The sequence below is a fragment of the Prunus dulcis genome, chromosome 6 (assembly GCF_902201215.1).
Source record: "Prunus dulcis chromosome 6, ALMONDv2, whole genome shotgun sequence".
NCBI classification, from domain to species: Eukaryota; Viridiplantae; Streptophyta; class Magnoliopsida; order Rosales; family Rosaceae; genus Prunus; species Prunus dulcis.
This window is the reverse complement of record NC_047655.1, coordinates 17,342,338-17,477,306: the sequence shown is the minus strand read 5'-3', so window position 1 is coordinate 17,477,306 and position 134,969 is coordinate 17,342,338. Positions and strand designations below refer to the sequence as shown.

The window sequence follows — 134,969 nt, the reverse complement described above, 5'->3', positions numbered from 1 at the left end:
TTGTTTGCACTCTGAAAACACTTTTGCTAGACGACTAATTTTCACTTTACCACAAGTCCGGAACAAAGCTCGAGCTGTCGAATCTTCAAAAAATTTCGCCGAAAGTCTTCCTGAGAACCTTGCCATGATGGGAATGGACCTCTCGAAAGATGATGTAAAATGTGTGTCGAAGTATTCACCCAACCACCCATACACATAATGGAAAGGTAGAACAGTTGTGCAATTTCCTGGATCATCTGCACTAGAAATATCATTCAGCCCCTTGTAAATACTGGCCAATACTGGAACTGCTAAGCTAAATGATACACCGTGCGCCATTCGACTAGCAACTTTGAAAACCCCTGGTCTAATCAAAGTTATGTCATCTTTGGGAAATACAAATTTGCACAACCAGCAAGCAAGGAATGCAGCCAAATAGGATCTATCCATGTCTTCATCAGCTATACCCAAATCTTCAAAAACCCCTTCCTCTTCCTCAGTACGTTTCAATGCCGCCGTAATGATACCAGACGGATCCGAGTCTTCCTTTGGCTTTTGTGACTTGTTCCGTACAGTTTTCCTTGAAGACTTTTTATACCTGAATGGCCCTCGATACCAGTACTTTATCCAAGCAGTCATTCTCACTCCAGATTTTCCTTTGGAGTCCTGTAAAATTTTGTGGTACGCTAAGAACAAGTAACGACAAATATGTGGGATATAAGACACTCCTTTATGGTCCTTCCTGTTGAGACTTTCAGTGTTTGGAATAACTTCATCATAAAATCGACCTGTAATAGGGAGACCGCCGATTTCATGAAGATCCCAAAGGGAAATAGACATTTCTCCTTGCGATGTATGAAGAGTATTTGTCGCAGGGCACCAGTACTCGCAGAAGGCTCGAAGGACTGGAGCGTGTCGATCATAGCTAAATAATGAGGCAAACACTGCATTATATAGACCGGCGCTCTTAAGAACCTGGGTATTTCTACTTAGCACATCTTCAAGCCATTCCCAGTAATACTCGGTAAATGTAGATTCACCAGCCGTCGGAAGAGCAGAACCCCAATTCACTGCCCCATTATGGATTCGATCGCTAAGAAGTTCGAACGCCCCTAATGAATCAGTTTCTGTATGATGCGAGGACTTTAACTGTAAAACAGTGGAGGGAAGATCCCTATCTGTAGATTTGGATTTTTTGAAGCTGCTAAGTTGACAAAACACCTCTTGGGACCAAGACGGAATATGAAGATAATTGTCCACCTCAGATATCTCCGAAGCTAGGAGAGGCGCACCTACAAGCAATGTGGTACCTTCGTCCCGGCTATCACTTTCATCCTCAAGAATAGTAACGGTGCCTTTCTTAAAACACTTGAAGAAGGCTATCTGTATAAGATGAGAGACATGAAACAATATACAGTATCAGGCTGGTGACTTCATACTTAAAAAAAAAAAAAGAAAAAAGAAAAAAAAAGAGCTTAGTTGTACAAGTTTGAAGAGCCGGGTAAAGGTGGAATGTCTCGAGAAACAATCTTCACTTGTCTTCCCCTACGTAAATCCTAAACGCTTGAGCGGGTTATCACCAAGTCGGAGAGATGGATCAAACCCAAGCGGTATAGGACGTCTACGTTCTTCACTCGTCCTCCACTTACGTAAAGCCTAAGCGCTTGAGCGGGTTATCACCAAGTCAGAGAGATGGATCAAACCTAAGTGGTATAGGACGTCTACGTTGTTCACTCATCCTCCACTTACATAAAGCCTAAGCGCTTGAGTGGGTTATTACCAAGTCAGAGAGATGGATCAAACCCAAGCGGTATAGGAGGTCTACATTCTTCACTCGTCCTCCACTTACATAAAGTCTAAGCGCTTGAGCGCATTATCATTAAGTTGGAGAGATGGATCAAACCCAAGCGGCATAGGACGTCTACGTTCTTCACTCGTCATCCACTTACGTAAAGCCTAAGCGTTTGAGCGGGTTATCACCAAGTTGGAGAGATGGATCAAACCCAATCGTTATAGGACGTCTACGTTCTTCACTTTCCTTCAAAGTACCTATTAAAAAAAATATACATATATAAATATCATCATATAAAAAATAAATAAATTTTTTAAATAAAATAAAATAAAAATAAATAAATAAATATTTGTACCCAAAAAAAAAAAGGAAGGAAGGTGAATGGGGGCAGCCCAGTATGCCCACTTCTCCAACCCAGCCAGCACGAAGGCCCAGCAGGTGTCACAGCCCAGTGTGCATCCATCTAGGCCCACGTCCCGAACAGCCCAGCTCGTGTCCTGCCCCAGGTCCACGCCGACAAGGACTGCTCCGCATGTGAGGCCCAAGAGGCGCCCAATTTGCGAGGCCCGCCTCCGCTTCGAGCCTATGGTGCGCCTGGCCTGCTCGCTCCAGCTCCAGCACAAGGCCCAACGCCTCCTTTCCTAGCGTGAGCCCACCTCGCGCACCATGCCTGGAGCCTCCCTTCGAGCCCATGTCGCGCCTGCCTCCAGCACTAGCCCAGCGTCTTCTTGCCCAGCTCAAACCCACTTCACACACAAGGCTTGATGCCTCCATGCTTTTACTTCGAAGCCCAGCGAACCTGCCAACCCTTCCACCCTCCAATCTTGCTTCCACAAAAAAAAAAGAAAAAAAGAAGAAAAAAAAAAAGAGCTGACGCAAGAACATGATGAAACAAAGAATGGGTTCAAGCTTACCAACAAGTTTCTTGATAAACCAACAGATGAGTTCTTGCGGCTGTAGAAAAAAAAAATAGCAACTTCACTTTTCTTTTTCAACTGGCGGCTGTAGGCATATATATATGTATATATATACACACACAAAAAAAGGGCCCATTCTCACCACTTTGACTGCTGAAAATTCAGAGGATGCAAGCTTCAAAGTCATAGACCTTGTCAACAAGAGGAGTCTTTGCTGTTCTATTTGGTTAATCTCAAGATTCATAAACATAGTGCAATTTAAAGAAGCCAAAGACCATCAAAGCTCCTGGTGGTACTAGGGTTTCTCATTCCTAGTTTAGGAAAATATCGGATTTTGTTTCTTGTTTCACAAGATCTTAACAAAATTGGATATTATTAAGCTTAATAAATCTCTTAAAAAAGAAAAAAAAACAAAAAAAGGGAAACCAGCGTTGGAAATAGGGTTCAATATTGGATATTATTATAAGCTTAATAATATCTCTCCAAAAAAAAAGAAAGAAAGAAAGAAAGAAGGAAACCAACGTTGGAAATAGGTTTCAATATTGGATATTCTTAATAATATCTCTCCAACAAAAAAGAAAAAAAGAAAAAAAAAGAAGAAGGGTAACTTTCAAAGCTCCACGTTGGAAGCAATCCAAATTATTAGAAAGACATGAAGAAGTAACACTTCAAGCTGTACCTCCTACATGTGACAAAGCACATGTCTACAATGCATCATGAAGTGGGGGCAATTTGTAGACAAAGAAATTTTGGTGCAATAAATTCCATTGGACAAAAAAATAATTAGGGTTCAGTGGATTAAATCGTGGGCCCTGTAATTCGCCCATATGGCGTGTGACTCATCAAAATCGAATTAGTTGTCAAAAATGACACATGGCGACATCCAACGGAGTGCATCAAACGGTTCAAAACGAAGAAAAAATTAAAGGAAAGAATCTTCTGTGATTGACTTTGATTTAAATCAAATATTAATTAGGTCAATCAATTGAAGATAATCTGGTTAAATTGCCAGATTATGGGAATTGATTTAAATCAAATCAAAATCCCACAAAACAAGGTTTTAAATAGGAAAAGTTATTTAGGTCAAGCATCCTACAAAAGCCTATAAATAGGAGGCCTTAAGACGAAAGAAGGGCTGAGAAAAAACCTAGCACTCAGAAGAAACAGAAAACTCTCTGCATTCTTCACCCTACTTTGGAAGAGCCACCAAGCACAACAAATACGTGCCGGTTCCTTCACCATAAAAAAATCCCAAACACCAAACAAGCTTCGTGCTACCCGTTTGATCAAGATCAAGTCTCTACAACCCTTGTATCAAACACATATTTTCTTTAAACACTTTGGAGATCGAATCAGATGATTCAATACAGAGATTGTAACCCTAAATTTCATTTATACAATATTATTTTGTACATGTGTTCATGTCTCATTTGTCGCAGGATCTTCATGTTTACAGGGAGATCGCGCATAAAGAAGTGATCGGAGATTACGACATGATCGGAGATCATTACATGGTTGGGGATCAAATAACATGATAAAGTTATGCATGTGATAAGGTCGAAGACCGCATGATCAAACTAAACAATAACATTAGGCCCTTATGGCCATAAAGGGAAAAACATGAAATGCTAACAGGAGGAAGATCCCCGAATTATTCAAAGTTGGAAAATACATAAAAACTACTGACTATACATGTGTAAACCCATAAGTAACATTGGTTAGTCTGATGGCAAGGGGAGACGATTCTAATCCACGTAAGAATAAACCATTTTGGCCTTGGTGCGGAAGTGGTTGATGCCATCAGAATAAGCGGCTGATACCACGCGATCCGCAACAGCAAGATCACTCCGGAGACGAGTTACTAGGGTACTAACACATGCCAGATCCTACTTCAGTAGGTCGCGTTCTGCCAACAGCATGTTATGATCGAAGCGAAAAGAACAACGAGGAACATGAGATGGGCCAGCTTCATCCCGCGCCCTTCCAAAAAAGCAGGGATGACCTGCGCTTGGAGTGCTCATTCTCAGAGTAGTCTTCCCTCCACCTCTGGCATCACTAGATTGGGACATGGACCCAGGGAACAAATCAGGGACCGCCGAGTAATCTGAAACATTCGCTGGGGTCTCAGAAGAAGAATCCTGAGAGCATATCTCAATGATTTCGTAAGGGCTGTTGGAATCTTGCTTCGGGGATTCCCTCCTCGAAAAAGACAAAGACCTCTCTTTCGGAGAATCTTTTTTTTTGGAACATCAGTGCAAAGGTGGAAGTGGAGTTTCAACGTGCGTTTATGAGCCATGTGTGGGATAGGTATGTTCACCTAAAAACTGAATTACCCTTTATATAGAGGCTTACCCAGAGACATAGATCAATGAGGGACGTCTAATAGGGCCGTAATGCGGGGACGATAGTATATCCAATCCCTTGTTTTTTGAATTTGGAAATGGCGATTCACCCTGGAAAGACCCTGGCCAGTTTGAAAAACCACCATGCTAAGTCTCGAGTAGTTATCTTTGAGGTAAAATTCAAACCAGAGGAATAACTCATAAAGTCTGTTAAAGCGAGTCTGAAATTTTGGGAGCGGGCCCAAGATAATTAAGTACACTAAAGCAAATATAAAGCGGAAAGAAAAATACAATAAGTAGTGAACAAAGACAAGCAACCTAGGATGCGTCATAACACAGATCAGGAACGGCCTCCAAGGTAGGCCCAGCACAAGCGAAAAATACAGCAGGTGAGGTGAAGCCTGTAAATCCAAGGACAGGCCTAGTTCTGGCAATGGACGATGCAATGTTAAGAGTGGCGCCAGGGACAACAGTCCTAACTGACCCAGAAGGAGCTGGCCCATGAAAAGCTGCTGAAGGGGTCCTGCGATAGGGGAGGTAATCTGTTGGAGGATGATCATCAGGATGCATACCCTGAAATAGTTCGTAGCCAGCGGGATCAAATCCCAACTCATCGTCATAATCATCTAGATCCCCCACAAACCGATGCCCGTGGAGCTATTGACCTTGAACCCAACCATATCTGAATTGCCTGGCCATCTCGACCCTGATCTGTTTGGTGTTGGCTTGATACTCCTAGTCCCTATCACGTGAAGCATCCATCAATTCTTGCTTAAGTCAATCAACCTCCACCAGTGCAGTGCTCTGGCCGCTTCTCATACTCTGCAGCTCTCCCCGCTACTGTTCAAACTCAGTTTCATATTCTTTGATGCGCTTCCCTCTGAGTTTGAGGGTCGCTGTCTTTTTGCATATCTCTTGGCTCATAGCCTGGAACCTCGCCATTTGTGCGTTGCGAATTCCAACCATCTGTGAGGCATAAGAAAATTAGCATTAAGCAGCTATGATAGGACACGATAATTGGATGACATCGACACAAACCCTAAACATTATCGTACCGCACTCAAGCAGTGTGATTAGTAGCCCTACATCTATTTGCCAGTCATGGCCGTGAAGTCACTCTCACCCAGTGAGCTGGTGAGAGTGGGAGCACAAGAGACTTGTTGAGGTCGGGACAGAGTACTCGAGGTGGATACAACATTGGGCGAACTCAAACTCAAAACAACCTACAGAGCATGGCGAGACTTCTTCGCTGACCCGAAGGGCTGCGTCGGTCTCTTTTCCCGGTCTCATTTCCCGATGAGATAGGCATGTTAGACATCTCAGGCACCACCCACTCCCCAGTGGTTAAGAGAGGCTAAGTCGTGGAGGTAGATGAAATCCTTAAAGCTAAGGGAACCCTACGGCCAGAAAACCGGATATGAGAAGGTAAGAATTTGGATTCAGTTGCATGGGGTGAAGATCCAAGAAGAACAAGAGCATATGAAAAAAAGGATGAAGTGGAAACCTAACATATTATAGATGGGCCGGCGATAGAATTAAGGAGCCCTCAGGGATACCGGCACCAATGTACATATCTGACCCCAAAGGAAGAGGATCGATCCCCATGTTGTCAGGAACACATCTTTTAGTGCGAGCATTAAGTACCTTGTAGCCCGATGGGGCACCACTAAACTTGGTCCAAATCTCGTGCCTCGACATGAAAACAGCAAAGATGAAAATATTATTTACTGGGTCGTAGAAAGAACAAGAGCCCTTCAATAGAGTTTTCAAATGCACAGAACACTTTCCTTTCCCTTTACGCCTAGAGCTTATGTGAAGAACAAAAGCAAAGTATGAACGGTTTTATGAATGAAAGGTATCTCTATTGCTAGACCCTTTGTAGCAGAAAGTGTGAGCATCAGAGAAAGACTTGTCACAAAAGTCACGAGGAGAAGCTCTTTTCAAAAGTAACGGTAAGACTTGATACGGCCGACTCAGATATTTGCCTTAGGCTCTCGCAACAAAGCCTGGTCTGATATGACCAATCGAAGCTATTCTACCTAACGCATGCGTTTCCCTAATAGAAAGCTGCATGCACTTCAACAAAAGACAAAGAAATGCAACAGGTATAAGCAATAAGTGGTGCAAGATAATGAGTACCACCTACGGAGCTAGGCTTGTTCACTTTCTCATGTAAAGACTAAGTTATGAACCGCTTGAGATCGGCCGAAATGAAAAGGATAAACTGAAGGCACTGAGGTCCAGGAGGTCAGCTCAAGCACACCCGAAAAAAAGAAAAAAAGTCATGGACCACCTGAGATTAGCTGAGAAACCGATGGCATTGGGGTCTTGGAGGTCAGCTCAAGCGCAAGGGCACCCGAAAAACAAAAAGAAAAAAAAAAGTCAAGAACCACCTGGGATCAACTGAAAAACCAAAGGCGCTGGGGTCCTGGAGGTTAGCTCAAACTCAAGCGCATCGGGAAAAGAAAAAAAAAAAAAAAAAGAGTCATGGACCACTTGGGATCAACTGAGAAACCGAAGGCACTAGGGTCCAAGAGGTCAGCTCAAGTGCAAGTGCACCTAAAAAAAAAGTCATGGACCACCTGGGATTAGTTCAAAAACTGAAGGCGCTAGGGTCCAAGAGGTCAGCTAAAGCGCAAGCGCACTCGGAAAAAAAAAAAGTCATGGACCACCTGGGATCAACTGAGAAACCGAAGGCACTGGGGTCCAAGAGGTCAGCTCAAGCGCAAGTGCACCTGAAAAAAAAAAAAGTCATGGACCACCTGGGATTAGTTGAGGAACCGAAGGCACTAGGGTCCAAGAGGTCAGCTAAGCGCAAGCGCTCCCCGAAAAAAAAAAGTCATGAACCACCTGGTCTCAGCTAAGAAACTAAAGGCGCTGGGGTCCAGCTCAAGCACAAGTGCACCAAAAAAAAAAACAAGTCATTTACCACCCGGGATCAGTTGAGAAACCAAAGGCACTGGGGTCCAGAAGGTCAGCTCAAGCGTAGGGCTGGCAATAGGTAGTGTCGTGTCGTGTCGGGATAATAAACGTGTCAAGAATGCTCAACCCAAACCCAACCCATTTAATAAACGTGTCGTGTCGGGTTCGGGTCGTCTTTTATCGTGCGAGTTTCGAGTCGTGTAACGGGTTTGTAAATAATAACATGCATGTTACAAAACCCACAACCGAAAAAATTTAAATTAAAAAAAACAGAGAGAGTAGAGAAAATATAAGGAAAAAAAAGAAAAAAAAAAGATAGAGAGATGAGAGAAGAGAGAAGGAAAAGAAAGAAAGAAAAATAGAGAGAGAGAGAGAGAGAGAGAGAGAGAGAGAGAGAGAGAGAGAAGATTGAAGGAAAGAAAGAAAGAAAGAAAAGGAGAAGGAAAAGAAAGAGAGGAAGAAAGAAAATAGAGAAAAAAAAACAAAACAAAAAAAAAGAGGAGGAAAAGAAAGAAAGAAAACACAAAAGAAAAAGAAACATTATAAATATCAAAAGACATACCATAAAATCACAAAGTTGTTTGTAGCATGGTGGATAAGATGTTTGAGAGAAATGAGGATGGTAGGGGTTTGAAACCCCTTGTGTGTGTGTTGAAGTCTCCATTTGCGCATAAGATTGGCTGTCCGTATTTTGATATTTCACATGGGGTTGGCCAAAGCACTAAACATCTGTAGTTGAAACTTGAAAGGTCAACAACGTGCATGAAAAATCCATACTTGGACGTTTCACATGCGGGATATGAAAGCAAGGATACACATGCATGAAAGGTAAACAACGTGCATGGGTTGGCAATGGTGCAATAGGAATTATATCTTTGGGTTTGACAAGCAAGCCCAAGAAAGAAAAAAGAATTGTTTATTTGGGCTCAGTCATGAGCCCATCATGACATCATATGCTCAATTCGAAGAAATCCTGCTCCAAAATCCCAATTAAATTATTTTTCCCTCTCCACCTGAGAAGCGTGTAGAGAGGGAAAAAGGGGAGTAATGTGGGGACCAAATCTCACGTGTCATGACTTAACCCACATGCTATGATTAAAAGACGTGGGATGATCGAACTTCCCTCCCACTAGAGAAGTGCAAAGCAAGGGAGACAACCCGATCATCTGAACCCTATTACCATGAAGTGGAGGATGGGATGCGCAAAGCTAGGGAAGCGGGTTTAAACCCAAGGACTCGAAGGGCTATAAAAACCCGACTAGACCACCAACAAAGGTACGAGAAATTCAATTGATCACTAACAGTCTACTGCACAAACACTGACTTGAGAGCGTCGAAGTTGCTTTTGCAGGTACTCACCCCATTTCCATAATTTGTTATCGGGGACGCAATCCGTAGTTCTTTTTCAACCAAGGAAGTGTGCGGACTTCAGTCAAGCACCTGTGGAGGTATTTCTTCCTGAAAGAAATCCTGCTCCAACAGAGACTCTTTGAGTTATCTAAGTAGTTTTCAGCTCTCCTTTCGTGAGAGCATTTCACCTCTCCTTTGTGAGGGCTTTTCATCTCTCATTTGTGAGAGCTTTTCACCTCTCCTTTGTGAGAGCTTTTCACCTCTCCTTTGTGAGAGTTTTTCACCTCTCCTTTGTGAGAGTTTTTCATCTCTCATTTGTGAGAGTTTTATTTATATTGTTATGGTTTGGTTTTTTCAAGCTTTATCTCATTTTGATTATTCTGAGTTTGCAATTTTAGTTGGGATGCCTATACAAGAGTTTCTTCAATCCTACATGATTATTAGTGGAGGTGCACCAGATTGTCTTAGTTTTGATGTTAGACCACTCCGTTATTGTAACGGCCCTTTGTGGCCAATGGCTTTTAAGATAAATAGAAAAGGAAAGAACGTTTTCTTGGATGAAAGCTTTTTTTTTTTTTTCCTTTTTAACTGCTTGCCTCCTTACATGTAATTAAGGAGATACTTCTTCTAGCGAATCATAGTTTGACCTATATGCCAAAATAATTCATCAAAAACACAAAAAGAATTTTTTTTGCACACATGTCACAATACTATTGGCAAGAATATATAGCTCCTACTTACATGGTAAGGAGGGAAGTATTTTTCTTTATACAAGATTGAGGCTCTGAAATCTCAAAATTGATCCAGATGAACCGATATATAACTGAATGGAAAAAATTAGTTTTATCAACATTTTTAATAATATCCAAATAAATAATAAGTTACGAAAAGAAAATCCAATACTATTACTTCTAGACAAAGACATATCATGAAGAAATAATCAGTAAGCCTGTAGGTGCCAAAAGCTTTACTTATGTGAAATGAATCGGACTTAACCTAACCATTTTGTTAATCATGTTGTGATCTGGTCTATTCCCATATATTATGAAGTAAAATATTAAAACTAGGTTTTCTATATTCACAAAACCGTAAAAGTAAATCTTATAATTCTACATGGATTCATACGTACGTCTATGCATATATATTTGGTTCAAGGTTTACGAGCTTGGAAATGGGTTTGAAATTACATTCCCATGTTTGGTAAGTGCACTAATCGGAGGAAAGCATTTATTAATGCAAATATTTATGACTAACTTACCCCTATTCTATTTTTAAAATACCATGTTTTAACATTAAAAAAACACTTCGTATTTTTTCCTTTATAATAAAATAAAAAGTTCAGGGTATTATTGGAAAACTGAACAATTTTTCATTCTTAATACTATACAAACCAAACATGGAAATGAGATAAAATGATATTTCCTTATCATCATTTCTCAAAGTTTCCAAACGTCTCCAATGCTCATTTATTGTAAATGTCCAATATCACTTATATTTCTAGAATTCTTTCTTAATTACCACAATTATAAAAGGAAGATGTATTGAAAGACACAATCATTATGGAATACAATTTTATCAACAATATTAAATTAAAATTTAAGCATATTCTAATGTGTGTGGCATATCCTAGTTTCATAAATGGTATTTTCAATGTACTTATGCATGCCATATTTTCTATTTTATGTGCCCACCAACACTATATAAACCCTTCAAGGAGCATGGGAGATTTACCATTCAGAACTGAGTCAAGGTATAAGAGAAATGGAGAGCAAAATGCTTAGGTCTGCTGTGGTCGTTTGTTTCTTGTTGGGGCTGCTTATAGGCCAGTCCCAAGCAACTTTCCAAGAATGTTATGCTGGTTGCATGCTTATATGTTTAATCAAACAACACAAGATTGGTTGCTTTGCAAAATGTCTGAAATCCTGCTTCGTAATTCCTACGGACATCCAAGCAAAACCCGAACACTACTGCAAGCTTGGTTGTGCTACATCTTTGTGTTCCAATATTAGCACAAAAGATAATATTAGTACGTAATCTCTCTCTCTCTATATATATATATATATATATATATATCTCTCTCTCTCTCTCTTTCTCTCTCTATAAGTTCATTAAACTTGGATTACACTCTTTTTGCACTAAATTTTGATCCTACATTTTTAATAACGGTATTAGCTAAATTTATAGTTCGGTTCAGTCACATTTGTATTAGAAATGTAGTGCATAATATGTTACAAAATGTGGGATTTTACTCATTTGGCTCATCTTTTGTTTTTTAATTTTTGTTTTCAGATGAAGACAAAGTAAACGCTTGCGTGGATTCTTGCTCCGGGCCTTGCTCCAAGTCTTACGTGTCAGCAAAGAACTAAGCTTGGTTTACAATTGTTGAAATGGCATGTCCCTCATTTTGTACTTCCAAATAAGAACAAATAAAAATGAGATGTTGTGAGATAGTATACCTCTTATATTCTAGACATAGACTCACCTATTTATTAACTTTTATAAAAAAAACTCAAATTTGAATGTAGGTTAATAATTAGTGTTATAAAATATTTACACACTATGGCATTAAATCTATGTACCAAATTTGAGTTTCAAATGATGTGGCATGCACCACATCATTATATATTAATTAATTAAAACATATATTTAACAGTTATTAAAAATTTATTTTAACACAAATTAGAAAAATTAGGTTAACTTAAAAGTCGCCACTGCACAACATCCATGTTTTACCACCACCAATCCTCCCTCTGCCGCACAACTGCACTGCTCCTAACCATAAGAACACCTATGTGGCTCTCCAACCCAGACGCACCTCACTGCCACTGCATCCAATATCATGTGAATAACAAAGAGTTTTATATATTTAATACCAATATCAATAGTAGAAAGGAATTCTCTCATTTCTGGATTATTCCATCCCAACTCTTGGTTTTGGGCTTCATACCAAAAGAAAAGAAAACTCTTGGTTTTGGGCTCCTAGCTTTGAGACTTGAACACCCAACTGTTCGCCAAAAAAAAATAATAATAACTAGTTTTGCTGATATATGAGGAATTGGATATCTTATAGTCTAGTGATGAGGGCAGTGCGGCTGGGTTGGGGAGCCAGCCACAATGGTGGTCTAGTAGTGAAGAAAGATTTTCATGTAACGGGGATATCACTTTTTGCTATCTTCAGCTATTAACGCAATGACACGTGAGATAATTTTTTTATGTGTCATTGTGTAATTAGTTGAGGATAGCAAAACAATATTATATCTGTTACAAGTAAATTTTTCTACTAGTAGTGAGGGGCAATGAGGTTGTGCGGCAGGCAGCACAAACGGGGGAGGCTTGGTGGTGGTAAAGCCATGGTGTTGTGCGGTGGACTTTTAAGTTAACTAAAAAAGTATTTTTCCTAATATGTGTTAAAATAAAATGTTAATTACTATCAAGTACATGTGTCAATTTTAATTAACATATGATGATGTGGCACATACCATGCCATTTGGAACTCAAAATGGTACATAAATTTGATGTCCATATTATTTTCCTATACATATAATACATATGTACAACAATAATAATATTATAGCTAAACAAACAATGAAAATATGCCACATACAAATTAATCTTTTTACCTAAAAAGTATTGATTAGTTAATTTTTCATCGGAAAATTATGGTGATATATGCCCCCCCAAAAAAAAAAACCCAACATATCTAATACGTGACTAAATAGATAGGTACATAGTTTGAATTTAAAAGAATGGGCACATTAATCTATAAATGACAATTAAATTAAAGAGAATTTGTAAGAGTTGATGGAATGAAGTTGAATATATTGCAAAAAAGGAAAAATCCCACACCAAAAGAAGACAAATGAATTGTAAAAGAAACAAACAAAAACATTAAATGCCACCAATTTGGAAAAAATAATCACATATTAGGTACATAATAATGTCATCAATAGTTCTCTTGTTTATCTTGCTTTTCTCAAGTTTTTTATTTGTTGTTATGCTTTTTGTTTTGTTTTTTTTTTTTGAGAAATTCTATGATTGCATTCATAATTCAGCCAAAAAAGTCACTAGCTACAAAGGGCCAATGCAAACTAGCCATAAAATGGCAATTGCAATAACGGAGCGGTCTAATATCAAAATTAAGACAATCTGGTGTGTCTCCACTAAAGATCAGGTAGGATCGAAGAAACTTTGGCATAGGCATCCCAACTAAGATTGCAAACTTAGAATAATAAAAAAGAGATAAAGCTTGAAAAAACCAAGCCATAACAATACAAATAACACTCTCACAAAGGAGAGATGAAAAGCTCTCACAAAGGAAAGATGAAAAACTCTCACAAAAAGAGAGGTGAAAACTACACAGAGAACCCAAAAAGTCTCTGCAACTTATTCCAAACATAAAGAAATTGCAAAAAAAGATGGTGGTGGAGATCTGACGCCGAAATGCAGGTGAAGATCCGATGCTGAGCCGCAGCCGCCTATAATGGTTGGATGAAAATCATAACAAAACTAAGACAAATAGGGAAAACCCTTTGTCTCTGAAAATGGGGGAAGAGGTGAAAGGAGGAAGAGAAGAGGGGAGAAGAGGGGAAAACCCGTTATGCTTAAATATCACGAATCAATGTGATAAGTATTAAACATATTGTGTTTTCAATATTTGGGTGTTTACCATATGCATAGGTACATAATTTCATGTGGGTGCTTGTCTCATCGATTAGTATAATATATGGGTCTTTACTTTTATTAATTAAATTATATTTCATCCATATATTAGGTAAATATTCACAAGGAAAAAATTCAACTTTAAATTCTGAAATTCAATTACAATAAAATAATGCATTAAATTTGAATTTTCAATGTGTTTCCTTATTTACATCAAAAGGTAAAATTGACACAACAAAAAAAGTAATAAAAGTTAAAGGACTTGCATCTAAAATCAGAACGGCGAGGACTTAGCCTAATGACAACTAATCGTTTTGGACCTAGATCTAAGAAACCCTTAAAAAATCTTGAATGTTTATTAACATAAACCAATAGGCAGGTAATTACTTAAAAAAGGAGAACAAGAAATCTCCAGAATGCACATTTTAGACATGCGCATTTGCGGGAGAGAGCGTTATCCAAAGACTTGTGTGTACGTTATCAAAAGCTTAATGTGAAAATTAGAAAACATGACATTGTATTTTCTACCAAAACTAAACTTATCATTACTTAAATCTCCTAAGTTCAAAGATGTTTCAAAACCTTTTCTTTTATTTCTTCATTTTGGGGGTGGGGGTTGATTTATCCTTTTATTTATTTATAAAAAGGCGATAGAATTTTATTAGATCAATAGGAATAAAATGGAAGACATGGGTAAAACTTTACCAGTGACCTGAGTTAGCCGAAAATCTGAGAATGAATATCATAGACAACTTTTTGGTGAAAAGTACAGTTCCATTAAGAAACAATGTTGAAATACAAGAAGATTACATGAAGGACACAACTAGAGGAGGTTCTTGTATACAAGAATCGGAAACGTAAAGCAATGCAAGACAATAAGTAAAGCGATGCATAAGACTCAAATCAAAGCCATATTAACAAAAAATATTTAATAGTGAGGGAGAAGGTAGCAGACAAACTAGTCAGGTTTGATCATATGATTGCAGATCCATTTCACAAAGTTTCTTTCTTCAGAAGCTTTTCTGAGACATGTTGAGAGCATGGGATTATTTCCTAGCTTTGATGCTGCAATCTAGTGGGAGTTCTGGTTTCCCATTCTGATGGTTTTCTAGTATGTCTAATTTTGCTGTTTTTTGGATTAAGGGATTTGCATTTAAGGTTGTTAATTTGGTTGACATTTTATTTATTATTAAATAATTTCTACCATTTTGACTATTTAGTTGTTTAAACTTATTATGCATTTTGTTTATGCATGTGAGTTTATGGACTCTTTTGAGATACTATTTTTTTAATAACATTGCGGATTGACTCTTGCTAAGTCGTAAAGGGGTACATGTACTGAAAAGCATAAAGATTCACATTATGGATTAGTAGATATTAAGGTTTGCGTTGGTAGGTGCTTCATGTGTTTTGAAATTGCATTATGTGATTATAGATGACCTATTTTTATTAAAGAGAGCAGTGCTTGTCTATAGTTCGTTTTGTCTAATCGTTTTTCACTGTAGCTTGAAGGGAAGGACTTAACTGTTTTAAACTCATGGCCAATAAAAATTATCAAACCTTTTGGAATACAGAAGCTTAGTGCTCTAGTGCTTGATCTAGTGAGAGAATGTTATGTTTCCTATTTAGATCAGTGCACTAGATACTAAGTTATATTAGGTTTTGATAAGAGTTTAAATTAGGTTATACCTTGAGGCCCGAAAACCTTGGCGATGAGTAGAGACAGCTTGACCTAGCCCTATATAAGCTTAAGGCCCTGCTCTAATCAGACACATTCTCTAACCCTAATCTCATCATAAAGAGATAGCTGAAACAAGTTCTCAGAGAGAGTAAAAGTCTTGAGCCTTTCATGTTCTTGCTAGGATTATTGTTGCTGCAGTTGAATGAGTTCAGAGGTCGTGTACTCAAGAAAGATGGCACCAGGTATGTCTTTACGTATTTCAAATTGTGTGAAAGATCATGAACACGCAAATAGTAAACCAAGCGCGCGATCTCGGTCTTCAAATGCTGGTTTCCGATTCCTTTGCTGGTGTCAAAACTACGATCTCACGACGTTCAAGAATGATTTAATAGCCGGTTCAACTCTGGCAAGCCTCCGTATTCCCCAAGTAATTGAACAAAAACTCATGACTACTTTGGGAATTGCCACATTTTGCATTTTGAATATGTGACAGTTGTATATATGCAGAGCATGGAATATGCTACTTTGGCCCATCTTTAACCACAATATGGCCTATGTAAGTCAGTCTAGTACAACTTATAAGGAAAAAAAGAAAAAAAAGATAGAGAGAGGAGAGAAGAGAGAAGGAAAAGAAAGAAAAAATAGAGAGAGAGAGAGAGAGAGAGAGAGAGAGAGAGAGAAGATTGAAGGAAAGAAAGAAAGAAAGAAAAAAGGGAGGAGAGAAAACTAAAGAGAAGGAAAAGAAAGAAAAAAAAAGGAGAGAAGAGGAAAGGAAAAGAGAAAGAAAAAAAAAAGAGGAGAAAGAAGAAAGAAGGAAAAGAAAGGAAAACACAAAAGAGAAAGAAACATTATAAATATCAAAAGGCATACCATAAAATCACAAAGTTGTTTGTAACATGGTGGATAAGACGTTTGAGAGAAATGAGGATGGTAGGGGTTTGAAACCCCTTGTGTGTGTGTTGAAGTCTCCATTTGCGCATAAGATTGGTTGTCTGTATTTGGATATTTCACATGGGGTTGGCCAAAGCACTAAACATCTATAGTTGAAACTTGAAAGGTCAACAACGTGCATGAAAAATCCATACTTGGACGTTTCACATGCGGGATATGAAAGCAAGGATACACATGCATGAAAGGTAAACAACGTGCATGGGTTGGCAATGGTGCAATAGGAATTATATCTTTGGGTTTGACAAGCAAGCCCAAGAAAGAAAAAAGAATTGTTTATTTGGGCCCATCATGACATCATGCCCTCAATTCGAAGAAATCCTGCTCCAAAATTCCAATTAAATTATTTTTCCCTCTCCACCTGAGAAGCGTGTAGAGAGGGAAAAAGGGGAGTACTGTGGGGACCAAATCTCACGTGTCATGACTTAACCCATATGCTATGATTAAAAGATGTGGGATCATCGAACTTCCCTCCCACTAGAGAAGTGTAAAGCAAGGGAGACACAACCCGATCATCTGAACCCCATTACCATGAAGTGGAGGATGGGATGCGCAAAGCAAGGGAAGTGGGTTTAAACCCAAGGACTCGAAGGGCTATAAAAACCCGACTAGACCTCCAACAAAGGTACGAGAAATTCAGTTGATCACTAACAGTCTACTGCACAAACATTGACTTGAGAGCGTCGAAGTGGCTTTCGCAGGTACTCACCCCATTTCCATAATTCGTTATCGGGGACCCGATCCGGAATTCTTTTTCAACCAAGGAAGTGTGCGGACTTCAGTCAAGCACCTGTGGAGGTATTTCTTCCTGAAAGAAATCCTGCTCCAACAGAGACTCTTTGAGTTATCTAAGTAGTTTTCACTCTCCTTTCGTGAGACTTTCACCTCTCCTTTGTGAGGGCTTTTCATCTCTCATTTGTGAGAGCTTTTCACCTCTCCTTTGTGAGAGCTTTTCACCTCTCCTTTGTGAGAGTTTTTCACCTCTCCTTTGTGAGAGTTTTTCATCTCTCATTTGTGAGAGTTTTATTTATATTGTTATGGTTTGGTTTTTTCAAGCTTTATCTCTTTTTGATTATTCTGAGTTTGCAATTTTAGTTGGGATGCCTATATCAGAGTTTCTTCAATCCTACATGATTATTAGTGGAGGTGCACCAGATTGTCTTAGTTTTGATGTTAGACCACTCCGTTATTGTAATGGCCCTTTGTGGCTAGTGGCTTTTAAGATAAATAGAAAAGGAAAGAATGTTTTCTTGGATGAAAGCTTTTATTTTTTTTTCTTTTTTACTGCTTGCCTCCTTACATGTAATTAAGGAGATACTTCTTCCAGCGAATCATAGTTTGACACATATGCCAAAATAATTCATCAAAAACACAAAAAGAATTTTTTTTGCACACATGTCACAATACTATTGGCAAGAATATATAGCTCCTACTTACATGGTAAGGAGGGAAGTATTTTTCTTTATACAAGATTGAGGCTCTGAAATCTCAAAATTGATCCAGATGAACCGATATATAACTGAATGGAAAAAATTAGTTTTATCAACATTTTTAATAATATCCAAATAAATAATAAGTTACGAAAAGAAAATCCAATACTATTACTTCTAGACAAAGACATATCATGAAGAAATAATCAGTAAGCCTGTAGGTGCCAAAAGCTTTACTTATGTGAAATGAATCGGACTTAACCTAACCATTTTGTTAATCATGTTGTGATCTGGTCTATTCCCATATATTATGAAGTAAAATATTAAAACTAGGTTTTCTATATTCACAAAACCGTAAAAGTAAATCTTATAATTCTACATGGATTCATACGTACGTCTATGCATATATATTTGGTTCAAGGTTTACGAGCTTGGAAATGGGTTTGAAATTACATTCCCATGTTTGGTAAGTGCACTAATCGGAGGAAAGCATTTATTAATGCAAATATTTATGACTAACTTACCCCTATTCTATTTTTAAAATACCATGTTTTAACATTAAAAAAACACTTCGTATTTTTTCCTTTATAATAAAATAAAAAGTTCAGGGTATTATTGGAAAACTGAACAATTTTTCATTCTTAATACTATACAAACCAAACATGGAAATGAGATAAAATGATATTTCCTTATCATCATTTCTCAAAGTTTCCAAACGTCTCCAATGCTCATTTATTGTAAATGTCCAATATCACTTATATTTCTAGAATTCTTTCTTAATTACCACAATTATAAAAGGAAGATGTATTGAAAGACACAATCATTATGGAATACAATTTTATCAACAATATTAAATTAAAATTTAAGCATATTCTAATGTGTGTGGCATATCCTAGTTTCATAAATGGTATTTTCAATGTACTTATGCATGCCATATTTTCTATTTTATGTGCCCACCAACACTATATAAACCCTTCAAGGAGCATGGGAGATTTACCATTCAGAACTGAGTCAAGGTATAAGAGAAATGGAGAGCAAAATGCTTAGGTCTGCTGTGGTCGTTTGTTTCTTGTTGGGGCTGCTTATAGGCCAGTCCCAAGCAACTTTCCAAGAATGTTATGCTGGTTGCATGCTTATATGTTTAATCAAACAACACAAGATTGGTTGCTTTGCAAAATGTCTGAAATCCTGCTTCGTAATTCCTACGGACATCCAAGCAAAACCCGAACACTACTGCAAGCTTGGTTGTGCTACATCATTGTGTTCCAGTATTAGCACAAAAGATAATATTAGTACGTAATCTCTCTCTATATATATATCTCTCTCTCTCTGTCTCTTTCTCTCTCTATAAGTTCATTAAACTTGGATCACACTCTCTTTGCACTAAATTTTGATCCTACATCTTTAATAACGGTATTAGCTAAATTTATAGTTCGGTTCAGTCACATTTGTATTAGAGATGTAGTGCATAATATGTTACAAAATGTGGGATTTTACTCATTTGGCTCATCTTTTGTTTTTTAATTTTTGTTTTCAGATGAAGACAAAGTTAACGCTTGCGTGGATTCTTGCTCCGGGCCTTGCTCCAAGTCTTACGTGTCAGCAAAGAACTAAGCTTGGTTTACAATTGTTGAAATGGCATGTCCCTCATTTTGTACTTCCAAATAAGAACAAATAAAAATGAGATGTTGTGAGATAGTATACCTCTTATATTCTAGACATAGACTCACCTATTTATTAACTTTTATAAAAAAAACTCAAATTTGAATGTAGGTTAATAATTAGTGTTATAAAATATTTACACACTATGGCATTAAATCTATGTACCAAATTTGAGTTTCAAATGATGTGGCATGCACCACATCATTATATATTAATTAATTAAAACATATATTTAACAGTTATTAAAAATTTATTTTAACACAAATTAGAAAAATTAGGTTAACTTAAAAGTCGCCACTGCACAACATCCATGTTTTACCACCACCAATCCTCCCTCTGCCGCACAACTGCACTGCTCCTAACCATAAGAACACCAATGTGGCTCCCCAACCCAGACGCACCTCACTGCCACTGCATCCAATATCATGTGAATAACAAAGAGTTTTATATATTTAATACCAATATCAATAGTAGAAAGGAATTCTCTCATTTCTGGATTATTCCATCCCAACTCTTGGTTTTGGGCTTCATACCAAAAGGAAAAAAAACTCTTGGTTTTGGGCTCCATACCAAAAGAAAAAAAACTCTTGGTTTTGGGCTCCTAGCTTTGAGACTTGAACACCCAACTGTTCGCCAAAAAATAATAATAATAACTAGTTTTGCTGATATATGAGGAATTGGATATCTTATAGTCTAGTGATGAGGAGCGGGCCACAATGGTGGTCTAGTAGTGGAGAAAGATTTTCATGTAACGGAGATATCACTTTTTGCTATCTTCAGCTATTAACGCAATGACACGTGAGATAATTTTTTTATGTGTCATTGTGTAATTAGTTGAGGATAGCAAAACAATATTATATCTGTTACAAGTAAATTTTTCTACTAGTAGTGAGGGGCAATGAGGTTGTGCGGCAGGCAGCACAAACGGGGGAGGGTTGGTGGTGGTAAAGCCATGGTGTTGTGCGGTGGACTTTTAAGTTAACTAAAAAAGTATTTTTCCTAATTTGTGTTAAAATAAAATGTTAATTACTATCAAGTACATGTGTCAATTTTAATTAACATATGATGATGTGGCACATACCATGCCATTTGGAACTCAAAATGGTACATAAATTTGATGTCCATATTATTTTCCTATACATATAATACATATGTACAACAATAATAATATTATAGCTAAACAAACAATGAAAATATGCCACATACAAATTAATCTTTTTACCTAAAAAGTATTGATTAGGTAATTTTTCATCGGAAAATTATGGTGATATATGCTCCCCAAAAAAAAAAAAAACCCAACGTATCTAATACGTGACTAAATAGATAGGTACATAGTTTGAATTTAAAAGAATGGGCACATTAATCTATAAATGACAATTAAATTAAAGAGAATTTGTAAGAGTTGATGGAATGAAGTTGAATATATTGCAAAAAAGGAAAAATCCCACACCAAAAGAAGACAAATGAATTGTAAAAGAAACAAACAAAAACATTAAATGCCACCAATTTGGAAAAAATAATCACATATTAGGTACATAATAATGTCATCAATAGTTCTCTTGTTTATCTTGCTTTTCTCAAGTTTTTTATTTGTTGTTATGCTTTTTGTTTTGTTTTTTTTTTTTGAGAAATTCTATGATTGCATTCATAATTCAGCCAAAAAAGTCACTAGCTACAAAGGGCCAATGCAAACTAGCCATAAAATGGCAATTGCAATAACGGAGCGGTCTAATATCAAAATTAAGACAATCTGGTGTGTCTCCACTAAAGATCAGGTAGGATCGAAGAAACTTTGGCATAGGCATCCCAACTAAGATTGCAAACTTAGAATAATAAAAAAGAGATAAAGCTTGAAAAAACCAAGCCATAACAATACAAATAACACTCTCACAAAGGAGAGATGAAAAGCTCTCACAAAGGAAAGATGAAAAACTCTCACAAAAAGAGAGGTGAAAACTACACAGAGAACCCAAAAAGTCTCTGCAACTTATTCCAAACATAAAGAAATTGCAAAAAAAGATGGTGGTGGAGATCTGACGCCGAAATGCAGGTGAAGATCCGATGCTGAGCCGCAGCCGCCTATAATGGTTGGATGAAAATCATAACAAAACTAAGACAAATAGGGAAAACCCTTTGTCTCTGAAAATGGGGGAAGAGGTGAAAGGAGGAAGAGAAGAGGGGAGAAGAGGGGAAAACCCGTTATGCTTAAATATCACGAATCAATGTGATAAGTATTAAACATATTGTGTTTTCAATATTTGGGTGTTTACCATATGCATAGGTACATAATTTCATGTGGGTGCTTGTCTCATCGATTAGTATAATATATGGGTCTTTACTTTTATTAATTAAATTATATTTCATCCATATATTAGGTAAATATTCACAAGGAAAAAATTCAACTTTAAATTCTGAAATTCAATTACAATAAAATAATGCATTAAATTTGAATTTTCAATGTGTTTCCTTATTTACATCAAAAGGTAAAATTGACACAACAAAAAAAGTAATAAAAGTTAAAGGACTTGCATCTAAAATCAGAACGGCGAGGACTTAGCCTAATGACAACTAATCGTTTTGGACCTAGATCTAAGAAACCCTTAAAAAATCTTGAATGTTTATTAACATAAACCAATAGGCAGGTAATTACTTAAAAAAGGAGAACAAGAAATCTCCAGAATGCACATTTTAGACATGCGCATTTGCGGGAGAGAGCGTTATCCAAAGACTTGTGTGTACGTTATCAAAAGCTTAATGTGAAAATTAGAAAACATGACATTGTATTTTCTACCAAAACTAAACTTATCATTACTTAAATCGCCTATGTTCAAAGATGTTTCAAAACCTTTTCTTTTATTTCTTCATTTTGGGGGTGGGGGTTGATTTATCCTTTTATTTATTTATAAAAAGGCGATAGAATTTTATTAGATCAATAGGAATAAAATGGAAGACATGGGTAAAACTTTACCAGTGACCTGAGTTAGCCGAAAATCTGAGAATGAATATCATAGACAACTTTTTGGTGAAAAGTACAGTTCCATTAAGAAACAATGTTGAAATACAAGAAGATTACATGAAGGACACAACTAGAGGAGGTTCTTGTATACAAGAACCGGAAACGTAAAGCAATGCAAGACAATAAGTAAAGCAATGCATAAGACTCAAATCAAAGCCATATTAACAAAAAATATTTAATAGTGAGGGAGAAGGTAGCAGACAAACTAGTCAGGTTTGATCATATGATTGCAGATCCATTTCACAAAGTTTCTTTCTTCAGAAGCTTTTCTGAGACATGTTGAGAGCATGGGATTATTTCCTAGCTTTGATGCTGCAATCTAGTGGGAGTTCTGGTTTCCCATTCTGATGGTTTTCTAGTATGTCTAATTTTGCTGTTTTTTGGATTAAGGGATTTGCATTTAAGGTTGTTAATTTGGTTGACATTTTATTTATTATTAAATAATTTCTACCATTTTGACTATTTAGTTGTTTAAACTTATTATGCATTTTGTTTATGCATGTGAGTTTATGGACTCTTTTGAGATACTATTTTTTTAATAACATTGCGGATTGACTCTTGCTAAGTCGTAAAGGGGTACATGTACTGAAAAGCATAAAGATTCACATTATGGATTAGTAGATATTAAGGTTTGCGTTGGTAGGTGCTTCATGTGTTTTGAAATTGCATTATGTGATTATAGATGACCTATTTTTATTAAAGAGAGCAGTGCTTGTCTATAGTTCGTTTTGTCTAATCGTTTTTCACTGTAGCTTGAAGGGAAGGACTTAACTGTTTTAAACTCATGGCCAATAAAAATTATCAAACCTTTTGGAATACAGAAGCTTAGTGCTCTAGTGCTTGATCTAGTGAGAGAATGTTATGTTTCCTATTTAGATCAGTGCACTAGATACTAAGTTATATTAGGTTTTGATAAGAGTTTAAATTAGGTTATACCTTGAGGCCCGAAAACCTTGGTGATGAGTAGAGACAGCTTGACCTAGCCCTATATAAGCTTAAGGCCCTGCTCTAATTAGACACATTCTCTAACCCTAATCTCATCATAAAGAGAGAGCTGAAACAAGTTCTCAGAGAGAGTAAAAGTCTTGAGCCTTTCATGTTCTTGCTAGGATTATTGTTGCTGCAGTTGAATGAGTTCAGAGGTCGTGTACTCAAGAAAGATGGCACCAGGTATGTCTTTACGTATTTCAAATTGTGTGAAAGATCATGAACACGCATACTATAAAATCTAATAGTAAACCAAGCGCGCGATCTCGGTCTTCAAATGCTGGTTTCCGTTCCTTTGCTGGTGTCAAAACTACGATCTCACGACGTTCAAGAATGATTTAATAGCCGGTTTAACTCTGGCAAGCCTCCGTATTCCCCAAGTAATTAAACAAAAACTCATGACTACTTTGGGAATTGCCACATTTTGCATTTTGAATATGTGACAGTTGTATATATGCAGAGCATGGAATATGCTACTTTGGCCCATCTTTAACCACAATATGGCCTATGTAAGTCAGTCTAGTACAACTTATAAGGAAAAAAAGAAAAAAAAGATAGAGAGAGGAGAGAAGAGAGAAGGAAAAGAAAGAAAAAATAGAGAGAGAGAGAGAGAGAGAGAGAGAGAGAGAGAGAAGATTGAAGGAAAGAAAGAAAGAAAGAAAAAAGGGAGGAGAGAAAACTAAAGAGAAGGAAAAGAAAGAAAAAAAAAGGAGAGAAGAGGAAAGGAAAAGAGAAAGAAAAAAAAAAGAGGAGAAAGAAGAAAGAAGGAAAAGAAAGGAAAACACAAAAGAGAAAGAAACATTATAAATATCAAAAGGCATACCATAAAATCACAAAGTTGTTTGTAACATGGTGGATAAGACGTTTGAGAGAAATGAGGATGGTAGGGGTTTGAAACCCCTTGTGTGTGTGTTGAAGTCTCCATTTGCGCATAAGATTGGTTGTCTGTATTTGGATATTTCACATGGGGTTGGCCAAAGCACTAAACATCTATAGTTGAAACTTGAAAGGTCAACAACGTGCATGAAAAATCCATACTTGGACGTTTCACATGCGGGATATGAAAGCAAGGATACACATGCATGAAAGGTAAACAACGTGCATGGGTTGGCAATGGTGCAATAGGAATTATATCTTTGGGTTTGACAAGCAAGCCCAAGAAAGAAAAAAGAATTGTTTATTTGGGCCCATCATGACATCATGCCCTCAATTCGAAGAAATCCTGCTCCAAAATTCCAATTAAATTATTTTTCCCTCTCCACCTGAGAAGCGTGTAGAGAGGGAAAAAGGGGAGTACTGTGGGGACCAAATCTCACGTGTCATGACTTAACCCATATGCTATGATTAAAAGATGTGGGATCATCGAACTTCCCTCCCACTAGAGAAGTGTAAAGCAAGGGAGACACAACCCGATCATCTGAACCCCATTACCATGAAGTGGAGGATGGGATGCGCAAAGCAAGGGAAGTGGGTTTAAACCCAAGGACTCGAAGGGCTATAAAAACCCGACTAGACCTCCAACAAAGGTACGAGAAATTCAGTTGATCACTAACAGTCTACTGCACAAACATTGACTTGAGAGCGTCGAAGTGGCTTTCGCAGGTACTCACCCCATTTCCATAATTCGTTATCGGGGACCCGATCCGGAATTCTTTTTCAACCAAGGAAGTGTGCGGACTTCAGTCAAGCACCTGTGGAGGTATTTCTTCCTGAAAGAAATCCTGCTCCAACAGAGACTCTTTGAGTTATCTAAGTAGTTTTCACCTCTCCTTTTGTGAGTGAGACCTTTTCACCTCTCCTTTGTGAGAGTGAAAGCTTTTCATCTCTCATTTGTGAGAGTTTTATTTATATTGTTATGGTTTGGTTTTTTCAAGCTTTATCTCTTTTTGATTATTCTGAGTTTGCAATTTTGGTTGAGATGCCTATACCAGAGTTTCTTCAATCCTACATGATTGTTAGTGGAGGTGCACCAGATTGTCTTAGTTTTGATGTTAGACCACTCCGTTATTGTAATGGTCCTTTGTGGCTAGTGGCTTTTAAGATAAATAGAAAAGGAAAGAATGTTTTTTTGGATGAAAGCTTTTATTTTTTTTTCTTTTTTACTGCTTGCCTCCTTACATGTAATTAAGGAGATACTTCTTCCTGCGAATCATAGTTTGACACATATGCCAAAATAATTCATCAAAAACACAAAAAGAATTTTTTTTTGCACACATGTCACAATACTATTGGCAAGAATATATAGCTCCTGCACAATACTATTGGCAAGAATATATAGCTCCTACTTACATGGTAAGGAGGGAAGTATTTTTCTATATACAAGATTGAGGCTCTGAAATCTCAAAATTGATCCAGATGAACCGATATATAACTGAATGGAAAAAATTAGTTTTATCAACATTTTTAATAATATCCAAATAAATAATAAGTTACGAAAAGAAAATCCAATACTATTACTTCTAGACAAAGACATATCATGAAGAAATAATCAGTAAGCCTGTAGGTGCCAAAAGCTTTACTTATGTGAAATGAATCGGACTTAACCTAACCATTTTGTTAATCATGTTGTGATCTGGTCTATTCCCATATATTATGAAGTAAAATATTAAAACTAGGTTTTCTATATTCACAAAACCGTAAAAGTAAATCTTATAATTCTACATGGATTCATACGTACGTCTATGCATATATATTTGGTTCAAGGTTTACGAGCTTGGAAATGGGTTTGAAATTACATTCCCATGTTTGGTAAGTGCACTAATCGGAGGAAAGCATTTATTAATGCAAATATTTATGACTAACTTACCCCTATTCTATTTTTAAAATACCATGTTTTAACATTAAAAAAACACTTCGTATTTTTTCCTTTATAATAAAATAAAAAGTTCAGGGTATTATTGGAAAACTGAACAATTTTTCATTCTTAATACTATACAAACCAAACATGGAAATGAGATAAAATGATATTTCCTTATCATCATTTCTCAAAGTTTCCAAACGTCTCCAATGCTCATTTATTGTAAATGTCCAATATCACTTATATTTCTAGAATTCTTTCTTAATTACCACAATTATAAAAGGAAGATGTATTGAAAGACACAATCATTATGGAATACAATTTTATCAACAATATTAAATTAAAATTTAAGCATATTCTAATGTGTGTGGCATATCCTAGTTTCATAAATGGTATTTTCAATGTACTTATGCATGCCATATTTTCTATTTTATGTGCCCACCAACACTATATAAACCCTTCAAGGAGCATGGGAGATTTACCATTCAGAACTGAGTCAAGGTATAAGAGAAATGGAGAGCAAAATGCTTAGGTCTGCTGTGGTCGTTTGTTTCTTGTTGGGGCTGCTTATAGGCCAGTCCCAAGCAACTTTCCAAGAATGTTATGCTGGTTGCATGCTTATATGTTTAATCAAACAACACAAGATTGGTTGCTTTGCAAAATGTCTGAAATCCTGCTTCGTAATTCCTACGGACATCCAAGCAAAACCCGAACACTACTGCAAGCTTGGTTGTGCTACATCTTTGTGTTCCAATATTAGCACAAAAGATAATATTAGTACGTAATCTCTCTCTCTCTATATATATATATATATATATATATATCTCTCTCTCTCTCTCTTTCTCTCTCTATAAGTTCATTAAACTTGGATTACACTCTTTTTGCACTAAATTTTGATCCTACATTTTTAATAACGGTATTAGCTAAATTTATAGTTCGGTTCAGTCACATTTGTATTAGAAATGTAGTGCATAATATGTTACAAAATGTGGGATTTTACTCATTTGGCTCATCTTTTGTTTTTTAATTTTTGTTTTCAGATGAAGACAAAGTAAACGCTTGCGTGGATTCTTGCTCCGGGCCTTGCTCCAAGTCTTACGTGTCAGCAAAGAACTAAGCTTGGTTTACAATTGTTGAAATGGCATGTCCCTCATTTTGTACTTCCAAATAAGAACAAATAAAAATGAGATGTTGTGAGATAGTATACCTCTTATATTCTAGACATAGACTCACCTATTTATTAACTTTTATAAAAAAAACTCAAATTTGAATGTAGGTTAATAATTAGTGTTATAAAATATTTACACACTATGGCATTAAATCTATGTACCAAATTTGAGTTTCAAATGATGTGGCATGCACCACATCATTATATATTAATTAATTAAAACATATATTTAACAGTTATTAAAAATTTATTTTAACACAAATTAGAAAAATTAGGTTAACTTAAAAGTCGCCACTGCACAACATCCATGTTTTACCACCACCAATCCTCCCTCTGCCGCACAACTGCACTGCTCCTAACCATAAGAACACCTATGTGGCTCTCCAACCCAGACGCACCTCACTGCCACTGCATCCAATATCATGTGAATAACAAAGAGTTTTATATATTTAATACCAATATCAATAGTAGAAAGGAATTCTCTCATTTCTGGATTATTCCATCCCAACTCTTGGTTTTGGGCTTCATACCAAAAGAAAAGAAAACTCTTGGTTTTGGGCTCCTAGCTTTGAGACTTGAACACCCAACTGTTCGCCAAAAAAAAATAATAATAACTAGTTTTGCTGATATATGAGGAATTGGATATCTTATAGTCTAGTGATGAGGGCAGTGCGGCTGGGTTGGGGAGCCAGCCACAATGGTGGTCTAGTAGTGAAGAAAGATTTTCATGTAACGGGGATATCACTTTTTGCTATCTTCAGCTATTAACGCAATGACACGTGAGATAATTTTTTTATGTGTCATTGTGTAATTAGTTGAGGATAGCAAAACAATATTATATCTGTTACAAGTAAATTTTTCTACTAGTAGTGAGGGGCAATGAGGTTGTGCGGCAGGCAGCACAAACGGGGGAGGGTTGGTGGTGGTAAAGCCATGGTGTTGTGCGGTGGACTTTTAAGTTAACTAAAAAAGTATTTTTCCTAATTTGTGTTAAAATAAAATGTTAATTACTATCAAGTACATGTGTCAATTTTAATTAACATATGATGATGTGGCACATACCATGCCATTTGGAACTCAAAATGGTACATAAATTTGATGTCCATATTATTTTCCTATACATATAATACATATGTACAACAATAATAATATTATAGCTAAACAAACAATGAAAATATGCCACATACAAATTAATCTTTTTACCTAAAAAGTATTGATTAGGTAATTTTTCATCGGAAAATTATGGTGATATATGCTCCCCAAAAAAAAAAAAAACCCAACGTATCTAATACGTGACTAAATAGATAGGTACATAGTTTGAATTTAAAAGAATGGGCACATTAATCTATAAATGACAATTAAATTAAAGAGAATTTGTAAGAGTTGATGGAATGAAGTTGAATATATTGCAAAAAAGGAAAAATCCCACACCAAAAGAAGACAAATGAATTGTAAAAGAAACAAACAAAAACATTAAATGCCACCAATTTGGAAAAAATAATCACATATTAGGTACATAATAATGTCATCAATAGTTCTCTTGTTTATCTTGCTTTTCTCAAGTTTTTTATTTGTTGTTATGCTTTTTGTTTTGTTTTTTTTTTTTGAGAAATTCTATGATTGCATTCATAATTCAGCCAAAAAAGTCACTAGCTACAAAGGGCCAATGCAAACTAGCCATAAAATGGCAATTGCAATAACGGAGCGGTCTAATATCAAAATTAAGACAATCTGGTGTGTCTCCACTAAAGATCAGGTAGGATCGAAGAAACTTTGGCATAGGCATCCCAACTAAGATTGCAAACTTAGAATAATAAAAAAGAGATAAAGCTTGAAAAAACCAAGCCATAACAATACAAATAACACTCTCACAAAGGAGAGATGAAAAGCTCTCACAAAGGAAAGATGAAAAACTCTCACAAAAAGAGAGGTGAAAACTACACAGAGAACCCAAAAAGTCTCTGCAACTTATTCCAAACATAAAGAAATTGCAAAAAAAGATGGTGGTGGAGATCTGACGCCGAAATGCAGGTGAAGATCCGATGCTGAGCCGCAGCCGCCTATAATGGTTGGATGAAAATCATAACAAAACTAAGACAAATAGGGAAAACCCTTTGTCTCTGAAAATGGGGGAAGAGGTGAAAGGAGGAAGAGAAGAGGGGAGAAGAGGGGAAAACCCGTTATGCTTAAATATCACGAATCAATGTGATAAGTATTAAACATATTGTGTTTTCAATATTTGGGTGTTTACCATATGCATAGGTACATAATTTCATGTGGGTGCTTGTCTCATCGATTAGTATAATATATGGGTCTTTACTTTTATTAATTAAATTATATTTCATCCATATATTAGGTAAATATTCACAAGGAAAAAATTCAACTTTAAATTCTGAAATTCAATTACAATAAAATAATGCATTAAATTTGAATTTTCAATGTGTTTCCTTATTTACATCAAAAGGTAAAATTGACACAACAAAAAAAGTAATAAAAGTTAAAGGACTTGCATCTAAAATCAGAACGGCGAGGACTTAGCCTAATGACAACTAATCGTTTTGGACCTAGATCTAAGAAACCCTTAAAAAATCTTGAATGTTTATTAACATAAACCAATAGGCAGGTAATTACTTAAAAAAGGAGAACAAGAAATCTCCAGAATGCACATTTTAGACATGCGCATTTGCGGGAGAGAGCGTTATCCAAAGACTTGTGTGTACGTTATCAAAAGCTTAATGTGAAAATTAGAAAACATGACATTGTATTTTCTACCAAAACTAAACTTATCATTACTTAAATCTCCTAAGTTCAAAGATGTTTCAAAACCTTTTCTTTTATTTCTTCATTTTGGGGGTGGGGGTTGATTTATCCTTTTATTTATTTATAAAAAGGCGATAGAATTTTATTAGATCAATAGGAATAAAATGGAAGACATGGGTAAAACTTTACCAGTGACCTGAGTTAGCCGAAAATCTGAGAATGAATATCATAGACAACTTTTTGGTGAAAAGTACAGTTCCATTAAGAAACAATGTTGAAATACAAGAAGATTACATGAAGGACACAACTAGAGGAGGTTCTTGTATACAAGAATCGGAAACGTAAAGCAATGCAAGACAATAAGTAAAGCAATGCATAAGACTCAAATCAAAGCCATATTAACAAAAAATATTTAATAGTGAGGGAGAAGGTAGCAGACAAACTAGTCAGGTTTGATCATATGATTGCAGATCCATTTCACAAAGTTTCTTTCTTCAGAAGCTTTTCTGAGACATGTTGAGAGCATGGGATTATTTCCTAGCTTTGATGCTGCAATCTAGTGGGAGTTCTGGTTTCCCATTCTGATGGTTTTCTAGTATGTCTAATTTTGCTGTTTTTTGGATTAAGGGATTTGCATTTAAGGTTGTTAATTTGGTTGACATTTTATTTATTATTAAATAATTTCTACCATTTTGACTATTTAGTTGTTTAAACTTATTATGCATTTTGTTTATGCATGTGAGTTTATGGACTCTTTTGAGATACTATTTTTTTAATAACATTGCGGATTGACTCTTGCTAAGTCGTAAAGGGGTACATGTACTGAAAAGCATAAAGATTCACATTATGGATTAGTAGATATTAAGGTTTGCGTTGGTAGGTGCTTCATGTGTTTTGAAATTGCATTATGTGATTATAGATGACCTATTTTTATTAAAGAGAGCAGTGCTTGTCTATAGTTCGTTTTGTCTAATCGTTTTTCACTGTAGCTTGAAGGGAAGGACTTAACTGTTTTAAACTCATGGCCAATAAAAATTATCAAACCTTTTGGAATACAGAAGCTTAGTGCTCTAGTGCTTGATCTAGTGAGAGAATGTTATGTTTCCTATTTAGATCAGTGCACTAGATACTAAGTTATATTAGGTTTTGATAAGAGTTTAAATTAGGTTATACCTTGAGGCCCGAAAACCTTGGTGATGAGTAGAGACAGCTTGACCTAGATATATATGCTTAAGGCCCTGCTCTAATTAGACACATTCTCTAACCCTAATCTCATCATAAAGAGAGAGCTGAAACAAGTTCTCAGAGAGAGTAAAAGTCTTGAGCCTTTCATGTTCTTGCTAGGATTATTGTTGCTGCAGTTGAATGAGTTCAGAGGTCGTGTACTCAAGAAAGATGGCACCAGGTATGTCTTTACGTATTTCAAATTGTGTGAAAGATCATGAACACGCATACTATAAAATCTAATAGTAAACCAAGCGCGCGATCTCGGTCTTCAAATGCTGGTTTCCGTTCCTTTGCTGGTGTCAAAACTACGATCTCACGACGTTCAAGAATGATTTAATAGCCGGTTTAACTCTGGCAAGCCTCCGTATTCCCCAAGTAATTAAACAAAAACTCATGACTACTTTGGGAATTGCCACATTTTGCATTTTGAATATGTGACAGTTGTATATATGCAGAGCATGGAATATGCTACTTTGGCCCATCTTGAACCACCATATGGCCTATGTAAGTCAGTCTATTACAATTTATTTCTATGATCTTATGGTGATTAATTCTGTCAATTAATGGTTTTGCACTGTTTTTTCTCCCTTTTTTATTTTTTATTTTTTTTACACAGATACAAGTATCGTCCCGCCTCTTATATGCAATGATGGGGACTTCAAGAGACTTGGTGATTGGTGCAGAAGCCGTTGATTCGCTGCTTTTATCTTCAATGATTCTGGAATCTCCCGGAGTTGATGCCATCAATTACAAAAAGATTGTTTTTACTACAACATTGTTTGGAGGAGTCTTTCAAACTGCCTGTGGAGTCTTCAGGTTGGTAATGTTCTTAATAATATTTGACTGACTAGCAGTCCTAACTCAAAAATTTGTGTTACATTTCCTTTTTTGCTCTCCAAATTCAATTTACAGGTTGGGGTTTCTTGTGGATTTTCTGTCCCATGCTGCTATCATTGGGTTCATGGCAGGTGCATGCAGCCATTATCATTGGTCTTCAACAGCTAAAGGGATTATTTGGGATCAAGCACTTTCAACAAAACTGATTTTACATAGTTAACCAAACTTGATTCTACAACATACATATTTTATATAATTAAAAAAAAAAGGAATTCTACATAATCAACTTCAACTAGTTACATGTAAAGTGGATGAATACCGAAAGTTCATTGGTTTGCCAGCCTTCATTCTTGGAGCTCTTAGATGAGTTTGTGCTTTTGAGGCTCAAAGGTTTTTGCACAAGATCTTTCTGCCAAATAGAGTCTATTTGCTCTGTCAAGAATATTGATTGGGGCTAAGACAAAAAAAAATAGAGAGAATTAAATTGATTGTTAAGAAAATGAATGCAACTACAATTCCAATGTTTAAGTATCATAATTCTATAAACAAAAGCACAAGTCGGAGCCCAATTCAAACAACAGTAACAATAGCTCACATGTTAAGAATTCCTAAGCAGTCAAAATCTACGCAACCAAACTATGTAATTGCAACAATTTTAAATCATGAAAGACATAAGTAAATATGATGGCAGAGAAAGAGAGAAGACAAACAAGCCATATTTGCAGAGTGCTTGCCTTGCTTGCCTTACAATGGATGATTGCTAGAGAAGAGCTATATATGCAAATCAACTGGAAAATAAATATGGTCGTGGATATATAAAACAAAATCATAGTAAAATGAATATAAGAGAAATATTGGAAAATCCCAAGAGATATGAAATCGTACCAGTGGGAGCTATGTACTAGCCTGTGTTTCTCATCACAATCGAGCCACCAATTTGAGAAGCTCAATAATTTGAATGTTGGTGATGTATGTGTCATCAATCAACACAAAGACACATACATCACCAAAATTCAAATTATTGCCTTTCTACTATTCTTTCTAGATCATGACCATGAAATTGGAGAGATAACGGGACCAAGTCGTTGAGGTTAATGAGCGAGTTGAGCACCTAAGATGGAGATCTTCATTGAAGAGCGTGAGATCGAGATCTTCACTGCCTCCAACTAGCTTTGATTCTCAGATCCAGAACCTCCCTCTCCATCTTGTGGATCTGCAAAGACCTCAGTCTCTCAACTCCTTCGTGATATCAATTTTCTGATGATTTTGTAGGGAGATGAGAGTGCTCAAGATGTGTGAGAGGGAGTGTTTCAGAGAGTTTCGTGAGGGTTTCAAGGAGGGAAATCTGAAACTTTAGGTCGAGCGCGAATTTAGTTAAGTGGCATTTTTTATTTAGCGTGTTTTAAAAAAGGACGCTTGTTAGTGACAAGCGTCGTCTTTTAAAAATCAACCCAACACTAGTAGTGTATAAGATAAGACCGTCATCTTTTAAAACACAACAACGATTTTAAGATACACTGTTGTCTATTTCATGTCGTGGTTTAACTATTTTGTAGTAGTGTTGTCAGCCACCTTGGCCTAAAATTTTGTGACACAATTTCCATTTTTGAAAAACTGTAAATTATTAAGAGTGCGGCTTGAGCTTCACGCGACTATTAGTTATTCTTAAGAAATTTAACCTAGCTAGAAATATATCTTGGTGAGTAAAAACATGACTGGTCATTGAGCTTGAGCACCTTATCAGAAAACCTACGCAATACATTTGACTATCGTTATAAAATTTTGGTGTATAGTTTCGTTTCTTTGCGAGTTGTCGCTCAGCTGTCTTTTCCAAATTTATTTATTGTTTTGTGTTTGGACAATTCAAATTTCAATACCGTGGGATTTTCACTATAAGAGCAATTCCATCGATTCGCATTTGTCATGACAAAAGGGGGCTAGGCTCCAAAACAATCCCCCACTGAGGAAAAATTGCCAAGACAAGAAGTGGGCTCCATGAAACTGGACAAGCCCAAAGATAAAATTTGTGTGGGCTGGTGCATGGGCAAGATAACGTTAGTGTGATGTCAGCAGCCAATTTAAACGGGTGAAGAAAACAATTATAAGTGTCAGCAGCTGCCCACAACAAGCATGTATTGGGTCCTCCAGTGTTTCTATATCACCTTCCATCCAGCGCTCTAGTACACAACCCCGTTTTTCACCTTTTCTCTTTACCCTTCGCAATACCCTGTTGTTACTCCTTACCATCCATGGAAATGGCGGTGGGGGACCTAACTCATGCTACTATGGGTCATCGCCCACACTCTCCTTTTCTACCTTATATATATTTTTGTTTAATTTTCTCTAAGAAAATGTTTTTTTTTTTTTTTTTTTTTTGTGCTCACATTGTTAGACGACCAAACAGTTTATGAACTAAATCATTTTGCGAAGATGTTTATATGTTGAATCACAACCATTCATCTTTTGCATAGATAGCATGCAAAGATTAGGATATGCAACAATCATGTCATCTGTTAGGTCCTGAATTTATTAATTTTGGTCAACTCTTTATCCTCCCACGAATTGGACTAGTGGCATTTCACATGAAAATGGCAGTGGGTAAAAAGCTGTGGGAGATCACCACTGAGCTGATTGTTCCTTTGCCGCTTGGTCTGAAACACCGAAAAGCTCAGTAAGCTGTTGACTCCTCCCTAGTGACCCCCGCAAATTATATGTAGTCTTTTAGTTGATATCTTCACTTTGCCTCAACATCAACGCATGTCCTCATCAAAACTGTATCTAATTTTTCAATATCATTCATCATTAATTACTTGATGTCTAGAACACCACTTCTGAAGATTTTGCCTTGGATTCGAATTCCAACGGTGGAGAGAAATTTGCATATCCCTTATTTTATGTGACGAGAAAGATAGGAAGACAATGATATACGATATGGAATAAACAAGTTATTGCGCTATTGGTGGCCCCCATAAAGTTGACCGAACAAAAATATATAAACAACTATTAAAAAGAAGCAATATATACTTTAAAGACGTGGTATGTTTAAACTCTATTTGTCTAGATGTTGGAATAATAATATTTGATTTTATTACCCTAGCATGACGTAATAATCTAGCAGATACTACATAGAAAGCAGCTGCAAAAGAAGGAACTGAAGACCACCAAGAATAACCTAGTGACTGATCATCTTCATAGCTAGCTAAGGCATCAGCCACAAGGGTTTTCTGCAAAGGGAATGCTAGACATAACAAAGAAAAACATCATCCATGAAAACAGTGGCTATTTGAAGATGGACATAAAACCAGTACAAATTTTGTCGTATATATGTTGATTGGTAGGCAGTTTCCATATGTACGGTTCTGTTTTACAAATGCCAATTTTGTACAGACAAAATAAAATACCTTTAGCACATGCCGACGGCAAATGAAGATTTAGGAGATTTAAAAGAGTAATTTTGCTTGAGAGCACTGTCTATCACCAATTGCTTTTCAACTTGTGTCTTTCTCAATGATAACAAATGATGATGTTTTTGTTTCTGTTGGATAAAATTAAAGTGGCTGTCATCCATCTTGAATCTGGACACATTCTTGGACAATATACGTAGATTGCTACAGAAACTTTTCTCCACAGATTTCCACCACTATTAGTTGAACCCTAACCTAATTTGCTTTTATAGTTGCTACTTTTGATCTTTAAAATATAAGCAAGTTTGTCAGTTTTACAACCAGACAAATCTTTGGAAAGGGTAGATTGACAAGTATTCCACTACCTATAGCAATATTACATGTTATGTTGATAGTGTCGATTTGAACTATGCATTCTGGAGCGGCTCTGGCATGGTGCAGTGGTAAAAGCAGCCAACATCTATTGCCTAGTTTATGACACGTCTGCACAACACTTTTTGACTAAAACAGAGTATTTCAGTGCATAATCATTGTTGTACGATTAGCTTAATCAAGGATATTGGTGAAACTATATGTTAAGAGTCCGTAGGTAAATATAAATCAAAACATATCAGCCAATTGGCTTTCCTGAATAGGGCTCTGCGCAACCCTTCGGTAGGTATCAGGCTACCGGCCGGTGGATATCCGGCAACCGATGGGGCTGCTGTTCTCTTATATTGTTATCACTGTAACTTATAGTCTATAAGTGTACATGTCTGCCCGTCTACTTAGTGTTGTAATATAGGTAGCTGTTGTTGTTATGAAAGTGTTCGTGAACTTCTCACGTATGTTTTGATCTAGAGTTGTGTGAAACTCATTCATGAACTTCTCACGTAAGTGGCGTGGAACTCATTATTGGACCCGAGCCATTTTCGCACGATGGAAAGAAAGTGTCTAGATTCATTGCATCTAATTCCCTTCTTGTGGTAACATAAATGAATCACTTTAGGCATTCTTAGTTTTATTATTAGGTTATGTCGTGGCTCCCCATTCAGCCAAAGTAGCACTTGTAAAAAGCCACCACCACTAATTTCACTTAAAGTGGCTGGAAGCCAGCATCGCCTCTATGATACTTTTTCTTTATTCCAATTCTATTCCATATTTTCTTTTTATACAAACGATAATTTAAACTACTCTAAATTAAGATAATATAAGAAAAGAGGGATCGAACTTGAATGCAAGGGTGCGGACTCCAGTCATTATTGCTAATTAATTTGGGAGGTTTGGATGCTCAACTATTTAGACGTCCATAAGAAAGTTCACCCCATCAATTTTGAAAAGGGAACGGATCTTTTGGTATCCTTGGACTATTTTACTTGTTTATCACTATGAAGTTTCAACTTTCCACTCCTGTTTAAAACTAGTCCTCCTATAAAAAATATATATATATATATTTACTTAAGGCTGGTAAGTACGTAACTTAATAAAGCAGTAACTAATCGTTTGAATTCATCTCTCACGATATGGAACGGACCTTTTCCAAAACCACCCTTTTTTTTTATGCGAACCGTTCATTTTTAAGGTTGCTTGTCAAATAATCGGCTTTATAAACCGAAAATGATTTAGTCATGTGATAAAAGTAATAAATAATTCCTCACATACATAGTATGTGGAGTCCAAGTAGTACTTAATTATCACAAGAATTCATTGTTAACTTCATCACAATCTCCCTCTTGTCCTACCATCAAATCATGTATGTACTCCATAACAAGGAATGTATGTTCTTCCACGGAAGTGGTTGTAGTGATTGAATCAGAAATGCAAATGCATTGATGGTCTACAAACAAATTATGGGTTAAAACCCATCCAACTACGCTACCATTTTCTTCGTCTTGCAAACCCCACAAAGGAGTGCTAGCATCAGTCACGGAACCGTCTCAACCGTAAGGAATTGCGCATAAACACCCACTTCCAAAATACATTTCCTTTCTAAAATATGAAACCTAATATATTTGGACAATTGCCAATATTTTTTTTCATATATATGAATATGAGAATATTTGTTTGCGGGAATTTTCTGTATATTCCCCTCCTTGTAAGAGATCATGTTTATAATACAATGGAGCCTTAGTGGCCAAGTAAATAATAAATTCCTATTTCTATTTATAGTAGTAAATCAAGAATTAAAGTAAATTAAATATGATTATAATGGAAATTCTTGGTATGTAAGGAAAGAAAGTCAATGGTCCATAAGTCACGCCAACACTCCCTCTCACGTTGGTGCATAGATGTCGCCATTGCCCAACTGGTCCAGTGAATTGTGGAATGCTGTACTGGAAATTGCATTTGTCAAAATATCCGTCAATTGATCTTCAGACTTTACGAAAGGAAGCTGAATCACTTTAGCTTCGAGCTTCTGTTTGATATAGTGTTGATCTACCTCAACATGTTTGGTGCGATCATGTTGAACTGGATTCTGTACAATAGCCATTGCAGCCTTGTTGCCACAAAAAATATTCATTAGAGCACTTCCACCCATTTGCCATGGCAAAGGTCAAGGGGAGGCACGGGCAGATACTATTCACATGAATAGTATCTGCCCTTGCAAAAAGCAAGTGTGTTTCCACCCATTGCCATGGCAAATGGCAAATACTATTCACTTTTTGGTTTTTTTTTTTTAACCTAAACAATTAATTTGGAGAAATATTTTCGGATCAGATTTTGTTGAAGTTTTATTTTTAATTATGCTTTGGTTGTGGTTTATTTTTATTTATGCTTTGGTTGTGTTTTTTTCCTATTTATGCTTTGGTTGTGTGTGTTTTTTTAAATTATGTTTTGTTTGATGTATGCATTTTATTGAATGGTTTCTTTATTCACTCAAAGAAAAGCAATACAACTAATTAAGAATGACTATTAATTAAATAAAAGACATGAATTAGAACTACTTTAATACAAAACATCAAAATACAATTAAATAAAAGACAAGCAAACTAACTTAATGGTTTTGATCATTTAACTAATCTGTGTTGCTAGGTCCATCGTCACGGAAAAGTCTCTTTCTCATAACATCCCTTCGTTCTAGCTTCCAAAATTGTTTTGTTTCAGGGGACATATGGCTCATATCCTTGGCCATGGTTTCTCGATCCTTCTGCTCAATGTCTTGTTTGCGTACATATTCCCTTTCTCTTGCATATTCTTCATTCATTGCCTTCTCATCCGCATCTTTTTTCATGTCTAATTCAATTTTACATGGTGCCGTTCCTTGCAATTTGCTGCAAATATTTTACAATATCATTGCTGGATGTACTCCCTCTCTTGGCCTTCATCGCCTTTCTCCCAATAGGCCTCGGCCCCTTTTGGATTGGTGAGTCTTAACTCATCGAGGAATCCAAAGGCAAATCCGATGGCCTTGAATCATGGAGTGGCATCTTGTTCAACATGACGGTCGGACCTGTTGGAATAATTCTGAATCTCGAACAATTCTTCACCCTCCCAACATTGGTCATAGTTGAAAGATTTTTTGCCTTGCCCAATGACGCCGAACCATATTTGTGCTTGCATAATCTATTAAAAAAAATATTGGAAATGCAAGAAACATTTAAAAAACATTGGAAATGCAAGAAACATTTTAAAAAATATTGGAAATGCAAGAAATATTAACAAAATATTGGAAATGCAAGAAACATTAAAAAAAATATTGGAAATGCAAGAAACATTAAAAAAATATTGAAAATACAAGAAACATTAAAAAAAACAAAATTAGGACATTCAAATTAATAAAACAAAAATTACAAATAATTTACCTTATTGCTAAGATTTTTCCCGCTTCTATGGTTGTCCCTCGCGTTTTCCAGTGCATCTCTCCATTTCCCCAACTCTTTATTTAAAAATTTTCACCTACTAGACAAGGCCATTTCCGTACGAGCCGAACCCGATCTTTCGCAAAATTCGACATGAATTTTTCTCCACATATGAGAGAATTTCATCTCATTGCTTGTGATTGGACAATGACTAATTTGGACCCAACATTCACACAATAGAACATCTTCCATGGTGCTCCACGCCCCTCCGATTTTGATGGAAGATGCCATAAGATGATGAATAAAAATGAAATTTGAAAGTGAATAAAATGTTGAGTAGAAAGAGAATAATAGTAGAATGAGAAGAAAATGTATGAGGATTTGGTGTTGAAAGTGAAGAATATTGGTAGGTATTTATAGAAAAAAAATTCCAAAATTTTTTGGTATTTTTTAAATATTTTTTAGAATTTGTTTCATAATTTTATTGCCATAAAAAAAAAAAAAAGGCAATCCATTGGATTGGAGGAGAAAAATTAATCGGAGCGCCCAGAGGTCACCACGTGGCTTTTAGCCGTTGGTGGAAAGGAAGATGGCGTCAGCGCACGGAATTTAATTTTGTTTTACCGTTGGCGCATGAAATCACGCACCAATAGTAAAAAAATTTAAACCCACGTGCTGACGTCAGGCTGGCTTCGGCCGTGATGTCAAGTCGCCCTCAGGCTGAAGCACGGGCTTGTTCTGCCTTCGGGACAGCCTGGTTTCGTAGGACCCACAACCTACCCCGGCAGATTCGGCCCGCTGGAAGCGCATTTTAGGTCTTGGGCCCCCCTGCCCTGGCACGGGCTCCTCAATGAAATCTGTCTTATAGATGTAGGTCTATACCCAAGTTCAGTAAGCAACCTCTTTAACCAAATGATTTTGCAAATTCCTTTGGTCATACCTCTGAACTCAGCTTCTACACTGGATAAGGCAACCACCTTCTGTTTCTTGCTCCTCCATATAACCAAATTACCTCCCACGAATGTGAAGTAACCATATGTGGATTTCCTATCTGTTATACTTCCTGCCCAATCTGCATCTTTGTAACCATCAATATTTAGATGACCATGTTTTGAGAACATAAGTCATTTTCTGAGTACAGACTTCAAATATCTAAGTATCCGAAGAACTGCATTCATATTGCCTTCACTCAGAGAATGCATAATTTGACTGACGATACTCACCGCATAAGCAATGTCTAGCCAAGTATGGGACAAGTAGATCAATATTCCCACTAACCTTTGGTATCTTTCTTTGTTAGTTGGAATTTGATCTGAGTATTCTCCAAGATGATGATTCTGAACAATAAGAGTGTCTATAGGTTTGCAATCTAGCATTCATGTGTCTGTCAACAAGTCTAAGACATATTTCTTTTTAGAGTGAAATATGGCTTGTTGTGATCGGGCCACCTCAATCCCCAAGAAATATATGAGTCCACCTAGATTCTTCATCTCAAATTCAGTAGCCAATTAGTCTTGTAGCTGCGATATTTCCAGTTTATCATTGTGGGGGTCTTTTTATTCCAGCAGCCTGACGAATGGGCTTGGACTGCCGAAAAGAGAAACAGATAAAGCTGCCCCTTGTATCTGAGTACAAGAATTAGGCCCCAAGAATGCTTCGAAAAGGTAGTGAAGCCTTAGGAAGCATCCTTGTTATCTTTACCAGCAAAAACAACAACTGTTTACAGATAAATTCTTAGTGCTTACAGGTAGAATCTTAGCCTGGCATGAGAGGCTTGTGGCATGGGAGCAAAACAATCATGAGTTTAGCATAAATAGAGAGATAGGCTATGAATTCCTATGAGAAACAAGGGTTTTAAGGCAAGGGGAAATGATTCTAAGAGGGCTTGAAAAAAGAGAGAGAGAGAGAGAGAGAGATGAGGGTGTAATGGGTGTGTTGAGTAGTTTTCAGCAGCTTGACAAAAACTCTGTCAAGCTATGGAACGATTTACTGGGAGAGAAAATGAGAAGATATGGAGGAATAGGGCACGAAATTGCAGAGGTTTCAGATATGAGAGATGAAGCTTGCTCTCTGAATGTGTGTGTTGCTTAGAATGAAGAAGAATGAGATAGAAGGTGAGGCACTTGGGCTTGATGTTTCAAGCAGTCAGAGAATAAGCTTGCTTGACTGCTCTGGTTGAGTTTAATGGGTATAAGGTACCTCTTTTTATAGCCGTTGGAAGTTTCTCCTTCCCAAGAAACCCTAATGATTTCTATCCAATTTGGCCAAGTCTTTCCCCTCCTTTCTCTTCTCTTCCTTTGACTCATCCTATTTGATGAAATTCTCTCTGCCCAATCGCACAAAAACAAGGTTTGGGGAGCTCTAGGATTTTCCCGCAGCTGTTCTAGTAGGGGAATCCCATTTTCAGCCATTTTTCTTCCTTCTTTTCTCTCCTCTTCCATGGCTAGATCTGATGGGGGAAAAGAAATGGGTATGCACGCTAGTTTGAAGAGTGTTTTGCTTAAGTATCCCTTGGTTTTTCTGATGCCTTGCATTGGGTTTGTGTTTGGTCATGTGCTGGAGTCTCCCAGCTTTCTGAGCGTACAAACATCTCCTGGTTTTTCTATCGTGGTTTCATTTCAAACCATGTGCTGGAGATTTTTTGGATATTTTCTAAGCCACTTGGGCTATTTGGGCCTTCCTAAGGTGATGAGTTAGTGTATTAAGGGAATGGGCCAACCTCCTAAGTGATAGACCATTTTTATTGAGATGATGAGCTAATTTTTCCTAAAGTATTGGGCTCTCTCTTCTAGAGTATCGGGTTTTTTTTCTCTCCTTTATGCTTACCTAAATATTTGGGCTCAAGAAATGGGCTTGAGTTTTGGGGCTCCCAAGCAGCCCAAAAATTCCATATATCGGCTCATCAATAGGCCTTATGAAAGCTCATTACTATCCATACCACAACCCACTCAAGCAAGCCCCGGGCATTTGCGTGGCTTGGGCCCACTTAAGCTTGTAGCGTAGGTAGGTGTAAAATAATAATTTCCTGCTTGGCATGGCATGTCGATTGGCGTGCTTGAATTTTATCGTCTTTGAAATGAGACATAATGCTTGACGAAATAATTAGCATGGGTTTGAAGAGCCAGTGCCTTTTATAGGCTCATTTTAATTCTTAGCGTGATAAATTGCATATTTATTTGGTAAGGCACGTGGTAGTGCCTCGTGAAAGCGTGAATGACGAACTTTCATGTGCTCCAAATCGGGTCATTTCTTAATAAGGCATTGTGTTGGGCCGAGAATTCATTTGGGCCCACCCCTGGATTTTTTGTGCTTCAACAATCATCCTCAATAATAATCATGTCGTCAACATAGATTATTAGAGTTGTTACCTTTCCTTTCTGATGTTTCAAGAACAGAGTATGATCTGAGTTACTATGTTTAAAACCATTGTTCTTCATTGCCATGGTGAACTGCCCAAACCATGCACATGGTGACTGTTCCAGTCTATACAATGCCTTTCGTAATTTGTATACTATTCCAGTCTGAGCAGTATTATATCCAGGAGGAATGTCCATATACACCTCCTCCGTGAGTTCTCCATGCAAGAAAGCATTCTTTACATGAAACTGGTATAGTAGCCAGTCCAAATTAGCTGCGAGGGACAATAAGACTCTGATTGTGTTCAATTTTGCAATTGGTGCAAAGGTTTCTTTATAATCTAAACCATAAGTCTGTGTGTACCCTTTCACCACAAATCTTGCTTTGTATCGCTTGATAGATCCATCAACATTGTGTTTTATGGTAAACACCCATCTACATTCGACAGTCTTTTTTCATTGTGGTAAAGTTTCCAATGTCCAAGTCTGATTCTTCTCAAGAGCTTTCATCTTTTCCTTTATAGTTTGAACCCACTTAGTATCTTTCAATGCTTCAACAACCTTGGTTGGGATATGAATAGCAGACAATTGATGCACAAAGGCCTTGAGTGTTTAGACAGCTTCTCAATCGATACATCATTCGCAATTGGATACTTTGTTGTCTTGCCAATATCTGGTGAATAACGGTTTTGCAGCTTCTCATAATTTTGCCTGAAAGGTAATTGGTATCCAATAGATTTATCCTCTAAATTCACAAGTGTAGTAAGAAGAGTTACCTCAATGATATTTTTAGGAGATTGGTCTGTTGGTACTATTGGGTTAGATGGAGGTCTTAATCTTGTTGTTTTGTATTGTCTATAGGTGTGGGACTCAAATCAGAAACATCTTCGTAGGGGTCAAGTAGGTCAGTCAATTGATCACTGTGAATGGGCGATTGATCACTTTTCGTCGGAGAGCAATCTCGTGCCCTAGACTCGGGACAATCGATCGTTTTTGTATAGAGTCAAATTTCTTCATTTTCGAAGTTGCTCCAATTCTGCCATTCACTTCATATCTCCCCCTGAAGTGTAGAATTAGATTATGGGTCATGGAAGAATGACAGGACCCAACCCAAATTCCACTTTGAAATCTGTGTCAAACTCTGTGCCTGTCCAACACCTGGCAGGTGCCAAGCACACTTGACCAAATTGCCCTTCTAGCTAAGACTCAAAATTTCTTTTAAGGTTTGACTTCTGCCGAAAATTCGACAGAGTCTCCCCTATAAATTGCTCTTTTCCTAAATGCAACTCATATATCCACAAGCACTCTGCATGCACAATGTTAGAACACACATAATCCAACATCAAATCTTTATGGCCTCTGGCCTTATAGAAACCCTAGGGCAAAATCAAAGCATGCTAATTCAGTTAATTTACAAAAGTTGTACAATAACAGGAGAATATCCTACATAGTAGAAAAGGATGAGTGGTGGGTGATGATCGCCCAGTGGTGGTGCTCTGGTACACGATTACTGCCTGGGGGCGTAAAAACATTTAAAAATGTGAGTGGACAAAAGAAAGTTTTATAAAATAGTATATCAACATACTAACCCCACTGTTAATACCATTGAAAATTCATTTATATCCATATTCTATATTCGTACAAAAATCAAGCATGCATATTTATATTCATATAACCGTTTCATACATTCAATCAATTCATCAAAACCATTTGAAAGCATTGAAAAATAATAATTCCTTTCCACCTAGGTGTACCCTTCATAAATATGTCAATTCCTTGATTTTTCTATTTATTTCCCACATTATAACGTTAATTCCAAGTGTTACATATGCGACACTTCCTCGCAGAACTCAGGAAACACAAAGTTAACCCGAGCCGAATTTCTTGCTCCTCACGGTCCGGATATCCCTAAGACTCGTGGGGTAAGTGTCAAACGCTAGCTGACTCAACCGAAGGCAACTAGGATGTCCGTGGACATCATTATATCTGAAGGCAACAGTTTATTCGAAGGCAACATTTTGGGTACCTATGGTGGTTTTTTTAAAAAAAAAACTTTCTTGGAAAATTATAACATTGTTCCTCATTAAATCCTTAAATCCTGATACCATTTCATTTTCTACTTTCCAAGCCATTCACATTTAAACATAAACAAAATTTTATAAAAATATTTGAATTCAAACCTTATGCTTGGAAAGCAAAAGCCATAAATAATTCATTCATGATCAATTAATAGAACTTTTACTGTACAAAATTAATTTATAAAATAAAAGTTCACTCACAAAGCGTCCGAGCTTGCCTAACCCTTCGAGGGTCCTTCCTGTGGGTTTGATGGAGCCCGAGTACCTATTTAGTCGATTAAAATATTTAATTAATAAAATAGCTCAACTACAAATATTTAATCAAAACCCCGACTCCCCGCCTTAAAGTGCATGTGCGTAACTTAAGAAAGTTCCTAGGCCCGTTTTCAACAGTTATGATAGGTGGAATGGTTTGAAAAGACCCGAGATTAAATATACGATTAAACTCTCATCGAGTCGATCTAACAGTCCGAACATATCGAACCCAGATATCGCCTAATATGTAAAAATCCGTTTGACGGTCAAACGATAACCAAATTCAAATCTAAGCATACCGTCGTGCTCGGGATGACATGGGGATCATTTTAGGACCAAATGGGCCACCCAAACTTGGCCCAGCATTGCCACACCCGCGAGCAGCACGTGGGTGTCTTGAGAAAATTTAGGCGACCGGAAAATTCTCGAAACACCAAACAATACCTATTCCTACATGATCAGAACAACTAGTGGAATAACTTTTGTTCTTGGGCCATGGCAAAAAAGTGGCCGGAACTTGCCGAAAAATCGAGCCAAACACCGGCCAAAACTTTGATTCGTAATTCGAGTTTCAAAACTTCAAAATAAATTCTAACCAACCTAACCATCAACTAAGTCACGTTGAAAGGATGAGAAAGCATATATGGGTCGCCAAATTTGGTGGCCACAATTGTCGAAAACGACGACGGAAAGTTTCGAAGAAATCCTGTGATTTTTTGAGCAATTACCAGTGACACAATCGGCGGTTCCGATGGAGAAGGGGTGGGATGCGAAGAAGAAGTCGAGCCGGTTCTAACACAAGTGGTTTTGTGGCCAACAGTGGCTGGACGGAGGAGTTGTTCACCAAAGAATGGCCGGTGGTTGTTTCGCGTGAGGGAGGAAGAGGGTCTGCGAGAGGGGAGAGAGAGATAGAGAGAAAAATAAATAAAAATCTGCCGGGTTTTTTATTTTTTTTTTTAAAAAAGCAGATTTTAAAATATTTACGGTTGTCCCACTATACTTCCGTTGATCGTAACTTCTTCATTATAACTTCGATTTGAGCCCACTACGTGTCTACGAACTTGTATCGACGCGCTCTATGCAACGGTATTACTCAAATCTCCAAATTCTTTTCCAAACAAAAAGTGAATTTTGAAACTCATTAAAATATTCTCGAGGTAAAATTGTCTTTTACTTTAATAATTTAATAATTAAATATTAATTTAGGATCGGGTTATCACAAAAAACATCTTATATTCCAAAAAAGTCACATCCAAAGTGACATAGGTACGTCGGTTAGGAGTGTGATAACAACAGTAGTCTTTCTTATTAGTGGCATAACCCGCAAAAACACAATGAAACGCACAAGGATCAAATTTGCTACATTGATTTTTGTGAAGATGAACGAAGGCCATGCATTCAAAGATTCAGGGTGTAAGTAACAAAACAGAGGGCAGGGGCCTGTGTTGCACAAGCACTTGTAAGGGAGTTTTAAAGGTTAATACACTAGAAAGCATGCAATTGATCAAGTGAATTGCGGTGACAATAGCATTATCCCAGTGATGGTGAGGAACATGCGCGCTAATCAGAAGTGTTCGGGCGGTTTCAAGAAGATGTCAATTTTTTTGTTTAGCAACATCATCTTGTTGTGGTGTCTAAGGACAAGTCGTCTCATGAATAATTCTATGTTGTTGGAAATAAGCCTAAAAGTAATAATTGACAAATTCTCCACCATTGTTTGAGCGAAGAATCTGTATTTGGGCATTAAACTGAGTTTTCATCTGTTTGTGAAAGAACTGAAAACGAGAAAACACTTCATTCTATTCTTCAGTAAATAAAGCCAAGTCATTCGTGTATAATCATTTACGAATGTGATAAACCACTCAACGCCAGAATGAGCAGTGATAGGTGAAGGTCCCCAGACATCAGAGTGAATTAACATAAACGGAGTAGTACACTTGTTCATATCTCAACTGATAGGGCACAAGGTGACTCTTGGCCAAAGTAGAAGTATCACATGTGAAGTCGGAGTCGTTGAAACCTGAGAATAAATCTGGTATAAGATGCTTCATATAACTAAAAGATGGATGTCACAATAGACGGTGTCACAACCAGATTTCCTTTTGTCTGCTATCAAAGGGATGCGTCACACTGTTAGCCATGCTGGGACTAAAGTCATCTACATAATTTAGCCTCCCTCTCTTAGTTCCACGACCAAGAATCTCCTCACTGTGAATATCTTAAAGCAAACAAAAATTCTGGTAAATAAGTACACAACAATTCTATTGTTTAATAACCTAACTAACGGACATCAATTTATTGGATAAAGATGGAACAAGTAAAGTATTAAACAGTGAGAGAGAAGATGGGAGTGTAACAATGCCAGCCCCTATCACAGGATAAGTAACTCCATTGGCGTTAGCAATACAAGTTCATCGAGGTTGAGTAGTATTCAGAAAATCATCATGATCAAACGTCATATAATTAGTTGCATTGGAATCAATTATTAAGTTCATGGAACCACTCTTATCCGAAATATGGAATCCATAACCAGTACAATTACTGGTTGTATCGCGTTGTGTTCGATCTTTGAGAGTAGCCCACTATTTGGGGTAGCCATGTAATTTAAAACAAGTCTCACGAGTGTGACTCGGATCACCACAGTATGCGCAATCTCGTCCATGTGTCGGGGTTGTTGGTCAGGAAGTTATAATCTGTGTAGCGGAAGATGCATAGGATACAGGTTTAGTAGGAATTTGGATCGGGATCTGAGCATGAGTCGAGGTCAGAGTCGAAGTCAGGATCTGGGTCTGAATCAGAGATAGATTCGAGGTCGGGGTCGTCATCGGATTCAGGGTCATCGTTGTCGTAGTTGTCGGGGTCGAGGTGGTCAAAATAGGATCCTGATTCAGGTTCAGGTTCTAGGTCGAAATCTGCATCTGTAGGAGTTGAGCCACTTGGGCACTCAACTCGGCCATGCTTGGTTAAGAAGGAGAGAAGGAGTTGGTGGTTCTACCTTCATGAGGGTTGAAAAAATCATGAACTCCCATAGTGGCGGCGGGAGTTTGAAACTAGAGTCAACAATTCTAAGATCGCCGCTCTGATACCTTGCTAAAATATGAAACCTAGGGTAAATTACTCAAATTGTCCTCAAACTTATACTTGATTTACATTTTGGTCCTTCAATTAAATTATTCGTTCAAATGGTCCATCAACTCTATATTATTCGCTCCATTGGTCCTACCGTTACATTCTGTCCATATTTCCGTTAAATATGAGGGCAAATTGGTCATTATTTACCCTAAAATTTGGTTAAATCTGACATAAAATTAGACGGTAGGACCACTGGAGCGAATAATATAGAGTTGATGGACCATTTGAACGAATAATTTAGTTGAAGGACCAAAATGTAAATCATGTATAAGTTTGAGGACCATTTGAGTAATTTACCCATGAAACATAATATGAGAATATTTATTTGTGAAAATTTTTTGTATATTTCTCTCCTTGTAGGAGGTAGTGGTCAAGTAAATAATAAATTTCTATTTCTATTTAAAGTATGAAATCATAAATTAAATCAAATCAAATATTATTATAATTAAAAATTTTGGTGTATAAGGAAAAAAAGTTAATAATTCATAAGTTACTCCAACATTTCTCTCAAGACTCCTTTTTGAAATTAGAAATTGATGGACCAGTCGGTTCAACCAAGAGGTGTCTTGTCAGTTAGGTCAGCTGTTAAGATCTCTAGCTTTCGTAGAGTAAATCCATTCTAATATTCTAAGGGGGAAGTCAATTCTAGAATGACATGTCTAAATTCAAAAAAGTTGGGGATCTTTGAAATAAAAAATTCTCAATGAGGGGAAATAATTTTAATCCATATTCCATATATCCAGTTTGCCTGCTCTTTGAAGGTACTTAATCCAATATCTTTTTTAGAACTGAGTACGTAATAAGGGAGTAGAATATATCCCATTTTGCCATATGCAGTAGCTCTCCGTGCAGTTAGGTTGGGCAAGGTTACTCTGGAGCCAAAGGAAACCAATCATTACAAACATATATGGCAACACCAATAGCAAGTTTTCTACACAAATAATATTTTGAAGTGACAACATCTTCATATCCAATGGAAGTTAAAATGCAAAACTTCACATCACGCTCCATCCATATCCATACTTATTGGGTGAAACTATTTGTGCCCAGACGAATGGTTGCGAGTCTTGCCACATATATGGCATATTGACAAACTAAATCTTCCACCAAAAATGATAGGTGGAAAATAATGGAAACAACAGCCTTAGGATAAAGGGTGCATAATGTACACATGCATTATGGCTTACTTCTATGTGTCATGTGTATACGTTGGGATTTGCGGCTCAAAATATTTTGAGAATTAATGGATTTTAATTAGTTTCGAGACCGATGGGAAGAGTTTTAGGTCGAAAACCGATCAAAATTAGGTGAAAATGGCGAAGGTCATTGGAGCTCCATGGTTGGTGCTCGAGCATCCAAAAACACTACGTTTTTTCAAGATCCAGCTTTTTGCTGTCAGTCATCCATATCCTATTGATTCAGAGAGGAAGTCCGCTTCGAGTGGAAGTGGTTCCTCTTTCAACACTTCATACTCCTATCTTGCAGTTTTCTTCTTCAACATGGATTTTAGTGACTTATTCTAGTGTGATTAAGTAGGGCTTTAAGGAAGTTGAGCAATGGTGCAAGCAACTTTTAATAACCTCTGGAATTTTTCCCAATAAGGATTTTCTTGAGTTTGTTCTACACTTTTAACAACCTCTGAAGTGCATTTGGAGCGCCACAACAGTTCCTTTGGATTTTGACAAAAAAGTGAAAATGCATTTCTTTGAAGGAGTGTCGGTCCTAATTCCAAAACCATATTGGACCTTAGGACTGAAAATTAAATTTATTTAAAACTCAAAGGGAAGGTCTAATCCAAGTCTAAAAGACATTGTAAGAGTTTATCAATGCTTTGCAGGGAATATGCTGGTTATGATTCATTGGTGGTTGAATCAGATGGCCATGGGGAATTATCAACAAACATCCACATATGTTATCTAGAGATTTTGCATCTCTTTCCTTTTGTTTTTGTTCCTAGATTGTGTAATAATGTCGCTGACAGACTTGTTGCTTTAGGTAGGGTTTCTACAAACGTTTGGCTTAAAGAGGGTCCTCCATATCTCAATGTGTTTCTTCAAGTTGACGTTGATAATTTTTTTCGTCATGAGCTTTTGTTTGTAGCCTTTATGGAGCGTGTACTCTTTCTTTCGCCTTAGGTTTTGTCCCACTGGGTTCCTAGGCAAGGTTTTAATGAGCCATATTTGTTCGCTCGAGTCTGTAACTTTGGACACTTTAATGAAATTTTCTACTTAAAGGAGGATGGATGACTTTGCTTTTTAATTACTGTTTTATACTAGTGACCTAACAAATTGTAATTAGGTGTGCTTCACTTTCAATTATCTATACAAAGAACTTTAAGATTCATCTGATCTAGCGGGGGCTTCTAACCTGCCAAACTATAAGCAAGTATTTAATTTAGTGATCAATTGGACATCTTTGAAAGATGGGAAACTTTTCCATGTAGAACAAATTAAGAAACGTAGTGGGAATGGCAGCTAAGTATAAACAACTACCACCTTCGCATTTTCAAGATACCTGATATGTTGATGTCAAAAAAGTATGGATTCCACCAAGATTTTTCTCTGGTCTACCCCCCCTCCACTAAATTTGGATACGTGTGGACCTGTAATATATTTGTGGTAAAATAAAAATTCTCTCAACCATTCAATTTACTTACTAATTTTTAGTTTAGTGGTACTTATTTTTCAAATGTTAATGTTGGAGGATATCTCAAGTTCAAATTCCCATTAATTTTAAAATGAAAACCATGACTTTTTGAGGTATTTATAAGGCCCTTCAATTAGGATGGACATACACTTTAGCATCAAAAACCTTGTCCTTCTGGTGCCTATCTTTTGATAATTGTATTCCCTGAACACTACTTCACTCAACAATGGCCTCTTCAGCCACTAACCATGGTGAAAAGGCTAATTGGGTGCTCCATGCGCCCCGGCCGCCAGGGCCATGGCGTGAATTTATGGAGTTTTCAGGTGATCAAGAAACTAGTCCCACGGATATCCTTCCAAGTTCCCCCAAACACTTCAAACAACCAAGCACTGCCTCGTTAGCTGTTGAGACCCCAACAGCAGAGGAAAAGCTTGACCTCGAGAAAAACAGCAGCCCGGTTCAAAGGTCTGAATGGGTGCTGAATGGCCCTGAACCCCCAGGTCTATGGCATGAGCTCATGGACTCTGTGAGAGAGACGTCGTACTACTGTGGAAACAAGTACTCATCTCTCAAGAATCAGCCAGCACTCAAAAGTGTAGTCTCTATCCAGCAGGAGATATTTCCTATTCTTGTATGGGGTAGGAGCTACAACATTTCAAAATTCAAGCATGATTTGTTGGCTGGTCTAACTATAGCAAGCCTCTGCATTCCCCAGGTAAAATTAAATCGCATTGGATTATAACAATCAGTATTAGTATAATACAACTTAATTCATATAGCATGTTGCCTTAATATGAATTTGAATGCAGAGTATTGGATATGCAACTTTAGCAAAGCTTGATCCCCAATATGGTCTTTGTAAGTCATGTAGCTTAAATTATAAGTTTATTTTTTTCCAAGTGTTTGTATGTAGACTTAATCATATGTTGTGCTGTTGGTCTTAGATACAAGTGTTGTACCACCTCTTATTTATGCTGTAATGGGGACTTCAAGAGAGATAGCAATTGGACCTGTAGCTGTGGTGTCTCTCCTTTTGCCCTCAATGATTCAGAAGTTACAAGACCCCGGGGCTGATCCAATTGCTTACACCAAGCTCGTTCTCACCGCGACGTTCTTCACCGGTATTTTCCAAGCTTCCTTCGGACTCTTCAGGTATCATTTGGACTGTACTGGATTGGACTATGCTAAACTGTATTATACTGTCTCGGCCAAAAAAAAAAAAAAACTGTATTATACTGAGCGGAGGGCTCTTGAGCATGTGACTTAAGCATATGTGCGGAGTTGTCGTAATAAATTTTTTTTTTTTTTTGCTGTATACTTCTTAATCTTAAAATTACCTCATTGTTTTGGTTAATTATCATCAGATTGGGGTTTCTTGTGGATTTTCTTTCCCATGCCGCAATCGTAGGGTTCGTGGCGGGAGCAGCCATCATCATTGGTCTTCAACAACTGAAAGGGCTACTTGGGATCACTCACTTTCCAACCAATACTGATGTTATCTCTGTTATGGAAGCTGTCTGGACATCTTTCCACCATCCTGTATAAGTCACTTTACTTGTCTTTAAGAAAATACAAATAAAAATATGATTCCTTATTACAATATATATATATATATATAGAATTCAATCATTCATATCCATGTCTTTCTTTGCAGTGGAGCCCTCATAATTTTATTCTTGGCTGCTCTTTCCTGTGTTTCATCTTGATATCTAGATATCTGGTGAGTAAATAACACTGCAACCCTGTCAGTAATATTTTACGGTTGCTCTAATTGGGTCATTATTTATTCATTCATTTTACATTTACCAAAGTTCTACTCTGCACGTTCTGATCCCTACAGGGTAAAAAGAACAAGAAACTTTTCTGGTTGCCAGCCGTTGCTCCTCTCCTATCTGTCATACTATCGACGCTTATTGTTTATCTAACAAGGGGGGATAAGCATGGAATTAAGATCGTTAAACATATCAAAGATGGCTTAAACCCTAGCTCAGTTAATCTATTAGAGCTCCACGGCCCCTACGTTGGGGATGTGGCCAAAGTTGGGCTCATTGTCGCTCTCGTTGCACTCACGGTTTGTTATCACTCAAGCACAATCTTAAATTAGAACTAAGAAATTAATGGATGGTTTCCTTTTGATTAATTCACTCCTTTGTATTGAATTATGTTATTGTATATATTTTGGCAAACTTCAGGAAGCAATTGCAGTTGGAAGATCTTTTTCATCCATAAAAGGGTACCACATGGATGGGAACAAGGAAATGATGGCGATGGGCTTCATGAACATAGTAGGATCCTTTACTTCTTGCTATGTTGCAACCGGTAAGTAATTTTAATGGAAGATACTGTTATTTGTATCGTGTCAATGTTTCGTGTGTTGTACTAGCTCTTTAATATAGGTGCGTCTCACATGGTTAGTAAAATAGAGTTACGTACGCTAGCTCTTGATAACTTGGACTACTAATTTTGCCAGCTGATAGGATATAATAGAAGAGATATTTAGTCATGTACCCATTCTTAACATTAATGATATGAATAAACCCTACACCATTTAATTTCTATAAACAAATAATAAAAACCCAAAAAACGACAGCTGACCCTATGGAATTTAATTTTGATTATTAAATTACTTTGAAGCCTTATTGAGTGTTTTTTATTTTTTTTATGAGGTTTTGGGGTTGGGCTTCCTTGTTTTAAGAAATCGATGTCAGTTTTATAATTTATTAGAAGTTAGAAGTCTCTTTGTTATATTATAAATAAGCTTTTGATGTGTTTCTAAAGTCCATTTCATATAGGTTTTTATATATATATATATATATAATTTGGACCCCTATATTAGGTATAATAGTGAATCTCTCATAATAGAATGCATTTTCATTTAAATTTTAATCATGACCAGGTTCATTCTCGCGTACGGCCGTGAACTATAGTGCCGGTTGTGAAACTCCGGTGTCAAATATCGTCATGGCCATTACAGTGATCATATCATTGCAATTTTTGACAAAGCTCTTGTATTACACCCCAACAGCGATCCTTGCTTCCATAATTCTCTCAGCTCTTCCGGGACTCGTTGACCTCAATAAAGTGTACAGAATTTGGAAGGTTGATAAGCTAGACTTCTTGGCTTGCATAGGAGCTTTCTTCGGAGTGCTTTTTGCATCTGTGGAGATTGGTCTTCTAGTGGCGGTAATAACATTATATATGGCTCTTATTTACTTTATGTGTGCAACACTACGGATGACAGGACAGGACTCTAACTTTTTTTTTTTTTTACCTTCTTTTTCTTTCTTTTTTTTATTTTTAGGCCAGCAAATAGAACACAGCACACTTTTTTAATTAATAAAAAGTCTCCACCCTTGGCCGTACGTTTCTCAGCTTTTCAGACGGGGGAATAAAAAAGAACCACTACGATATAATAATGGATGGTTGATCGTTCTTGATTCTATTTTGGTTCTTTCTTTTCTATTTCAACAAGCATCTTCCAAAAACAATATATGATTAAAGTTCTTGACTACCACTAATTAATATTTAGTGAACGGTTTGTAGTAATTCAAATTAAGTTCGGTTCTTCACTCTTCCAATACCGCTTGTATCAACAAAGTCATCTCAAAATGTGGTTGACATCCAAACGGTCCCAGTTAGAAAGAAGGGTTGAAGGGTTTAGGCCTGTACATGTTTTTAAATGTTGGTGCAAGATGTGTCTAACATTAATTAGTATTATGTTTGCAGGTGACCATATCATTCACAAAAATTATTCTCATCTCAATCCGACCAGGCACAGAAACTCTTGGAAAACTTCCTGGAACTGAAATGTTTTGCGACACCGCACAATATCCAATGGCTGTCAAAATTCCTGGAGTTATGATAATCCGCGTCAAGTCTGCCTTGTTTTGTTTTGCAAATGCCAATTTCATTAAAGAAAGGTATTTAATTAATTAATCACACAACAACATGATATTACTCTAAATTAAAATCCAATCCTGAAAAAATAACGTGTATTTTTTTTTTTAATTGTATTGTGGTATGAATAAATGCAAGGATTGTGAGGTGGATAACTGCACAGAAAGCTGCGGACACCAAAGGGCAGACCAAAGACAAAGAGGCCATTCATCTCGTAATTCTTGACATGTCTAGTAAGTGGTTCAAGGAAAAGCTACGTCGTTTTAGATTTCTGTTTAATTAATTTTTTTATACCAACTTTATACGTATTGAACCCTAAACATAAAAATCTAATCCATAACCCAGAACTTATACGTCGTTTTGGATTTTAAATGTTTACCAAATACCATTACTTAGAAACACAACATAATTACTGAGACTGTATGAAAATCGAGATCAGCATTGACCAACAAGCTTTCATGTTAGAAGGAAAATGCTAGGGAGACCTAGTGATATTGTACTACAAAATCACGGTAGGACCTACTTGTATTGGCGAGCTCTACGTGTATTAGATAGATGGTACACAATATGGTTTCCCTAGCATTACTCATTATTTGAAGAGAATCATAATTTCTTTCCTTTTCCTTGTATGCCAGATTTGATTAACATTGATACATCTGGAATAGCTACTCTAGAGGAGCTGCAAAAGAATTTGATCTCCGAAGGAATTGAGGTAAGAGACAGTTTCCCTCTTTGGCTAATTAATTGCACAATTTACACATTCTCCTTTGTTTTAAAACTTCTCACCTCTCTCTCTCTCTCTCTCTCTCTCTCTCTCTCTCTCTCTCTCTCTCTCTCAGTTAGCCATTGCCAACCCTAGATGGCAAGTGATTCACAAACTAAAGCTATCCAACTTTGTGGGAAAAATTGGAGGGAGAGTCTTCGTGACGGTCGGAGAAGCGGTGGATGCAAGTTTCGGTGGAAAAATTGCTACAGCTTGCTAATCTCTTCAGAAGAATGTTCACATCATTCTCATTTAGGTTAACTACTAGTTGCTTGCTTTTGTCATGTGTGCTACTTACCCTAAGTCCCAGTCTACTTATGTACATAGATGTGGACGGGACATAAATAATGAGATGATGGTTTCAATCTTCTCGCCCCTCAACTTGTGACACTGGCAGTTATATATGCTTGCTTTGTGGGTTGTGGTATTAAGGAATGCGTAATAAATAATGCAAATCAAACTATGTGTTTAAAAGTTTCAAAATGTTACTGGTATGATAAGTTTCTGAAATGAGATTCATTAGCAAAATTGGTAAGCTGATCTAGTTCATATAGACAAGAAGCTTATAACTCAAATCATGCACTTGAGGTCTTGTCTTCAGTCCAAAAAAAAGAAAAACATAAATATTAATTAATTAATAAAATTAAAAAAGGGGCAAATTTTCCATTAATTGTGACCTACTATACCTGAAGAGCTATTATTAGACGGGCAGATTGAATACCTCAACACACCACCCTGCACTTCATTAGAGCAATTCCACCGATGAGCTGAGCCCTAGACTAAGGGGAAAAAAAAAATCTCGTTTCAGCGGTGAGCCCAAGCCCAGGCTGAGAGTGGGTCCCACGAAGTCGGACTGGGCCAAAGGCCAGTTCAGCCCAAGGTCGAGCCAACATGTTGTGACATCATGCGAGACATCGCACTAATGTCAGCGCGCTGGTTTAAATTTTTTTTACCGTTGGTGCGTGCAATGCACACGCCAATGGTAAAAAAAATTTAAACCAGAGCGACGCAACCTCCAATGGGCAGAAGCCACGTGTCACGCCTCCAGCACTCCGATCTGCTTCTCCGAATCCAATTCAACGGCTGGCATTTTTTTGGGAATAAAATTATGAAAAAAATCGAGATTTTTTAAAAAAAAATTTGATTTTTTTTCTATAAATACCTATCAATACCCTTCACTTTCAACACCAATCCTCATACATTCTATTATACTTCTACTATTATTCACTCTTTACTCAACATTTTCCTCTCTTTCACCTTGTATTTTTATTTCTTATTTTTATGGCTTCTTCTATCGAAACCGGAGGGGTGTGGAGCACCAAGGAAGATGTTTCCTTGTGTGAGGCTTGGCTCCAAGTTTGTCATTGTCCCATGTCAGGCAATTAGATGAAATTTTTTCATATGTGGAAAAAAATTCATGCCGAATTTTGTGAAAAAATTCCGGAGTCGACTCGTACGGAGATGACATTGTCTAGTAGGTGGAAAATTCTCAATAAAGAGTTGGAAAAATGGAGAGATGCCTTGGCAAAAGCGATAGACAACTATAGAAGCGGGGAAGATCGTACTAACGAGGTATATATTTTGTAATTTTCGTTTTATTCAGTTTAATCTCCTAATATATATTTTTTGTTAATATTTATAGCATTTTCAATATTTTGTTAATATTTCTTGCATTTTCAATATTTTGTTAATATTTCTTGCATTTTCAATATGTTGTTAATATTTCTTGCATTTTCAATATGTTGTTAATATTTCTTGCATTTCCAATTGTTTCTTAATATTTCTTGTACATCCAATTTATTTGTAAGGTTAATTACATTTCCATTGTAAGAACCCAAAACAAAATATCTAAAAAGAAAGAAAATATCTAAAAAGTAAGGAAAATATCTTTTAGCAAAAAAGACCAATTTGCCCTCGCATATTTTAATGGGGGAAATTTGACAAGTATTTCAGAGCCAGATGTGATAGTCAGTCCTATCTACAAGTCTACAGAAGGCGTGGATGCAGCAGTTTTTGCAGTAGAATAGAAGATAATGACTGGATCAGGATACGAGAAATAGGTTTCGTGTACTGTTTCTATTAATAGAGATTGGAAAGTAAGAGGTAGTACCTAGTTACGATCAGGTTAATAGTTGGTCAATGTGGATGCTGTGGTGATGTCTGTCCCAGTCAGATAATGGGCAGACCAAGGGGTACGCTCTGCGCACAGTATTTGGATGAAGGTAATACTAATCAGGAAGAGTTTAAGAGAGATACTACGGTAGTGATCACAGTTTCCAATCATCGAATGGCCGCAGGCTTGGAGGCCATCGAATTGGAGTTAGTTTCAGTAGAGGTACCAGCCAGGATGGTGATATTGCAAATCGTTCTAAGGCTGGTGTAGCCAGAAGTACGGAGAGACAGGTGTTGATAGGCTCTAACAGGAGAAGTTGACCTAGTGTGCCAGATGTGGTAGGTACCGTTCTGGACCCTGCTAATGGAATACCAGTCTCTATAGTTTAGAATTAGAAATCTAGGTTAGGTTTCAGCTGGACTTAGGTAAAAGAAGCTTTTGGGCCTTGATTTCAGTTTAATACCGCAATTCACTTTAGACAGACGACCAGTTTAAGAAAATGACTCAAATTGTGGGAAGGTTATGGAGACATAATCTACTACAATTCCAGAATGATTTGAGTGAAAAGATGCTGGTATGAGAGTATGCCTTAAGTGACAGTTGTTGGATTTCCTTGGATTAGATGTTTCCAATAGATGCCTTACTCGAGACATAGTATGGATCACCCAAGTATAAAAAAAAGAATGTTAAGCAAGGTTCATTGAAATCTGGAAATATTGTAGAAAATAAAGAATCTGATTGAATTAAGCAGAAAAAGACTCTAAGTAATCCAGGATTGGCAAGAAGTTATGCAGATACTAGAAGAAGGATCTTCAGATAAGTATTCTCGATAGTTATCGCCTGAGGAAGGTATAGTGAGATTTAAGGAAGCAAGGGAGTCAATTTTAGCTGTATCGGACCCAAGGAGATTATAGAACGTGTAGAAAACAAGCAGTTCAGATTTTGGAAAGGAAAGTAATTAGCTTTCAGTGGTATTTGCAGTGTAGTAACCTGAGTTGCAGATGCAGGAGTAATCCTTCCCCCGCTTGGAATCACAGAGAAGTAAATTTCGAGGACGAAATTTTTTATAAGGGGGGTAGATTGTAAGAACCCAAAACAAAATATCTAAAAAGAAAGAAAATATCTAAAAAGTAAGGAAAATATCTTTTAGCAAAAAAGACCAATTTGCCCTCGCATATTTTAATGGGGGAAATTTGACTTTTTAATCGAGAAAGAATTTGGGAATTCCGCTTACGCCATTGCGTAGAGCGCGGCGAAATGAGTTTGTAGACACGGAGTAGACCCGAATCGGAACCGTAACGAAGAAGATATGGTCTAAAAATCGCGAAGGGCAAAATGGTAATTTGGCCAAAAAGTCAGACTTTTTATCTCTCTCTCTCTCTTCTCCCCCGTCACTTTCTCTCTCTTCCCTCTCTCTCCCTCGCGTCGCACCCAGCCGTGCGCCCGTTCGACTTCCAGGCGACGGCCCGGCCACCACAGGCCGAGCCGATCTCCGCCGTGGGTACCATCGGGTCCGCCTCCGTCTCGCCGTCAAGACCTGACCGACCTCCACCCCGGGGCCGCCCTGAGTTGGCCGGAAAACCATGTTTTCCGACGGAGGTTCCTTCGAAGCCACCCGAACTTCCAGCTCAAAATTCTCCTTCGTTTCTCCACCAAATCGATCGAGTAAGGTATGGTTTCTCAGCTATTTTTCGTGTTCTAGCTGATGGATATATGGGTTTTGATCGATTTTAGCTCTAAGGGGTTCGATTTTCAACTTGAAATCTGGCCGAAACTTTGGCCTCTCGAAACTACTATTTCTGGTCACTTTTTGGGGTATGCCCAAGAACAAAAGTGACTCCAAATGGGGTGTTTTACCTAGGGTAGGAGTTTGGAGTCTTGGTTCCGAGATTTTTCGGCCACCCGAAATCGCTTTGGACACCCAAAGCTGCCCGCGCGTGCTGGAGCGCGTGGGCGAGGGTAGTGAGGTAATTCTGTGCAGTTTTGTGACCCTCGTGTCGTCACGAGCATGTGGGATTTCGCGGATCTCGATTCGGAGTCCGTTTGAGCCCCGAACGGATTTTCCATATCGTGCGATCCGTGGGTGCAGTGTCGTTAAATCGTCGGATCGCGCTGAATTTTGGATATGTCGGTCTACACGATGTCAGGATCGTGTAGGATTCGACGGATTGCGAATCGGAGTCCCGGATACTCCGGAATCGCGAACCCTGGGGCTAGGGTTTGGATTTTAAGCGATAACGCGATTTTGGCCAATCCGACCGTCCGTTTTGGACCAAACTTGCAGAACATGGTTCCCTCTCTGTAAGGAACCTTCAGGGAAGCCCAGATTGGCCATTGGAGGTCGGGGACCCACGGGGTCCCGGGTCGGCCGATCTGGCATTTTATCGCTTAGTTAAGCGTCGGACCTTCCAAAACTGGTCCAAGTGTCTGAGAGGGCTAACGTGGGCATAAGAGTAATTGGGAATGAGATGCACGTATTTCTAGGAGCCGGGGGCAGGGTGTTTAGTTGAAATTCTTTTTATTCAACAGTTTATTAATTTAATCTTTATGGGTAATCAGGCACCAGGAGCACGACAGGACACAGAAGAGAACTTCAAGAGGTCCAACTAGCTCGGACCATCAGTGAGTGGACTTCCTTTCATAAATTATTTTATATAAATATGTTATATAGAGGATTTCTATAAGTAAGATTTCATAAGTGATTTTATATAGATTTTATCTAAATGAGTTTTATAAATGAGTTTATTTGAATAAATTTCTTTATTTGATCTTGAGTAAACCTTATTGTGGTTTCGAACATGATTAGTACAGTAATAGTTTTATAAATCTGTGCTGCTTATTTACCAGTTATAGAAACAGAGTTTGAGATTGGAATCAGTGGAAATAGCAGCACAATTTGAGATTTCAGTTATTAATCAGATTTTCTTTTTCTAAAGGAATTTATTTTAAACCCACCTCGTACCCATTTTCTTTGGTGATTACCCACAGTTGGACCGATGTCTACGGACATCCAGTCCGATTTCAGTTTATGTCAGTGCACTCGACTTTGCCTCACGAGTTTCGGGGACGCTCGGACCGTGAGTGCCAGGATTTGCGGCTCGGCAGACTTGGTGTCCCGAGACCTGCCAGGATTGCGGCTCGGCTGACTCTGTGTCCCCGAGACCTGCCAGGATTGCGGATCAGGCTGACTACGGTCCCCTGCATCCTGCCAGAGCGACTCGAGCTGACTTGGTGTCATCGAGGAATCTGCCGGCGGGACAGGCTGATCATAGTCCCCTGATTTCGCCAGTTTGCGGCTCGGGTAGACTGTGTGGCGCCCGAGACCTGCCAGGGAATTGACGGATATGACAGGGGTACAAATAGGTGGTATTTTCAAAGGATTTTGAGTTTTCTTTTATTCAAGGATGACTTTCAGTTATTTTATATCGGTTTCTTAGTATTTGCACATTTATATCTTTATATCTTTATTCGGTTATACTAGTTCTTTGATTTCTCCAGGCAGTGATGTCTTTATATATTTGATCGATTATGTAAGTTTATTCATCAGCATACTGATTCATGCTTATAGAATTTCTTATATTGAAATATAGTTAAATTATCGATATATATATATATATATATCCTTAGTTATTTCAAAACGGGGGTATTATATTCTGGCTTGTTTTTAAGAATTTTATTTTGTCCACTCACAGTTTAAAACTTGTTTTTCGCCCCCAGGTCGTAGAAGTGCACAGGATCCACCACCGGGCCACTCATAGCCTCCGCGCTTCAAAGTCAGGTAGAGTTTGTAGAAAAATCCCCGAAAACCCCTTGAACTTTAGAAAATTGCTCTGATATCGAGTTTTAGTGGAAAGACTGAAACTGGCAAATATTGGTTTATCCTATTCTGGCAGTTGGTGTGGATTTATTGAATGTTTAACAGGTGAAAAGTTTTGGGATTGGTCAAAATACAGGGGAGACTCTGCCAAATTTTCGGCAGAAGTCTAAAGGAATTTTAAAGGGAAGTTGACGTAAGAAGGGTAAAAAGGTCCCTTGTGCCCGACATTCGCCAGGTGTCGGACACGCACAGGACTTGGCTCGAATTTCAAAGTGGAAATTGGGTCGGGTCCTGTCATCCATTATTTTATTTTATTTTTTTGTTACTTGCATATCCAATATATTTTAAATATTTCTTGCATTTCCATTTTTTTGTTAAATAGATGATTCAAGCACAGATGTGGTTCGGTGCAACCGGGGTGGCAAAAAAAGTTTCAACCATCATGAATGTTGGAAGGTGGTGAAATATTGCAATGCTTCATAATTATTCCGACGGGTCCCGCCGTTATATTAAACGAGACGTCACTCCGTGATTCAATGACATCGGATTCACCTCTCGATTCCCCTATGAGTCAAGACTCACCCATCGAAAAGGAGCCGATGCCCATTGGCCGAAAGGCTGCCAAGGCAAAGAAAGCGGGTAATTCAAGCAATAATAATTCAAAGTTTTTGGAGGAAATTGAAAGGCAGAACGGCATAAGAATTGAAATGGAGCAAAAATGCCAAGCTAACAAGATGGCAATTCAAGCCGAGTATGCACGAGAAAGGGAGTATTTGTGCAAAAAAGATATGGACAAGACAGATTGGGAAACCATGGCGAGGGATACAAGCCATATGTCCCTTGAAACAAAACAATTTTGGAAGCTAGAACGAAGGGATGTTATGAAAAGAAGACTTTTCCGAGATGATGGGCCTAGCAACACGGATTGGTTAAATGATGGAAACCATTAAATTAGTTAGCATACCTTTTATGTATTTGTATTTTTCATGTTTTCTATTAAAGTTGTTGTAATTCATGTATTTTATTTTAGTAGTAGTAATTCTTAATGACTTGTATTGGATTTCTTTATTTAATAAACAAAGCATTCAATAAAATACCTTTTTATTCAACATATTCCATACATTAAACAAAACAATATTAAAAATAAAAATACAAACTACAAACAAGGCACAATAATAATAACAAACCACAACCAAACCATAATAAATAAATAAACAACACAACCAAACCATAACTAAATAAAACATAACCAAAACATCTATGCTCCATCATTCATCTTCATTGCCTTTCACCGCCCATAGATGCTTCATCAAGTCAACTTGACCATTTCATGAATATACGAAGATTGCATTTTTATATATCGATCTATCATCCGGGTCATGAAACGACCATCCCTCACCAACGGTTCCGGCTCAAACGGTTCTCCACTTGGCCCCATGGGCCTTTCATAAATCCGTGTCAAGGCCGTATTCATTGGACCTGGTTCGTAGACCTCTAAAGCATCATAATTGTACTCATCCTCCACAATCATGTTATGGAGGATGATGCAAGTCATCATAATGCTTGAGGATCTCCTCATCAAACATACGGGCCGCACCTCGAATAATCAACCACCAAGCTTGAAGGATGCCAAAACACCTTTTGACATCTTTCATGTATCCTTCTTGATAGGTAGCAAATAATTTTTGCTTCTGGGATCAGGGATTCGGAATGGATTTGACAAAAGTGGTCCACCTCGGGTAGATGCCGTCAGCTAGATAATACCCCGTCTGGTACACTGTATTGTTGACTTGATAGGTGATATTGGGGCCCTGGCCTCTCAATACATCGTTGAAGACCGGGGATTGACCCAACACGTTGAGGTCATTTTGGGATCCTGCAACTCCAAAGAAGGCATGCCAAACCCATGTGTCGAAGCCAGCAACGGCTTCAAGGATGATACTTTTTTGGCCTTTTCTATTTTCGTAATCACCTTGCAAGGCAGTTGGGCAATTCTTCCATTGCCAGTGCATGCAGTCGATGCTATCATTCTTGGAAATCCTCGAGCTTCGGCTTTTTGTAGAAGCCGTTGGAGGTCCTTGGGAGTAGGTCTACGCAGGTAGTCCCTAGTGTACAGAGTTTCAACTGCTTGACAAAATCTTACCAAAGCCTCCAACGTAGTGGACTTCCCCATCCGGGCAATCTCATCCACCTGATCAGCAGATACTCCATACGCCAACATTCGTATAACAGCTGTAAGCTTTTGCTCCGGAAGAAGCCCCAAAACCCAGTAGCATCACACTTTTGAACAAAGTATGCATCATAATTGCAAATATCATGCATGACTTTATTGAACAAATGGGGTTGCATTCTAAATCGCCTTCGAAAATCAACATCAGAGTACAAAGAAGTTGGGATAAAATAATCTTCCAAAAGATTCTTACCCCGAGAATGTCTATGTCTGTCCATATTCCGGCGGTGGCCGACTTGTGAACCACGGCGGCGACCTTGGTTCTCTTCATCTTACAAAGCCACTGCTATGACAACTTGTTCATCGACTTGTCTCTACAACTCATTGATTTCTTCTGCTCTATGGTTTCTGTCATTTGTTTCTCGCTCTTGCCTCTCCAAGCATCTCCTAAAATCTTCCATTGAGAATGAATGGAGTATAAATTCTAAACTTTGATAAATGAAAATTTAGAAAGATGTGGTGTGAAAGGTATGAACTAAGCCTCTGGTTTTATAGAAATTTTGGCAAGATAGACATGCCACGTTGCTTGATTTGATTGGATGAAAATCTTATCTTAAATTTGAACCTAAATTTGCATGAATTTTGAATTTTGAAATTCATCCAAAATTTGAACTCAAAAATTTATCTGAATTTTGAATTTTGAAATTCATTCAAAATTTAAACCCAAAAATCTTATCCGAAAATTTTATCCGATTATGAATAGTCTTGACACGTAGAAATCTAGAAATCTTATCCGAAAATATTATCCAAATTAATTATTAAGATAAAAATATTTGTGAAAAAAACAAAAAAATGAATAGTAATTGCCCTTAGCCATGGCAATAGGTGGAAACACAAAGTACTATTTACAAGGGCAACCACTATTCACATAAATAGTGACTGTCCTAGCTCCTCCCTTACCATGACTAAAGGTAAATGGGTAGAGTTGCTCTTATAGAAGCTCCCGAAGGACAAAAGGTAACACGGTGTAATTTACAGATCAAGACAACAAAGGAATAATAAAGAATGCAAAAGTTGCCTGATAACATTAAAAGTAAGGAAATAAAAATAACGCATGCATAAATGTGTAAAACAATAAAATTTAAAACATGTGGCCACTATATTCTAAATCCATGGAAAAAGAAACACGAAAAAAATCCAACAGGGTCAGTTTTGTTTGCCTAACTTAGAGTTGGACTTGAAATAGGAAACATATCAAGGACATCTATAGAAAGAGGGGAAAACAATAAGAAAAAGGAAAAGAATAAGATACAACATCAAAGGACTTTCCTGTGTAAAACCTATTGGCTACCACCAATCATAATTTCTTCTAATACCATCAGCGCTCGAGTTGCTAAACCTCGATGCAGAATATCTGTGGTGAAAAGACCTAGATTGCCCTTGTGAGATTGGACTTCCAGAAACCTTCCACATTTTTTTAGAGGATCTGGAACTTGAAGCATGAACCCTACCAGATGGTGGTGTTGCTGGAGACTTCCAACTGTTCCTTTTGCCATTTCTAGGGGAGAAATCCCCTGGATCGTCCATTATCCAGCCACCTCTATGCTTAGTCTTTTGTGGGGTTGTCATACCTCTTTCTTCATACTGGGTCTGTTTTCTTTTGTGAGCTTTATTTAGGTCATGCGGAGCGGACTTGAACCCCGTGTAGTCTCTCTTTTCCTTATGAGATTTCAAAATGGGAGTAGAGTAATTAGATAATTCCCCAAATCTCTGGTGAGTCTGCAAGTTTCACAGAGTACTGCAGTTAGCGTTTTCAGAAAGTAAGACTAGCACTACCCACAGTCAACATAGAAGAAGATTGCACAGTATAAAAATAATTCTGGGAGGTGTACACTGAGAGTTACATTAGCAAAACTTGTACATGCACGAGCATAGTGACCACCTTCACCACACTTGTAGCATAAACGAGGTGATACAAAATCATTGGTTTCCCCACCACGCAAACTTACGCATCCCTGCATGTAAAGAATTCCCTTTCTTAAAAGAAGGAAAAAGAAGAAAGGTAGACTATTTCGGCAAAATGGAAGCAAAATAATAGAATGCGTATGCTATTTTGGACACAGAAGAAACTATAGCTTTTTATAACAGAATATTATACTTAGATGGTCAAAAGATGTTGAAAAAGAAAAATACAACCAGGTAATATCAAACCTCCCTAGCAATCAGAAGATAATATATAAGTTATACTGAGGTTTATCTTACGTGTCCATATTTCGTCCAAAATATATATATATCTTACGTGTCCTGTAAAATCGGCCCTTAGAACCATCTTTAAAAATCTCTGTATGCATAGGCGTATGCATGCATGCACAAACGCACAAACACACACACACACACACACACACACACACACACACACACACACACACACACACACAGACAACATGAATTCCACTTGTAAATCATCAACAATATAGGCAACATGAACATATCAAAGCAAATCCCAATAGGTCAAATGTTCATTTTAGCACTGTTTGATTGGATAATATCCCCAGCCCCATTTCAAAACGATAGGCCTTGCTTGCTAATGCACCACCCCACCCCACCCCTAAAAACAAGCAACAAGACTTACCATACCAGTATGTCCCAATTGACCACATCTGTAACATGAAACTTCCTGGGGACTAGTATCAACATACTTGACACAACATAAATGGCCAAATCTTTTGCAGACATAGCATTGGATTTCCTGATTCAGGAAAAGAAATTTAGAAAGGGCTCTTAAACATAATTCCAAACAATATATCTCATGATTAATATGATATAAAAATCATACAGAAAATAGACTGAAAAGTCACAAAAATACCTTAAGATCCTCAGTTAAATAATCATTCCTGCATGAGAACATACCATGCCCAGAATCTCCACATTTTAGACATATTTGGGATTTCAATGAGCCTCTCTTCTGCTTTTCTGGACAATCTTTAGCATAGTGTCCACCTTTTTTGCAAATAAAGCAATCTTGTCCCTGTAAAGATTTAAAGCAGGTACAATAAGAGACCAAATGAACATGAACCATCTTCTAGAGCTTCCAATGAGAACATTGCAATCAAGATGAAGAAATAGGAAAGACTGAGGAACCTATCTTTGTACAATGCCATACAAGCACTGTGGCGTACAAGAACTAGTGAACAATTCATCATTTTTGTAATAGCACTAACTTAACATTATATAGCATACACATAAAACAAGGAAAATCAGATCCTTGGTTTTGTTTTTTAATCTTTTTTATCAAAAGATGATCTAAGAAACAGAAGAGAGCATGTGTATATACAAGAAAAGTTAACAACCTAAAACAAAATGAGCAACATTTAGCCAATCCTTCCCAGAAATTAAGAGACATAGAGCAATTGAATATTAAATTTTACAACCAAAAGAAAATTGTAAACATTTTGTCTGAACCTCAATCCTTTATAAAAAATAAAAAATAAAAAGAAGATACATCATAGAAAAAAGAAATCCAACTCAACTCATTCAAGTCAACATAAAACCTTTGGCGTAAAGCCCCACTACCACAGACCCCCACCCCCCCAACCCCCCCCCCCCCCCCCCCAAAAAAGCGACTAATAAATGTGTAGTAACTTCGACCTAGAGAAGACGCTTAAATTCAATTCATTACTCCATATTATTTGACAATTTTGTTCAGAAAGTAACTAACCTTTCTGCAGTCTCTGGCATGGTGTTCCAAACTGCCACAAACAAAGCATGGTTTCTTTCTCTTAGCTACGGTGCAATTCACTGCAGCATGACCTTCTTCGCCACAGTTAAAGCATGTTCCCCAGCTACTATTTGGAGGATCAAAATACCTTGGTCCCCGCTGATAGAACAGAAATAAGATAGGTACCAAGCTAAGGTCTTCATAAGGATTTTCATTTTCAATAGGGCATTTCAAAGCAAATATTTGAACTCACAAGTAGTTTCCGCAGCACAACATTGTCGCTAATCTCAACATTATTCAGTTGCTCCGCCTCAGCCAAATCTACAGCATTAGCTGCCTCTACCTTCTCTTCCTCGTTAGCAACCACCTAAACCAATAATGGGATGCAAAACAGTCATACATAAGAAACAAGCTTAACAGCTCTTTCATCCTCTTCTACAACAAAGAAAAGCCAGAAAATCAGACTGACATTTCTTCCTACAGACATCTACATAAACAGTCTAATCAGAAAATTCAATTTTGACATCATATGGTCCGGTTTCAAATCAAATTCTCCAATTCAATCCCATTATGTGTAACGACCACAAATAAAAAGTGATACAAAAATTTATTTTTTTGAAAAAGAAATTGGCTCACTGACCACTTATACTTCTCTAACTACACTTAACTAAATTTCTAGCAAATACGAATTAAATTTTACACGGATTGAATTAATTTCCATAATTTTCCTTCAATCAATTTTCTCTAGAAACAAATAGAGTAAAAGACGAAAACCACTCACAGCTTCTTCAATCTTCGTCTTCTTAATCCTCTTCTTCCTCTCCCTTTTACGTACCGTCTTAGTCTCCAAATCTGCAGATGCAACTTCAGCTTCCTGCAAAGAAGTCGAAGAAGGGAGTTCAACCAAACCGCTTGGCTCGCCCAAAACGACGTCGTTGTCCGGAGCCAACTTGGCCGCACGCATTAACATAGCTTTCTCGACGATCTTGAGGCTGAGATCTTCATTGGCCTCATCGTCATCGCTACTGTTCCTTTCAGCAACAGATTTCGAAGGGTTTTTCTCGGCTAAATTTCGTTCTTCTTCGCTTACTTCGTCCCAATCAAATTTGGCCTTTTCCCTCTCTCTCTTGCCCATGTTCGTCTTCCAAATCTTAAGCCCTAATCCCTAATCGAGAAAAATACATCAATGAAAAGCGGAAAACAAATCGAAAATTTTAAATTTTAAACAAAAAACATTTCCGCAACCACTATGGGCTTTTTTTTATTTTTTTACGCCTGGTGTTTTGGGCTTTTTTAAAATTAAAAATTGGACTTGGGCTATGGTGGCAGGGGTTGTAATATTTAGGTTTTTAAATATAAGTTGGAATCGGTCGACATAAGACTTGATGGTGTGTTTATTAATCAGGAATTGGAATTCTTATCAGGAATTGAATTCCATATACAGAGGATTCCTACGTTTACTTCACATCAAATATTTGAAAAGTAAGTGGGGCTCACACAAAATTAGGAATGAATTCCTAATTTTACAGGAATTCAATTCTTGGGTGGGATGTGGTATTCTAATTCCTAGATAACTAACTTATTAAGAATTCATCTTTTTTACCCATTATATCCTTACACAATATTCAAATTTTCAAATTTGCCATCTACTTTAACCCAACAACGAGGATGTTTGAGTAATTAGTACCACTCATACCCAAATTCTATATGGTTTAGTAAACAACTTCAATATGAATCCGGAATCTAACTCCCTCAATCCATATAGTTTAGTAAACAACTTCAATAGGAATCCGAAATCTAATTCTCCTCAATCCAACTCATTCTCAATTCAATTTCTCATAATCAAATTACGGATTAGTAAACATGCCATGAGTGTAAACTAGAATAACTGGACACCCTCATTGCTTTGAGATTTTCAAGTGATGCAATTGAACAATTAAAGCTGCTAATGCATGAATTTCTTGCCAACTTTGCTCAATTGAATTTTCATTTATAGGTCGTGAGAGAGAGAGAGTGGAATTCGATGTTTTGAAGCATAGCGAAAAAGGGAAAAAAAAAAGCATTGTTAAACCATTTATTATCCTTTTTCTCTATCTTCTTGAGAGCATCTCTCTTCTCATGAGAGTCTCCATACCTTGGTGGTATTGCACATCCTTTTTCTATCCATCTTTAACCCTTTTCCTTATCGTTTACTACTTATGCCCTGCTCACCAAACTCCTCTTTTTCGTTTTAGCCCATAAAGAAAAAAAAAAAAAAAAAAACCAAAACTATCTTAGTCTAGCTTCAAAAGCTTGTTATTACCCAATTTTCTATCCTTACCCTTTTTCACCATTTTTTCTTCTCCTCTTTCCCTCCACTCATAACCATCCAATCTCTGGATTTTCGTCTATTCTCTTTAGGTCTCTCCCTGTGATGGAGAGAAAATTTTCAACTGCGGACCAACTTTCTGTCCAAATGGGGGATTCTCTAGGTCTACATGATTTTAGCAACGGGGTTACCCTCTTTAGATCCTTGCTTGCTGATAAACCTCCAAACATTGTGAACATGCTCATAGCAGATCTTGAGCTTATGTATTATGGGTCGTATCTTAGAGTCTTGTAGATCGTCAGTACCTGCAAATAGAGAGACTACAAAGGCTTTAGGACAACGTTTTTAACGTGCTTCACCGTACCAAGCTCACCTTTTTACTTATAATTTATTTTTCTTTTACTTACCTATCAATTTGTTTTTCTTTAGTTTCATTGTACCTTAAAAGCTTTCCAATTTGTTTATATGTTATTTATAATATAAAGGTTTTGTATTTGGCTTTACGGAAAAGGAAAACTATAATTTTGATAACACAAACAACTCGTGGCACACTAGTGTCCCCAACAAGACTCAAGGGTCCAACACCACATGTGCTTTCTAGCACTCTGTCTAGTTAATCTACTGACACACAAGATAGACCACATAATGACATATGTATTCTGAACATCACACATAATCTTCGTGTGTTGTAGGTGATCGTCCCTTACACACGTCAATGTCCGATTAGCATCCACACATGTATTGGACAAGTCAAACAATGCCAAATCCTTCGAGAGAACATGTGCGGCCAAGGTGCACCACGATGTCTCTAGCATCCACAAATGTCTAGCATGTCAACTAAGTCGTATGACATAGCGAATGCATATACAAACTCAGTACCCATGACAATGTGCAATGCAAGATGCCCCACATCATTGTACCGTCTTTGAGACTCCTAGTCCCTCAGAGACATAGACTGTCCTTATGACAATCTCTTGTCCACCCTCATCCTTCCTCCCTCTCTTTCCACTTTCCTAGGGGCTCTTATTGGCCCCTCCATCCCCTTCCTCTTTTCCTCATCAGATCTACTTGGATTTTAGGCTTTTAGCCTCAATCTGTTTGGATCTAGGTTTGTTTGGATTTTAGGCTTTTAGCCTCAATCTGTTTGGATCTAGGTTTGTTTATGTGTTTGTTCCGTTTAATTATTTTGGCAGTGTTCTAGGTGGCTGGTGTTGTCTCTGTCTCAATGGCAGTGATAGTAGTGACGTTGGATTGGGTCTCTCTTCGGTAAAGTTTTGATATCTAGTGGCTGATGTTTTGTCCTTGTGGTGGTGTGCCTTTTGAGGGATTTTGTCTTTGATTTTAGCGTCCATTTTGTTGTCCTTTTCCATTGTTTTGTTGCTCATTTGCACCTCGTCTTTACTCTTCGCCGCCCGAAGACCTATGTTTGGTCATAGCATTTTCTTTGCCAAGTTCTGAGTTGAATTGGATGCTTTTCAAGGGCCTCTCTTGTTATTGTTTTGTGCTCTTCCTCTGTGTGCTCTCTTGGGTTTCTTTCCTTGGTGTGTTTTTGCAGTTCATGGATGGTCAAGGGACTATGAGTTTTTGTCATAGAAGGTTTCTTTTGACAGTTGGGATGCGGTTCTCTTTGTGGGTCTGCTATGTTGGCGTTTAGTTGGTTTTTTTTTCCTGTTCTTGTAATGCTCTTTTGTGGTATGGATTGGACTCTCTTGTTAATTCTTGACATATGTGGTACTCTTTCCTACTATGGGGTTTGTCCCAGATGGCTTTCCTATGAAGGTTTTAATGAGGCTACTGTATTCATGCCAATCTTTATGTGCCGTTTTGGTTTATTCTTCTTTAAAAAATAATAAATAAACCTTGAATTGTTTTTGTTTTCATTTTTCTTGCCCTCCTTTTTCAGTCACCAATTTTACATCACCACACGTGCAATGCACTCCAGTTACCAAAACTCAGTATTTGGAACCTCCCGACTTGGACCCGACCGCTTGACTCTTGTGTTCAACAACGGACCCAGTCCAAGCCTCGAGACCTCCATATCCAAACTTCACCCAAAAACAAAAACATTCGAACTCCAAAAAATTCACCAAAAAATACTACAAACTCTTTGTAACATGCACTTCATTCTATAATATCAAATTCATAATTTGACCCCAAAAGATTCTATTTCCAAATTCCACATAAAACTGAAAACTGAAAAAAGTTATTACCAAACAACTTTTAAGTTTTTCAATTTTCAATGTTTTTGAAAATTAAAATTGTTTACCAAACAAGTTTTTTGTTTTCAATTTCTTAAAAACAAAAACTAAAAACTGAAATTGTTATCAAACGAGCCCTAAAGTAAATTATTGTGGGCTTTCTTCACGTTCTGAATTGTCTTGAGCTCTTGAACTAATTAGTTTTCGATTCTTGTGATTTGACGGGTGTTTGAGTTAATTGAGGGTCTTAGAGTGTGAATTGGTGATTGGTTAATTGAACCGAGATATTTTGATGAGCTAGTTCTCTAATCTATTGAACTGCTGGAAATCTAAGTTAATTAGCATTTGTACTTATTTTTTTTTAATGGTTTAGAGATAATTCTCTAATAGTGAATTGGGTCAACAAAACTAACTACGACCAACTTTTGACATCAATAAGTCGGGTTGAAAATTAGATTCAAATTCAATTGCTTAGTTAGTCAATGTGTACTGACAACCACATGATCCAAGAGATGTTAGGAAGGATGTTTATTAATGAATAGAGTATAGACAAAGAAATTACAAAAGAATGCAGATAAATAATAAATATATATTGAATCAATTAGTCGAAGGATAATAACTAGTTCAAGTTGTTGCTATTGTTTGCTTTGCTTTAATCTCCTCTCTCTGATTTTCACTGCAGGCAGTTGTAAATTTGTGTTCTCTCTCTGTCATGGTTTCTCAATAGGATAGGAGGGAGAAGAGATCATCTGCTCAGCTGCATGAAAAATGGACGTCCTTTGCTTTGTCACCGGAGTAGGGAATGAGAATGCTTCAGTATGGTATTAAGAGGCTGATTTCCTTGAGCTCTACACAGCAGATTCTTTACCTTCTCTGTCATCTGCTTTCAAAATAAATAATAATAATAAAGGAGAACCAATTATTTAATTAATCTCACTTTCGTTAATATTAATCATGAATGATATTGACTATTAACTAAGATTTTAAATGCTAAACCTTTTCCAAACTCCCCCTTGACGCATATGGAACCGCTCTTTGATATCCAATCAAAGCAGTGGGTGGAGACTTCCGGTTAGTTTCTTCTCTGCATAACGATTTCCCATTGCTTCTGCTTCGCGTTGTGATCGTTGAAGAGCCGCGGCAGTTGCCATTTAGCAGGCTAGGGAGGCTTGCTTCCTAAGGTGTTACAAATTAAATAGTTTAATTAAAGGCTAATTAAAAGTTTTATTCATCAACCGGTGGAAAACAAATAGACATGGTCTTGTGGGAAGTACCAAAAATAGCACAGTTGCGCAGTTCTTGAGGACCTCCAAATTCATCCTAACGTCTTCAAGGCTCCTATAAATGGTTTGAGGAATTATATAAACAAACATGAATTTCTTCTGATATACCCCAATAATAGTATATAGCAACTAGAAATGTGATTCCCCACCTGTGCTTTTGCTGCCCAAGCTTGAAGTAAGATGCCAAAGTTGCCATCTGAACAAATGAAAATCAAGTAAGATTGTTTTTGCAGCCAAAATTACAGTTTGGTTTAGGGTTTAACAGTTAATTGTAACATTTATATATACCTTCATATTACCAGCTCTTCTGCCAAACTTGTCAGTTAACACCCCTAAAGAATCAATGATCCCAACCGGAGTAGGAGCAGGCCTCCCAATCTCCGCAAAGGCCTCCTTAATCCGAATGCAATCGAATCTTCGGATGTTGTGGCCTGCCCACACCCTACCATTCAAAATGCTGAATATCTTATCAGAAACTTCCTTGAACAAGGGTGCATTTGCAACAGTTTCCCTAGTGATCCCGTCGGACCGGCCAGATCTCAATGCCACAGCAGACAAGTCCCCAGGCCTGATGAGGGTGCTATAGCTTTCCAGCTCCACAAGTTTCTGAGGGCAAACTACAATTGCACCAAATTCCAATACCCAGAACCTCTGTCCAGCTCTATTGGGTACATTTGTTTCTATGTCAAAGAACACAATCTCTGGTGTGCCTTCTTTGGATGATGAAGTAGAAGCATCCATTTGAGGTTATAGCTGGTTTTCCCTTTTTGGGTTTCAGGCTTTTGGTAATTTTCATCATCGTTTCGTACAGGTTATATATAAAGGTGAAGTTAAAAAAAAAAACAGAGAGAGAGAGAGAGAGAGAGAGAGAGAGAGAGAGAGAGAGAGAAAGGCCAGAGTGGAAGAAAGGGAATTCCTCCTATGTGAGATTGAGTTACTTGTAGTTTAAGTCAAGAGTTTTAGGCTTTGGCTTTGGCTCTAGGGGTTCTTTAGTCCTTAGCTTCCTCAAGATGTCATATACAAAAGCACTTCCAGTTGGACAGGCATTGCTTTCTCCTCTTTCTGCTATTGCTTTTCAAACGGTAACCTTTGGAGGGAACCTTCCTTTTGGACAAGTTTTGACAACCTTCATCCATTAGGCCATTGTTGAATATGTTGGAACAGTTGAAGCAAAGTCTCCAACTAGGCAGGAATTTATTCCCTTTCCTACATAAATATATGCTTTGTCTCTTTTCTTTCTCTTCTCTTTGTCCTTCCTTCTCCTTTCTCTTGATATATATATACATATATTTAAGGATGAAAATTCATAAGCCTTTTGTATTCATTCATGAACTCACTTTTTGGGTAAGGCAGCGTGATGTGAATGTGAATATAAATAGTTTTCCCTAATTTCTCAATTATTGAATACAAATAGTTAATATCAACTTGTGCGTGAATGTTTCAGACCAAAATAAGAAAGTGGAATAAGGGATGAGTGATATAACCCAATAGAAAAGGGTCTTAACTTGCATACCAATGATCGGAGGTTTAAACTCCCATAACACATTGGTAGTGTGTGTGAGAAAACTCACTCCCTTGTAGTTTAGATTATCGCTTGTACTAAAAGTAAAAGGCTTTCACAAAACATCCCTGACGTTTGCGAAACCATCAGATTGCATCCTTAAAGTTTTTTTGTATCACTCATGGTCCCTAACGTTAATATAGGTGCTCTTAAATAGTCATTCTGTCCAAAAAACTGTTAAATCCAGGGATATAATAGTCAAATCAATCCAAAATTATAAAAAATATATATAGTTTAGTTTCCAGCCAATTCCAAGTAGCCACTGGGATTTTGGGCCGTGGAGTTGATCTCGTGGGTGTAAGACAGGTAATTCTGTTTGACATGCCAAATTCCATGAGGGAGTATGTCCATCAGATTGGTAGGGCATCTAGGCTGGGAGAAGAGGGTGCAGCAATTGTGTTTGTAAGTGAGGAGAATAAGAACTTGTTTCCAGATTTGGTTGAGATTCTATCATCTTCTGGTGCAGCTATACCTCGGGGAGCTTGTTAATTCACGGTATATGACAGTGACACGCCCATACTCCAATGGCGGAGGCCAGAAAAAGATGAAGCATGAATGAAAGGGAATAACGTAAAGGTGAGCACTGAAAATGGAAAGGAATAACATAAACAAATTGAACTATAAAAACCCAGCTGCTGTTTTGCCCAGAAATTATTTGAACATGTTTCGTCACTAAAATTTTTTAGCGACAGATGTTCATCAGAATTTTCGCCACTAAAAAAGTCAAATTTCCAGATCAACTTCAAACATATATATATACGCCTTGGGCACTGGCCAATTGCAACGGATGTTCCAAATTTCCTGATTTTTTGTATTTCCCCGATCCTGGTTATGGTTACAGGTTCCCGATCAGAAAAGAAGACTTGATTTTGTGATGCGTAAATATGTACAAAAAAACTTACTACCGAGTCTTTTGACAGTTGGAGGCAACCCCAATGTATCCATTATACAAGGGTAAGTTCCAGGTTTCTATATTTAGTTTAGTCGTTTCCTGATTTTATTTGCAGGCTGTTTCACAAATTAGACCAGAATAATAACACATACATATCAATGTATCATCACATGAGCTGAGAGCATTGATCCTAGGAATACAAATAGAAGAAGTAGGTCTGGATGACGATGACTGTGCAGCAAAAGTGATAGAGGAATTTGATATCTCTGGTGATTCTCAAATAGTTGAGACACAGTTTGTCAATGGAATCTCAAAATGGATTAATCCAGCTAAGCCCTCTGCCAACTATAACAGTCATGAACATATATATATATATATATATATATATTATAGTTTTAGATTAATTTGACGATTATATCTCTGGAATTAACAGTTTTTTTTAACATAAGGACTATTTAAGAGCACCTATATTAACGTTAGGGACCATGAATGATAAAAAAAAAAATTTTAAGATGCAATCTGATAGTTTCGCAAACGTCAAGAACGTTTTGTGATAAAAGCCGAAATAAAAAAATGGACAAGAAGAAGTTGCGAGTAATGAGTGGCCTCCATGTGGGCTTTAAACTATATTTGAGCATAAACTTACCCCTCAAAAAATTATTTCACCATAAATTAACAAAAACAAACATATATATAGTTTCATTCTTTTGAGGATACCTCAAACAAACTTATTTGAGACATTTTGTGGGAAATATCCATATTAGACGTTATTGGGCTTCAACTTAATTAGTCACAACCCTTTTAGGATGCATTTCCTAGGACTACATTTCCATGTTTAATAACTGCAAATTACTTTCGGTTCAGCTTTCTCACAAGTCCAAACCTGCAACATAAAAGTTTTGCCAACAAAGGGTAGAGTTGATTTTTGTAACCTCATTCTCTGTTTTCTTCTGAACTATATAATAATTCTTAATGATTACTATAACCTTATATTTCAGCTTCCAAAAGGTAAATTTGGTAGATCATATTTCCAACGAAAATGCCAGATTCCAGTAGTTTCTAAGAAAAGACCATTCTGAAAAATGAGTTTAGAATCCTTAAAATACAATTCAACATACACCTTTGATTTAACCAAAATTAAATACAATAGGAACATAAGCCTTTGATTGCATAACTGTTGAATACAGCCCGGAAAAATTATTTTAGACTGTCCCCTACAGGACCAACTTAGTTTCGAAACAATTACTAGAGTTACTAGAGTACAGATTTACACCAAAGTACAACAGTTGCAACATTACCAGTAACGATTTTGCTTAATTTAAATGCGGGCAGACATGCTTTACTTTAGTGTGACGAGTGCTTTCTTAATTCTCTCCACAGCTGCCTGCAGGGTTGTGAGGGATGCTGCATAGGATATTCGTATGCAGGTATCATCTCCAAATGCATCCCCTGGAACTAGTGCAACCTGTAAATCAATGACAACCCAAGTACGAAGAACTGAAGTCAGTTTGCTACTCAATGTACTCCTTTTCTTTTCTATTCTTTCTTTTATTTTATAGATAGTGACCAATCCCATATCAGCATTTTATGGAACCATCAAGGGATTTCAAACTATTAGGACTTCTAAAATATGACTCTTCCTGAATAGCAATCTACAAGCAGCCATTGGTAATGCATACCTGACCCTTGTCAAGTAGGTAACGGCATAGGGACTCCGAATTCTCAATTTTACCAAATCCTTCAGCCTCTGTTCCATAGTAAGAGCTGACATCAATGAAGAGATAGAAAGCTCCCTGAAAGTGAGAAGTGATATAACGAAGAAATTAGGATAAAAAGAAAAGGATAAAACATACAAAAAATTTAACACTCAAAGGACTGCTATACTCCAGACAAGGGGGAAAGGAAAATGAGAAAAATAAAGAGGAAATAAACGGATTATCAGATCTGGTACCTTGGGTTCTGAAATCTTAACACCAGAAAGTTCACCAAAGCTTTTGACCAAGAAATCTCGTCGCTCCCTGAATGCTTTCACCATAATAGAAACTGCCTCTCCACCAGCATAGCCAAGACCTAGGGCAGCAACTCCTGCTTTCTGTGATATACTACTGGCACCTGAGGTGAACTATGGCATATTACACTGGGGTTAGCTTTGTGTAGCAAACTTCAAAAACAAAAACACATATACAAATGTAAATAAAAGTAATGTATATATATTGATCATCCCAAAATTTCATCCAACACTTGAGACGTCCAAATATTGACCTCTAATGTAGGCCAAATTATTTAATTATCTTCAATTTCTTTTGCAATGATACTAATTAACCATCCATGATCTTAACTTAGGACTTGTTCCATTATACTTGTAAATATAAATTAGCTATGCATTAGTTAAAACTAGGTGTGGTTATGACAAGCTCGGTATGCAGTCATGAACTTGAGATGACATGCAGATGGTTATGACACACTGCCCAAGCAATAAGTACACCGAAAATTCAAAGAATTGGTGCCAGAAAGTCTCTCTGTCACAGAGTGTACCAATAAGTTCTTTGGCTTGGACAAGATTATACTTTACATGGAACAAAGACATCCATATCTGCACTGCGAAGAGTTAAATACTCATATTTCTTAAGGGTTTAACAGAAAGTCATTATGTCATCTTCATCCTCATGGCAAGAAGAACATATACTACTGGGGGTAAAAAGGGGTGTGAACTTGGAAGTTGATGATTTCTAAAAGGACAACATTTCTGAAGTAAACCTTGATTGACTATACAGGTTGGATTTAGTTTTTAGGTGGTGACAAGCAATAAGTTCATTGACATTCAAGGAATTGATGCCAGGAAGTCTCTCGGTCAAAGAGTATTCCAATAAGTTCTTTTAGCTTGGACAAAATTAGACTTTCCATGGAACAAAGGCATCCATATCCATGCTGCAAAGAATTAAATACTCATATTGCTTAAGGATTTAGCAGCAAGTCATGATCCCATCCAGATTTCTAATCAAATGGAAGAAGAGTCCAAAAGGGAACATTTAAGAAGGCTCCATTAGAAGAGAATATTGGAATTTAAAAATCCGTTGCAAATGCAAGCAAAAGGAAAGTGAATTTTCAAAATCCCATGGTGGCTCCACTTCTGCCAACCATTTGATGATTCCCATTCCTAAGAGTGCACAAAATAGCGTTGGCTCTAGTTTTAAAACTAGAACTGAACAGCAATGTTAGCAATGTATTTTACTTTGGACATTTTTCAGCACAATGTTCAAAACGATCAGTAGCTACAACCCAAAACAGAGAAAAAAATGATCTTGTGATGGAAGCTGAAGAAGAAAGAAGCAATGACAAGAATTATTATCATAGCAGCGCCATGCTGTTCTTTGCCGCTTAAGAACCGTCTCTCAGCTGTAGTGGTGTTTAGTTACTTAAAGGTGGTTGACCATCAATAGCATTCCAGACATGTTAGACTGTTAGTTTATACTTGATGCAGTATAAACTCTTAAACAAGTGATGTCTCCACTAAACTCATTATGTATGTTTTTTTTTTGAAGTACCCCTCGATATAAAGCATGCATGATACCTCTTACCGCCTTTTCAAACACATATCCCACCATTACCATGCTTATTGCCTCCGTAATTTTACAATTCAACAAAAGATTAAAACTTCCATAAAATATTCCATGTTTATAAATTTCATTGTAGGAATGAATAAACTTTAATTACAATGGCAAGCGACATCAAAATGAATTTGTTGGAACTAACATTATACTCAAATGTATAGACCATAAATTACTAATTAGTCTGTGTGGATGGGCTGAAAGGATTTTTTTTGTTCTTATTTTGTGTGTGTGCACATTTTCAAACTTTTTACCCCAAAACTATTAATGAATGCCACAAGCTAACAAAAGAAGGTTTGAAAAATGCAATTGTCAGACATGTGCCATTATTACTTTTTAGATAATTGGCAAAATATATCTGCACGATGCATATGGAATTCTAATGTCGGAAATACCTGACTCTGGATCTTTCCACACGCTGCAACAAAGTGTTTAGGGCCGGCAAGATATCCAAGTCGCCAACCAGTCATTGCAAAAGCCTACAGATACCACCTTCTAAATGTCAACCTTTAGAATCAAACCTACCACTTCAGGGTTTTTTTTCTTCTGTTTAACAGTTATCAAGATTTAAAATGGACAAGCCACCTTTACGCCAGAGGAGTACGAAATCAACAAGGGGTTAGCCATATACTTACCTTTGAAAAGCCATTGACTGTCAGAGTCCTCTCCCACATGCCCGGCAAAGATGCAAAGCTTGTGTGAGTTGCTGGTGTGTAAATTATGTGTTCATATATTTCATCAGAAATAACCTGAACAAAACAGTAACTGAAAATTCAGGATTCAAAATGTTAAGGATGAGGTAGTAAATTACAGGTCTTCCAGTTCAGGTAGAGTGAGTGTACCAGAAGCCTGGGATGCCTTGCTACAATTTGAGCAATCTCCTGAAGCAATTTCTTGGGGTATACAGATCCTGTTGGGTTGGATGGAGAACAAAGAATCAGAAGTCTTGACTTTTCAGTGAGTTTGGATTCCAGAAGTTTTGGATCCAAGAGAAAATTGTCGGAGATGCTCGTGGGAAGAATCACAGGTGTTGCATCGGCTAACCTTGCCATTTCCGGGTAACTCACCCAAAATGGCGCTGGAATTATAACCTGGAGATACAAGGTTTTTGGCAAATGTGAGTCACCTTCACAGGCACTAGCTACAATGCATTCATAACCACTAACAATAACACCAAAGAACAACGAAGCAGAAAGGGAAAAAAAAAAAAAAAATAGAATTTCTTAATTATTGAACTGACACTTGGTTTCTTTCGACTCCACTAATACAGTTCGAATCTGAAATGAATGAAAATGATATAAACGAATCCATAAAAAATATAAAGTCTAAAGTAGATTGTGGGAGTATTGGGTACAGAGCAATTGACCTCATCTCCTGGGGAACAAACTGCAAGCACTGCTTGAACAATACTCTGCTTGGCTCCATTGCTAACTACAATCTGATCAGGTGTGTAAGAGATCCCATTCTCCTCTACAAAAGCCTAACCGTTACTTACAACTCCAAATGTGAAATCATACACTGCATATCATACATGAAAAAACCAGAAAGAAACAAAAAGGTCTAACCTTTGAGCTTATGACAAATTGCTTGGCGAAGTTCCAAAGTCCCTGCATTTGGCGTGTACCTTGTGTAACCTTCACGAATTGCATTGATCCCAGCCTTTGAAAATGAAAAAAAATTCAAAACAACCCATTATTGGCAATTGGCAATGCAGCAAAATTCACAAATTAAGATGTCAATGAAAGAAGCTAAACAAGCAGCTACCTCAGCAATGACAGAAGGGGTATCGAAATCGGGTTCACCAGCCGCTAATCGGATAACGGGTACACCGGCTTGCACGAGAGCCGTGGCCTGGTCAGTAATGGCAACTGTCTTTGAAGGCTTGACGGAGTTGACTCTTGGGCTCAGAGAGATGTCGACTTCCGTTATTTGGGTTTGGTCATTGCCACTCACTGCAACTGCCATCACCACTGCTCTTGATCTGCTCTTACTGTTGGGGAGTTTGAGGGGAAGCACGAGACTAGAGCGAGGGTGAGAAGGGAAACCTATGGATTTCGGGTCTGGACCCAAATCGGCTCCGGAAAATCGGGTTTGGGAACCGAGACGAGCAATGCTGGAGGAGGAGGAGGTCTGGAGGGAAAAGGCGGCCATGGGTGTTTGGTGAGGAGGAGGTGTTTCTGTTGGAGTTGGATTGTTCCTTTTGGGAATGGGTTAGGTGAATTGGAGGAATCTTGCATTTTAAACTTTTGCATTTTAAAGCAGAGGAAGGAGAGAGTGAGAGGGGGTCCTTGGGTTGGTGGGAAAATGATGGAGTTGAGTATTGACTGAGACTTGAGGTTAGGTTGTGCAAGGTGTTGGCAGATGGTATATTCAGGTCATTTAAGTTACAACTTGTCGTAAGGGTTTGGATGGAGCTGAAGTGATTGAGCACTTAGGAGCACAAACTCTATTCCCTAGTATCAATTTCTTATCTTCAATTCCTGAGTTTTAGTTAGAGTCATGTGATTAATTCCTATCCCTAATATTCTTTGTATAAAACGATAATCTAAACAACTCTAATTGATAAATACGGGAATTCGAACTTAGATGTAAAGGATCGGGCGCACTAGTCTATAGCCAATTCGCTTAATTCACGTTTGCACATGAAGAGCTAGTTGGTGTCGGAAAAAAAAAATTAAGTTGAAGTTCAAATAGTAAGTATGAAAGTAAATGTTTAATACTGAAATGATAAACTCTCTAGGTCAGGTGATTTAATTTTCATTTTATATTTTGTTGAGTACAAATTTTTATTGATTAGACTAGGCAACCATATAATTATGTAGATCCATGCTGAAGGGTAATTGTCATGCTGACAAACATGACTATAATAATTCAACAGCACATGCCTACCTAATTTAGGCAGTGGGTGTGCAAGGAGGTGAGTACAAAAATTCAAGCAGGCAAGGCAAAGCAAGCACTGGTTCAACTTGTGTGACTAGTCAAGATGTTCTACTCTTTTTTTTTATTTTTTATTTTTAATTTGGGATGAGTCCAACTGGTCAAGAATCAATATTAAACCTCGACCTTTGTTTTTCAGATTTAAAAAAACAAAACAACGACCTTGGTTATTTGTTGTTTTGAGATACCCGAAATGACTTGCACACTTGAGGCATGTTTTCAGTTTTTATAACAAAATATTTCATCTTGAAAATGTTTGCAATGTGTGCTTGAAAATGTGTTGCAACATGCAAGGTGGTGGCACACGTGGGATTTTTTTATTTATTTTAAAGTTGAATAAAATATTAAAAATAACAAAACAAAACATTGATGACATGTTTATTAATCCGTAATTAGATTAGGAGGAATTGAATTGAGGATGAATTGAATTGAGGAGGAGTTGGATTGAGGAAGATTAGATTTCGGATTCCTATTGAAGTTGTTTACTAAACTATATGGAATTGGCGTAGGAGTGGTACTAATTACTAAAATGTTCTCGTTGTTGGGTTAAAGTAGATGATAAAATTTAAAATTTTAAAATTGTGTGAGTATATAATGGGTTAAAAAGATGAATTCCTAATGTGTTAGTTCTCCAGGAATTAAAATACTACCTCTCACCCAAGAATTGGAATTCTCCAAAATCAAGAATTCAATTCTTAATTTTGTGTGGGTCTCACTTACTTTTTAATTACTTGATATGAAGTAAACGGGGGAATCCTCCATAGGTGGAATTCAATTCCTTATTATGAGAATTCCAATTCTTGATTAGTAAAAACACCATGAAACTTTCCCAATAAAATCAAGGAGAGAGAGAGAGAGAGAGAGAGAGAGAGAGAGAGAGAGAGAGAGAGAGAGAGAGAGATGTCTGGATCAACACCAAAGCCATTGTCGGTGCCATTCTCGGCTTCTACGTCATGGACTGTGTGGATAAAAGCAACAAGGAGAAAGTGGAGGAGAGACTGAGAAAGTACGTAATTGAATTGAAGAAGAAACATAAATTGAATGAGTTTGTGTTGAAGAATATGAAGTCATGGGAACTTGGCCAAATAAAATATAATATAAAAAATAAATAGTTTCACTACTAATAACATAAAGGTCTTTTATGTAAAAACCTCACACCTGCTAAACAGATAATTAAGTTAAGGACAATATCGATGTTGCTAATAGTGGCCCAATTTGAAATCTTAACAGTTTGAAGAGTCTCCATAGACTGTATCATTCTTCTTTTTTCTTTTTCTTTTTCATATGTTGTAGTTGTTGAGAAAATGAAATTTTGAATCTTATCTTTGTTGAATTTTATAATAAACTTTATTTCTTGCATTGATTTTATATATAAACACTAAGACCTATAAATTGAAGAAAAAAACTCAAAAATGACCAACAATACTATTTTTTAATTTGAATGATATGTGAAATACCTTTATTATGCTTGCATTATGATTTTTAGAAAAGAACTCTCATGGTAGTGTTGTAACATTTTAGTAATTCAAAGCTTGTATGGTATATTTGGCCCATGTGAAAAGTGAAAAGTCAAATAAGTTTTTCCTAGAGTTTGAGTATTGTATGGTTTTTCCATATTTTGGACCCTATTTATGGGCTTAAATGTGAAAAGCCCTTTACTAATTCTAATTCCTGACTTCCCCTCGTTTACTAATACATCAAAAATAAAAAAATTATGTAGTTTTCATGTTAAAATCTATAATTAAATACCCTCAAAATCAGGATGGGATCAACTAGGGGAGTAGTTGATCCAATTATCATTCCTTGATTCCCAAGTTTTCTAATTCATGACTTCTTGATTCTTGTAAGGCATGTTTACTTATTAGTAATGGGTATCATAATCATTCCAATTATGTATTCCCCTTTGTTACTAACACGTGCCCCTACATTTACTTACGTATACGGTATAAAAAATTATGGGAGTTCCACAGTAAAATTCGTTATCAAATACCCTCAAAACTAGGAATCATATCAATTAGAGGGAGTAGTTGATCCGATTCCAATTTCTTACTCCCAAATTCTTAAGTTTCCCTATTCATGAATTCATCATTCCTTCTAAGTAAATATGCCATAAAATCCGTAATCAAATACCCTCAAAACTAGGAATTAAATCAACTAGAGGAGTAATTGATCTGATTCATATTCTTGATTTCCTTATTCTTAAGTTCCCCCATTATTTACAAGTAAACATGCCATAAAAAATAACCCAAAAATAAATAAACATAATGGAGCAAAATATAGATGACCACTTCTATGACTAGAACCAAGGAATGGGATTGCCCCCAAAACAAGGTAACATGGTACTAAATTGTTCAAGATGCCGCATTGATTTGTTTATTAGTACAAGTGATAGTCTAAACTAGAAGGGAGAGGGATTTCTCACACATACACACAAATGATGCTATGGAGATTCGAACATGAGACCTCTAGTCTGCAAGTCAAGACCCTCTTCCACTGGGCTAGACCCATTATATATGCTAGTATAGCTTGAATTGTTAAAATTGAAAACACAATACTAGTATACCCTTAAGTACATAATACTAAATTGAAAAAACCCAAAAAAAGGGTATAAGAAAATAAGCACAGTGGAGCAAAATCTAGATGACCACTTCTGTATGACTAGAACCAAGGAATGGGATAGCCCCAAAAGAAGGTAATAAAGTTGAAACCATAGCACATAAATAATGCATATCTCGTTATACCCCAAACACAACCTCATTGATAGAGCTAAGTGAGATTTCAAATGAGTCACCACCAAGAAACTTAAGTAACCAAGGCTCTGGCTTAATAATGTTAGACAGTGATGCAAAAAATCATTCTTCATTGTTGCTACAAAACAGAGTGAAGGTTCTTATTCTATCAAAGAGGGGGAGATTTAGATCAAGATCTCAACCAAGTATAATTCCAAAGTTGCTATAAACTACTAGTATATAAACTTCTCTGAAAATACATCAAAACACCTACAACAATGGAGAGAAGAAACAGCGCGACACCTCGTCTAGAGAACCCGAATTCAGTCCACGTCAAGGGCTTCGTGATGATAACTAAGATACTGCGAAACTGTTCTCTTAAATCCTTTAGTGAACCAGTATTATCAATCACTAGGTCTGCCTTGGTCTTTTTCAAATCAAGTGACATCTGAGCATTTATCCTGTTCTGAGCATCATCCTCACTTGTACTGTCCCTCAACATGAGTCTCTGGAGCTGTGTTTCAGAATCAACCCATACCAAAACAATGGGCTTTGTCCATTTTTCCATCTTGGCCTCGAACAATAGAGGGACATCAACAACAATAATCTTAAACCCCTCCATCCATAGCTTCAAAACTTCCCAAAAGATTCCAAACCATATGTAAGGAGCCAGCACTCTACAAAAAGATAAAAACTAGACTTTGAAACTGATATGTCATGGAACTTGTATTATAAAGTGATCCAACACAGAATCTCTGATAAGGCATTACCATTACCAGGAATATTATAACAAAATCTAGGCAATTTTGACTAATGGAATTTGCATAATTTCCCTTGTTATTAGGAGATTGTGCAATGAATTTTAACTTGGACAAGTCAAAACTTGGTGATTATTACAGGACCTGAATTATATAAATTTAAAACCATAAGTGGGAACCCAGCATTCACACAGATTGACACTGAGTGAGTCTTTTTGTATTCAATGGTGACTAGATTTGTAAAAGATTATGATTTACTCAACTGCACCAGAGATAATGTTGAAGTAGGAAGTAAAATCATACAGCTAATAGTATTACTAAGTGATACTCTCAATTAAAACACAAGAAAAATGGAACTATCTGCAAAAGGGTAAGTACCGATTCAGAAGTTTGCGCTTTTCGGGATTAGAGAATATAATTTGGCCTAGTTTAGGCCTATCAACTTCTCCATCAGGTTGTAAAATGTCATCCCCAAATGCTGAAACAACCTTTTTCCACCCAGTTTTGCCCTTCTTTAATACATCCTGAAATATCCTCTGTCAATGAACTAGCTAAAAAGAAAATACTGCCATAAATCTTTTATGATTTTAATATAGGGGTATTAAGGGTTTGATCATTACTTACACGAGCAACAAGATCTGCCTCAACGACGGGAAAGTCATGGGCCTTGAAGAGATTTGAGACGGTGCTCTTCCCGGATGCAATTCCACCTGTCAGTCCTACTATCCTCATTCTTGAATGCAAAATCAAATATAAGAACAAAATTAGCTAAAGGCTTTTAGAGCATCTCCAATGAAAATGACTCTAGCTATCTCTTTTCTTTAGCTCTTTTGAGAAGTAACACAAAGATGGGGCTCCAGTGCACCCTATCAATCTCCCCATTTTAAAGATTTGGAATTTGGCTCCCTAGAAATGAAGAGCCTCTCTGTTGCGGCATATAATAATTTTACCATTTGTTTCTATCAACACATTCAAGTAAGAATATAAAGAATAAGGAAAAAATTGCAATTTGACAACAGTTTTGGTGGCATTTTCTTATTAATTTAATTTTGAAAATGTTTCTGCAATCAGCTTACCCAAATACAGAAAACCAGAAACAAGAAACTACAGTACATAAAATTACAAGAACCCAATCAGTTTTACATTTCCAGCAAAACAAAATGCCCTTCATGGTAAGAACATGCCTTTTTCTTTCCATGCAAGCTAATAAGCAGTCATACAAACAAGATCAAACCAACTGAATCAGAAAGAATGGGAAGACATTTCTTACCTCTGGCGATTGGCCAAGTTATTGGTTGGCGTCCTCCTTGTGGTGGAAATTGGGGTAGAGAGAATCGAGATTGCCCCTCCTTTGAGTTTAATGTAAAAGTATATCAGAAAATAAAAAAATAAAAAAATAACGAGGAATCAGGAAACTGGTGGCATTGCTGATTGGAATTATTAATTTTTTTTTACTGGTGTTGCATTACTTTCTATTTCTAATGTCTTGGAGTGTAATTTCCAATTCACAATTTTTTTAAAAAAATTCAGTGAATAATTAAAATAAAATTTGATTCAAAAAAAAATATTGAAGTAAATTTATTTCAATGACTAAATTGAAATTTGTATAAAACTCAATGACAAAAAAATATTTAATCCTAATTTTATTGAATTGTGTTGCGTTAGTTCCTAACGTCCAGGAGCGTAATTTCCAATTCGTGCAGTAATGTTTTTTTTCTTTTTTCCAAGATAGTATTTTTCTTTTCTTTTGGAACTTGATGGCTTCTGTTTGAAATCTTTTTTGCTCTTTCATAAAAATCAGTTCCACAAAGCAATGAGCTTGTAGCTAAGTGGATTAAGAATATTTACCCGTGCACCTAAGGTTTTAAGTTAGATTCCCTTTCCTCATTATCGCTTGTATTTAAAATATATATATATTTTTTTTTCCACAAATTGTTTATGAAGTTCACGAAATTATCACCTTTGGCCATTTATATTTTTTCACGACATGATTGGTCCTTGAGATTACCTAGGGTATATCAAATTGGTCCATATCATCAGGTTCCGTTGAAAATTCTGTTATTGTTGATGTGTTATTTAGGTGAGGTCTATATGTCAAATACTGCTCGTGGGGGATGTAAAACACGATCAACCAACCGAGCTAAGCTCAAACTTAGTAAGGAAATTTACATTTAACATACTTATTTCATATATGCATGGGCAAAAAATTTGGGGGCCCTAAAAAATTGGATTTGCAGTGGCTCCGTTTTAACCCCCTCATAGCCGCCTCTGGATCCAAACTGTTTGTATTCAATTTCCCTTTCCCTGTTTCATATAAAGCTGGCCCGTTCACTCTTACTGAAAAAGCCCGTCACTATGTAGGACTTGGGCTCACACCTCTTAGAGACAGGCGACCCATTTTACATTACACGACCCCTACCCTAGGCTCTCTGTCTCTCTTTATTATAGGATAGTGCTTGGAGTAGATTAAATTTTGGGGGTGCACCGGTTGTGGCAACAGAGGTTGTGGTGAGAGATGAATAAGATGATTTTCTATGATTGTGCTTTGCAGTGGAGTAAATTTGGAAAAAAGGTCAGATTGAGCTGTTTTCGTTGGGCTTTAGTATCTTCTAAATTTTGAGATGTTTCTTTGTGTTATCCTAAAATAGAGATTCTTGCAGTCAATTTGTTTGTGCTACATTCAGGTTTGGGCTGACGCATATACGGAAAAATGGGGTCAGGCGACCCCATGGAAGCCGGAAAAGATGGCTATGGAGGTCAGAGGCTACGCCAAGCCTTGCTGGTGTGCGATCCCAAGCGCACACCACCTGTTCAATGAAATGCATGAGAAGCCTTGTCCTGCTGCTGCCTTGCACAGTGTGCGCGCAAGGCTTTTAATTTTTTTTAAAAAGCTTGGCCAAAATGACACCATTTTGATCTCAGGTGCATTAATTTTTTTAAAGTTTACATGCGGTTTTATCCCTTGAATTATACCATAATTGTGAATTTTTCCCTTAGATATTTTTTTTTGGGTAAATTAAAGATACAAATTATTGTAAAATAGCCAATTTACAAGCGCCACATAGGAGAGGTCCAACGCAGAGGTCCCCATTTGATTGATTTTTACATCTGTTCCTTTCCTATTTCTCAACCACTGTCAATTTTCAATTTTCGAATAAACCATTTTTTATGCCTGACTTTGCACACACAGAGAGACAGAAAGAGAGAGAGGAGGAGGAGGTTGGGGTTGTCGCCATGGAGAAATTATACAATAGTACGGGTATACCACGTCATCCTGTAGAACAAAAAATTGTTCAAAAATTTATGGGGAAATTTATTTCACATAACTTTAATTCTTCAAAAATTGTCACAAATTTAGAGGTAGTTTGTAGAACAAAAAATTCAATAAAACGATATACATTAAGTCAGCAAAACCATGGACATTAAGTCAGCAAAATCAGAATTGAAATTTTATAAATATAGTATGAAGAATAAACGAAGAAACGAAGAAGAAATTGAACGAAGAAACAAGGAAGAACTACACTCACCGTTTGACTATGGCAGCAATACGTCTGCGAACAAACTTTACGTACAAAGATTCCCAATCTAATATGGTTTTCATTTTTAGGTTTATGTTGGTTTTAAATTGGAGGGTATTTGTGTCTATTTTGGTGAGTTTTTTGCTATATTTGAAATTTTTTACAAAAACTGACATTTTTGAAAGGGTTGATCATTTTATTAGTTCCTGAATTTAGACCCGATTTGCATTTGAGTACCTCAATTTCCAAAATGGTTCTCGTGGTCCTTTAACTTTAGTTTCGCTAGGAGAAATGGTCTTGCTGTCAATTTTGTTAATTTTTCGGTTAAGTGCAGGGGCAAAAAAGTATTTTTGTATCAAAATTGATTAAAATATTAATAAAAAATTAAAAAATTAAAATTAAACTCTCTCTCTCCCCCTATATTCCGATTTCTACTTCCCCAAAACTTGAATTTTCTTTTATTTTGTTGGTTTTTTATTTGACTTGATTTTATTATTATTTTAAAGATATAATTTTTTATTCATTTTTTTTTGTTTTAATATAAAAATATCATTTTGCCCCTGCATTTAACAGAAAAAGTTAACAAAATTGACGGTAGGACAATTTGTCCAAACGAAACTAAAGTTAAAAGATTACGAGAACCATTTTGAAATTTAAGGTATTCAAATGCAAATCGGGTCAAAGTCCAGGGACTACTTAAACAATTAACCCTTTTTGAAATTAGGGATCAAGTTTTGGCTATTTTTGATAAATTCTCCTTAGTACTCGACTCCTCCAGCAACCTCATAAAGTCAAGTGAGTGATCATCCTTTACATATATTATTTTGGGCTTAGGATTTATAATTTTAATGAAATTGATATATCTTTTATTAATTAGAATTTATTGATATGATATGGATGTTGATTGATTTTCTTATTTCTTATTTGGATTAGAATTTATGTTGATTGTTATATGTGGTGTTTTTTTAAATTAGAATTTATTGACATGATTTTGTTATTTGGATAATTGTATTAGAGTTTATATTGATTGATATTAGTATTTGGATTAGATTAGTGTTGGCTGGGGATTTCTGGGTGGCTCGTGGCTGCCCTGTTTTTTTGCATTACAAGACCCCTGTAACCCCCAAGCCTCTCTGTATCTCTTTATTATAGGATTGTGCTTGGAGTGGAATAAATTTTGGGGGTGCACCGGCGGCGGAAGCAGCAGCAGCGGTTGTGGTGAGAGATGAATAAGATGATTTTCTATGATTGTGCTTGCAGTGGAGTAAGATTTGGAAAATGGTCAGATTGAGCTGTTTTCTTTGGACTTTAGTATCTTGTAAATTTTGGGACGTTTCTTTGCGTTATCCTGAAATAGAGATTTTTTGCGGTTGATTTGTTTGTGCTACATTGAGATTTCCATGATCTAATAGGTTTTTGAACTCACTTGAGCAGAAACAACCTTTTTCCAGCCAGTATTGCCCATGTTTAATACATTCTGAAATATCCTGTGTCAATGAAATAGCTAAAAAGTTGGAGTTTTTTATCGGTTTATTTTATTTTATTTTATTTTTTTTCTTAGAAAATTCATAGGACTTGATGATATGTGGGCTCTACTTAAGTTCCATGTCAACAAAATTTTCGACAGAATCAGACGGTAAAGACCAATTTAACCTTGAGAATCAACAATGTCACAAAGGACCAAAAATGATAATTTTTTGAACTTTAGAGAACTTTTGTGAAAAAAAACCAATTTTACATACTTATTAGGCCCATTCAAATACTATAACACAGGGCCCAAAAGATACAAACATAAACAAAACGTACCGCCCAACCAAAAAAAAAAAAAAAAAAACCAACATCTCAATGGGTTTACCTGGATGTTTGCGGTTGGGTCTAGGTGGGAGTTTTCGATTTTTAGTTAATTAACTTTTTCATGCACGTGATGATATGAGCCCGTCATTAAGCCACACCCGTTTAGCGAAAAATTAAACCCCGCATGACACTGTCATGCAAAAATAATGGGTTTTGCTCAATATGAAAGTTATCGGAAAATCAATGTTTAAGTACAAAATTTAAGTACAAAACTATAAAATTCGCTAAACTTTTTGGTAATAAAGTAAAAATTACACATCCTTTGATTTTATCGACAAATTTTTTAGTCCTTAGAGCACTTTCACCTATTTGCCACAGCAAAGGGTAAGGCAAAGACTGTTACTATTCACATAAATAGTGGCAACCATTGCAAAAGGTTGTGGTGTTCCCACCCGTTGCCATGACAACTACTATTCATATGAGATGTTATGAGAGGAAGTTGTATAAAGTTTTGGTGTGGAAAGTGAAGAATATCACTAAGTATTTATTTTTATAAAAAATTCTGAAATTTTTAGTTTTTTTTATGTATAGATTTTTTATATTTGTTGTTGTTGCTGATGTCATCAAACTCAGACTAGAGATCAAGCTGATTTGGCCTGGGGGCTGGCCCAGTCCTGTAGAACCCACGACTGTCACCTGAAAGTTGTTGCCTGGGCTCGAGCCTTGTCCTGACAAAGCTGGGGGCTATGGCTGGACTTGCGCTTATAAAAATGAATAACCACATAGTATCGATACTCATATTAGTATATCTATTTTTCTTTCTCTAGAGTGTCACTATTCCATCTTTGATATATGAAGTAATTCACAAATTTGAGACTAGGTTTATTGTAGGATTGTTGAATTGGCATTGTATTTGATGAAGTACGTTGCTATATTGCTACGTAATCTAACAAAAAATAAAAGCAATTGTCAATGTCAACTCAAGGAAATGTTCGATACTATGAATACGCAGTCAACTGACCCTTCTTAACATTTTGCAACGTTTGTCATTCTTATATTCTGCAACCTCATCTTCCAATTCCCATCTGTCTGTGCGATCACTTGAACTAAATTGTTCTACAACATATTCTCTCTCTCTCTCTCTCTCTCTCTCTCTCTCTCTCTCTCTCTCTCTACAACTTTGGTACGATGACAATTAAATCATTGGATATGAAAATCATTATACTGAGTCGCAAATCAGAGAGAAAGAGATGAAAAAGAATTATATAATAATTATGAGCTTCGGTGGAATTGATGTACTAGAACACGGAAGATGCCATCAACTGTTTTTTATTTTTATCAACGACTAAAACATGCCTACGCTGTTTCATGAACCAGTGGTCGATCCAGGATTTAAAAGTCAAGTAGGCGAAACTTACCTTAAAAACTCGACGATACGAGTGAATTTTATTCATAAAAATAAAAAGATACACCTAGTCAGGGGGGACGTACTGAGCCTTACTCTCAAATATGCATATCTATACATAAATAAAATCTTAACAAAAAAACAAAGAGTAAATGCAATGCAACACAAAACTAAACTATTTAAATCTAAAACTTTACCCTACGAGGCTTAGAAATCTTAAATTCCTCAATTATATCTTAATTGTCGATATTATTAGCAAACTTTCTTTCAATGTGGAGAATCATGCAATCAGCAAGGAATTCATCAACTATGGTGCTCCGAAGTCTATTCTTAATAATTCTCATACATGAATCCGTTGTTGCTGTAGAAACAGGAAGAGTCAACACCAGCTGAATCAACCTGTAAAGCAAATAGTAGTTTTTTGCCAAAGTTATTTCCGCCAATTGTTGACATAACTGAGGAAGAGTGGTGAGGTCCTTAAAACAGGGAAGGCGATGCATATCATTTTGAAAATAGCTCAACTCAATTTCTAAAACTTTCAAGTCACTTGGACTGAAATCAGTAGGATAGAATTTCTCAACAAGTTTACGTAGATGCCCAATATTGAATGATTTGAAGGAATTATGAGGATCCAATGCTGAGCTAAGAATAAGAAGTTCAACTGTTTGCTCTGGAAATCTGTCATTTAACTCCCTCAAAATGCAATCTATCACATTATTAAATACATCAACGCGATAATAATGTTCAACTGTAATAAAATCTTTTTGTTGACAAGAACGACATGTGCCAATCATATAATGAAAACTCATATCAGGAACATCAATACCATGTTGTTCACAAAATGATACCACGCTCATGAATAAATCATCCCAGCCATGTGCCCTCATATCTTAGAACTGTGATTTTGTGTTTTCAACAAAGTTTAAATCACTTACAATATCTTGAGTTTTTGTCTGAAACACTTGACAAAGAAAGTTGGTTAACCCCATAATTTTATCCATCAAAAGAAATGAAAACACAAACTCAAAAAACATCATAGCAATATAGTTATTCTTTGCATCGCCACGAAATTGTTGGTTAGGTCCATAATCATTGATTTCCTGGAGAAGTATTTTATTCTCTTTAAATAAACTCATCAAACTTGTAATAGAGGCAAAGTGAGATCCCCAACGAGTGGCTCCAGCTCGTTTCAAACTACGACATTGATTAAGTCCTCTACCTGTTTCAAGTTCCCTAGAATCCAACTACTCTTTGAGTTCAGCTTTTCGAATTAAATTTAACTCATTATGGCGCTTTGAGTTCAGCTTTTCATACAACTTTCACATGCTTATATTGCTTTTGATTGTTTTTGTTAAAGGAGAAAGTTTGAGTGGGCGGGGATACTGTTTTTGTTAAAGGGAAAATTTTGAGTAGGTTGGGTTTGAATAGACAGAAGAAATTTGATTGTATTGAATATTGGGTAATTTTTAGTTTGACAAAAAATAGAGTAGGCGGCTGCCTACCCTGCCTTTAGGGTAGGACCGCCCCTGTCATGAACCAATGTCGATCCCTCCGTTCATAAAATAATCAGTTTTAATTATTTTAAAACTTGTCTACATCGACATCTTTTCTTCATGATGTCCGAAAACCTATCTGAATATACCACGAAAGCTCCAATTCAAGACCCATGACAAAAAACTTGACCGTTTTCTTCGTCACCAACCCTATATGCAAATGCCATGGAAATTTCAGTTGAAGACCTTGACAATTTCAGTTGTGGCTTCGTATCGTATATTTTATTATTTGCGTTAAATATTAGGTAATTGACCTTGTTTTAGTCGTGTGGAATGACTCAACTCTAACGTAATTAGTTATTATAATCACGTGAGATTTAGACAAACGCACACATGCAAAGCAAACCAGAAATTATTTTAAGACTATGTTATGCTTCTAGACCACTCCAAAATAGTATATACTCCTCTATTTATTTGACATGGGGACAAATGAGGTCACCCGACCCGGTGGACGCCCAAAAACCTCGTTGGCAATGGCAGCTTCACCGGTGATTTTGTGGAAGCTTGATAGTCGACCCCAACATGCACTCCAAGTGCTCAACGAAAGGCCCCAACGAAATCTTGGGCAGCTACAATGTTGATTCCTTTTATTTTTTTAACGTCCTAGTTTTGACCCAAGCACATCAATTTTTTTTATTATAATTAACCTGGCTAAAAACAGCGATGTTTTGAGCCACGTCTTGAAAAAAACATTTTCCCCCCAATACAGCCTGACATTCCCCCTCCAAAACCTAAAATCCCTAGTTCTCACCCTAACCCCCAACCTCCAACCCGCACCCTTTGCTTTACCATATGAAATTGATATTAATGATGGCCTTTTGATATGTGATAGTTTTATTAGAGACTTTGATCATTTTACACCATGACCCTTGAAAGTATAAATCCTGAATCTTTCACTAAGTATGATTGAAAATCATATCATTAACCCGAGATTACAAAAATAAAAAAATAAAAAAGGATAGAGTCCCAATAATATCGCACTAGCCAAACATACACTCACGTACATTGGTGGACTCAGAAATTTTTCAGAGAAGGGGCAACATTTAAAACATTAAAAGCACCAAAAAAATGGACAATCCAAAACCCCAGATAAATTTCTAAAAGCTCAAAACCTATGTTGTACTTGTACAAAAATACGATATGGTACAACATAGCCATACGGAAATTCTTCAAAAATTAGAATTTGGATACGGCAAAGATAGGGTAATTAAAATAATATATCATTTATTAATTTTATTAGTTATATATATGCTGGTACGTGTTTAAAGGGTTTTGTATTTCTATTGTATTGGCCAATAGGAATTTTTTTATTTTAAAATCTAGTCATTATCATAAAACCAAGCTGAGAGGTTGTACAATCAAACACTAAACAAATCGTTTAAATCAAAGGAGGCTATAGACAAAACGGTGCGTAGAGTTTATTAGGTCACCAACACCCAGGCATCGTCTTCTTCGCGAGGCGCATAGTGTCACCTCTACAAATTTCAAGAACAAAAATTCCTTGACGTAGCTTTGAGTCAAAACACACAAGAAACCACATCCGAAAAACTTAAATTCCAATTCAAAATCTTTATGGGTTTTCTCTATCTCTCCGTTTATCTCAATCTTTGAGACATTTAGTTAAAAACGCGGTGGGCAGCAGAGGGGTATATTTTGGCCTTTCTAAAGAATTTTCCCGTGAAGGGAGGTGCAGTTGCACCTTCTTATGCTTCTGTGGGTCCGCCACTCACGTAATCCTCATAAAATAGAAGTCTACTTAACACCAATGCTAACAAAATTCTATATTTGTACACCACCGTATCATGACATACAAGAAGTTAGCAACTTTCTTAGAGCATCTCCAAGGAAAGAGGTAAATAAAATAAACAAAATTGTACTATAACTACCTAGGTGGCATGCTGCCTACCTATTTGCCTCATGAAAAAAGTTGGTCACTCTAAGGGACTATGCAAGTCTACAAACCATTATTATATTATTTATCTTTATATTTTACATTTACATATTTTATAGAAAGTAGGTGAGAGAATGAAGATAATATTTTATTATAAAAAATAAGGGGGGCTCAATATATCTCTTCACTTTGAAGTAGGCAATATTGCCTTGTTAGGGAGAGTAGATATATTTTGCCTACCCATTTGCCTCTTCGCTTGGAGCATAAAAATGCTAATGTGGCAAGGCAAAGGAGGTTTGCCTATTCTTTTGCCTCGTCCTTTGGAGATGCTCTTATATAATACTAGCTTCTCGATCTGTGCTCACGCATGTCAAGTGGCTTATATATATATATATTTTACTTCAATAAAGGCATTTGTTGGGTTTTTAAAATTTTAACAATAATAGCCTTTTCCATTATATGTAGATATAGATATAGATTAGTTACACCGGAATTTTAACAATAACCTTTTTGCAAGTGAAAGTGTTGACGTATCTTGGGTCGAATAATGGATCAAACACATTTATTTATAGAGTCGAATAAAGAGTGAAAGTGTCAAATGGGCCGTGTTGGGCCGATCTGGCTAGTTTAGAGTTGGTCTACTTAATAAATGGGCAGTGTCGGACCCGTCCATTTATGAAAATCCTCAAGTTCAACCTAAGCCCACAACCTAGTCCATATGGAACTGGGTCGAGCCACTAAACAGGTCGATATGCGCCCACGCCAAATTTGACTTATATATTGCATTTTTTTGTGGTCTAAGGGTGTTGCGCGAGGGACTCATTGGAAAAACTGGAAAGCACTATGCCGACATAAGTCGGAAGGAGGGTTGGGTTTTCGAAATTTAGTCAATTTTAACAAAGCTCTATTGGCAAAACAAGGTTGGAGTCTGCTCCAATCTCCTAATTCTCTTGTAGCTCGGATGCTGAAAGCTAGGTATTTCCCTATTACTGATTTCTTGAGTGCACATGAGGGTTCGTCTTCTTCCTAAACTTGGCAGTTTATTTTATGTGGTTTGCGATGGCGGATTGCTTACAGTCGGCTGGTACAAATTTATGGTGATGCCTGGATTCCCTATCGCCGCATATTCACGGCTCAAACTGCTCCACGCGTCCCTATGAATACTAAGGTTAGCACCCTGATTTCGGCAAGTGGGCGGTGGGATGTTCCCAAGGTTTATAGTTTATTTACTTTCATGGAAGCGGAGACTATCTTATCTATACCTTTGGTATGTGATAACGTCGATCGTAGAATTTGGCACTTTACTATGGGCGATATGCTGTGAAGAGTGGATACTGGGCTGCCTTAGAATATCAGAATTTTGCTCTCAGTCATACTAGCATTAGTACTGGTTCTTCTTCGTCACAAAAATTATGGAAGCATATTTGGAAAATGAAAGTGCCGGCGAAAATACAACACTTTCTTTGGCGTTTCGCTCTGAATGGCATCTCGACAAAAGCTGTCCTTTTTCATCGTAAGATCGCCATGGACGTGACTTGTTTTTGTTGCTCCACTAGCTGTGAAACAGCAATTCATGCCCTACGAGATTGCCCGGCTATTCGTCCTGTGATGTAGTCTTCGGAACTGCCAACAGTTTTTCTTAGTTTGACCCTGGACAATGCTACTACTTGGCTGTTGGCGGCATGGGATTTAATCCCAATTGCTCAGCAACCTTTTTTTTGTTATTGTGCTGTGGCTATTGTGGAATGATTGGAATGTTATCCTTTTTGGTTTTGATTCTATGTCTGCGGAGCATCTCCTTCTCTATGCAAAGAACTATGTTGGCGCTAAAACTAAACAAATAGAGATAAGAGCAACTTACAGGTGAGGTGGATAGTCTAAGGACTGGTTGAGTCTTCGGTATGAGCACATCCTTCCTTGGGATGCAATGCTGGATCTAGGCTAAGGAGAGAAAAAGCATATGAGGTCTAGGGCACTGGTGTAGTATCAGCCGAAGACCTTCCGATGCTAAAGTTAGTTTTTAGGAGCAAGCTATTGACAATGCAAAAGCATAGAGGTCCTGTCGGTTATCCTATTTAGTCGATTGGTAATTATGGTGCTCTCTCCGAGAGGGTCCTAGCCATGTCGATCGGTAGGAGATTGTGATTTCGGGTGAAGTCGGAATGTATTCTGATTCATCCATTTCCTCCAAGCTGATCGCGTCCTACATTTGGTGAATGGGGGATTTTGGTCCTAGTACGTCCAGACGCCAGTCGTTGAGTGTCGCTTGGACCGGGATTGGTGATGGTTGGTGTTCCTTGCCCCGATCATTGAGTCTATTCCGAGAGTCAGAGTAGACTCGGTATTCTTGGTGGTGTTCCTCTGGGGAGCGCACGAACAGTCTTTGAGAGGTGGATGGTTTACCTGCTGCAGCCTGTTATCCGTTGTCACGACCGTTGGGCTTCGGCACGCTTCTGAATGACTACTCCTGCCGAAGCTGCATGGTTTGTTCCAGAACATCCTGCAATTGGGCAGAATGTGATTGCTGGTCGTAGAGCTGCCTCTGAGTGTCGTCGAGTTTGGAAGAGAGGATATTGTTGTGCTTCTGCATCTTTGCCATTTCTTGTTGCATGGCCTCCACTCGAGCCTCTAGATTATTTTGCCGAACCGGTGTCTTCGTCTAATGTGTGCTGGGCAGGGGAGCGGGGGTCACTTCGCTGGCAAGGCCAATGATTGGACCATCGACAGCAAGGGATGAAGGCGGATTCTCTTGGCTCAAGAAAGATATGGGTTGATCAATAATCGATTCCCATAGACGGTGCCAATCTATTGGTGCTAAAACTAAACAGATAGAGATATCAGTAACTTACAGGTGAGGTGGATGGTCTAAGGACTAGTTGAGCCTTCGATATGAGCACGTCCTTCCTCGGGATGCGATGCTGGATCTGGGCCAAGGAGAGAAACAACATATGAGGTTTAGGGCACTGATGTGGTACTAGCCGAAGACCCTTCGATGCTAAAGTTAGTTTTTAAGAGCAAGCTGTTGACAATGTAAGAGCATATGAGTCAAGTCGAAAGTTTTACCTTGTATCTAGGGCAAGATGCCCTATTTATAGAGAGTGCTGGGTATTCTCTTGGTGCTTAGTTTCGATGTGGGACTCCTGTGAGTACCTTCTGAGGTTGACACGGGTCCCAGCAAATATCCAAGCGAGGGGTTCGAGGTTATCTCGTAAGATCCCCTTTCCAAGGCTCAAAATTGGCAAGTTGTGCCAGACGTATGTATAGGACGACCTATCGGAGGATATAGTCGAAAGCACCTATCGTTTGTTGGACCGACCTCGCCAGCAAGGTCACAGGGCTACGTTTGGATGCTGGATCAGTGGTGGGTACCGAAGGTACCTACCGATCCATACCACTTGGTTTGCTAGTGTGGGTCATAGGGTCTTCCTTAGTGTTGTGCTCTTTCCACGTGTCACAGCGTGAGTGGCAGGTCAGATGTGGTACAAACAAACTATGTTGTGGAATATCATCAATCACAGTTACTACTTCATAAGTGTATTTCTTTGCCCATTTCGAACCAACATTGGCGTCCTCCTCATGTTGGTTTTTTTAAGCTCAATGTCGATGTTGCTTTAGATTTGCGGGATGGTCTTCAGGGGGGTAGGTCTGATTGTTCGGGACTCACACGACATTCTTATAGGGGCAGTGGCAATGAAGGCACCTAGTCTCATGTCTGTGTTGGCTACCGAGCTTTACGCTCTCAAAGTGGGTCTCTCTTTTGACTTAGATACATCGCTTCTGCCCTTGGTAGTTGAATCTGACTCCTTGGCTGCAATGCAGTTGCTATCAAAGGAGGAAGAATGTTTAGCTCATGAGGGAGTGCTTGTGACTGAAATTCGGCGTATTCTTTTGGCATTATACTCCTGTGTTCGTTTTGTCCCCCGTACTGCCAACACTGTGGCTCATCGTATTGCAAATTATAGTCTTCGAGCGGAGGAGCTTTGTTATTGGTTGGGTGATGGACCTCCCTAGCTCCTAGATGGCGTTAGGGAGGATTGGTCTCATTTTGTCTGACTTTGTAATAGAGGTGTTGACTCTTCTATGTAGTCATTAGCATAGGTGGTGCTCTTTCCTACCCCTGAATTTTATCCCTTGTGGTTCTCTCCGGGAAGGTCTTAACGAGGCCATCATTAACATCGTTCTTACCATGTAATGTTCTCTTTGGGTTGAATGCAATACAATTTTCTCTCCAAAAAAAAAAAAAAAAAATTTGCATTTTTTTGCAATTTTTTTTACAACTTCATTTCAATCTTTTTTATAATTATGTATATACTAACATGTTATAAAACTAGAGGAAACTGTAGAGAGAAAATAGAAAAGGAAGGCATGCTCTATCAACTTGTCACATTCATTTTTGATAAACACCTATTTATATGCTTACAACCATAGAAAATTAACCCATAGTTTGTAGGTTAAAGGGTACTAATTACAATACATAGGTTACAACTCAACAAAAGTTGGAGGTAATGGATGATATGGTGGTCATCCACATTCATATATTTATGACATAACACAATTTATTACTTGTACGAAAAAGAGGCCAATAACTATATTTGAAGTATATTTACATAAAAAGTGGCTAGATTATTGTTTCGGTTCTAAAAATTAAAAATTGAAAAAACAAAATCATTATATTATAGCTAAAGTGTGGTTTTGTCCCTTGAACTAAACCATAATTGTCAATTTACCCCCTGATTTTTTTTTTTAAAAATTTTATTAATTAAGGACTCAAACTATATGAAAATGGCCAATTAGGAACTCACCGTCAATTTTTTGAATGTCTATCCAAATTTCCATCAATATCAAGGATTGAAAATAATAATAAAAATATTTTAGACCCTATTTAGATGTGACAACCCTTTTTTAGGTACTAATTTGTTCCATACCGGGAATGGTGGGGTAATCATGCATGGATATATTTGGATAGGGCACCATGCTTTCACTATTTTCTGGTCAACGGGTCAGTGCAGATCAAACTTTGATGAAACTCCAGCTAAGGAGAGGGTCCTTCTCAACCTACACCGTAAAAGTCTCACAATGATATTTCTTAAATAATACTTATTGTAGAGGATAATACTTAGAGATATTTAGTGATATACCCATTTCTAGCACTAATATTATAAATAAACCCTACACAATTGAATTCCTATAAACAAACCCAAAAAAAAACCCAAAAAATGATGGCTAGCCTTATTGAATTTAATATTGATTATTAAATTACTTTGATGCCCTATTGAGTGCTTTGGGTATTTTTATGAGATTTTGGGGTTGGGCTTGTTTTAAGAAATTGATAGCAGTTTTGTAATTTATAAGAAGTTAAAAGCTTTTTTGTTATGTTGTAAATGGGTTTTGGGTGTGTTTCTAAAGTCCATTTTATATAGGGTATTTTTATAATTTGGGCCCCCATATTGGGTATAATAGTGAATCTCCCTAATACTTAATAGGATCACAAAATAGACCACCCGATCACTTGTGTAGATAGCCACCTTATTGCTGCAATAAGGTATGTCTTCTTATTGCTGCAAAACCAAAGCCTGATGACGAATTCCACGATAACATGAGACAACGCGTTTTCATATACATAGCCACCTTACTGCTGGATTACTTTCTCTTGTTTTGACATGAAATAGTACAACATTCCGGCGCCAAAAAGAAAAATACAAATACAACTTGGCAAGATGGAGTTGGTTTGACCAATTAAAACTTCATAAAAAAAGAAAAGAATAAACAAATCGATCCCCATTACAAAAGGATATATACAATAACTAGGTAGAGCAAGAGACACTCAAGGTTATGAACAGATTAAAGTCAATGAGATAAAATTCCTAAGGATCTCTTCCACCTTCCTGATGTTTGCAAATAATTTGAAGATGTCAGCTTCATACGAAAAACACAAGCTCATAAACGGGAAAATACCCAGTAATTTCGTGGTTTCACTGAGTAATTAATTGATTGAGTCCTTAGCTACCATGTTTGACCAAAGACTCAGACACTATATATAGAGCTGGATGGGGGAAAAGTAATTGAAGCAGCTAGCACTTTTACAAAAAGAGCCAATTTGAGTTTGAGGAAGCAACAGCGCCCAATATAATTAATATTTGATCAACTTTCAAATTGAGTCTCTGTAGTTTTTTCAGTGAGCTTCTAAAGGTTCCAAAGAGAAATGCTTGAGCTTTTACAGAGAAACGGTTGCATTTTAAAGTTATTTCTGGCTTTGTTTCTGTTCTTGTCTTTGGTTGAGGTTCCAGCAGTGGAGGCTAGAATTAGGCATTACAAATGGGAGGTGAAGTATGAGTACAAGTCCCCTGATTGCTTCAAGAAGCTGGTCATAACCATTAATGGTAGATCTCCTGGACCAACCATACTTGCTCAGCAGGGAGACACCATCATTGTTGAGCTTACAAACAGTTTATGGACAGAAAATGTAGCCATACATTGGCATGGAATTCGACAGGTAGGATCGTTGTAATTTCCTCAATTCCTATTTATTTGTTATTTGATCAGCAAACTTTTTTTTATGTTTCATAGCATCTGAAAGTGTGCTGCTTTTTTCTGTTGCAGATTGGAACACCATGGAGTGATGGAACTGAAGGTGTGACTCAATGCCCAATAGTGCCTGGAGACACCTTCAAATATCAGTTTGTGGTTGATAGGGTAAGTAGGACATCATTTTCATGGTAGACTGATCTCCAAAGAGAAATTGTTGTTATTGTTGAATTAATAATTTATACTGATCTCCATGTATGATTAAATTGCCTTTTGCAGCCTGGAACATACCTCTACCATGCTCATTATGGAATGCAGAGAGAAGCTGGTTTATATGGTTCGATCCGTGTAGCGCTTCCTGATGGAGAATCGGAGCCTTTTTCTTACGATTATGATCGAAGCATCATACTTAATGATTGGTACCACAAGAGCACTTATGAACACGCAGTTGGGCTGTCCTCCCTTAATTTTTCCTGGGTTGGGGAACCTCAGGTAATTAATTGCCTCTCTATTCAGTTTTTGGGTAACAAATACAATTTACTAGTTTACTGTTTGCTGCTGTCAAGGCAGTTGCTAATGGGTTTTCCTTTTGGCCAAAATTTCAGTCGCTTTTGATACAAGGAAAAGGAAGATTCAACTGCTCTACACTGACCACTCCAAGCTTAGACTCTGATGTTTGTAACGCAACAAACCCCGAATGCTCCCCTTACGCAATGACAGTCGTCCCTGGCAAGACGTATCGACTAAGGGTTGCTAGCATGACTGCTCTGTCTGCCCTCAGTTTTCAAATAGAGGTACTAATTTATCCATGTTCATGTAGTATGCAGAACAATATCCACATAATTGTAAGTATTAGCACATAATTAACAAAACTTGTCCATTTTGTAGGGCCATAATATGACAGTGGTTGAGGCAGACGGGCATTATGTTGAGCCATTTGTTGTGAAGAACCTGTTCTTATATTCTGGTGAGACATATTCTGTGCTAATAAAAGCAGACCAAGACCCTTCAAGAAATTATTGGATGGCAACAAATGTGGTCAGCCGAAATGCCACCACCCCACCTGGTTTAGCCATTCTCAATTACTATCCAAACCACCCGAGGAGATCTCCTCCGGCGGTACCCCCAGCAGGCCCTGCTTGGGACAACGTTCGCGCCCGATTGGATCAAAGTCTTGCCATCAAAGCACACCAAGGCTTCATCCACACCCCTCCCCCAACCTCAGACAGAGTGATTGTGCTTCTCAACACACAAAACACCGTCAACGGTTATGTCCGCTGGTCGGTCAACAATGTCTCATTCACTCATCCTCACACACCTTATCTCATTGCCCTCAAGCAGAACTTGACTGAGGCATTTGATCAAACTTCTCCACCTGACGGGTATGATTTTGTAAACTATGACATTTACAAGACACCAAACAACACAAATGCTACAGTAAGCAATGGGATTTATAGGCTCCAGTTCAATACAACAGTGGACCTTATACTCCAAAATGCCAACACCAGGAACCCGAAAAACAGCGAGACGCACCCGTGGCATCTTCACGGGCACGATTTCTGGGTCCTGGGATATGGGGAGGGCAAGTTTGACATGTTCAATGATCCAAAGAAGTACAATTTGGTGAACCCTATCATGAAGAATACTGTGCCTGTTCATCGTTATGGGTGGACTGCTTTGAGGTTCAGGGCAGATAATCCAGGGGCTTGGGCGTTTCATTGCCACATAGAGTCTCACTTCTTTATGGGAATGGGTGTGGTGTTTGAATCAGGAATTGATAAGGTGGGAAAATTGCCTTCCTCTATAATGGGCTGTGGTGCAACTAGAGGAGTTCACAAGCCATAGTCATTGGCGCTTGTGGGTGCTTCAGTAAATATACCAAGCAAGAGGTTGCAAAGGAAGAAAGGGAAAATTGAAGAACCAAGTTTAATTACATTCTTTGTTGTAAAAATCTAGCACAGGAACATTTATTTTGTATTCAATATAGGATTGAAATCTCTTTCAAAATTTTGAGTTGTATTGTAGCTCTCTGTAAATTTTTAGGCAAATGTTAAAAACAACCACCAAAAGTGGTCCATGTTTAAATTAGTCTAACAAATTTGTGAACTACCAAAAATAAACACCACCTTTTAATAATAATGATGGTTCCTTCTTACAAAAAGAAGTCACTTTTTTGTAGCAGTTATTGGATAATAGTGAGTTTTTTTGTAATTTAGTGTCGGCAGCTCACTCATTGCCAATTGGTTTTAGGGTGAAACCTCAACTTCTCTCGATGGGTGGGACTGGGTTCATTTTCGTTGTTTTCCTCTGTTTTAGTTCTTGTATTGGGTTTTCCTAATTTCTCAAAGTTTTTTTTTTTTTTTTTTTGTCTAAATAAATTTTTTTTTTTTTCCATTGACATTTGTCTGAACAATTCATTGAAGTTAAAAAAGAAACTTTTGGGTGGGAGCGCAAGAACAAACTTTTGCCTGAAGAATTTGTTGATAAAGATCAAAACAAAAAATAACAAGCATGGAAACATATAATTTCCAAGTAAACAAACATTCAAATATATAACCAACAAGCACTACTTTCACGTCCATGCCATGCTAATGTTAAACCTCCAAGCAACCCTAATCCAAGTAAAATGCAAATTAGTTTCCCATTTTCGGATTTAACTGAAATCATCTATGTTGATAAGATGCGCTGGGAAGGGGTAGTAAAGATCGTCTTCTCTGCCATTATACATCCCCTTGGTTACATCAATATCCTGCCGCAGAAATATTAAACAAGTAATCAGAATTTATATTAAAAATAGAAAATTAAAAGTTCAAAATTCTCCTCTTTATAGTAGAAATGGAGAAAATGGTTATGTTGAAGAATATAAAGCCCCATATCTATAGTTAGTTTTCGTTTTATTTGGAGTTTTGTCCCCCTATCTCATCAAAAAAAAAGAAAAAAAGAAGAAGTCCCATATCGGAAACTTGACTAAATAAACTACAACTTATAATAAGTGGTTCTACTCTTAATAACATTGAGGCATTTTGGGATAAACCCCACACCTACTAGGCTTTGTAGGTGGCTAAGTTGGGGATAATATCAGTGTTGTTAGAGCACTTCCACCCACTTGTCATGGCAGAGGCAATGACAAGGCAAGGGATGTTGTGAAGAATATGACTAAGTATTTATTAAAAAAAATTCTGAAATTTTTAGTATTTTTTTTAAAAAAATTTCATTCTAATCTTGCCTTTGGGCTGGCCTGGTTTGGTGGGACCCATGTTCTGGGAAAGTAAAAAAGAAAAAGCCTGCTGGAACTACAAATTGGGGCTTGGGCCCCCTGTTGCCCGGACAAGGAGCCATTGCTGGAAGTGCTCTTGCCCCTCTCTTTAAAATTTAACAAGTTATTAGATTGAACTTGTAATTAGAAGTTCGCACGTACCCAAAGAGGATGGCCATATATCACAGGCCACTGATGGGCTTCTTCGGTTGCCAATGCCAGCTTCTCATGATCATGGTCTCTTATTGGTCCCTGTACCTGTACCTGTGATTAAGATTTTTAATTCTAGGGTGCTTAATCAACAGTTGTTGATTAATGAAAATTTTAGAAACTAATTAAACCAAGTCCAATATTGTGCTAAATTAATTAATTACATACTTTTGGAAACCTTCGTCGGAGCTCCATGCTTGCATTCGCTAACAGCTGTTGCCTATATTGATTATTCACAGCTCCTCTCTGTCATGATATAAAGAAATGTGTTAAGTGATTTAGGACCGACCGTAGAAACCCTGTTCAATAAGTGGACCGCATTAGTTGTACACTTTCAATATACAGAAATATGAGGAAAATTGCAGGAACGTAAAAGTAATGTTAGGAATAACATATTGTAAATGGTGAAGCTAGAGTTTATATATTTTGGGGACCGGGAGCCGGAGGCAGGAGAAATAGCTTTAAAATTTATGAACTTACACACAGCCATTTCAGGCATGTATGTAGCTCTGTCATTCCCTGCACATTGTGTACCACATCTTTAATAGAGGTATGTCCCGCCAATACAAGTAGGAATCACCTCTACTAGAGATATGATATATGGTACAATAATATAGTCTCTCTAGCATTCCCAGTACGTAATATATTTTGCTAAAACATACGATTAGGGTTTAGCAATAAAAGGGAAATATATACTAAGAACCCTTTTAGGGTTTAGAGTGATATATATACCTGTACCGAGTCATGAGAGCGTGGGACATTCCTAGGCACTGGTCCGGTGATGATCACTGGTCCAACGGTCCCCTGGCTGCCCTGCATTGGCCCCAAAATAATTTAACCCAGCATATAATTAATTAATGTCCAGTAATTAAAAATTGCTTAATAGAAATAAAGAACTTTTAAACCACTACAACTTAAAGTTGCATACTGCTCTAGTGCCCAATATTCCAGGTCTGGAATACGGCAGCGCTGAGGCAGCACTACCACTTGTGCCAACCACCGGGAGCCGCCGGTTTCTTGGGAGTGATCTATTGACGCCCTGGCCATCGTTAGTTGGTTGTGCTGGCGGATATGGAACAGACCCCAAATGGATATTGTTTGCCTGCCGTGAATATTGTACAATCACATTATTTCAACTACTTAATTGTCAAATGAAATTAAGAAGCAACTAATTAATTACCTGCGTTGGAATTGTAGAGGGTGATGAGGTATGGATTTTGTTGCCATAATTGGTGCTTGTAGGATTGGCATGGTGAGCTGTTGAAGATGAATCTGGACTTTTGGACTTTGGTGGTTCGGTTAATGAACTTAAGGCCTTTTTTAGCAGGACTGAAGAAGGAAAATTCATGGCATTTGCATTTGGATTTTGGGGGGCTTTATTAAGCGATATTTGATTAGGATACCCCCTGCGCGTTTACAAATTTCATGACAAAATAGATATATGTAAAATGATATTTACAAAATTTAAAGTTCGAGAAGAAACAAAAGGAAAAAGAAAACAAACATCACAGTCGAAGGGGAATTTGAAGTTGAGACATTTTTGAATGTTGTAAAAGAAAAAAATAATTAGAACAAGAGTTAGATGGTAACATGACATTTTATTTTTATTAATGATATTTTTCTTTTAAATGTAGAGTGAGCCCACAAAAGTAGAGTCATTAAACTAGAAATTAAACATAACAAAAAAAAGAAAAAATTGATTAAATCCTTCTTTGAAAGGAAATTTGAGTAAAGCTTTAAACAACTTTACTAATCTAGAGAGAGAGAGAGAGAGAGAGAGAGAGAGAGAGAGAGAGAGGAAGGGAGGGAGGGAGGGAGCGAGCACTAACTTCACTTCAGACAGAGAGAGAGAGAGAGAGAGAGAGAGAGAGAGAGGGAGGGAGGGAGCGAGCACTAACTTCACTTCAAAGAGAGAGAGAGAGAGAGAGAGAGAGAGAGAGAGAGAGAGCACAAACTTCACTTCAAGGAGCTGCAAACTTGTCCCATTTCTGCTGCAAGTAGGAAATTGCGCTGCAACATGATGAGGCTCCAAAACTGCCTTCCCCTAGATATGTAAAAATAAAATAAAAACCAAAATCATTCTGATAATCTAATTCGCAAACTGGTTCATCTCAGTAAAAAAATTCACTTTTTCCTCTTTTATGAATTTGTATAACAGAAAACGTATGTCCCAATGCGGATTAATACATAATTATATCACCATGGTCCTACGTATCTCCATGGCACATAAAAGAAAAGCAAAGTACATATGAGACTTGAAATTAAATGAATAAATTGAAGTCCTACGTACCTTTCTCTCCATGGATGATCTGCGAAGGCTGTGTATATATGAGAGTATGACTCTGAGAGGGGAGATATATATATATATATATATATCTAAGAATGCAAGTCATATATAACACAAATGATATTCAGGTTACATTTGCTACGTGTAAAAGATGAGCTTGTAAAAAGAGTGTCATGTCATAAATGAGAGAGATTCTCGCTGGAATTGGGCATATATATATATATATATATAGTCCTCTTTTATTGAGGGATCTCTCAAATAATTTTATTTGAGGGACACCCTTTAGGGTCCCTTATGAATTTTTTTTCAACGATCGAAACCATTTATTTTTTAAGTCTATATTCATAGATCATCCTTGAAAAAAAATTAGACAAATCGGAAACTGTTTCGATATCCAATTGTGTCCTACAAAATCAATGAACACGGTGCTTCAAGAAAGTACTAAAATTTCAATAATTCAATTAAGTGGTCAAATGATATCGGATTCAAGTGATTTTTTGTAGAGATGATCTTTGAATGAGTATCAGCAAAAGAGACGGTTTGGATTAGTAAAATACAATACAGAGTGGGCCCTACAATGGTATCTCTTAAATAAGCTAATTTAAGGGATCCCTCAATAGAAGTTCTCTGTATATATATATATATATCAATTAATTTTTTGTGCAAAACAAGCCTCTAAAAGAAAAATCTAACAATAATTTTCAGAATATCATAGAGAAAATTAAAAGAAGGGGCAGCATTAAGTCTCCAGAAGTAGCTCACCCAAAAAAAAAGTACTCTTAAAACATTTTACGAATCCTCTTTCTTAAAATGAGATTAAAAGAAAAACCATATTGTCAATAAAAAATTTGATAAATAAAAATTTGAATATTTATTACAACATAATGGTATTAACGGCCAAGAGTCGAATATTCAACCTAACGATCCATGCCATGCACCCGTGCGGACACAGATACGCAAAAGATTGATCACAACTCTCTTAACGGTAAAAATATCCTTTAACGGTCTCAACGGTAATAACTTTTTTTTTTTTCAAAATAAAAGGCAATGTGCAGAATTTTACTCGTCCTACAGAATAAAATGTTACATAGTGGCATCTGTTTTAAATTGAATGTTTCAAATTTGGTGATGATTCAAGATAAATTGACATTTGAAATACATGCCAGAGAAACCAGTAATAGCGCCAGTAACCAAAAAAACCAAGTTAAAAGGATTTTTATGTGTGTGGGTGTGGAGAGAGAGAGAGAGAGAGAGAGAGAGAGAGAACCTTCACTGAGATTGGCAAGGAAGTTGGCAGAGCAGTCCCAAAATTACAGAACGACATAAAAACTAGAGGCAAGTATGGATGAGAATTTGGAGGAAGAAACGGAGTGATATTTTGCTTTCTTCTTGTACTTTTGGCATCCAAAATAAGTTGAAAACCAATCTGGGGGTAGTAATGGCAGAGGATTACGATTTAATGGAAAGCAAAACAGATGAGTTTAATGTGAGGTGACTTGCTAACGGACGAATGCGCTTCAGGCTTTCAGGTATTGTCTTTAAAGGGGCTTCACATTTAAACTGAGTCAAAGTTTTGACTCATTTTTAGTGGCGTAGGTCAAATGATGAGCTCAACAAATATCAGTGAGCTTAGATTACTTGCTTAAAAGAGTCTATGCACAGACATTATGTAAACATAAACCAACTATTAACTAATAGATTAATTTTAGTATTAACTAGCTATTAATTTAGTGATATTTTTCTTTCCAATATTGGAAGAAGTATCAAGTTTGAATCTCCCGTCCTCCATATGCAATGGCTTGAAGTGTTCGAGGCTCTAAGGCAGGGACTACTTTCAAAAAACTTATGGTAGACATGATTCAAAAATGTTCCATTTCTTTGATTGTTGCTAATAACACCATCTTCACTAATCAAAACTCAACATTTTGATTAGTTTCATTTTCTTGTGGTTTTCAATTCATAACATTTTGGGCCGGCCCAAAAAACCCAAATTTTGGGGTTTGCCCAACTATGAATCAAAGAAAAGGCAAGATCGACTCTTATCCCAGTTTACCGGCCCAGATCATCCCCAAATGGGTCCCATCGTATCCACTCTTCTTTCCCACCCAAAGCACCAGAGTCGTTTTAGCAGTTATCATTTTGCTAAGCCATACACACAACTCAAAGCTCCAGATAGCCAAAACTAAAAAAATAAGCCAAAAAGAAGAATGAAGGTCTCTGCTCTAATCCTTACAACTCCAAAGCCCCTCCCCCATATTCAAAGCCTTCATCCTACAATCTCCTTCTCCTCCTGCAATTCCAAACCCACTTGTTCTTGTTCATCTTCTTCACCGTCCACAGCTGAAAACAATGCAAAGGTGTCTTGGGCTTCAAAATTTGTGACCAAGAAGAGTGTTTTGGATGTGGGTTTTGGGCTTTTAGCAGCTTCACTTGTGGCATTGTCACCTCTGGAAGCTAATGCCACAAGAATTGAATACTACGCCACTGTGGGGGAGCCTTTGTGTGAATTGAACTTTGTTCGTTCTGGGCTTGGCTTCTGTGATGTTTCAGTGGGTTCTGGTGTGGACGCTCCTCGTGGTGAGCTCATCAACGTGAGTTTTTCCGATATATTTGGAAATAAACATGCAAACTTTTTTGTTGGGTTATCCTCTAATTGTGCTTAATTGCTTCAGTTTTACTTGAACATGGAAAACTAATCTTGGTTTGGTTTGTCATTGTTGTATTTTTACTGAATTTGAAGTTTTGGTACTTTTTAATGGATATCAAATACACTGACTATGAAGAAAATTTAAAGCTGTTGTCTCTCTAAAATCTCAAGTATAAAAGGCATGAATTCATATCATATATTATCAAAACATTGGGAAAGAAAGATACAAGTGAAGTTGATTGTGTGTCAGTAAATTGAATCCAGAACATTTCTCAAACCCTGGTATTGAACTTTTTTCCAAGCATGACATTACTCATGATTTTCCCCTTCTTGATTCGTGTTCATTCGCCATACATACATTCCCTAGGTTTTGTATCTTCTCAAGAAAATAGTTTTTGTATGCCTTGAATATATTGTCATGACGTCAAATGTCCAGAAACCTGTAGGACTTCTCTGCAACAAGCTTCTGAAAACCATAAAGGTCCATCTAAACGCTCATTCCTTCATAGAGAGTAATTGTCTCCCTATATTTAGTGAAACTTATCCTTACTTGCCAGGGGAGAAACTCTTGACTCACTTGCACCAAATATACAAGCAGCATCTGTTTGGTCTGTTCAAATCAGTTTTATGATTTCATCTTCTTGGCCTGTTAATTAGTTGTTCGATCCCAAAAATATACACTGTTAAAGAGAGAAACTTGACAATTTAATTAGCCTCAGCCTAAAATACTCACCAACATTCTCCTTTATGTGTAGAACTTCAGAAACAAAACAAAACTGCGCAGTACATGTTTAGAAAATAAATGGCCGGAAATGATATACCAAGATTCAGATGAATACACTACTAAAATCCTTACCTGTGTACCATGTTATTCTCCATTTCTCTTAAACTTCAGTTGTTATCAAGCACAACGTAATAACACAATAACCTGCTAAAACGAATGCAGGTTCACTACACCGCAAGATTTGCTGATGGGACAGTCTTTGACAGCAGCTACAAACGTGGCAGACCTCTGACTATGCGTATTGGTGTTGGCAAGGTATGAAATTGTCTCAAATGATTGAAACTGTTCTACTTTATTGCCAATTGGATGAAATAGTATCTCTTCATTTCCCAATCGACGTTAATCATGCATGAAGCTTTTAAATCTAGGATCACACTGCTTAATGAGCGCAAAAGCCACAGAATAATCATAAGCAAAAATTCCTTTTAGATATCTTATGGTTATCCACATGTTATATTTTCATACTAAAATTACATCTTAACTGCCTATATTATGTGCACTTTGCTTTCTGTGAACTGCTGATTCTCTGTTCTACGGTTGTTCTGTCTTTTGCTTACTTAGGTGCAATTTATGTTATTCCCTTAACATGAGAGAGTGTGCTGTTAGATAAAATGCAACTGCATTTGGGCATGGTGTATGTATTGTATGCAGTTCTCCAACTTGTCGTACAGAACAATTGAACTTTGTTTTATTCAACTTCTCAGTAAACGAATGTTTATCTCCCCTATTGCACTTTGTTTTATCCCTCTCCATATGGCCTCATTTATGTATGCTCATTTACCTTTATCTTATGTATGCTTTGTTGTCCAGGTCATTAGAGGATTGGATCAAGGAATTTATGGGGGTGATGGTGTGCCTCCAATGCAAGTAGGTAGGACTTCAGAACTGGTTATTGTGTTCTATGTTTTTGCCATTTGTGAAAAAAGAAGATAACAAATCATTACCCAACAAATGTTGCACAGGGGGAAAACGTAAGCTCCACATTCCTTCACATTTAGCATATGGACCAGAACCTGCAGGATGCTTCTCAGGTGAGGACCCATATCTTGACTTGTTAGTTTTCCTAGGTTATGGTATTTTTAACTCTTGCCCTTGGCCAAAGTCATAAACTCGTAACTTTCTATCATCTTAAAATGCATAGCCTATACTAAGGCCATAAAATATGTGGATAAGTCACTATCATCCTCATTATCTGTATATGTTTGGAAATACTATACTATGAGTTAACTTCTCGGGACAGTTAAATAACACCATTGTCGATATTTGCTTTCATAATTTTCGGTATTTTATGGTATCATAGTGCTACACCTTTCTTAAATGTGACGGTTTCTAATTTATTCCTAGAGCATGAGGAGAAATGAAAGCATACTCTGTGAATCATTTTAACAACTATTCAGAAACTGATATAATATATAATTTTTTTTCTTATAGGTGACTGCAATATACCCGGCAATGCTACTCTTGTCTACGATATTAATTTTGTCGGTATCTACTCGGGAAATAGGCCATTGCCAGCAAATAGATAGGAAACTCAGATCAAGTGCATCTCCTGACTTTCCTGAAACTCAAAGCTTCCACTGTTAAATACAAGTTGAGACAGGACTCCTCAAGCATGCATATATGAGAGCACCTTCTTTTTTTACGCTTGGCTTGCTAACCGGAGATCTCTCCCTGAATAAAGTCGGTATAGCTCCCGCCTATTTCATTCTACATTCTTCCTTACATTTTTTATGTATATAGCATTACCTCTATGGACCACATGAAGATTACTATTAATGAACATACTTATCTTCTGTAATTTAAACACTTTCAAAAAAAACTACTTGTCCCTGATTTGAATGCTAATACATATAAAAGTAGGCTCAGTTAGCTGTTTCACCTCATAAAGTGATCAGTGTCAAGCTCAACCAAAACCAGTGGGTTGCAGCAGAGAGTTCATTTCTCTATAAGGTCATATGAAAGTTTTCCAATTTATAAATAAATAAACACAATTCCCAGATTTGGTTTTAGAGCTCATGCTTTGGCTTTAGCTCTTAAGTGGCACCTGTAATGCTGATGGGATTAGGATGGTTGCTTACATATTTGGCTTGCGACATATATGAAGATTAGCTGGGTAGCTGACCCTGTTAGTCCGTTCTTGCAAGAGTAAGGCAGAATTTTTCTGCTTTTTAAAATAGGATTTCCCCTGCTTAATGATTCAATGAAGCAACAACTGGTACCATAGGGAAGCGGCCATAAACTGGAGAGTCTTGACCAATTTGAAAGGTCGCTTGATGTAGTTGAAATAACTGAATTTTGTACTCCAATTTTATCTCACTGTGAAAACCAGCAAAAGGTGTCTCAAAATGCATGCCTATGGGAAGAGAAGAGCATGATGCAATAAAAGATCCTTAACCAAATCTTTCAGATTGCTTTATGTTAGATATGTTGCTGCTGAGACCATGGCTTTTCTCTTGAATATCTACATTTGCCCAAAATGGGCTTAGTTCTGAAAATTTAGAGGACCTCACTGCCTAGCTGCTCTCTCATTGCTGACACTGGTCTGGTCACCTTTATTAAAACGGCCAAAGTTCCTGTGGGTTGGTTAGTACACTCATCTGGCCTGTCATGGAGCTTGGTACATCTTTTTTCCTTTTCTGTACATATAGCGTACATAAAAATGTTTGATGGTTTGCCATCTGAAATATTTCCACGGGGCAGAGTTAGGATTTTTAGATTTGTATGGACCTTTAAAACTTAATCGTAAATGACTTTATCATTGCATTTACTTTATCATTGCAAATGAAGGTTAACACGCAAGAGGTATGTAGTTTAAATGATTAAAAGCAGTTGTCTCACTGAGTCCTGTGTCCAAATCCCTCATCTTTCCCAATATCATTTCTGTAATAAATAAAAAAAGAAGGCCAACACCACTTCAAGTTTGGCTTTGGCTCCGCCCCTCGCATCAATGCCACAAATGGAGGATACTAATGCTGTAGGTACATATCTTATCAAAGGAAGTGACCTGATACATTAGTAATTATCTTTGGGAATATATAGTTGTGGTCCAGTAGTTTTCATTTCTTTACACTTTAACCTTGTATACTTTACACTGTTGGGGCTTGCTTTTTGCCTTTATCCTACATTTTTGCTCACCACCTTTAACTGCAGTGCATCATCACCAGGTCATTTGTGATCACGTATATTATGTTGCGCGTATTAACTTATTAACATTTTCTTAATGATGCAATCACATATGCTAACTATGATTAGTCATTATGTAATATGTGGCAAGTTGACAACATGATAAATGACAGGGTAAACAGTGCACCGTGGTTGAAATTTTGTATAAAATTCTGTCAAATGACATTTGTAACACAAGAAAACATAAAATTTTGTGATTAGACCTTAGATGCTTGTAATTTTGATTTTTAGGATTGGAGGTGAAGTGAATATGGTTTTAAACAAAGTTAAGAGGTGGGGTTGATTGCTTAACATTGTTTTATCAAAGATATTGCTTTTTGAGCTCTAGGTATGCATATGAAAACGTCTTTACGCTTCCTCTGGATCAGAGAAAGCATACAGAAAGAAAAGAGAAAAGGTTAAAAGGGAAAGAAAGGAAGAAAGCTGATTCCTTAGTTCTTCATGTTTGGTTGAGTAACCAAAAAGACGGATCTGCTTTCCTTGGCAATTTCCTTTAGCTCTTTCTGGAACCAAATGGTTTTGAATAATGTTAACGTTGGTGCCAATTATTTTGAATACTAGGCTCCCTAGACATGTTAGTTTTCGTACTCAGCCTCCGGAAGGTAGAGATTCGAACTTTAGTCATGAATGTGGGCCTAAACGCACGCTATCGCTAAAGCTACAAACCCTTGCAACAACATTATACGATTTCATATTAGTCACTTAAAATCTTGGGGGATCTTCAATGTCACACATTGTATATGTAATTTGTTATTTGTATAATCATCAAAGACCTACAAAGTTGAAATCTAGGTCCACTTCCACTTTGTTTGCCATGTATGGTTGTTTTGCTCATGGAGCCACAACAGCAACCCCTAAGGCCCTTAACTTAAAATAGAAAAGACGGCCAGCTAGCACTAACTCGTTTTTGGTGAAGAGATACAGCTGTGAACAAACCAAAGTCATCCCAAAGGCACGAGAAGTAAAAATAAAAAGAAAAGCTATGTATGATAGGTACCTCATAACAACTCAACTAGTTTCACCAAATACCCCAAAAGCTATTCGACTGCTTCTTTTCTTTTTTTATTTGTATTTTTTGGGTTTAAAAGTGTTGTTAATATAAAAAACGTGATATAGAATTGTCTCGTCTATTCTATTTCAATTCCACTGTTCCACTTCACCCAATATCGCAATCATCTGTGCATACAAAATCTTCAACCTCCTCACTTATTACCAATTGACGATTTTGGTTAATGGTTTTGGATTATTTCCTCTAACTTTAAGCCCAACCACTGATTTGGAAACCACATTAGTTTAATGATATGGACCCTCGGAGGGCAAGAAAACAAGCATGATCAAAATCCTTAATTCCTCATATTTCTCATTAAAAAAAGGGAACCCAAAACAAAAATACAATAAGATAAGAAACAAAACTAAGAAAATGAAGAAGACAAAAAAGGTCTTAGATTCAAAATATTAGAGAGGCTTGAAAGGCTAGGGAAGAGAGAGAGAGAGAGAGAGAGTGAGAGAGAGAGTGAGAGAGAGAGGAGACTAATGAGAAGATCCCATGATGTTATTACATGATAGAACAGGCATTGGGGTTGTCATCACTGAACATGGTGGTGTAAGGGTCCTCATATCTTGTGACAGTGCCAGTGGAGGAGGTCATGTTCATGTTCTCCACATTTCTGACATGACCAGGAGGTGCCCTCTTGTCATAAGCTTGGGCAATGTAGGGCTGTGCCACTAAGTTGTAGGGTACATAAGGCCATATCTCTGCCCTCTTCCCTGTTGACTTTGCCTTCTTCAGCACTTTGTTTGCTTCAACATAACCTGTCACACTCACCTTCTGCTGCTTCCTGTTAATCTCCACAGATTTAACTCCTGCAAAACAACAAAAACCCAACATTTTCAGCTCAAAATTTTCAACTTTCAAAGAAGAAAAAATGATACAATATTAACAACAACATACCACTTAAAGAAGAGAGGGCCTTCTTGACCTTAAGCTCACAGCCATCACAGTCCATTCTGACTTTGAGCTCCACAGTCTGTAATTGCTTCTTCTTTTTGTGTTTATGGCCGCTGTTGTTCACTAAATCAGACAAATACTCCAAAGTTCCTCCAACTCCCATTTTCAGGTTTCAAGGATTTTTTTTTTTTTACTCAAGCGAAATGAGTCTAAGAGAAGCTGCGTATGCTTAACACAAGCTCAGCTAGGAAAAAAGTTGTAAAGGAGAGGAGACTAATGAGAAAACAGAGATGACAGATGATGAAATGAGCAAGAGAAAAAAACAGAGAGCTAGATGCCTTTTAGCAATTACTTGGTGAACAAAATTTATATAGAGAACATTAGAAAGTTAGCTGTCCCTAAAGAAACTGCAAGGAACTTCCCTTGCTAGTAAGTAAACAATTCAATGGATTCTTTCCTTGCCTTATAACTCTCAAAGAGAAAGGCTTCTAAGGCTGCTCGCTCTGCTTTCTTTTACTTCCTTCCTTCCTATGACATCTTTCTTTTACACAGGCCTACTTCTTATATAGACTCTTTTTTGTTCTTTTCAGCAGATTCAAACAGAGAAAAGGTGGTGGACCCCTCCAAACAGCAGAAACAACAATTTTGAGGACCCAGATATTTGTTGTTCTGGAGGTTTCATTGAATTTTAAAATTATTATATATGGGTTCTTCACCTTCTCATTTCTTAATAGGGAAACCATTATCCTTGGTGTGGAAGAAATGATACAAGACACAAACTACTTCAAATTTGCATTGGTGCCCCTACATTGTCTGGTATATACATAAAAAAGTTGACAAAATCTTGCCCTTCATAACAAAGTTGTAAACCTCAGATTCTATACACATGCTAATTGCTACAACACAACAAGTTGTAAACCTCAAATTGGTTTGGTGGCTCGACTTGGACTGATTTGGAGTTGAGTCGAAACCAGTTCTTATGTGTCTCATCTCTATACATGAGACTTATAAGACACAATATGTTAGACTGTTATCCAATTTAATAAGTCTAGCCCCAACATTTATAAATTCATCAAACGACGACGAAGACACTAATCCCTATAGATGAGACTTGAATTTTTAAAGGAAATAAAGAAAACGTTTACTAATTTTGTGAATGACTGTACGTATCTAAGTTTAGGCTTTATACATGATGAGGAAGGGAAATGTAATGAAAGAATCAAAATTACGATATATCTACCTTAAATATATCAAGATATAGGGACTTTTATGCAAAATAATTTAAGTTATATACTAGGTAAACGTTTGAAAGCAATGTTTCAAGGAAAAGGACTTGCTGAAAGTGATAGGGCCCGGTGATTATGTTCGTTCAAAGCATATAACACAATATGAATTTGTTAAATGGTATGAAAGTGTTTGAAAGCAGCTTCCACGTTCCAAGTGAACAAACACCAAACACGAATCAAGGGCTTCTGTGAAGACACGTGGGAAGAATCAAACGGTGGAGATGGTGTGGGTAGGCCAATAGGAGCTGGCTGCCCCTAAATGTGGGGTTAGTTATTCGCTTAGTCGTTTTTTTTTTGCTCAAAGATTCGTTTAGTCGTTTGCTTTGGGTTTTGCTTGTGAGCTGTTTCGTGTTCATTTGGTCAAAGACAGAATGTTACTATGCCACCATTTATTTGGGGCCAATATCATTCCAAAAACAATAATACCAGACGGTACTAATCATTTTTATCACGTCTTTGATATTCTTTTTGAAAAAACTAAAAGCGTGTTTTTATAACGAAAAACACTTCTAATAGCGTATGGTAGAAATATTTATAAGTGATTTTATTTCACAAAGTTCTTTCTCTAAAAAATCACATTATAGGTGCTTCTGTAAGAATCACTTCTAAATGTTTTTTGAAAAAAACACCTGAATTTTTAAGGGTTAACTACATAAAAGTATCCAACTTTTAAAAATCATTTCAAATTAGTACCCAACTTTTTAAATTTTTCACTTCCATACTCAACCTTTTAAATGTCTATGACCTATCTGCAAAAGAAGTTTGTATTGTTCTACTTTTTAAAAATTCATGAGGTCTATAGTAGTTCCTCTTTATGCTTGGCTCCTTCATCGAATAAGTCCTTCCTCTTTATGTGCCGCTTATCGTTTGACATGTGTGTTAAATTTACGTAGTTTTATTTGAACCCAATTATTTCATAAGTAAATACAAAAAATTTGTTTGGGTTAATAAAATAAAATATTTGTCCCCCTTAGTAATTGTTTTAAAAATTTCAGATTGACCCCTTCCATTAAAAAAACTCAGACCATATGAAAAAGCAAAAACTAAGACATTACATCTGCTTTCTTTAAATGAAAAACGAGAGAGATATGCTTTGAGTAAATAAAATTTGAAAAGAAAAAGAGATAGCTGTTAGCAGCCTTCATGAACATAACCACAAACGCGTTTGGCTGCGGACATAGCTGGACCAAAGCTGTTTTAGATTAACAAGAAGCAACACCCCAAAAAAGAAAAAAAAAAAAAAACTCAATTTTGAAGATTTTTGAAGGTTCCTAGTTCCTGCTGTTCCACCTAGCCCAGGCTATATACCCCCCCTTCCATTAATTATTATTAATTATTATTATTTTTTTAATGTCCAGCCTATCCTCTCTTGAATGTTTTGGCTTTCTAGACTTTTACTAAGAGAATATAATTGTTCCAAATTATGTTATACTGTCCCCCAACAACTATATTTGAGTGCCTTTTGTACATTTTTTAACATTAGCCATTATCTGCAAAGGACCTATTAGTGTAGTAGTTTGGAGCAATTGCTCCTCCGAAAAGGTTCTGGATTCGAGTCCTAATATTCGTGTAGTGTGTGTGTGAATTTAGTATTTACTATCGCCCCTTTCATTAAGAAAGGTCCTAAAAAAACAACATTATCATTATCCGAATTCTAATTTTGGATTAGATTGGAACTACCAAACAACTAAGAGAACACATAATATTATTTACTAAAAATATAATATGGAATTTCATTAGGACCGAAAACTAGAATTATAGCTTCTGCTTCTCCATTTTTATTTTGGTCGCCATAGAAGAATAAAGAAAGAGAGGACATTCTAGTCTTGCAAGAAGCCCCAAACAACAATTTATTCTAGCATTAAATTCATATTTTTTTTTTTGAGGTCCTTTCCTATTGAAAGGGGCGATAGCATATTAAACTCACACACACAACACGGATGCTAGGACTCGAACCCAGGACCTTATCTAAGGGAGTAAATACTCCAAACCACTACACTAGTGGGTCCTTTGCAGCATTAAATTCATATTTTTACTCAAAACAATTTATGGCTTTTTACTAATTTAGTCATCTCATGAGATATATAGTGTCGGATGTAAAACACAATCAACCGACCGAGCTAAGCTTAAACTTAATAAGGAAATTTACATTTAACATACTTATATCCTAGATGCATGGGCAAAAAATTTGGGGGCCCTAAAAAATTGGATTTGCGGTGGCTTCGTTTTAACACTCTTAAGGCTGTCTCTCTAGATCCAAACTATTTATCTATTATCACAAAACGTCTCTAAGGTTTATGAAACTATCAGATTGCATCCTTAATATATTTTTTTGTCACTCATTGTTCTCAAGGTTAGTATGTGCGATCACAAATGGTCCTTGCCGTTAGGTTTCGTAAAAAACTCCTTTAGTTTGCTGACGTGGCATATATATATATATATCACAAAACATCCCTGAGTTTTACACACCTATCAAAAATGGTCCCCGCGAATTTTTTTAATTTTTTAATTTAAAATTCATAAAATTTTTGTTTTCTTTTTAAAATTATTTATAAATAAAAAAACCATTTATAGAAGGATTTGAATCTTGAGGACCATTTATGAACCCTAAACCCTTAGTTTTTTCATTTTTAAATTTTATGAATTTTAAATTATTTTTTAAAAACTCCATTAGTTTGTTGATGTGGCATATATATGGAGCCCACACCTACAATAATATAGTGTCACATAATATAATATGTATTTTTAAATAATTTAAAATTCATAAAATTTTAAAAAGGAAACCAAAATTTTATGAATTTTAAATATAAAAAATTAAAATTTTTTGCAAGGACCATTTGTGATAGGGGGTGAACCTCAGAAATGTTTTGTAATATATATATGCCACCTCAGCAAACTAACGGAGTTTTTGACAGAACCTAACGTCAGGAACCATTTGTGATCACACATACTAACTTTGAGGACCACGAATGACACAAAAAAACATTAAGGATGCAATCTGATAGTTTTGTAAACCTTAGTGACGTTTTGTGATAATAAGCCCTTTTAGTTTTAATTCAAGAATCATTTCTACAACCCAAAATGGGTAGTCATCTATATGTTGTCAAAAAAATAAAGAAAATAGAACTTAGGATGCTCTCTTGTATGTGAGGAGGGCCACTACATAAAAACCTAGGGTTAGGGTTTCGCCGTTGGTGTGCCTCCTGGTCGCTCCTATCTCCGAGCTTTTGATCAGGATTGTGGTGGGGTGGTTTCGTTGTTTTGTTGGCTGGTCCCTACGATGTTGTCTAGGAGTGGTGGGTTGAGGTGGCGATTTAGGGTTCTGGGGTTTTTGAATCGTGTGGTTTTTCTGCTAGTTGTGTGGTCTTGGGGATCTCTAGTCGGATTTGGGTTAGGGTGGTGTGACTCTTTCCTGTGTTGGTTGGTTTTTCTGTGATTGCTAGTGGTGTTGGCTAGTGTGGTGGGTTACGGTGTGGTCGCCATCTCTCTGGCACGCACGAGAGGAAAGCCGATTAATATTCTTTAGGGTTAGGGTTTCTTTTCACGCTGTGGCGCCATCGCCTCCATCAGAATTGAAGCACTGGTATCCTATCTCAACCGTGGTCGTCAGTGCCTCTTCATTCCTCTTCGTATCTTGTCCTGTTAAGGTTTGCCTCGTGGTGTTGCAAAAGCGATGGAGACCAGCCTAGATGGGTTTCCCAGTCTCCCTGATGTGTTCATTGGAACGTTTATGGGTTTTGCATCTGATAAACGTTCCTACTCTAATGATCTTTTGTTGGAAGTTCATCATGCTAAGTGACCACTCTTGGTCTTCCATGCCTTGTCGGTTAGGGGTCTGGATTAAGAAACAAGGAGATGGTTTTTGGTGCTTTTGCTGGCTCTGCCCTGGCGCTCATTGTTATGCACTGTACAAAGAACTATGCATGCATAGGTTTTCTTTTATAGTTTTACATTGAGAAAGTTTCTTTGTTAGGTTCTGAGTTGAGTTAGGGTGCTTTCAGGGGCCTCTTTTGTTATCATTTTTGTGATCTTCCTTTGTGTGCTCTCTTGGGTTTTTGCCTTTTGTGTGCTTTTGCAATTTGTGGGCAGTCAATGGACTATGAGTTTTTCTCATAGAAGGCTTCTTTTGAAAGTTGGGATGCGATGTGATTCTCTGTGGGTTTTATGTGTTGGTGTTTAGTTAGTTTTTTCTGTTCATGTAACGTTCTTTTGTGGTATGAGTTGGACTCTCTTGTTAGTCCTTGGCATGTGTGGTACTCTTTCCTACCTTAGGGTTTGTCCCAAGTGGTTTTCCTAGGAAGGTTTTAATGAGGCTACTATATTCATGTCAGTCTATGCATGCCATTTTGACTTATGAATGAAATATTTTTCTCAAAAAAATAGAAAAATAAATAAAAATATTTAAGATAAACATCTAAACGAACCGACAAGGTGGCAGCAATTTGGTTGGTTGTTGAAGGGTGGAGGTGGGATTCGATTAGGGCAGGGAAGCAAGTAGAATAGAAAAACTCATATTGGGTCTAGGGATAATCAGGCTCGAATTAAGGCTAAACCGAACCATGCCCACCTATATCGACTATTTCAAGTGATATACTAAAAGAAAAATCGGAATACATGCCCAGTTAAAGTAGCAAATTGAGCCTACGAGGCTGGACCTTGTTTCATGTTTTAATTCCAACATGTTTTGTGTCATATTTTAACCCTAATTGCTACCCAATGTAACCCTAAGTCGTATACAATATACATAGGACTTTTAGGGAGCTATCAAAGCGATCTTTGAACAGTGTGAGGAAAGCACTTGAGTTGGTGCACTTGTTTTTCATCTTTCTTCTATATTGAATATTCCTATACGATCTAGGGACACTAGTATTGAATGACCCTCTACAAATTCTTTTGTATTTGTGTGATTATTTTTCTCAATCACGTTTATATTATTTTGCACTTTTCCTTTCCAAGAAAATCAAAAGCTAATTTTCTACCATTTAACTTTTCGAGGTTCTCTTTTATGTTTTGCAACGTGAGCCACCATATTTATAGTGGCCCTAACTTTCTGGTCAAATTTTATTTGTTTCTTTGTCAAAGAGTATTAATTTTGATGTATTTGGGATTTAAGCTCATAGCCTAAACATGCTTGTGCAATCTTTTTTTGTTTAGTACTATATATTCTTTTATCGTCGGTTAATGGAGGCTTAAAATTGAGCGGTGAACCATACCTTCCTGGGTTCAAAAGGAAAAAGTTCAATGCATAAAGCAATATCAGAAAGCCCCATTATCATACCTCATATCTGGCAGCATCTTTGACATTCCTTAGTTCTGTTTCTGTATGACAATGGAGAATGTGGTTGGCAAACAGACGTCGAAAATCTTCTAATTTCATTATGCTTATCAAAAGCTAAATGTTCGTGCTAGGGAACTTTAGGTGGCTTTGTAAAGTTAAAAAAAGAAGTCGAACCCACTCACATTTTAGATGGTGCTATGATAAGAAGGATTAAATATTTTCTTTACTATAAGTCTAAGATTCATCTAAAGTTGTTCTCAAACAAGGACCAACTGAGTACATATTAGTATGTGTATACCAATTTTCTTAGCAATACCAAAAGCTTGGTGTTTCCTTTCCTCATTTTTCTTTATACATATGGTGATATTTTATTAACTAACTAGTTTTTAGCGGAAGTGGTATTTCTTTTCTTTAATGATATAGAAGATCCAAGTTCAAATCCTACTCTAGTTTTTTAAAAAGAAAAGTGATATTTTTTGTTCGCAAGCATTGAATATACATATGCATGTGTAAGTTTTATGTAGACTTCAAAGGAGTCTTTGGAGTTTGGAAGGATCACGAACACTTCAGGTTTGTATTCAAATATAATATATCAAATCACTATCCGATTAAAAATAAATAAAAATTATGCACATATGGCTTTTTTCTTTGTGAGGGGAAACAAAATTGTATTAGAAGAAAACACAAAGGTTATTACAATCTTGGATCAAAAGATCTGCAAGCAAATCAGGCGGATCCGCCATCCAAACAACATGATTTAATCCCACAGCATAACGTGCTAGCCTATGAGCTACCCGGATCTTAGTTTCTAGATATATTTAATTATCCTTGTACATTCTTGAGCATGTTTGGGTTTGTCTTTGATTGTGCAAAGCATTACCACGCTCGTAAGGCTGGGCTTTATTGTAAATCCCCTTTGCACACAGATTTTAGAGAAAATAAAATCTGAAAAAAAGTATGAACTTTACGTGCGTTAAAGCATTCTTTCATCCTAGTCATAACACACAGAAATATATATCCAACAAAAACCTCTTGCTACAATGCATGCATGTCCAGTATGGTGGACAAAGCAATGCATGTCCAGTATGGTGGAGGACAGAGCAAAGAGGAAAACATGCTTTTATTTTATTTGAATTTTTCTTCAACCTCATTTCTCAAGAGACGGAAAGATATTAAAGCAAAGCATGCAGAGAATCTATGTATTTTGTGCTTTCCTTCCTTTTGGGTTGCTCCCAACCTTTTTTATTTGTTAAAGTGAAAAACTTTCTAATGTGGAGAGAAGTTTGCCTCACCAACCAGTACCCCCTTCTGCATTGTCTTCATTCGAAGATATGATACAGTCCAAAGCCTTCCTAAATGCCCCACTGAAAAAGCTAAAATAATTGAAGTAAAATAAAGGGCCTCGACAGAGCACAACAGTACGAAAGTGTGAACATCCACACGTGTACGGTTTATGTACGTACGTAAAGGCCAAGAAGGAGATGGTATTGGGTTGCTTGCTTGTATGGTTAAAGTACATTGATTATAATTGTATTGGATTGTGGCACCATGTTTTGGCAATTGAATGCTTTCTATCTACTTTTTAATGGCCATTCCACTTCAATATAGTTCTAAAACTACTATGCAATAATCTAGTATTGATCAGATGATTGGTTTGCTAATTAAAAAATAAACATCCCACAAACATGGTCTAGTCTAGTGAAAAAGGGTATTAACTTGCAGACAAGAGATCTTAAGTTCTCACCCCAATGACATCTTAGTGTTGTGTGTGTGTGTGTGAGAAATTCCCCCTCTCTTTTAATTTAAACTATCGTTTGTACTAAAAAAACCTAAGCATGCGCGTAAACCAATTAGAAGAATATAATTCTTTTTCAATTTTAACCTACATATAATGCAACTTAGATAAACATCACCAAGTTTGAGCCAAAAATTTGAGTTTGAGATTAGGGTATGAAAGAAAATGCCAAGAGAAAACTTATGTCATCCCACCAAATTCTTAAGGCACCTCATAAAATATATAATCACTTCTTGATCCCAAAAAGAAGAAAAAATATCTAATTGGTTTTAAAATTTTTAAATTCAATGTAACTGTCGGTTAGGCAAGTTGGACAAGACGGTGTGTCTGTCCCCTCGTACTCGAGTTTGATCCCTTTTCATATATCTAGAGCAGTTTAGAATATCGCCTTGTTAAAAACAAAAAACAAAAAAAAAACTGTACATGTCCAAAAACTTTATCAACTTAATTGAACCATATAGGTGAGATATTTTTTCTTTCTTTTTTCAGGTGTAGGCACCTAGATCATCACATGCACCCAGCTTTTATAACACGAAAAGAAATTGGTACCAAAAAACACATGTCCCATCTGTAATATGGAAGTTGAAGGATAGTTTGATTCGGAAATATCTATTTCTAAACCGGCTTTGAGAAAACAAAACTTTTCTTGCTGAGATAATTACTAGGGAAGATATGATTATGTTCCCTGGCCCATTTTATTGTATATAGATAGGCCAAGGATGGGTCCATTAACCCTGCGCTACGTATAATTGATGGCCAATTTGGTGGTTCATCATATTTTTTTACTCAGCCAAGTTTGGGTTGGTTTGGTCGTTGGTCAACATCAATGAATTATGAACGATTGTTTTATGCAGAAAACTGCGAATAGACAATAAAATGACAAAACTGAACATCTTTATGTGCTTCCAACAGATTCCAGGTTGTCTTCACTTTGAATGATATCTATTTAAAATCACTTCTGCTGGTGCTCGCAAAAGAAAAAGGAAGACAACATGAATAGATTAATGCAATCCGCTGCTAGATTGGTCAAGTCCTTTTCATGGTCTGCACATCATTACAGAGCCCAGTTCAAAGCTATAAGCAACAGAAAAATCATTACAATAAAACTGGGTACCAGTCTGGACAAGAAAATATCTTCTTACCTGTAAGTAAGAACTCCTACTTTAATATCAATCACAATTTGCTATGGGTATAGCGATTTTTCCTTGTTAAGTTATTTTTGCATGCGTCAAATTGTGATTTGCTGCTAACCATTCTTATGCCGTTGCGTAGAATGTCAAAGAATAGTTTAGTGGTGACTGTAAATGCTTTGCCTCAATGACAAGTTATATTGGCCAGTATGACACGATTTATTTGGGCCAATATCATTCCGAAAACAATAATACTAGAGACCACTAACCATTTTTACCACGTGCTTGAGATTGTTTTTGAAAATGCTAAAAGTGTTTTTTGACAACGAAAAACATTTTTAGTAGTGTTTGTTAGAAACACTCACAGAGCTCTTTCTCAGGAAAATCACATTCTAGATGCTTCTTCAAGAATCACTTCTAAATGTTTTTTTTGAAAAAAACACTTTGAATTTTTAATAAAGATCTCAACGTTCTTCAAATACAAGCAACTATGAGCAAAAATGTTCCCTACAAAAGTAGTTACAAACGAACATAGTTCTACTTTTTAAAATTCATGAGGTCTATATAGTAGATGGGAATGCTTGGCTCCTTCATCGAATGAGTTCTTCTTCTTTATGTGCCGCTTATCATTTGACATGTAGTTTTATTTGAACATAGTTATTCCATAAGTAACCTGTTCGATGAAATGCATGACTTTTTTTTTATATTTTTTAATAATAATTTTAAACTCCTTGCCAAAAAGACGTTGTTTGGTCCAGGTGCCTTAATTTTTTATTTATTTTTTAAAATCTGGCTTCAAAACGACGTCGTGTAGTGTGTGCAAGTAGTGGTTTGGAGCAATTACTCCCCTAGAAAGGTTCTGGGTTCGAGTTCTAGCATCCGTGTAGTGTATGTGAGTTTAATATGATATCGTCCTTCTTAATACAAAAGGTTCTCCACACAAAAAAAACAAAAACAAAAAAAAAAACAAAAAAAAACATTAGTCATTATCCAATTCTAATTTGGTATTAGATCGGAACTACCAAACAACTAAGAGAACAGATATAATATTATTGACTAAAAATATAATATGGAATTTCATTAGGACCAAAAACCAGAATTATAGCTTCTGCTTCTCCATTTTTATTTTGGTCGCAATTGAAGAATAAAGAAAGCGAGGAGGTAGACCTCATACAACAACTGTCCTAGCTCTACCGTATCTTTTGTTTCATTTCTTCTGGAACAATCACAAACACTAAAGAAGAGATCTTGGAGGAATTACTGCATATGAAATTGAGCACAATTTTGCATAGCACGCTTGTTTCTCGAGAAGAATGGGAAACATGCTCAATTTCATTTGATTGAATGGTTGACCTAGCTCCTTGTTGTTTGAAGATACCCTCCGCTTCAACTGGTATTTTTTCACGAAAAGCAAACATGAGATAACAAATCCAGTCTTCGTTGGCCTCTATGGTAGAATCAGTCGGGGGCCTAAAAGGCGGTAGTTTACCCTGTGGCGGATGTCAGCGGTTTGAGTCCGCTTATCTCCAATTCGCGAATTTAGCCTATACAAAGCTATATGATAGCACCCAATTTTTCCCATTCGGCAGTTCGCACGGTTTTGAATGAGAGAAAGAAGTGAGGAATCCTCTTTTTGACTCTAACTCTCCCACTCCAGTTGTTCCTTAAATGTTGGCTAGGTAAGCGTCTTGTAGTAAGAGGAGTAGTTATGAACCCTGTAGAACATACATTCGAATTCTTCTAACTTTAAGGAGTTTTTTTTTTTTTTTTTTTGGTTTAGGGTAAATACTCACTACCATTGGAGCTATACTTATAGGCCGCCATTTCTCTCAAATTATGTAGGGAAAAAAATGAGGTAGAATGTAATTGCAAAATATTCTTCAAGGGATAATTCTATTTTTCTGTAAAATCAAATGATCAACGGTTGCTTTACATGCCCAATGTATAAACTAGAAAATAGCAAAACATTGTTTTGAACGAAATGGCGGCCTATAAGTATAACACTTATCTAAGTTGGACTATGCTTAGGGACTGGCTTGGCTTGGCTTGGCTTGGTCTAAGTTGGATAACACTTATCCTACGTTTGGTGTATGCTTGGATTAGGACTAGAATTTTTTTTATTTTTTCAAAAATATCTATATATATGTATATATGCATTTTATAATATATATAATATATATACATACATATAATATATATATATATATGTATATACATGTATATAAGTATATTATAATAATATTATATATTTTAAATAATATAAATGTACATACATACATATATATATATATAAGTGTATATAGGTGTATATATGTATATTATAATATACATGGGTATAATACATATACATATATTTATATATATGTATGTATATTATAATATATAATATATATGGGTATGTTATAATAATAATAATATACATGTATATACGTGTATATATGTATATTATATATGTATGTATATATACATATACATTATATATATTATAAAATACATATGTATATATAATATATGTATAATATATGTATATATATTATATATTATAATATACATATATATATACGCATATACATGTATATAATATATGTGTATATAGGTGTATCTATATATTATAATCAGTCCTGATCTCTTGGACCCCTGTAGTCCAAGAGATTTATGGTCACTCACCGTTGGATGTAAATTCAACGGTTGACTTGAATCGGGTAATAATCATTTATGTCATATTACATTTATATATATCATTTTGAACCATTGGATTAATATCCAACGGTGGGTGACCACAATCTCTTGGACTCCTGTGGTCCAAGAGATCGGGACTAATATTATAATATATACATGGGTATAATACATATACATATATATATATATATATGTATATTATAATAGATAATATATATGGGTATGTTATAATAATAATATACATGTGTATACATGTATATATGTATATTATAATATATACATATAGTATAAATATATAATGTATATGTGTATATACGTGTGTATATGTATATTATAATACATACATGGGTATAATATATATATACACATATATGTACATATATATATACATGTATGCTATTATTATAATATTAATATGTATGTGCATATGAGTATATTATAATAACAATATACGTGTATATATCTATATGTATTTACATATTATATATGTATTTACATATTATATATGTATATATGTGTTTTTATATATATGTATATACGTGTATATATGTACATTAATATATAATATAATATATATTACATATATACATGTATACATGTATGTTATTATTATAATATTAATATGTATGTGTATATGAGTATATTATAATAATAATATATGTGTATATATCTATATGTATTTATATATATATATATATTATATGTATATATGTGTTTATATATATATACATGTATATGTGTATATACATGTATATATGTACATTATAGTATATGTGGATGTAATAATAATAATAATAATAATAATAATAATAATAATAATAATAATAATAATAATAATAGTAATATATGTTATTAGTATTACAATATAATATATGCATCTTATACATTGGTGAACATAGGACTAGCTAATCCTCCCTTTCTACATGGGCTTAGTAGTCCCCTCCTAATGAGGTACTTTTGGTGGGCTCGGTATTAGCAATCTCATCTAAGACTAGAATTAAATGAAACAAACATGGTACTAAATTTAGTCCAAGCCAGTCCAAGCCAAGCCTGTGTACCAAACGACCCCTTAATGCCCAACCCATTAATGGACAATCACCTTATATAAATCCCATCAGATGAAGAGAAGGAACCTGACATCAGACACAAAAACCTACTTTTTGTCTTTCACTTTTCTATCCCTAGACTAGATTTTTATTTTCCAAGCAAGTAGACTAGATTAGTTCTTCGCTTTTGTTAGTGTAAGTTTAATTTCTTGCATTTTCCATTACGTTGTTTTAAGATTCAATTTTATTGCTTTACTTTTAATTGTTATCAAATTTTCTTTAAGTTTAATTTAATTTCAAATTACTTCATTTTATCACCCTTTATCGTTCATATCGTTCTTGTTTCTTTCTTACTTAAATTTACGTTTATTGTTGCTTCAATCTTATTTTTACATTTACTTTCTTATTATTTAGTTTAATCGTCTTTTAATTTAATTTGCATCATTATCATTAATTCCCAAAAAAATACTAAAATACCCATAAGAAAAACGTAATCATTCTCGACCCCCGAGGAAGTGAAAGAACCTAAGTCAAGAGGAAGTTTCTTGCTTGGCTGATCAATCGGCTGGTTAGAAGTTAGAAGCACGAACACAACAATCCAACTTTTTCCATTCAAGCCAATCAGTGGCTTGGTGGTGGTACGCCTACGCAATCCAAGAGAAAAAGGACCAAAAGTTCCTTCTGTCGGCCACCTCGGCCGAAAAAAGGGAAACAGGAGAACAATGAACCCAAAAAATGGTGTTGTTATGCTCTTTGCAAGCCGATACAATGGCTCAAAATGCTCAGTATGGAAATACACTGGATTCTTTATGGGCGATAGTTGTTGATTAAAGAGAGATGGAGGGAGGAAGAAAAAGAGAGGGAGGGTTCTGTAGTAAGGGAAGGCAGGATGGGCAGTGAGTCTTTCTTTTTCCTATGTTCTCAATTTTATTTTAAAGATAACAATAAATTCAAAGTCCAGTTATCAAAAAAAATTTAATTATTTTTTCAAAAAGAAATTATACAATATTATTCTATAATTTCTCTTGGTATATGACCTGTAGTTTAATTCTTTCTATTTCTTGTTCTTCTCTCTCTTCCTACTTTCTCACTGTTCCTTTATTATTCTTTGCTGTTTTCTGTGGGGTAAATATTTGATAGTTGAGTTAGATATTAAAATATGCGATTTGCATGTGGTTATTCGGATGCAAGGATATTGATGATGGATTGCACTGCTCGGAAATTATGAAGTTGGAGTCCGTATCTGCAAATCTACTTCCTACTTTTGTTTGGTGCATATTACCTTTTTTCGAATTTCTAAATTAGGGTGATATTTCATGTATTGTTGTTTACTTTTACATTAACCCGCCTAACTAAACCATAGGAAAGTTGAATCGATCAAAAAACAAAACGGAGGAAAGTTGACAGAAATTATAAACAAATCGAAAAAAAATCAATTAATGGAGACATATATAATATTTAGCACTTCTAATCCTGCCTTGAATAGATAAAGGGATAATTATGGGTATTTCTAAAAAGTATATATCATAATTTGATTAGGTAATTAGCTTACTTGTATCATAATCATCGAGTTTGATTAAGTAATTAGCTTACTTGCATCTTAATCATCGGGCTTTACATATAAAAATTGGATCTGGAGCAGCATTGATCATATGTTAATATATGGGCTGGTTTTGACGATGCAAGTGAAGTGTGGGGAATTGTCCAAGTGGCTTTGGGAGTTGTAATTTATTAGTTTATTTTATTTTCTTTTTAGGGTAGGAATAGAATTCCTTTCTTTTTTGGGAGCTTGCTATCTGTGAGTTACATAAGGTCATCCTCAATGGTTGGGGCTCTAAAATGGGTTTATAGAGCCCCATTTAGAGCTCCAATGGAATCTTTGGGGCTCTAAAGGAATTTCTCTCACCATGAGAGGCCCATTTAGAGCTTCATGGTAGGCTCTATATTTTTTTTATGATGTAATATAATTTACGTGGTTTTTTTTTTTTTGGTTAACTATTTTACTTTAATGTTTGTTCATGTTATGTTAGTTTTTTTTTAAATTTTTTTGTGAACATTTCAACCAAAAAAAATCAAAATTTGGACAAGATTTGGAAATCACCATTTTATTTCATAGATACGATAGTCATCCCAAATTTAGATATGGGCCCCTTGCATTATGGCTTTCCACCCCTCTCACTACTACATTTTACGATTTGCGCGACAAAGCCAATTTCGTCGCGCAGAGTTACATTTAGTCGCACAAACTCAAGCGCGACAGAAAAGTCGTTGCGCGTAATCTGTCGCGCAAAGATCGTGAAGAAAGACTTTGCTCGACCGATTGTATCACTCTTCGCTCAAATTTGTGCGACGGTTACCCTTCGTTACACAAAAGGTTCAGAGACGACGCAACAGTTCGTCGCACAAACTTATGCGCGACGAAAGAAGGTTCGTCGCCACAACAATGCACGGCGAATAATATTCGTCGCGCAATACGTCTCGTAGACATTTGCGGCACTAAGAGTTCTTCGTCGCGCAATTCGTGTCTACATGTATTGCGCGACGAAAAAATATTGTCGCGCATATATTTTTGGGCGACGAAAATGTTCAACCCGCGATACGTGTCGTAGACATTTGCGGCACAAAGAGTTCTTCGTCGCGCAATTCGTGTCTACACATTTTGCGAGATGAAAAACTGTTGGCGCGCAAATCTTTTTTAGCGACGAAAATGTTCGTCGCGCAAGAATAAATTATATGTATTTAAAAAAATGAATCATTTTTATTTCGTAATATATAAATTTGCGCGACGAGAAGGATTTCGTCGCGCAAAATTAATATATATAATTGTTATATAATTTTAATATTACTTTTGTTTTATTTTATAAAAAAATAAATTTGGTTTTTTTTTTTTGGTAATAAAATGAAATTCCAATAAAAAAAAATGAATTGTAAAGAACAGATTTATTATATAAAATAAATGTATGCTGCAAGAGAAATATTTAAAAAATAATTATGAAAATAAAAAAACTAATCAAATAATGTTCCAAAATCTACATTGTCGTCTGGCACATGCGGTTCTGAGGTCTGGGGGTCTACAGGGGCCGTCGTCTGGTGGAGATGCTCGGGATGGACAAGCTCGGAGGTCGGAGCATCAAAATGCGGGACTGGAATGCCGGACTGTGCGAGGGACTGCAGAATGACCGACATCTGACTCTGAAGAGTGGCCACCTGTGCTGTCAAAGCAGTGACCTGACTGTTTGACTACGCTGATGAACGGGGTCTGGGTTCCCTCCGCCTGGCATTCCCCATCCCTCGACAATATGTCCCCGGTCTCCTCCCTAGAGTCTGATCCAATGTCTCCGTCAAGATCTGAAACCCAGCATCCTGTGGAGGATCCACAAACTCGATCGGAGTATCGGGAGGAAGTTGGGAGGCGGACTCCTGAAGAACCAACTGGCTCCTCTCCACCATCGTCGTCTATTTAGCATAACATAAAATATAAATTAAAACATTCATATAATAACCTTTAAACTTGAATGCGTAACATAAGAATTAAAATTAAATAATACTTACATGAAGGGACTCGGCCAACTCATTCTCAGGTCGAACATAAACGTCGCCAAAGACGTCGATCTCTGGGAATTTGGACCCCCCCTAAATTGAACAAGAGAAGAAAAATATTAGTACGAAAAAATAAATTAAGAATAATGAAATATTAAAAATTAAATAAAAATTATTTTATTATTACCTGACGCCGTGCATCCATCCTATAGGAGAAGGGCCTGAAACCCGAACGATGGAGAAGAGTCTTCTTCTTCCTATTGCCCTTATTGACTTTGGCTTTATTCTGTTATACAAAAAATAAAACGTATTAGTTGAAATTGAAATTAAATATAAAAAATTAAAAAAACATTAGTAAGAAAAATATAATAAATTTGAAATTCATATTACAAATTACCACAAAAGCGGGTGCCTGAAAATGAGCGCAGAGCCACGCCCAACTATCCTCCCGCCCCTCAAGCTCCTTCGGGCAACCCTCCTGAAGAGCGACTTGCGGATCATCAAACGCCTCAAAATAGTGGTGCAAGTCGCTCTTCCACTGTTTGTACCTCTCAGAGAAGAGTCTGTTGACGTACGCCAACGACTCGTCGTCCAGGTCCTCCAAGTTGTAGTTCGTCTGCAATAAATTAATTACATACATTTAAATAATAGAAATATAAAGTTTGAAAGAAAAAGAATTAAAAGGCCTACATACCGACAACTGGCCGCGAACCTCCGTCTTGGTCTCGTCTGGCATCACCTTCCAAGACTTCCATTTCATCGGGCAATGGCTCCGAATGACATGACCAATGTCGTGGGCCAAGGAGCTATGCAACTCCGCCGTCGGTGCAGCCCGATGTCGCTCATCGTATCCGATGTTGATACGACTGTTGGTCACCTGGGTGACCTTCGCCGTCTTCAACTGCCGACACGGCCCTCGGGTGTTCTTCTTGGCTGCAAAGAAAGATGACATTAATGTTAAATAAATAACAAATTTAACTATAAAATACACACACAAAAACAAAAACAAAAACAAAAACAAAATAAAAACAAAAATAAAAATAACTGGAGTTTAAGGAAATCTATACCTGGCTGTGACCCCGACGCATCAGTGGATGTGGTGTCGGTGGTGCTGGCGGGCCGATGACGCCGCCTGGCGCTAACAGGCTGCGCCACTGATGACGCTGATGAGGCAGGCGCCTGGGACCCCGCAGGTCCAAACGCCAAGTGGTCCATCAGTGCTGGCGCAGTGGCAGCAGATGCTGGAGCAGTGGCAGCAGATGTCGGCTGAGTCGGGGGCTCCGAACTCTGCGTGGTCGTCACCGCCCTACGACGTATAATCAGGTCTGACATCTGCAC

At 36.8% G+C, this 134,969-nt stretch overlaps 8 protein-coding genes across 9 annotated transcripts; 3 read left to right on the top strand and 5 right to left on the bottom strand.

The window, feature by feature from the left end:
• The first annotated feature begins 51,350 nt into the window (after positions 1-51,350).
• Positions 51,351-56,072, top strand: LOC117630381 (sulfate transporter 2.1-like). The gene is made up of 12 exons (XM_034363117.1): positions 51,351-51,839; positions 51,934-51,982; positions 52,069-52,276; positions 52,489-52,663; positions 52,779-52,844; positions 52,965-53,195; positions 53,317-53,443; positions 54,021-54,307; positions 54,851-55,044; positions 55,160-55,254; positions 55,657-55,733; positions 55,861-56,072. Exons 1-12 carry the CDS (start codon positions 51,351-51,353, stop codon positions 56,002-56,004), a joined length of 2,142 nt encoding a protein of 713 aa, XP_034219008.1. The 3' UTR covers positions 56,005-56,072.
• Positions 56,073-64,978: 8,906 nt separating this feature from the next.
• LOC117633209 (protein AIR2) lies at positions 64,979-68,797 on the bottom strand. Its single transcript, XM_034366923.1, has 7 exons — positions 68,384-68,797; positions 67,856-67,969; positions 67,603-67,761; positions 66,751-66,912; positions 66,517-66,633; positions 65,789-65,899; positions 64,979-65,663 (listed from the first exon to the last, which is right to left on the bottom strand). The coding sequence occupies exons 1-7, from the start codon at positions 68,735-68,737 to the stop codon at positions 65,232-65,234; spliced, it is 1,449 nt and encodes a 482-aa protein (XP_034222814.1). The 5' UTR covers positions 68,738-68,797; the 3' UTR covers positions 64,979-65,231.
• Positions 68,798-72,609: 3,812 nt separating this feature from the next.
• Positions 72,610-74,159, bottom strand: LOC117632268 (protein NEN4). Its single transcript, XM_034365707.1, has 5 exons — positions 73,680-74,159; positions 73,541-73,587; positions 73,383-73,446; positions 73,105-73,284; positions 72,610-72,988 (listed from the first exon to the last, which is right to left on the bottom strand). The coding sequence occupies exons 1-5, from the start codon at positions 74,130-74,132 to the stop codon at positions 72,896-72,898; spliced, it is 837 nt and encodes a 278-aa protein (XP_034221598.1). The 5' UTR covers positions 74,133-74,159; the 3' UTR covers positions 72,610-72,895.
• Positions 74,160-76,917: 2,758 nt separating this feature from the next.
• LOC117631225 (bifunctional aspartate aminotransferase and glutamate/aspartate-prephenate aminotransferase) lies at positions 76,918-81,716 on the bottom strand. Its single transcript, XM_034364253.1, has 9 exons — positions 81,217-81,716; positions 81,018-81,111; positions 80,819-80,922; positions 80,295-80,543; positions 80,088-80,201; positions 79,848-79,931; positions 77,796-77,966; positions 77,524-77,637; positions 76,918-77,309 (listed from the first exon to the last, which is right to left on the bottom strand). The coding sequence occupies exons 1-9, from the start codon at positions 81,601-81,603 to the stop codon at positions 77,184-77,186; spliced, it is 1,443 nt and encodes a 480-aa protein (XP_034220144.1). The 5' UTR covers positions 81,604-81,716; the 3' UTR covers positions 76,918-77,183.
• Positions 81,717-85,170: 3,454 nt separating this feature from the next.
• LOC117631226 (dephospho-CoA kinase-like) lies at positions 85,171-87,239 on the bottom strand. The gene is made up of 4 exons (XM_034364254.1): positions 87,147-87,239; positions 86,501-86,609; positions 86,255-86,400; positions 85,171-85,795 (listed from the first exon to the last, which is right to left on the bottom strand). The coding sequence occupies exons 2-4, from the start codon at positions 86,606-86,608 to the stop codon at positions 85,342-85,344; spliced, it is 708 nt and encodes a 235-aa protein (XP_034220145.1). The 5' UTR covers position 86,609; positions 87,147-87,239; the 3' UTR covers positions 85,171-85,341.
• Positions 87,240-102,115: 14,876 nt separating this feature from the next.
• LOC117631483 (L-ascorbate oxidase-like) lies at positions 102,116-104,621 on the top strand. The gene is made up of 5 exons (XM_034364673.1): positions 102,116-102,530; positions 102,638-102,730; positions 102,842-103,054; positions 103,168-103,356; positions 103,451-104,621. The coding sequence occupies exons 1-5, from the start codon at positions 102,240-102,242 to the stop codon at positions 104,405-104,407; spliced, it is 1,743 nt and encodes a 580-aa protein (XP_034220564.1). The 5' UTR covers positions 102,116-102,239; the 3' UTR covers positions 104,408-104,621.
• Positions 104,622-110,469: 5,848 nt separating this feature from the next.
• LOC117632089 (photosynthetic NDH subunit of lumenal location 4, chloroplastic-like) lies at positions 110,470-113,378 on the top strand. Of its 2 annotated transcripts, XM_034365481.1 has the most exons (5): positions 110,470-110,906; positions 111,909-112,001; positions 112,557-112,617; positions 112,709-112,777; positions 113,178-113,378. In XM_034365481.1, the coding sequence occupies exons 1-5, from the start codon at positions 110,523-110,525 to the stop codon at positions 113,270-113,272; spliced, it is 702 nt and encodes a 233-aa protein (XP_034221372.1). In that variant the 5' UTR covers positions 110,470-110,522; the 3' UTR covers positions 113,273-113,378. The 2 variants fall into 2 exon arrangements, with proteins under 2 accessions (XP_034221372.1, XP_034221373.1); XM_034365482.1 differs by lacking the exon at positions 113,178-113,378 and having other exon boundaries at positions 112,557-112,613; positions 112,709-112,756.
• Positions 113,379-116,262: 2,884 nt separating this feature from the next.
• On the bottom strand, positions 116,263-117,409 carry LOC117631519 (heavy metal-associated isoprenylated plant protein 23). The gene is made up of 2 exons (XM_034364727.1): positions 116,881-117,409; positions 116,263-116,792 (listed from the first exon to the last, which is right to left on the bottom strand). The coding sequence occupies exons 1-2, from the start codon at positions 117,038-117,040 to the stop codon at positions 116,485-116,487; spliced, it is 468 nt and encodes a 155-aa protein (XP_034220618.1). The 5' UTR covers positions 117,041-117,409; the 3' UTR covers positions 116,263-116,484.
• Positions 117,410-134,969: the final 17,560 nt, after the last annotated feature.

What these genes read in the sequence shown, in the direction of transcription:
- LOC117632089 (XM_034365481.1), top strand. Translation starts at nt 110,523, where the DNA reads ATGAAGGTCTCTGCTCTAATCCTTACAACTCCAAAGCCCCTCCCCCAT. An exon ending in TGCGTATTGGTGTTGGCAAG is followed by an intron (nt 112,002 to 112,556) that starts GTATGAAATTGT and finishes TTTGTTGTCCAG; the next exon opens with GTCATTAGAGGATTGGATCA. An exon ending in TGTGCCTCCAATGCAAGTAG is followed by an intron (nt 112,618 to 112,708) that starts GTAGGACTTCAG and finishes AATGTTGCACAG; the next exon opens with GGGGAAAACGTAAGCTCCAC.
- LOC117631483 (XM_034364673.1), top strand. Translation starts at nt 102,240, where the DNA reads ATGCTTGAGCTTTTACAGAGAAACGGTTGCATTTTAAAGTTATTTCTG. An exon ending in ATTGGCATGGAATTCGACAG is followed by an intron (nt 102,531 to 102,637) that starts GTAGGATCGTTG and finishes TTTCTGTTGCAG; the next exon opens with ATTGGAACACCATGGAGTGA. An exon ending in ATCAGTTTGTGGTTGATAGG is followed by an intron (nt 102,731 to 102,841) that starts GTAAGTAGGACA and finishes TGCCTTTTGCAG; the next exon opens with CCTGGAACATACCTCTACCA.
- LOC117631519 (XM_034364727.1), bottom strand. Translation starts at nt 117,040, where the DNA reads ATGGGAGTTGGAGGAACTTTGGAGTATTTGTCTGATTTAGTGAACAAC. An exon ending in GGCCCTCTCTTCTTTAAGTG is followed by an intron (nt 116,793 to 116,880) that starts GTATGTTGTTGT and finishes GTTGTTTTGCAG; the next exon opens with GAGTTAAATCTGTGGAGATT.
- LOC117631225 (XM_034364253.1), bottom strand. Translation starts at nt 81,603, where the DNA reads ATGGCCGCCTTTTCCCTCCAGACCTCCTCCTCCTCCAGCATTGCTCGT. An exon ending in GTGGAAAGATCCAGAGTCAG is followed by an intron (nt 77,967 to 79,847) that starts GTATTTCCGACA and finishes AATATGCCATAG; the next exon opens with TTCACCTCAGGTGCCAGTAG. An exon ending in TTAAGATTTCAGAACCCAAG is followed by an intron (nt 77,638 to 77,795) that starts GTACCAGATCTG and finishes TCTCACTTTCAG; the next exon opens with GGAGCTTTCTATCTCTTCAT.
- LOC117630381 (XM_034363117.1), top strand. Translation starts at nt 51,351, where the DNA reads ATGGCCTCTTCAGCCACTAACCATGGTGAAAAGGCTAATTGGGTGCTC. An exon ending in TGATCCCCAATATGGTCTTT is followed by an intron (nt 51,983 to 52,068) that starts GTAAGTCATGTA and finishes TGTTGGTCTTAG; the next exon opens with ATACAAGTGTTGTACCACCT. An exon ending in TCTTGATATCTAGATATCTG is followed by an intron (nt 52,845 to 52,964) that starts GTGAGTAAATAA and finishes TGATCCCTACAG; the next exon opens with GGTAAAAAGAACAAGAAACT.
- LOC117631226 (XM_034364254.1), bottom strand. Translation starts at nt 86,608, where the DNA reads ATGAGGATAGTAGGACTGACAGGTGGAATTGCATCCGGGAAGAGCACC. An exon ending in AGGCAGATCTTGTTGCTCGT is followed by an intron (nt 86,401 to 86,500) that starts GTAAGTAATGAT and finishes AGGATATTTCAG; the next exon opens with GATGTATTAAAGAAGGGCAA. An exon ending in AAGCGCAAACTTCTGAATCG is followed by an intron (nt 85,796 to 86,254) that starts GTACTTACCCTT and finishes ATCTTTTTGTAG; the next exon opens with AGTGCTGGCTCCTTACATAT.
- LOC117633209 (XM_034366923.1), bottom strand. Translation starts at nt 68,737, where the DNA reads ATGGGCAAGAGAGAGAGGGAAAAGGCCAAATTTGATTGGGACGAAGTA. An exon ending in TTGTGCTGCGGAAACTACTT is followed by an intron (nt 67,762 to 67,855) that starts GTGAGTTCAAAT and finishes CTGTTCTATCAG; the next exon opens with CGGGGACCAAGGTATTTTGA. An exon ending in CATGTACAAGTTTTGCTAAT is followed by an intron (nt 65,664 to 65,788) that starts GTAACTCTCAGT and finishes TGAAACTTGCAG; the next exon opens with ACTCACCAGAGATTTGGGGA.
- LOC117632268 (XM_034365707.1), bottom strand. Translation starts at nt 74,132, where the DNA reads ATGGATGCTTCTACTTCATCATCCAAAGAAGGCACACCAGAGATTGTG. An exon ending in CTTGGGCAGCAAAAGCACAG is followed by an intron (nt 73,447 to 73,540) that starts GTGGGGAATCAC and finishes AACCATTTATAG; the next exon opens with GAGCCTTGAAGACGTTAGGA. An exon ending in CAAGGGGGAGTTTGGAAAAG is followed by an intron (nt 72,989 to 73,104) that starts GTTTAGCATTTA and finishes TTTTGAAAGCAG; the next exon opens with ATGACAGAGAAGGTAAAGAA.